Source organism: Oncorhynchus keta, chromosome 14 (genome assembly GCF_023373465.1).
Source record: "Oncorhynchus keta strain PuntledgeMale-10-30-2019 chromosome 14, Oket_V2, whole genome shotgun sequence".
NCBI lineage: Eukaryota > Metazoa > Chordata > Actinopteri > Salmoniformes > Salmonidae > Oncorhynchus > Oncorhynchus keta.
In genome coordinates this window covers 58,883,771-59,027,949 of record NC_068434.1, presented here as the reverse complement: position 1 = coordinate 59,027,949, position 144,179 = coordinate 58,883,771, and the positions used below count along the sequence as shown (strand labels likewise).

General features: G+C 41.8%; 5 protein-coding genes and 1 long non-coding RNA gene across 26 annotated transcripts in view; 2 read left to right on the top strand and 4 right to left on the bottom strand.

The window, feature by feature from the left end:
• Positions 1 to 46,059: 46,059 nt before the first annotated feature.
• On the top strand, positions 46,060 to 53,488 carry ccnd1 (cyclin D1). Its single transcript, XM_035786724.2, has 5 exons — positions 46,060 to 46,588; positions 47,972 to 48,187; positions 48,619 to 48,778; positions 49,658 to 49,806; positions 49,944 to 53,488. The coding sequence occupies exons 1-5, from the start codon at positions 46,391 to 46,393 to the stop codon at positions 50,097 to 50,099; spliced, it is 879 nt and encodes a 292-aa protein (XP_035642617.1). The 5' UTR covers positions 46,060 to 46,390; the 3' UTR covers positions 50,100 to 53,488.
• A 5,308-nt stretch (positions 53,489 to 58,796) lies between these two features.
• fgf19 (fibroblast growth factor 19) lies at positions 58,797 to 67,243 on the bottom strand. Its single transcript, XM_035787497.2, has 3 exons — positions 66,764 to 67,243; positions 65,843 to 65,946; positions 58,797 to 65,391 (listed from the first exon to the last, which is right to left on the bottom strand). Exons 1-3 carry the CDS (start codon positions 66,972 to 66,974, stop codon positions 65,071 to 65,073), a joined length of 636 nt encoding a protein of 211 aa, XP_035643390.1. The 5' UTR covers positions 66,975 to 67,243; the 3' UTR covers positions 58,797 to 65,070.
• Positions 67,244 to 67,483: 240 nt separating this feature from the next.
• On the top strand, positions 67,484 to 131,003 carry LOC118393711 (uncharacterized). 2 transcript variants are annotated; one of them, XR_008064142.1, is made up of 5 exons: positions 67,484 to 67,842; positions 85,718 to 85,815; positions 86,014 to 86,708; positions 129,420 to 129,572; positions 129,824 to 131,003. It is a non-coding gene; the product is annotated as an uncharacterized LOC118393711 (long non-coding RNA). The 2 variants fall into 2 exon arrangements; XR_008064141.1 differs by lacking the exons at positions 129,420 to 129,572; positions 129,824 to 131,003 and adding an exon at positions 100,535 to 103,902.
• LOC118393710 (fibroblast growth factor 4B-like) lies at positions 74,609 to 79,503 on the bottom strand. Of its 2 annotated transcripts, none has more exons than XM_035786722.2 (3): positions 78,926 to 79,503; positions 76,398 to 76,507; positions 74,609 to 75,714 (listed from the first exon to the last, which is right to left on the bottom strand). In XM_035786722.2, exons 1-3 carry the CDS (start codon positions 79,218 to 79,220, stop codon positions 75,538 to 75,540), a joined length of 582 nt encoding a protein of 193 aa, XP_035642615.1. In that variant the 5' UTR covers positions 79,221 to 79,503; the 3' UTR covers positions 74,609 to 75,537. The 2 variants fall into 2 exon arrangements, with proteins under 2 accessions (XP_035642615.1, XP_035642616.1); XM_035786723.2 differs by having other exon boundaries at positions 76,404 to 76,507.
• On the bottom strand, positions 86,707 to 91,981 carry fgf3 (fibroblast growth factor 3). 17 transcript variants are annotated; one of them, XR_008064135.1, is made up of 5 exons: positions 91,346 to 91,981; positions 89,721 to 89,824; positions 87,607 to 89,060; positions 87,439 to 87,522; positions 86,707 to 87,270 (listed from the first exon to the last, which is right to left on the bottom strand). XR_008064135.1 is itself a non-coding variant. In XM_035786721.2 (3 exons), exons 1-3 carry the CDS (start codon positions 91,620 to 91,622, stop codon positions 88,674 to 88,676), a joined length of 768 nt encoding a protein of 255 aa, XP_035642614.1. In that variant the 5' UTR covers positions 91,623 to 91,981; the 3' UTR covers positions 86,707 to 88,673. The 17 variants fall into 17 exon arrangements, 5 of the variants coding, with proteins under 5 accessions (XP_035642614.1, XP_052317993.1, XP_052317994.1 ...); XR_008064129.1 differs by lacking the exon at positions 87,439 to 87,522 and having other exon boundaries at positions 87,523 to 89,060; XR_008064136.1 differs by lacking the exon at positions 87,439 to 87,522 and having other exon boundaries at positions 86,707 to 87,228.
• Positions 131,004 to 141,739: 10,736 nt separating the features above from the next.
• LOC118393708 (apoptosis regulator BAX-like) overlaps positions 141,740 to 144,179 on the bottom strand; it is a 7,106-nt gene continuing 4,666 nt past the window's right edge. For 2 of the 3 annotated variants that reach the window (XM_035786720.2, XM_035786719.2), the window contains 3 exons: positions 143,713 to 143,845; positions 143,496 to 143,600; positions 141,740 to 142,317 (listed from right to left, as the gene is read on the bottom strand). In XM_035786720.2, coding sequence (XP_035642613.2) covers positions 142,219 to 142,317; positions 143,496 to 143,600; positions 143,713 to 143,845 — 337 coding nt within the window. In that variant the 3' untranslated portion in view covers positions 141,740 to 142,218. The remainder of the gene's footprint in view (positions 142,318 to 143,495; positions 143,601 to 143,712; positions 143,846 to 144,179) is intronic. The other variant, XM_052462029.1, reaches the window with a different exon arrangement.

Genomic DNA, 144,179 nt, shown 5'->3' with positions numbered 1-144,179 from the left:
AGAGACATGTACACCCATTGCCAACTGTGAAAGCTGTTTCTTATCAATGAAGCAAGGAGCCGCCCAATTGTTTCCAAGGGTGTTAATGAGCGTATTCTTGATACTGTGTTTCTGCTGAATTTAGGTGGGCCTGTAACTGAAGCAGATATTGAGAAATGCACTGTCATTGTTAACACTCCCATCCACAACCTACAAGGGACCTCAAGAGTAGAAAAACTGTTGAGGGTTTTCAAATTGTTAAAGAGCAACTGAACCAAAATAAAAAGACTTCTCTGGTTGACAAAGGCTGTGGTTGTGGTTGTGGTCATTAACATTAATTCTAGTCCCACAATTTACTAAAAAGTGTAAGTAGGATAACTTTGGTCATAAATTCAGTGTTTTCCTAAACTAATATTTTGCAAGATTTGTATATATTGAATATTTGAGGGATGGGTTGGGATTTCAATCACGGGACAGCGTTTGAACCGGTTTCAACAGTTACATTTCTTAATGAGGAGGAGAAAAACCAAGGCGCAATCAGTGAATTCAACCCTCCTCCACAGTGCTGATCTAACACCTGTGAAAAGGGTTCATCTCTTGCTCAAAATACATATGTTTAACATTCATTCATTCTTTTTGTTTGTTTTCTCAAAATGAGAGTGCACCTCTCGGACAGGAAGAACCTGGCATAAAGCATCAGCCGATCTAAGGGAAATAATACAAAGAGTGTCTGGTCGGACAAATCCTCACTTCCACCTCAATGCCTTCTTTCCTCTACCTTCCATTCTGCTAAATCCACCTTCTATCCCTACCATCCTCCCCCATGTGCCAGCTGCTGTATTTTCACTGCAGCAGCCCTTTTCCTTTGCGAGGTTTCCGCCCAGCAGAACCTGTATGCCGACCACATGCGAAGAGCGGAATTTATGGCCATTTAACTGCTTTTTCCTGTCATGCCAACAGAAACCTTCAGAGGCAGCGAAAGAGACGTGTGGGACTGGCTACAGCCAAGCGCACATTTTTCTCAAGAAAGACACTCTTCCACAACTAAGCTGGCAGGGGATACTTTAAAGAAAAATGAAAGAGAGAGATGAGGAAAAGGCAGTAATTGAATGGAGGAAGGTCTCTTCTCAGTCTATCTATTAAAAGCAGGAGGCAGTATATCAGAAAGAGCAGAGGCTTTTGCACACTGTGTACTGTAGACACTGTCCCTCCTTGTGATTGGGTGTCAGCCCAGCCAATAGGCGGGCCCTACTCTGCAGCCATTCATGAAAATCCAGAGGCACATAGTGACTAAGTGAGAGCACAGGAAATACAGTGAATGTGGCGGCTATCATATCCCAGCACGCCTTCCTCTGCAGGCATCTCATTCAACCCGCAAGGTTTCACTTCCTACCGTCCCTTGCCTAAATCGCCGTTCTTTATTAAGCGATAGAGCGCCAGCCGACGTGCGAAGTCACGAGTCTCAAGACTCTCTTGTCTCTCTTTATTGACGTCGTCTAAGCTTTGAGGTCTTTGAGGAATTCACATGGCCTTATAGCGTCGCGTCGCTAAAAATATTCAGGCTATTGAGTTGGGAATTTGAGTCATGTCTCTAGCTGCACAAACATCCCTGTTTCTCAAAAGCCTTGTGGATTTTCTAGACAGGAAATGGGCTTTAAATGTAAGGGTTAGTCAGTGTGTCTCCCTTCTTTGCACTTTCCCCATCAACATACTGTATATACATTTCACTCTTTGCCGATGGTCTGAGCTCAGAAAAACACACACACTGAATTCCCTCAATTGTTTTCACTCTTACACCTGCCACTCGCATTTCTTTTCCTAAAATCGTAAAAGACACCTGTCCGTAATCTAAATCAAAGATTTCCCATAAGGGTTTCGGATTAGTTGCACAAAACTGGCTTTACACAACAAACAACTGATTTGAGACTGGATTTGGAATTCAATAGCTGTCTTTTGGGCGATTACGTTGCAGTGTGGGCAGAGCAGGTTAGCGTTTGTCTTCTTTTAATTCGTTGAAGGAATGAACTGCCATAGGACTGTATAACCTTAACCCTACGTAACCCCCTAACCCTAACACCTTGTGAATAGACTGTTAAAGAAGCATCGTATGTGCTGTTTTATTGCAGAGCAATTTCACCGAAAATGAGACTCCTTACTAAATGAAATGAACTGGTCATTGTGGTCCAGTCGGCTGACCCCTTTTAGACGTTAATACAAAGGCCTTTCTGTGGCATAAAGAAATCCATTTTTGAATGTTTTGGTCAGAGCTTCCGTGCACTGAGAGGGACCATGCTGCTTGAGTCACACACTGTTATTTTCTTGTTTATTTTCATTTCATTCGTCTAACAAGAGGCATTATTTGATGTCTCATAGGACCCATTGAGATCTGGAAACGCCTCTGAGACAATCTAACTTTCTTATCTTACAGTACAATGTATTTTCCCTGATTGCGTGTTTATTGTTGTCTCTGCCGTTTCTTTGTCTGTTTATACCTTTCATTTGAGAAGTCCCCTTGTTGTTTTTGTATCATTTCTTTTTTTTCCGTCATTCTTTTAGTGGGGTCCTCCCTGGAAATCCTGTGTGCTGAATACAGCTGAATGCATTGGGTTGTGAATGAGAGTGCGACAGATTGCTCAAGACCCTCCTCGAAAAAAATGTGGTCCCATGCCCAAATGTGAGTCATTGTCCCCCTTGAAAAGGCAGAGAGAGGAGGTTTTGGGGCAGTTTCCTGTAGATACGATACTGCGTGTGGTATGTATTGGCATGGGGTAGCGCAGAAGCAGTCTGGAGGATTGCATTATGTGGGGCTTGCTCTTTTGGCCCATCAAAATATTTGACATTCAACTAGCATTTAGTGGTGTCCTGTTAGAAAACAAGTGTCTGGCTCATGGGAGGTCTAGTAAGATGCGTTGAGCCTTACAATAAATGTTCTGTTTTTCCAATAACGGAGTTGACTCGCAATGACCTTACAGCAGTCTGATTAAAGACACAACACGTTTGTATGATAAGACTATGTCCAGTCAAAACAGTAGAAATTCTAATTATGTTTTTGTTTGCTTTGCAGCTTAGAATAGTGTAATGATTTGCTCCTGTTTACTCTCTCTGTCTCTGTCTGTCTGTCTCGCTCTCTCTCCCACACACGCACAGAGAGAGAGAGAGAGACACACACACGTACTATAACCTGCCCTTTGGACATTATGACTCTAGTAGAGAGTCTAACATGTTGACATCTTGTCTACCTTGGTCTTCTGTGCTGAAACCAGTTTGATGACCTGCCCTGTAGTATATTTCTTTATACACTCCGAGAAAAAAAGGGTTCCAAATGGGTAATTCAGCTGTCCCTATAAGATAACCATTTCTGATTCCATGTAGAACCCTTTTTGGATTCAGGTAGAACCCTTTTGGGTGCCATGCAGAACCCTCTGGCAAGGGTTCTACACAGAACCAAAAAGGAGTTATTCTACATCGGGACAGCCAAGGAGCCCTTTTAGGTTCTAGATTGCACCTTTTTTTCTTCTAAGAGTGTACTTTCCCATGTAAGCAGCCCGATGATCTAATCTACGCTGCTTTATGTTCAGTATAAAGACTGAGCTCAAAGGCAGCGCTGCAGTCTGGAGCTGTAAACAATGCAGCCGCAGGATTTCATGAGCTCTGCCCCCTTTTGTGTCATAATTATCTGCAAACACCTCCAGATGGTGCAAATGCAGACACTCCGCAGCCATTAAAAACCTCTAGTGTTGGTGTCTGAACATTAGCATCAAACCAGCCACCATATCCTTCCCATACGGAAAGATGTCTAATAAACAAACGTGAACTTGATGTCAATACATGTGAAACAATGGCCACTTCTTTCAGCTCTGCAGCGGGCTTGATGTTCTTTTATGGGCCTTTAAAGTGAGGGGCCGTTGCATTGTCTCAAATGAGATGCAGACGAGCAGAGATGCGGGTGTACGGAGGAGGCCGAACAGACTCACGCAGTGTTCCGGTGTCCCTCACTGTTCAGACATAATCAAGCATAAGTGGATCAATAACCTCACTGGTCTTAATAGACGGTCTTACTTCATCTTCCAAGAATGGAGGGAACCCACCCCCCAGTCCCCCCGCCTCCCTAACTCCCTGCTGCATACATCTTACATCCAAAACCGCCAAAAATCTGCCTGCACCACCCATTCTCATCTGCCCCAGCCTTGTCCTTACTGAAACAAGCTCCCAGTTGTCTTCAGGAGAACACAGCTCCCTCTCCCTCCTCCCCTCAATGCTCATTAGTGGGGGTGCATGGCATCCACCTGTCAGACTGTGTAACTGGAAGGAGGACAGGAGATGGAGGGACAGGGGGCGGTGAGGGCACGTCTCAGCTGGGACCTCTGCATCACATGTCTGGGGGTCTGGCCTCCCATGCAAACTGGTCTCAGCCAAATTGTCGGGGGGCGGCGCACGGAGGTCTGCGGTTTGGACCCTTGTCTATTGTTCATGGAACTAGGCCAAGGCGCTGCGCTATCAAAATCAATTTGGCCTGTGGGATGGATTGGAGAACAAGGCAAGGCAGGGCAGGGGAAGGTAGGGGGAAGGTGGCTGATCACACTTGTTGATATGAGACATAAAACCAGCAGTATTAATCTGGGCTGGATGAAGTTAGTGGAGCGAGGCATGTGGAGAGAATTATTATGTAACTACACTACCATCCACTTAGTCACTGTATGGACATGTCTCAAAGTTGGACAATTGACTCAGTGGTTTTAGTAGGTTAAGGATGTATTGTGATGTATTGTGATTATCATCATTATTATTTTGAATATTAGAATTATAATAAGTCATTGTTTTCTTAGTACTGTTGTTGTACTAGTGATGGAGGGGAAACATTGATACAGTTAGATGTCGGGATATTATTTTTGACGATATACAATTGAAGTCGGAAGTTTGCATACACCATAGCCTAATACATTTGAACTCAGTTTTTCAATTTTCCTGATATTTAATAGTAGTACAAATTCCCTGTCTCAGGACAGTTAGGATAACAACTTTATTTAAAAAAAATGTGAAATGTCAAAATAATAGTAGAGAGAATTATATATTTCAGCTTTTATTTCTAGGCAAGTCAATTAAGACCAAATAATTATTTTAAATGATGGCCGAGGAACAGTGGGTTAACTGCCTTGTTCAGGGGCAGAACAACAGATTCTTTACCTTGTCAGCTCAGGATTTGATATTGCAACCTTTCAGTTACTAGTCCAATGCTCTAAACACTAGGGTACCTGCCACCCCAAACAATCAATTCGTATTTGTTAGCATTGCCGTTAAATTGTTTAACTTGGGTCAAACGTTTCAGGTAGCCTTCCACAAGCTTCCAACAATAAGTTGGGTAAATTTTGGCCCATTCCTCCTGACAGAGCTGGTGTAACTGATTCAGGTGTGTAGGCTTCCTTGCGCGTTTTCAGTTCTGCCTACAGATTTTCTATGGGATTTATGCCAGGGCTTTGTGATGGCCACTCCAATACATTGACTCTGTTGTCCTTAAGCCATTTTGCCACAATTTTGGAAGTATGCTTGGGGTCATTGTCCATTTGGAAGACCCATTTACGACCAAGCTTTAACTTCCTGACTGATGTCTTGAGATGTTGCTTCAATATATCCACATAATTTTCCTCCCTCATGTAGCCATCTATTTTGTGACGTACACCAGTCCCTCCTGCAGCAAAGCACCCCCACAACATGATGCTGCCACCCCCGTTCTTCACGGTTGGGATGGTGTTCTTCAGCTTGCAAGCCTCCCCATTTTTCTTCCAAAAATAACGATGGTCATTATGGCCAAACAGTTCTATTTTTGTTTCATCAGACCAGAGGACATTTCTCCAAGTTGTGAAGTTGCAAACCATAGTCTGGCTTTTTTATGGCAGTTTTGGAGCAGTGGCTTCTTCCTTGCTGAGCGGCCTTTCAGGTTATGTTGATATAGAACTTGTTTTACTGTGGATATTGATACTTTTGTACCTGTTTCCTCCAGCATCTTCACAAGGTTCTTTGCTGTTGTTCTGGGATTGATTTGCACTTTTCACACCAAAGTACGTTCGTCTCTTGGAGACAGAACGTTTCTCCTTCCTGAGCGGTATGACGGCTGCATGATCCCATGTTGTTTATACTTGCGTACTATTGTTTGTACAGATGAACGTGGTACCTTCAGGCGTTTGGAAATTGCTCCCAAGAATGAAACAGACTTGTGGAGCTCTACAATCTTTTGGTAGGTCTTGGCTGATTTATTTTGTTTTCCCCATGATGACAAGCAAAGAGATACTGAGTTTGAAGGAAGGCCTTGAAATACATCCACAGGTACAACTCCAATTGACTCCAATGATCAGAAGCTTCTAAAGCCGTGACATAATTTTCTGGAATTTTCCAAGCTGTTTGAATGCACAGTCAACTTAGTGTATGTAAACTTCTGACCCACTGTAATTGTGATACAGTAAAATATAAGTGAAATAATCTGTCTGTAAACAATTGTTGGAAAAATTACTTGTGTCATGCACAAAGTAGATGTCCTAACCGACATGCCAAAACTATAGTTTGTTAACAAGAAATGTGTGGATTGGTTGAAAACGTTGTAATGACTCCAACCTAAGTGTATGTAAACTTCCGACTTCAACTGTATATCGTATCGATCGTTTTGACAATATCGCAATATTATTTTTGCGCTAGCTGGCTGTACCAAAACTCTTGTATTTTTCTTTATAGCTTGTTCTGCATCTTCTTTTAAATAGGGAGCCAATTTGTTCTCAGCACTTTTATGCTGGATCAAAACTTTTTCTCATGGCTCTCTCTTGTCCATGTGTAGCAGACATATGGTGAGCAATATGTTTGAAACATCAAATCGCAATAAAATCACAGTGTCGAATTCCAATACATATGGAATCCTGAGAATCGCAATGCATATCGTATCGACACCAAAGTATTCTGATAATATTTTATCGTGAGGTCTCAGGCAATTCCCAGCTCTAATCTACAAAGCAACTTTGCTGAAATGCTCAAACACCTGATGGGAAGTCGTAGTGCCATTTAATTTGTCAGAGTATATACCAACCTAGTCTAGCTACATCATATATACAAAAGTATGCGGACAAGTCTTCAAATGAGTGGATTCGGCTATTTCAGCCACACCTTTTGCTGACCGGTGTATAAAATCGAGCACACCGCCATGCAATCTCCATCGTCAAATATTGGCAGTAGAATGGCCTAACTGAAGAGCTCATTGGCTTAGAGTCATTTCGTCAAATGTCTGCCCTGCTGGAGCTGCCCCGGTCAACTGTAAGTGCTGTTATTGTGAAGTGGAAACGTCTTGGAGCAACAACAACTCAGCCGTGAAGTGGCAGGCCACACAAGAACGGGACCGTCCAGGGCTGAAGCTCGTAGCACATAAAAATCGTCTGTCCTCGGTTGCAACACTCACTACCGAGTTCCAGACCGCCTCTGGAAGCGACGTCAGCACAATATCTGTTTGTTCGGGAGCTTCATGAAATGGATTTCCATGGCTGAGCTGCTGCCCACAAGCTTAGGTTCACCATGCGCAATGTCAAGCATCGCATGGAGTGGTGTAAAGCTCAACGCCATTGGACTCTGGCGCATTGGAAAACCGCTCTCTGGAATGATGAATCATGTTTCACCATCTGGCAGTCCGACGGACAAATCTGGGTTCGGCGGATGACAGGAGAACGCTACCTGCCCGAGTGCATAGTGCCAACTGTAAAGTTTGGTGGAGAAGGAATAATGGTCTGGGGCTGTTTTTATGGTTCGGGCTAAGCCCCTTAGTTCCAGTGAATGGAAATCTTAATGCTACATCATACAATGACATTCTAGACGATTCTATTCTTCCAACAATGTGGCAACAGTTTGGGGAATGCCCATTCCTGTTTCAGCATGACAGCACAACGCGAGGTCCGTACAGAATGGTTTATCGAGATCGGTGTGGAAGAGCTTGACTGGCCTGCACAGAGCCCTAACCCTTCAAACACCTTTGGGATGAATTGGAAAGCCGATTGCGAGCCAGGCCGAATCGCCCAAAATCAGTTGTCCGACCTCACTAATGCTCTTGTGGCTGAATGGAAGCAAGTCCTCACAGCAATGTTCCAACATCTAGCGAAAAGCATTCCCAGAAGAGTGGAGGATGTTATAGCAGCAAAGGGGGGACCAACTGCATATTAATACCCATTTATGGAATGAGAAGTTCGACGAGCAGGTGTCCACATACTTTTGGTCATGTAGTGTACATAGCCTCAGATTTATTTGCAAGACAACACTTGGTGATTTTGGCACCTATGTAAGGTCCTAATAACCAAACCGATTACATCTCTTGCCAGCCAAAACAAGCTGCATGGGCTTGTAGAAATCCTGAATGGCCCTGCTGCGTCCTTCAGGCACAACCTGAATTAGCTCTCTCACTGCATTGTTTCTGAAGGCTTAGCCCAGTAATCACAGCAGCCTATTGGGCTCATTGGCCATGCATTATTTCAGGAGTTTGGTTAATCCCTTATGCTCATGTTCCTACCCCGTTGACATATGGGACTCTGAGATTGATACTTGGCGGGACTTACTGGGTTGTTCACTAATAAACCCGTTGACAGCCAATTGAAGAGTGTAGACATGGATCTCGCACATCAGTGTACGTTTTTAATAGTGTATTAAGTATTTAACATCATAGTGTATGTATTAAATGAAGTATTTATGATTTAATTCCCAACCCATCTCCTTACAACAACACTCTGCCGTGCTGCTTGTGGATATTCTCATTATGTTATCTAAAATGATTATTGGTAAAGGAGGGTGTCCTGTGGGGTTAAGCCATAGACGTGTGATAATCAATGTGTCCAGCATCTGTGGTTCGAGACGGGGCTCGTAGATTTCATCTAACGATATGGATTACTGTACATCAAGCCCAGGACCACCACTCAACGTGGTCATAAGGGCGCTGATATTTCTAATTAAAAAACTATTGCCTTACATGGCCCTTGTTTCAACCACTAAGTATTGGAGCCTGCGGTGAAATACTTTAATCTGGACACTTAATCATTTAACCGAGACATTAATGGGATTTGATTGATTCCCTCCTGTGCAATGATTGAGCCATTGCTTGAGCAGCACAGAGGGCATGTGTAAAGCTTATACATCTCCAACGACAGGGTTTAATGAAGTCTAATGCTGTAAGAGGTATTGTTCTGTGTTATCAGCGGAACTTCCGGAAGCCTTCATCAGAACAGTCTGTTGTTGTTGGGTGACTCTTCTGTACGTATGGCATATAGCTGCTAGTGTGTTCCTCATGCTAGTTGTTCATTCCTGGTACAAATATGTACAACAGTGTCACATACTTTAGCTCAGGACCAATTGAAATAAAGATATTTCACCAAAGGAAACTGATGTGTCACGCAAGATGATAACATTATTGTCAGAACTACGGTTTAGCGGAATTTGCTTGAAGTTGAAGTTCAGATTAAAAATGAAAATCATTGTTCATCAAAGGAATGAGGAAACGACGCATATATTTGCGTAACAATGTGTGTTTTGATAAAACATGAAACTCAAATATACCATGTTGTATCCTGCCATGGCCACCAACATTATATATTGTGTCCATGTGGAGTTTTAGTTTTCATTAGAATTACAGCCAGTGACATAATCATTTAATTATTTAAGGTTTTATAATAAGGTTTTAGAGTAAAAATATGGTTCTTTTGACTATTGTTTCTTTGGTAGATAATGATTTGGGATTTGAAATATGTGCATGAAAGCACTTGGCAGCCATTTGAGAAGAGAAAAAACAAAAAACAAAACCTATAAACATTACATCATAGTACCCTACAAAAAAAATCACTTCCTATACGCTCCACATTGATGTCTGGTTTTACTGTATGACCTCACAATATCACCAAATGTTGATTTGTTTATTTGAACAGTTTTTGAGTTGTACGTTTTTTTTAATATAATTTTTGGTTGATAGACCATCAATTAATTCCCCTTGATAATACACTGGAACCTTGTCTCTCCCAAGTGTTTTCAGTGACATTCATGTGGGATGTTTTCTCTCTCGTCTTTATTTGCAAATGTGTTTATCCATCCTCCATTCAGCCACCTGTATAAACCATATATCGAGGGAGGAAGCCACTTGACAAGATCTTTCACCTTCCTTTCATTGTCATACCGGGGTTCTTGGGGTCATATGACGTCAGTAACCAGTCATAACTACTCCAACTAACTGGATGGACCTCGTATGACCACAACCATGATTTGGCTCCCTTTCTCATAATACATTTTTGGGTGACAGAGCCTTATACAGCAGCCCTGATGGTTCCGTCGATATGTAAGATTTCTCGATGGTCATGAGGGTCTGTCTGTCTGTCCATGGACAGCTGGGGCCCATGAAGAAGGCTCTGCATTGTTTCCCCCTGGCCTGGTTGGAGCGTTGGCTAGAAGAATGTGAACCAAACGCTAGCAGTTCATGTCTGCAGGATGTTCTTTGAGATAGTCATATGGGGGTAACATGTGGTGCCTTATTCGCTGCTCGTTTCATATGGTCAAGCACTTACTGTGTTAACCGTGATGTACAAGCAGCCGGTTGCCTTCATCATGTAGCAGACAGGAACGCAAGCTGAGCGGGAGCAAAGCATGGCTCTGGAAGGAGAGAGACGTGTCATTGTTCCTCGCAGCCACCCATCCACTGGCCCAGAGTGACAGGGCCATCATGGGTCAGCTCCCGCCAACTCTGCCTGCTCCCAATTCAGAACTCCCGCTAAAAGCCTCCTCCCAAGTCCGAAGCACCCCCTCTCATCTCCTCATTAATAAAAGACAGAAGGAACCAGGATCACCAGCCCTTCGCTATGTATTTGAGTGATGGAACTCTCCACCAAAAAAAATGTCCTGCGAACGACAAAACATTTGCTAAAAAAACATTTGCTTTCCTTGCTTCCAATTAATAGGTCCTATTACCAATTTCCTACTACCCAACTGTTGGTCACTTCCCATCTCATTAAAATGCTTGATTTGTTTCCTTGTCTTTGTCATATTCTGTGTCGTGTTTCTTTTCCCAAATTATCGTTTTTTGTTACAAGGGCTACTAGAGATGTAGAAACTTGCAGAATCAGATGGGATGGGAAAGAAAAAGGGAACTAGAATTGTCCTTCCCCTCTCTTTTATCATCTTCTAGTGGGCAAGTATGTGATAAAGAGCGAGAGCAGTTCAGAGGCACCAGGACTAAAAACACTGAACACGGGCACAAAGAGGAGGGTCAGGGGTCACATAGCACTGCAGGGAAAAAAGCACTAAAGAACTCCAGACAATTGCCAGGGACCGGCCAGCAACGAGGGAGCTTGGAGAGGAGAAGCAAGAACTACTCAAGTTGACAAATGTCCACTTTTCTTTTTCCTGTCCTCCAGCCCACTCATTCTTTCTCCTTCTGTCTTTCTAACTATTAAAAAAAATGTGTTGTTCATTAACATTAGAATAGTTTGGGTCTCTGATTGGGAAACTTGTTGAACAGTGTAGAATACAAAACCCGTCTGAATACTAGGACAATTTAGTTCATCTGTAATTCTCGAAGTCACACAAACACCTCAATTTCCATTCAATTTCTATTCAAATATGACCGGTAGATAGATGGTCCTTGAATAACTTGCCAACAGGAGAGTATTTCGGGTAATTAGTTGTCTGCCATTTGAGCGCCATAAAGGTCTATCCTGCTAATCAAATAGGGCCAAATCCCAGGGACTAAGTAGTTAGCTGGGTAGTGTGCTCCCTGGGCCAGGATGGAGCGGACACAAGGACTGTCCCCATCTCCGGCTGCTGGATTTGTAGCTATGAGGGGGGATAATCCACCTGGATGTGTCACCTCGAAAGTCAAGAGCGAACAATGGAAACTTAACTCGGGATCATCTGCTGTGTAATTACATATAATCCATACCCATCCGCACTTAGACGGACACCCCCTGCCCAGCAACAAACACAACAGGCCCAACACACACGTAATCCTCGAGGGGACCATTCAGACCCCCTTCTGGGGCAGATGGGCCAGGGTGGCGCGCGTTCAGCATTAATGCCCAGGAAGATTTCTGGCCATGACCTTTTTGGTTTGATCCTATTAGCAGTTGAATGGGGAAGTGGACATTGGAGTGACAGGGGCTACAGTTCCAGCCAGTGTACTCTCTGGAAGACTGTGGCCCCTGACCCCTGTACTCATTAAGCACACATATGCCATCTCTAACCTGGCATATTGCAAAGGCTTTGAACAAGTTCATGATGCATATAAAAAGTACATTCATAGATTAATACAATTACTCAACTATGTAGATTTAAAGCTTAATAATATGGTAGTGTAAGGCCCCCTGCTTTGTGGGATACGGATGAAAATATAATTAACTAGCTTACAGTCCACTAGGTAGTCTGGTAGCCAACACGATCATAAGGGGTACTGTTTGTAGCAAAACCCACCTCTCATTCCTACCAATGAATTTATGGAAGTGAACACAGTGTCCTCTCTAGATTAATGGAGGACCTTATTGATGAGTGCCAGAACAGGAAACACTATTCCCCCTTGACAGGAAGTTCCAGTGATTCACATATTCTGGCTCATGTTGTCCAAGGCTTCTTTTTTTCATGTCTGACCAGAAGCAGCGATCATAAAAGAGGTTTGAGAAGACAGGACTGTGTGTGAGGGACATGTTTACCCTTGTTTTGTATACCTGAATTAAGTTCAACAGTATTACAGTAGGCTGTCCACCCACTCTGTTATAAAGTACATTTTACCAAGGCAAATATGATTATTCATGTTCTGAATAGTTCAGTGGGGTCTTTCTCTAACATATCATTAGCATTATATCCAAAAAACAGTCAGATTTTGTAACCTAATTACATCCAATAAGCACCGAGCTCTGTTGACATTGTGGTGCAGGTTTCTTGTAACAACTTTTGAGGATTTTACATTTTGTGGTTGTCGTCTTCAAAGTTGTTTCTGCGGGTATCAAAAAGCTAAATTAGCATGACACAAGCTAAATAAAATGTAAAAGGATTTGGGTGTGCCCTCGGTGCTCCGTTGAAATTTCACAGAGACACGCTTGTTTTTGTGAGAAATCTTCGAATCTCCGACTTAATTTGAAAAGCGTATACTAAAACATGAAAATACTACGTCACGTCTCAAAATCGATATCCATCTTACCTCTCTATTGTTTTATGTCCTGTGGATTTGAGAGGGGAAAATGACGAGCTCAACGGGAAAGGTATTAAGTAACCTTAATTCTTGCACAGAATCCAGCATAGCTGACTTGAATGCAATTTTCCAGATTTGTTTTACCACTTTTTTTAAAATTTGGCCGCCATTGATTTAGTCACCCTAACTCTAGCCATCCTACAAGGGTAAAAAACTCCAATAACCTTTGAACGGATTATGATCGAGACATGAGGTTTAGACCATTGGTTTTCTTAGAGGATTCTTACAAAAAAAAAATGTTTTACCCATTGCTCAAAAGATGCGTTTTTTGATTGGACAACCTAATTATAGTATAACAATGTATTAGCAATGCTAGACCTCCTGATGTATTCCCATTCTATGGAATCACTGCAAATAAAATATTTCACTGTATGTAAAAAGTGTGTGTTCATGGAGTGTATGTGCATGTGCTTGTGTGTGTGTGTCTGTTGGAGGGTATGTGTCTGATTATGTGACTGAATGCATGTGATGTCACTGTTAGTCTAGCTGCCAAATGTGTGTGAGTGTGTAAGTGTGTGTGCATATAGGGAGAGAGCTACGGCTGGCTGGCCCCCCCAGGCTGGCAAGACTGCTAAAACACACACACACACACACCAGCCCCTCTGATTACGGCCTGAGCTCCGATGAAAGGCGGCAAGGCCAATCAGTGATGAGTTAGGGGCACCGAGGGAGGAAGTGAGCCCGCCACAGGCATTCTGGGCCGTCTAGCTGTTACTATTGAAACAGCTCCCAGAAACAAATCATAAAAATGGAGGATGGCGGTGGCAGGAGGAGGAGGACTGTGTGCACGGTGGAAAATTGTATTATAATCAACTTCACTTTCTTAGACTACAGCGTCTCAAAAACGTTTTCTTTCAGAGGACCAGTGTTCCAAGTAGAAACTGTTTGTTTGCCTTCCCCTGGCCTGTGGGGGAGAAGTTATGGAGTCACAGCATGGTATAGCTTGGTAGCAAAGGTCTGGTGAACACTAACGGGTTGATATTAAATGAAATAAAATTTCATTTTTATTGAATTGTTGTTTATCATTATTCAATCTAGCTGCTATTTTAGAAACTGTATCTTGAGTCATGTCCATTTTCTCATAATTCGTGGCGACATACAACAGTTATTTTGAAACTGGCTTTACCTCAGTGCTTTGAAGTCCTTGCTAAGATGCTTTCGAAAGACCAATATAAATGCTGAAATTGACCTTAATTAATGTCGTCAGCTGCAGTGTATGAGTCTCCTTTGGAGGATCATTGGCCGGACAGTGACAAAATGAGCATGGGACACAAGGCCTGTGTAGCATGGCTATCAGATCGACCTTATCACAGAGACACAAACAGGACACTTGAATGATAAAGTGAAAGTATGCAAGATATCTTATTTAATTGGTTCCGGAAGGTCAGTCTTTCATGGTAGTGACATGAAATGGTATGCATGGTAGTGACATCCCTTTTCTGATGATTCCCAACAATGGTTGACTCTCACTTAGCTCCATGACAAGTATTGAAAACTTTGAAGTTGTTTACTCCTTGAGGGGCAACCTGTTTGGCACCTTTATAGTTTGTTTGAATTTGTTTCTTTCCACACATCAGGACGATTGAGGGGTATGGCTTACCGTGATGTAACAACATGCTTTGTGCATTTCCTGTACTCAGAGGACGCAGAGACAGGCCGAAATACTGACTCACAGGACGATGGAGGGGGAGAACCAGAGGCTTTGAGCGTGTGCCACAAAATAGTTGCGGACAAGGCTCAAGTGGCACCCGCGCTCTTCGATAGAGTAGACGCGGTCTGGCTATTTCGTTTTCCACTGGTCTTTGCCATCTGTTCCCACCCCTCCTCTTCCTCTTCCTCCTCCTTTAACATCACCATTTCATACTGACTCTTGGTGGGGTGGTTAGTGGCACGTTCACGCTCTCTCTCTTCCCTCTGAGAGTAATATCTCATCAGACAATCATTATAATCTAAAAGGAAAAATATGGGCCGGGGGATTTCAAACTTCATCCTACTGAATGATCCCATCCCAGCCGCACTCAAAGCATCCATAGAGTGGGGCATGCCTGTTAAAACGGCCAGCTCATCTCCTTTCCAAGACCTCAACTTTCTTTTGGTTTTCCTATTGGAACAAGGTCACACCAATCATCATCCTTTTATTAGCCAATAAGCAGCTTTCTTTCCCGGTACTTGAGGTAATACCTGACAGGCAGGGCCTCAGGCAGTCTATAGTTTCCATTCTGATGATCAACCTGTTTTCTGTCCTGCTTATTTTACCTCTTTAGAAGAAATTGCTTTTCTTTGCCAAAATCCTGATGTCTTGTTGTTTGGAGCTAAATAGTGTCTTTTGTAAATATGTACCATTTGTGTTAAACTTGCTAGCTAGCTAGCTTGCGTACTCCCGCTAGGGTTCGCATTAGCATTGTCATCCAGAATGCATTACTATTTAGCGATTAGCATTTGTTAGCATTTATCTGTGGCGCTAGGCTATTTTCGGTTGTAGATCGCTCACGCTTGTTGTTTAAAATGTGTATATATTTCTACATTGCTCTATTGTTCTTTGTGCATCTAGCAGGTGTTTGAGTCCACATAGCCTGTTTAGTTGTTGGCATACATTTTCCCCATACTGTGCCGTAGCCTAAGTTCTCCTCTTTTCTTTACAGAACCACAATTCGTTTAAGAGAGAGTGGTGTTGTATGTATGTATGTATGTATGTATGTATGTATGTATGTATGTATGTATGTAAGTATGTATGTATGTATGTATGTATGTATATCTTCATTAAATCCTTGACCTGGAACTACTGCTTCCTCGTGTTCTGAGCGGACACCCCGTGGTGGTTGCTACTGGCCTAAAATCCAGCACCTAAGTTTTTTCTATCCTTTTTTATTGGTCCTTCGAATTCATAAACAACCCATATTTTACAATGCCCCCATCTTGAACATTTCCCTTTCATCTTCCCTAGAGACACAGAGTGTTTATTTGTCCTTGAGTGGGGCAGCAAAGCCAGACAAATGACAAGGGGCCTATATAAATGGTGCAGTTAGCAGGGGGCCGGGAGCACAACTCTGTCATGAGTTTTAGATTTCTTCTGGAAATGCTTTTTTAAGTTGCCTTTTGGTCTAGAAAATAAAGATATAAACTCAGCAAAAAAAGAAACGTCCCTTTTTCAGGACCCTGTCTTTGAAAGATAATTCGTAAAAATCCAAATAACTTCACAGATCTTCATTGTACACTGTTTCCCATGCTTGTTCGATGAACCATAAACAATGAATGAACATGCACCTATGGAACGGTCGTGAAGACACTAACAGCTTACAGACGGTAGGCAATTAAGGTCACAGTTATGAAAACTTAGGCCTCTTTAGTGTCCTTTCTACTGACTCTGAAAAACACCAAAATAAATATTTATTTATTTATTTTATATTTCACCTTTATTTAACCAGGTAAGCTAGTTGAGAACAAGTTCTCATTTACAACTGCAACCTGGCTAAGATAAAGCAAAGCAGTGTGACACAAACAACAACACAGAGTTACACATGGAATAAACAAGCGTACAGTCAATAACACAATAGAAAAATAGAAAGTCTATATACAGCGTGTGCAAATGGCGTGAGGAGGTAAGGCAATAAATAGGCCATAGTAGCAAAGTAATTACAGTTTAGCAAAGTAACACTGGGGTGATAGATGAGCAGATGATGATGAGCAGATGATGGTGTGTAAGTAGAAATACTGGTGTGCAAAAGAGCAGAAAAGTAAATCAAAACAATATGGGGATGAGGTAGGTAGATTGGGTGGGCTATTTACAGATGGGCTATGTACAGCTGCAGCGATCAGTTAGCTGCTCAGATAGCTGATGTTTAAAGTTAGTGAGGGAAATATAAGTCTCCAGCTTCAGCGATTTTTGCAAATCGTTCCAGTCATTGGTAGCAGAGAACTGGAAGGAAAGCCGGCCAAATGAGGTGTTGACTTTGAGGACGACCAGTGAGATATACCTGCTGGAGCGCATGCTACGACGGGTGAGTGTTGTTATCGTGACTAGTGAGCTGAGATAAGGCAGATCTTTACCTAGCATAGACTTATAGATGACCTGGAGCCAGTGGGTCTGGCGACGAATATGTAGCGAGGGCCAGCTGACTAGAGCATACAGGTCGCAGTGGTGGGTGGTATAAGGGGCTTTCGTGACAACATGGATGGCACTGTGATAGACTGCATCCAGTTTGCTGAGTAGAGTATTGGAAGTTATTTTGTAAATGACATCGCCGAAGTCAAGAAGACATCCTACTCCCTCATGTGGTACCCTTCCTGCAGGCTCATCCTGACATGACTCTCCAGCATGACAATGCCACCAGCCATACTGCTTGTTTTGTGCGTGATTTCCTGCAAGACAGGAATGTCAGTGTTCTGCCATCGCCAGCGAAGAGCCCGGATCTCAATCCCATTTAGCACATATGGGACCTGTTGGATCGGAGGGTAAGGGCTAGGTGTCACGACATCCTCTGAAGTCGGTCCCTCTCCTTGTTCGGGTGGTGTTCGGCGTCACCGACCTTCTAGCCATCATTGATCCATTTTTAATTTTCCATTGGTCTTGTCTTCCTACACACCTGGTTCCAATCCCATCCATTACATGTTGTGTATTTAACCCTCTGTTTTTAACCCTCTGTTTAACCCTCTGTATTTAACCCTCTGTTTATTTGTTCTGATGTGCGACGGATTTTGCACCCTGGAGCCAGTGTTGTATTTTGTTATTTATTATTAAAATTGTATTTTTGTATACTTTGGTTTTCTGAGGTTTTTTGAATGTTTATTAAACAGCTCCGTTTTTACCAAGTTCATTCTCCTGCGCCTGACATCCCTGCCACCAGCACGCACCGCATTACACTAGGGCCATTCCTCTCAGAAATGTCCGGAAACTTGCAGGTGCCTTGGTGGAAGAGTGGGGTAACATCTCACAGCAAGAACAGGCTCTTCTGGTACAGTCCACGAGGAGGAGATGCACTGCAGTACTTAATGCAGCTGGTGGCCACACCAGATACTGACTGTTACTTTTGATTTTGACCCCCCCTTTGTTCAGGGACACATTTTTCAATTTATGTTAGTCACATGTGCCACGTCCTGACCATAGAAAGCCTGGAATGTGTTGTCAGTTTGGTGCTACCCGAGTTAGCTCCCCGTACTCGTCCTGAGAAGTGTGTTAAAGTTCCGGAACAATTGATGACGGCTATACGCACCAGGTCTCCAGTACACCTTCACAACCCAGTACGTCCTGTGCCAACTCCTTGTACTCATCGTGTGAAGAGTGTCATCGTTCCGGTACAATGTGTGCCGGTTCTACGCACCATGTCTCCAGTGCGCCTCCACAGCCCAGTACGTCCTGTGCCAGCTCCCCGCACTTGCTGTGCGAAGTGTGTTATCGAACCAGTACCATTGATGCCGGCTATACGCACTAGGTCTCCAGTAAGTCTCCACAGCCCGGTACGTCCTGTGCCTGCTCCTCGCACTCTCCCTCAAATGAGTCTTCCCAGTCAGGTACATCCTGTGCCTGCTCCTTGCACTCTCCCTCAAGTGCGCTTTCCCAGTCAGGTGCGTCCTGTTCCTGCTCCTTGCACTCTCCTTGAAGTGTGTATCCCCAGTCAGACACAGAACCTCCCGAGATGGTCCACGGTCCGGAACCTCCCGAGACGGTCCAAGGTCCGGAACCTCCCGAGACGGTCCAAGGTCCGGAACCTCCCGAGACGGTCCACGGTCCGGAACCTCCCGAGACGGTCCACGGTCCGGAACCTCCTGAGACGGTCCCCGGTCCGGAACCTCCTGCTCCATGGCCGGAGCCTTCCCCTGCGCCAATGCCCAGTCTAAGCACGGCGTCCAGTCCCGCTCCATGGCGGGAGCTTTCCCCTGCGCCTAGGTCCAGTCCAGGTACAGTGTTCAGCCTGGGTCCATGGCTGGATCTCCCCTGATGCCTATGTCCAGTCCAGGTACAGTGTTCAGCCTGGATCCATGGCTGGATCCGCAGGAGAGCCAACACTAGACACCCCACCCCCTTTTTGTTTCAGGTTTTGCGGTCGGAGTCCGCATCTTTGGGGGGAGGGTGTACTGTCACGTCCTGACCATAAAAAGCCTGTATTGTCTATGGTATAGGCCAGGGCGTGACTAGGGGTTTTAGTCTGGTTTATATTTTCTATGTGGGGTTCTAGGTTTTATTTTCTATGTTGGGGTTTGTGTATGATTCCCAATTAGAGGCAGCTGGTAATCGTTGTCTCTAATTGGGGATCATATTTAAGTTGCATTGTTCCCACCTGTGGGTTATGGGATATTGTTTGTTTCACGTTTCGTTATTGTTCTGTATTGTTTTGGTGAGTTTCTTTATTAAACATGTGGAACTCTATGCACGCGGCGCCTTGGTTTGATCATCATTATTCCGAACAACGTGACAACATGTCTGTGGAACTTGTTCAGTTCATGTCTCAGTTGTTGAATCCTATGTTCATACAAATATAAACGCAGTTGAAAGTGAGAGGATGTTTCTTTTTTTGCTGAGTTTATATTTGCCTTCACAGACAAAAACACATGAGAAGCATAACTTTCATCAAGTACTGTTACTGAAAGTCCAAGGGGGGGTGGGGGGTGAAGGACATGGAGTTCCAACCTTTTTTTTTTTTTGGGGGGGTCAGTCAAATTGATATATCTGTTGTTGTGAAATATAATGGTCTATGAATACAATATGTATTGATCTGTTTCAAACATAAGTAACCGGATTTAGCCCACAGCTCATTACCATGTAATCACCTCTGCTTGGGAACAGAGGTCAATGACTTAGCCCGCCTTTTCTTGACAGCAAATGCCCTTCTCAAAACCAGTCCTAGACACATATTAGTGGAAGATTAATCAATAAGGACAAAGCATACACCCAGTTATCCTGATTATGATATAAGCAGAGAAAAGCGTAGAGACAGACCATGTGCAGATCTTCAGAGGCCAAGTCGATGAAGCGACTGATGCCATAGATCAATAAAGAGTAGAACTCTAAACACGCAAATGCTATCTGACAGCCAAGTCCATATTCCCCAACCCTGGATAGAAGCTGAAAAGTCATGCATTTTCCCCTCACATGGGCCTATATTTGCAAGGTATGGATTACATAGGGGTTCTTAACATCTAACATATTTCTATCTGTTTGCAATCTAGTTGTTATGATTGCAAAGCATGCCTTAACCATTTTTGATAAGCGGTAAAACAGGCTCTTCTGGTTTCCTCTAGGTATCTCATCCTCTCAGGGTAGATACAAAATACTAACCGTGGCTTCCATGAAACTGGGATGAATTATTGGCCATTCTAAAATACGATTGGATAAATTGAATATGGTAGCCAGAACTATCCATCAGGAAATGATTTGTTTTGCATCAATGTAGCATCCTGCAAATACTACAACTGCCACACAGACCTACATCTTTTGTACACAGGGAAATCAGGACACATAGCTAGCTAACTAGCATCAGGCAGAAGAAGTTGGACTAACAACCCCATGTAGTAAAACATGGGTGGCATGGTTGTTAATGACAGAACCCTTTGGCAGATGGATATAGATAGGCTTACTTGGTATAGCATGGCTTCTACGGTATAGCATGTCCCCCATGCAGCAGACAGCTCCAGGGCCGTGTGGTTGAGCCCGGAAGTGGTGGTATGACAGGTGACCTTGGCCAGGGGCCGTGGTGTGGTGGCCCTGATGAACAGGAACCTCCCGCCTCTGCTCTGAGGGGAGAGGAAGTGTCTCACATGCCTCAGTCAGGTTGGTGAAGAAAAGTAACCTGAACTGTAATTATAGCCCTGTGTCATGTTAGACAGAGCCCCAAGGTACTACCCGATCTATGAGCGTCAAACATGCATGCTATAATTGTGTTGGAGCCTTTTTGTAAAGGTAGGCGGGGTCGTGTGTCTTCGATCTACCCCATTATACAAAATTAAGATAGGAAATCATCATCGTAGATTTCTCTGTAGTACACGTGTGACTTTTTAATACGGACATCCTCATTTGCTGTCAAGAGATCAGCTCACCAGAGACCACATAATAGTCATCTTACATATGCTGCAGTTTACAAAGAGAAATCAGTGAGTGAAATGTCCTTAATTGTTGCTCGTTTGAGAGGAGTTGATAACGCTCTAATTAGTTAATCAGGGCCAGCGATTGGAGGTAAGTGGTATGCCAATTAGTCTAATTGGAGTGTGGCTTTCTGTCTAGTTAAAGTGAGCCCGCTGATGTTGGCATGAGTTCAAAGTGGCACTTTAGGTCAACCCATGAAGTGCTTTCATGGTCACTGACCTAATGATTCATGGGTAAAACTATTTTCTTAACTATTTTGCTGCCATTATGAAGGCTGCCTGCTGTATTCGATAGAGGTCTGAGGTATGGCTGCTGTAAAATCAACTAAACTAAAGCCCTTTTCCTCCTTGTGAATGTGTATGTGCGTGTGCATGCAGGTGTGTCCACTTAGTATGTTGAAGTGTGTAAGAACTTCATACTAAAGTGATGCAAATAATGTGTTTGAACCTGAATTTCAGGCATTGTATGCAGTCATGGGGTAAGAAAAAGGGAGACTTTGCAGTGGACAGCCATCACATCGGATAATGGGTACAACATAATGGGTACCAGACTGTGCACACAGACATTAAATCTGTGTTGTTTTTTTTTTGCATTTACCTGCTATTCTCAGGGCAGACCAGCCCCCTGCCCCTCCAACCCAACTTAGCACATGTTGAGATGGTGCCCAGGACATAGTATAGAATCTGAAACCACTTAAAGAGGCTTTGTGAGCAACTGAGGGTGGGAATATGAGAAAACGAGAAGGGTTCCCCCTAAACTCGGGGCCAGATGAAAAGCACCCTCCCCCATTAAATACCCATCAAACTCTGCTGGAGCACTGAACTTCTTTTGGAGGGGTGGAACATGTCTGGGGTGGGCTGTGGAACACGCCACAGCCCACCCCCTTATCCAAGTCCTCCAGGATATAGTAAGATTGATCATGATGGCCAAAAATAACAACAGACCTGTTCCTATGGTGACGGGGGGCCTAGGTGCACAGATTTTGGAAGTCACGGTTGACTTTTTCTCCCATTCTTGAAAATTATTCATGTTGATGTCATTCGTCTCTTTCGGGAACACACGTGGAGAGGCACTGGCGAGAGAGAACAAAAAAAAAGCATGTGCAGCCGAATATATCAAGATTACGTTTGCTTAAGGCTTCTTCCTACATGTGTGTGTGGATGTGTGGAATGGTTTTTGCTGATCAAATGTGTCCATCTAGTTAAGAACCCCAGAGAATGTGCACGTCCAGTCAGTCGGTACGTCCAGTCAGTTTGCAGTAGCCATATTCAGAGACCTCAGGTGAATCCGATCAGGGGACCCATGCAACCACCGTGCACCATACTGCTACAGTAATATAGAGTGCCTGGTGGCCATTTATTGCACATTTTCCAGTGGAGGAATGCTTAACATAAGATTAGGTATCGGCTATGGGGGTTGAACATTGAGCCAGTCGAGCACATTCGCCTGAGGATGGCAATAAGAGGTTTTCAAACGGTTTTTGCATTTGCCTCCTTGTATGTGTTTGGGAGACCTAAGCCCAGGGCAGTGAAATGTCAGTAAAGCCAAAAGCGGTCACCAAAGTGCCCCTAATTTCATAATTGAAAGCATGAGTGTATGGGGACCCCCATTGTTCCAGATGGGTGTTTTGATAAAGTTCAGGAAGTAGGAGGTGGGTTTGTGAAGAGTTTCTTAGTTTCATTGAAAAATGGAATTTGATGCAATGGACTAGGTAAGTAGGCTACTGTAGGTAAATACTGAACTGTCATAGGCATAAATCAGAACTCTGCTGTCTACCTTCACAAAGACTGACATTCGTCATCCAACACACAATGTACCTTTTCCTTGTATCAACAACGCATAAATGTTGAACTGTGAGTTCTGATCTTTGTTATTTTTGGACTGTCTGTACATGATCTAAATGGGAATGGTACCAGCAAACGCACTCTACAGCGGAGTTGAATTAGTCATGTGATGGTTTCCTGTGATATGAGCCTGGACTGGGGTCTGAGGCATGGATAAGACATATCAAAGGAACAGGTGCTACTTGTTTCAGTCAAAATAAATGTAGAACACACAGACCTACACGTAGCACAAGCCTACGTCTTCATATGTTAGTTATGCGGTGTGTGGAGGTAAACATGTGATCTATAAAACATTGCTACAACAAGCAAAGCAAAAATAAGATGACAGTTGTATAATACTGAGCACACAGCCATGCAATCTCCATAGACAAACATTGGCAGTAGAATGGCCTTACTGAAGAGCTCAGTGACTTTCAACATGGCACCGCCATAGGATGCCACCATCTGGCAGTCCGACGGACGAATATGGGTTTGGCGGATGCCAGGAGAACGCTACCTGCCCAAAGCTTGGTGGAGGTGGAATAATGGTCTGGGGCTGTTTTTCATGTTTTGGGCTAGGCCCCTTAATTCCAGTGAAGGGAAATATTAACACTACAGAATACAATGACATTCTATTCTTCCAACTTTGTGGCAACAGTTAGGGAAGGCCCTGTCCTGTTTCAGCATGACAATGCCCATGTTTATTTATTTTTTATTTTACCAGGCAAGTCAGTTAAGAACAAATTCTTATTTGCAATGACAGCCTAGAAACAGTGGGTTAACTGCCTGTTCAGGGGCAGAATGACAAATTTGTACCTTGTCAGCTCGGGGATTTGAACCTTCCGGTTACTAGTCCAACACTCTAACCACTAGGCTACCCTGCCGCCCTGTGCACAAAGCGAGGTCCATACAGAAATGGTTTGTTGAGATCGGTGTGAAGAACTTGACTGGCCTGCACAGAGCCCTGACCTCAACCCCATCAAACACCTTTGGGATGAATTGGAACGCCAACTGTGAGCCAGGCCTAATTGCCCAACAGTGCCCAACCTCACTAATGTTCCAACATCTAGTGGAAAACCTTCCCAGAAGAGTGGAGGCTGTTATAACAGCAAAGGGGGGACCAACACCATATTAATACCTATGATTTTGGAATGAGATGTTTTCGAAGAGCAGGTGTCCACATACTTTTGGTCATGTAGTGTATGTGGTATAGACCTCACAAATGCGAAAAGTCGTTGTTCAACGTTTATTGATCACATTCTGTTCATATCATTGTTATGATTCAGAATACCTTCAGGAATGTGCCGATCCATACTAAGTGGCATTCCGTTTACGTGTGGCAGTGGGAAAACCTTAACTCGAACTACATTTCAAATTCAATACATATTATTAGATGTTGATGGAACACTGAAAGCAGACGTGGGTAGAAGTGAACAGCTTCAGTGGAGTTGTTTAGTCAGTGCCAATACTTCATCTTTCGGCATGTCAATGGCAGCTTCATGGGCCTTCCGTTTCGGCTGTTGTTCTACGGCTGCCGCTTGTTAATGTTCCTCTGGAGATGATTCATCAGGACTGAGTGAAATGTCCTAGGGTTAGGGTACCTTCACACACCACAGGCATTCTGCACATCTCAACAAGCACCCTTTAAACAAACATACGTTTTTTTTTTTTTACTAATGCGTTTGCTTCGACTTCGTAAACGGGTGCCACTACTGCGTCAATTGCGGTTGTTCAGAAATGCAGTGCCCACCAGCCTTATCAAACTGAAGTTGCTTGTGTGTGCATTGAGACATTCTGCAGGCCTGGGCAAGAACAGGCCGTCTCGAAGCCTTCTCGCTCTTGTCGTTTGGCATTGCGATCCCTGCATAGGGCATTGACGCTTCGATAATAATAATAATAATAATAATATATGCCATTTAGCTGACGCTTTTATCCAAAGCGACTTACAGTCATGTGTGCATACATTCTACGTATGGGTGGTCCCGGGAATCGAACCCACTACCCTGGCGTTACAAGCGCCATGCTCTACCAACTGAGCCACAGAAGATCATGGGAACGGCACATCCTCTGGCCGCCGAAAGATCAAATGGAGCTGGAATGACATGGAGGCGTTTCAGGTATTTTCGCTCTGGCTCTGCTCCCCGTGTTTTTTTTTCATTTCAACTCCCTGAAACCCTGTTTGCGTTTAGAGGGTCGGGGTGAGGGCGATGCCCCGGTTGGCCCATGATGGCTTTAGCTGCTGCTCTGCTGGAGCTGTGGAGGTCGTAAACGTCCGTCAGGACGGCCTGTTAAAGTTGGCCCAAACACTGCTTTCATGTGCCTGTGGTGGTGCCTTTTGACGTGGGCTTGGGTGACGTCAACCAAGGGCACTCGCCCTCTCTCCTCGGGGATCTTTTGTCCCCTGGCCCATTATTAGGGATCAGGATGGGGGAGGTTGGCAGGAGGTTGGAGGAGAAGATGGTTGACGTGGGGGTTTAACTGGTTGACTCAGTACAGGTCTTAAGAAGAATAAATAAAGAACATCTGCAATAAATCAAAAACTTGACTAAAATGTGTTGAGTTTCAGTTTGATACCATACCCTGCATCATTATACTTCTGATATCTCTGTCAACTAGTTTGCATTGTTCTAACTTTTAGCTGCACTAGCTGCCTCGGCCACTAAGTGACTATCCACTGGTTGCAAGCGTTAAATGATGTATGTCAGCACAATGTATGCAGACTCAGAGATGAGCCAAATGGACTTGATTGCTCAACTCCCAAGGACTGCATTAGAAGGACCTGTGGTGGCCCCAATGCCTCTATATTTAAATGCTCGACAATCAAGTCTCTATTGTCAACATGCCAGAATCTCCATGTAAAAGGTGGTGATAACAGGCCCTATTACTAGTGGGAAAGAAGAGTAAATAAAGAAGCTCATTTTCAAGAATCTCTGTAATACAAACCACCATCTTTAACTGCTGACTATAGTGCCTGGAGAACCAAATGTTTTGTAAAGCAAATGAATCAAATTGAACAATTGCTTAGCCGTATGGCTGCTCCAGTTGGGCAATCCCATGAGAGTAAAAATGTTGTAGGCTTGGGAGCTTTCCTGTATAGTTTCTCCTACAGTACAGATAACTTTGGGTTTTCAGAGGGAGACGACGGGCCTCCAAAATGCTAGTCGGATCACTTTGAACTGGGACTCATTGTATGCTGCGTGAGGAAGGTCTGTCCAAGCCACAGAAAAAGGTCACATTCCCTGGCCCTTAGCTGGAACAATTCATATTTATAAGGATTTAATGCCAGAGACATCCTCCTACCGGGCACACGCGCACACACACACACACACACACACACACACGCACACGGAGCACTCGCGCACACCCACCTTATGTGGGAAACGTTCCTTAAACACTGTTATCATTCTGACATTTTTGCTTGGTTGTCATTCTGAAATGATGAACATAATTGAGTTCACTGGCGGCCAAACCCTAGTCAGCACTGTCTATAGTGTACACATTGAGTATTATTTTACAACATAAAGAGGGGTGCAGCGGGGAATGACGTTTTGGTTTCTGCTGCCGGCGGATAGAGTGGGACTATAGAGTGGGACTATAGGGTGGGACTATAGAGCGGGACTAACAGGGCAAACCTGATTATAGGCTCTCATCGCTCCTCTCTTTCTTTGTTTATGCTCAGTTTTGTCCCTGACCCGGGCAGCAGTTACAATGGGATTATGTCCTCTTTTGCAAGGGGAACAGAGGAGAAGACGGAGCATCCTAAATGGCAGGGCGGCTAACCCAAAGGAGAAGAAGAGAGACTGGGAAGAGAAAAGAAAGGATGAGAGAGGGTCCAAGTCCACTCTTTATAATAAGCCTGTCCGATGTGGTTCTGGTACCCTAAAGACATTCAAAAAGTACAAAAGCGTGGGCTCTCAGCACAATAATGTCATATGGTGCACAGAGACAGACAGAGAGAAACAGAGAGAGAGAGAGAGAGGCAGGCATGCAGGCAACATTTTGTGTGATTTAGCTGATGGGGTAACATTGGTGGGAAACCTCTCCCTCACTCCCACAATTCATATAAGCTATGAGGTAAAATAAATATTTGGTGCTGCTGTAACATGACATTCTGACAGTGACACCTGACTTTAAGTACTGTTAGGAATGTGATATCTACAGTGAGCCAGCTCACAGAGCCTTAGCTTTAATCAATGGTTGTGTCATTATCAGGTTTTAAATACTTGGCTCTGTGTACAGAGAGAATAAAATAGAAGCATGAGTCACAATCCATATGAGCTGTTACTCTCTCTTAACTAGGGCACCTTTTCGACATATGACTCATGCAGTTTAAAGGGATCGTTCGACATGTTGGCAATTAAGTCCTTTTTTCTACTTACCCAGGGTCAGGTGAACTCATGGCTACTATTTGTATGTTTCTGTGTGCAGTGTGAAGAAAGTTGAAGGTTGTGCTAATGCTAGAAATGGCTTGGGAAAGTACCTTAAATGTCCTTCACACTGCACACAGGAACATAAAAATGGTATTCATAAGTTCAGACTCTGGGTAAGTAGAGAAAGGGCTTAGTTAGCAAAATCTTGAACTATCCCTTTAAAGCGTAAGAGCAAACAAAACAGTTGAAAGCTTCAGTCCTGTTTTGTAGACAATAAAATGTGTTGGTGTCAGAACAGAACCCTGTTCTTTCAGTTCTAGGTATTTTGTTATGACCAACTTTTGATGTTTAACACACTAATTAACTTACCACTTAAACCGTAATAACAATTACAACGCCTTCGAAAAGTATCCAGACCCCTTGACTTTAACCACATTTTGTTACGTTACAGCCTTATTCTAAAATAGATTTTTTAAAATCCTCATCAATCTACACACAATAACCCATAATGACAAAGCAAAAACTGTTTAGACATTTTCGCAAATGTATTACAAATAAAAAACAGAAATACCTTATTTACATAAGTATTCAGACCCTTTGCTATGTGACTCGAAATTGAGCTCAGGTGCAGCCTGTTTCCATTGATCCTACTTGATATGTTTCTACAACTTGATTGGAGTCCACCTGTAGTAAATTCAATTGATTGGACATGATTTGGAGAGGCAAACGCCTGTCTATATAAGGTCCCACAGTTGAAAGTGCATGTCAGAGCAAAAACCAAGCCATGAGGTCGAAGGAACTGTCCGTAGAAAGGAAGGGAAGGGTACCAAAACATTTCTGCAGCATTGAAGGTCCCCAAGAACACAGTGGCCTCCATCATTCTTAACTGGAAGAAGTTTGGAACCACAAAGACTCTTCCTAGAGATGCTATTCCTGTCAAACTGAGCCATCAAGGCAGAAGGTGACCAAGAACCCGATGGTTACTCTGAGAGAGCTCTAGAGTTCCTCTGTGGAGATGGAGAACCTTGCAGGACAACCATCTCTACAGCACTCTACCAATCAGGCTTTTATGGTAGAATGGCCAGATGGAAGCTCCTCCTCAGTAAAAAGGCACATGACAGCCCGTTTGGAGTTTGCCAAAAGGCACCTAAAGACTCAAACCATGAGAAACAAGATTCTCTGGTCTGAGGAAACCAAGATTGAACTCTTTGGCTTAAATGCCAAGCGTCATGTCTGGAGGAAACCTGGCACCATCCCTTTGGTGAAGCATGGTAGTGGCAGCATTATGCTGTGGGAATGTTTTTCGGCGGCAGGGACTGGGAGACTAGTCAGGATCGTAGGCAAAGATGAACGGAGCAACGTACAGAGAGATCCTTCTTTGAACATCTGCTCCAGCCTAGGGTAAAGGTTCACCTTCCAACAGGACAATGACCCTAAGCACACAGCCAAGACAGCACAGGAGTGGCTTCGGGACAAGTTTCTGAATGTTCTTGAGTGGCCCAGCCAGAGTCCGGACTTGAACCCGATCGAACATCTCTGGAGAGACCTGAAAATAGCTGTGCAGCAATGCTCCCCATCCAACTTGACAGAGCTTGAGAGGATCTGCAGAGAAGAATGGGAAAAACTCCCCAAATACAGGTGTGCCAAGCTTGTAGCGTCATACCCAGGAAGACTCGATGCTGTAATCGCTGCCAAAGTTGCTTCAACAATGTACTGAAGAAAGGGTCTGAATGTCTAAAAACCTGTTTTCACTTTGTCATTATGGGGTATTGTGTGGAGATTGATGAGGGGGAAAAACAATTGAATCGATTTCAGAATAAGGCTGTAACATAACAAAATGTGGAAAAAGTCACGGGGTCTGAATACTTTCTGAGGGCACTGTATAATGCTGACTGTGCATTATCTTATTCTTTCGATTTCCAACTATTCATCATCATGTTTTATAACAGTGTTCCCAATTAAGTCAATAGCATACTAAAAGCCTTGTTGATTACTCATGTACACTAAATCGAAAGTACTGTACATGCCTGAGATGACTGAATTCCCCAGTTAAATTATTTATACACAGACTTATTTCAGACCCCATTCACTCTTCAATGTTAGACCACATAGCCTACACATGATTATGCAGTACTTATGCATAAAAAAAAAAACACAAAAGGCTAAAGTGATTTTTAATGGCTAAATTATGCTGTAATAAAGGGATTCCCAGTACTTTTATGTACATTTGAACAATTCAAACAATTCTCCTTGACCCGAGTCACATATCAACAGGAGTATCGACAGCCAATGCAAAAGTCATTCAAAGTTATGCAAATGTGGAACATGTCACATCCAGACCAACATTTTCATGAAAAAGCTCAGAAGAATCCCTGAACAAACACGTTTCCCTTTCTGGTTTTGCCCGTGGAGTTTCCTGATCCAAAAGGTGAAATCCAATTTAGTTTTCAGTTGAATCATTATGAAAGATGCCTGTAAGACTACATCTCATTTGACTATTTCTGGGAGTCTGTGTCCTTACTGCTTTTCTGAGCTGGCCTCAGACTGACAAGGACCTGCAATGTTGATTTTCTTCTATTTGCTGACACTACATTGTCCTGAAAGTTCCAAGAACACTATTTCAAATCAAATGGTATTTGTCACATGCGCCTAATAGAATGGGTGTGGACTTTACCATAAAATGATTGCTTATGAGCCCTTTTGAATGATGTAGAGTTTTAAAAAACAAACATATATACAAATAAAAAAGGAATAAAATACACAAGAATTAAGCTATATACAGATCAATGTGCAGGGGTATGAGGTATTTGAGGTTGATATGTACATGAAGGCAGGGTAAAGTGACTAGGCATCAGGATAGATAACAATAAGAGTAAGAATAAAGAACAGAGTAGCAGCAGCATATGATGAGTGTTAAAGTGTGTATGTGTGTTTGTTGTATCGGTATGCATGTGTGTGTTATGTGTGTGCGTATGTAGTGAATGTGTGTGGGTTTTGTGTGAGTGTCAGCCTAGTGTGTGTGAGTGAGAGTAATAATATAATAATAAATGCCATTTAGCTGACGCTTTTATCCAAAGCGACTTACAGTCATGTGTGCATACATTCTACGTATGGGTGGTCCCGGGAATCGAACCCACTACCCTGGCGCTACAAGCGCCATGCTCTACCAACTGAGCCACAGAAGGACCACTAAGTGTATATAGAGTGTATATAGTATGTATATCTAGTCTTGTGAGTGTGCATAGAGCCAGTGCAAGATAGTCAACAAACTTGACGATGGTATTGGAGTCATGTGTGGCCATGCAGTCATGCGTGAACAGGGAATACAGGAGGGGACTAAGCACGCACCCTTGAGGGAGGTGTTGTATTTCGAGTGAGAGGGATCTTAGTCAACATCAAAACTTTTCCCAGAGGCAATTGACCAATTCTGGATCACTATTTTACTCTTTCTATTATTACTCAACTACTCTAGTGTTTTTCCATTCTCATCGTTCAAGGTCTATGCAAATTACATTTGAGGGGGCGTGAATGGTGTTCTTAGATATTGAGATACTGTAAGTATTTGTTTAAGGATAAATAGCACATGCATATTTCAATGTGTTGATGATTATGATTATTTCATGAGTCAAGCAAGAGATCCCCCCCCCCATCTACACACACATACACCCTACCCACCCCACCCCCAGTATGCATTGCTTTGTCTATAACAAGATAGGAGAATAGGGAAGAAAGGAGAGTTATTCAGAAGCAAATGAGCGTCAGTCTTACAGCTCTGAGACCATCAGACAGAAAGGACCTGGAATGCTCCTTAAGCCGCCAGAAGCTTCAGAAGACAATCCTGCCATCAGCACCATGGACTTTACGAATGGCTGTCAGGATGGGGGCTTATTGACACATAATTGTCAAAAGAGCAACCAACTGGCTACAGATTGTTGGATGAGTTTATTTCAATCCAAACCAAAAACTATGACTGTGTGGTGTGTACAGTATGTACAGTATATGTGTACACGTACATGCACGCTCGTGAATTACTTTTGCAATCCCTGAAATCATAGCACAGGCTCCAACTTTCTTCCATAGCAGATATGGGCCATTTAAAGTAGAGGTTTTTCCTTCATTATGCTTATCCCATTCCTTGTCTGGAGTCCGCCATGCTCCATGGCTCTGTAGGGCCCCGCATGACAGGGACGAGGTCCTTCTCTCTCCCAAGGGCCTCCATTGTTCAGGGGACCTTTCCTCTCATTGCTGCTCTTGGCCGGACATGGCCCCCAACCACCCACCCAAGCCAGTGGTGTCAGGTCAGGCACGGTGCAGGCGTGCCCTCCAGACTGGACCCCCACCTCTCTCAGTTTGCGGATCACTAAACAGGACAATCACTCTATCCATCTTTTCAGGGGGCATTGTGGAGCTGCCTAGAGTTGAGAAAGGGGCTTCTTTCAGTGGGAAAACTTTTCTCTCTTTTTTCATTATGCTCGTCTGGGTTTGCGGATGGTTAAAAGAAAAGCTCTCAGACTATGTGTCTTTTATTGCAAGGCCTTCTCCCTTTTCGGAGCACACATCCAGGATATGAAGAGGAATCAGGACATCAAAGCTGGAGATCTGAGCGTGAGAATGCCTGCCCCCCCCATCCTCAATATTCAAACCAACTGTCAATATACCTATCAAGGAGTACATTTACATGCATACTGACAATTCAATATTAAACTGATTATGGCAGTAGGCAGAATATGGCATTAGTCATGTAAACACCTTACTCTACTTATCTTAATCGGCGTAACACGTGCTAGCACCAGCAGACCAAGACTCCCTCTTTTGCGCGAGTGAAGTTAGGAAACAATTGAAAGCATGCATCTTAGAAATAGTTTTCACATACAAAATTTTACATGTCCGAACTCAAGCTTTATATGGTCGATGTGGTAGAATGTTTATTTTGATTGACGATTTTCTGCATTTATCTAAGCCCCATCAGGTAGCCTGATTTCAGATGTGTCCATGTAAACAGGATTATTAGGGAAATCATAGCCCTGCTTCCACCAGATTTGTCATTGCTATTGTCTTCCTGCATTAAAGTTACAGGATCTAACTTTTTAGGAGTGTATTACTGATCTGTCATTATCATTGAAAGCAAGTCTAAGGAGCTAGTTCTATGTTATCTATTTCTATGCTTCTTGTTCTTGAGTTTCGTTTTTGCATCTTTTACTTTCGGTTTTGTACACCAGCTTCAAGCAGCTGACAAAACAGTATTTTTGTTTATGGAAAATATATTTCACAGCGGTTTAGATGGTACAATGATTTTCTACACAGTGACTGCTTGTTGGTTTGGCACATAAACTGAAATCAGGCAAACTATTAGAATTTTTGCAACCAGGAAATGGTGGAGCGATTTCTGCATATTGCATCTTTAAGCGGCACAACCGGTAATACACTGGTGTCCCCCAGCGACCGGTTCTTCCATAAAACGTAGTCTATTCAGTCTGCAAAGGCGTCAGTTTCCTCCTTAATTTGATTTAATGGCCCGCTGGCCTAAAAAAAAACTGAAAATGTTTGTCCACCACCATTTTGATGTTGCACACTACGTTCAGCCAATCAGGTTACAGCAGTCTGTTTGTTTTACCCCTAGCTGAACATGGTGCGCAACATCAGGAAGTAGCATTAGTCCCTCTCACATGGTGGTGACGGTGTTTTATTAAGACAGTACGCATATTTTCCCTGTTTTTTTTTAGGCCCGGCGGGCCATTAAATTGAGTTAAGGAGGAAACAGACGTCTTTGCAGCCTGAATGGAGAATGTTTTATGTAACAACTGGTCACTGTTTTGGTAAACAGCTGAGGGATGGGGCTGGAGAAATGTAACCACTCTTAAATTCATAGACAGAGCTATGGATGCGAGGACTGACCATCCGTGATCTCAACATTATAGTTTTTAACCATGTTTTGAAGCTATACATTGTTTTTCAAACAATGGAGTAAATGTTTATATTTTGGGTTATGGAGTACGACAGTTGAATTAATCCCATGAGGCATTTCTAAGTTATTTCCTTAGAGAATCAAACCGTTTAACGTGTAAAAACGCATGTAACAATTGCAGATTTCCCCTTTAAAGTTATTTCAGGACATTAATCAGCAGTCAGTTATCAACAGAAACTTGTCAAGTTTGATGAAATTATCCTATTACATTTCAATAATGATAGCTTTCTTACGTAAAGCAAGTAAAAACAACTTTGGTAGAGTTGTCAGAGACAAATTATATCCCGTGATATGTAAACCAACAGACGGTTGTTGTGACAGATCTACATAAATATAAAGTCATTCCATTTAAATCAGCTGACCGATTCACTCACATTTCATTCATTGGTCTATGCAAAGTCATTACAATTTAAGAATGCCACATGTGCTTCCAGTAACTGAAGTGTCACTGAAAATCGTGAGTAAATCTGATGATAGTGTTTTGCACCGCTACACCCATAATGTGGGAGAACACCATTGTTGCTTAAATTGATAGACATGACACGAAGCTGAACTGACAGCAGTGGGCATTTATTCATCAAAATGTCACTAACAGATTATTAGAATTTGAGGCCAATTTCATGACTCACTAAACAAGAACTTGAATGAGCCACCTACCCACTCCAGACCCTTCATTTAAAGGCAAGTTCCAACAATCTGAGACAAGATTATCTAAAAATGCAATCTGCGAAATCCTGAGTGAGATGATCAAGGTAGATAAGCACTATTTAAAGGCCTATTTCTATTTTTGCAGCTCAAAATCACACACACTTCTATCACAACACACTCCCTATCTATTTCACCACTTAGGGGACACACTAACAGAAAACTGTCATTTATAATAGTAATTATGGGTATTATCAACAGTAGAAAACTGTGAAACATATTTTGTTGGCAGGGAAAGAATTGCTGTATTTCGAATGGTACTGTAATTCTATCCCACAGAATACAGTAGCGTACCGTATGTATGGAGTGCCAAAAACCTTTTGACCATTAGTGATTGTCAGAAGCTAAATGTGTTGCATCCTTTAGTGAGAGTGCTGTAGTAGTTAGTTGGTATGTGGTAGTAGCGCCCCATCAATTTTTTTAAAAATGTAGGGGACAGATTAGAGTGGCAGCAAACCTTAAACCTTTCAAGCGCAACTGCCCCTAAAAAAAACAACTTCCCATTTTGAAAATAGCCTATGTGGCATCCATATGAGTCAGGAACATTTATTCTAGTGTCAAAATTGACTAGAAAGTGTAAGTAGAATCATTTGGGTCATAAAGTCAATCCCGTCCAAAACTGAGATTTGCGAGATGATAGGTAAAAAATTGTATGTCAGGAACGAAGGATACCGTAACAGTTTTTCCGTGGGTTGAGTTTATTTTAATCCTGCCCACAGCTGGCAGCACTCAAGAAATAATCAATTCGGAGCGCTGCTGCATAATGCTCATGGTCAATTTGGTTTGACGTTCAATATCCCCAATGGGGTTAGTTAGGGACCATCAGTGAATTACATAATGGGACAATATTTTAAAAGGTCAATAGCTCCAAATTTCAATGACTTAAACCTAACCAACTATACATTGTAGAAATTCATATACAAATATTGAAAGCATTTAATGAGACAACTAAAAGTTGTGCAACATGAAAACATTGTCCAATTTACATTGTGTCATTTATTGATGGTCCCCAACTATCCCCAAAGATAAGCTATCCAAAGACAAACCAACTTTGCCAAAGTAAAACACCAGCCGGTTAAAGCTATTTGGAGAAATCATTTGGCTAACTCTTCCCACCTGCGAACACACACAAGAGACACCCACATTTAACCACACCCAGAAACCAACTCATGTTTGAGTTCAATCATGTCATGGCCACTAGCATTTCATAATGAACCAAATCTAAAATGAGGCCAAATCAGAAAGTGTAGTCCTCCTTTAATGGTTTAGCATTTTGCCATGTGCTTTTGGTCTGTTTTGCCTCAGAGTCGCTGCCAGTTTAGAAGTCTTTGTTAAGGCCTCTAGAAGTTGCCTGGCTACTCAGACTCCTTGTTTTGGCCAAATGCTACACCACGCCCAAAGACCTTAGTTTCTTCTCCGAAATGATTCTTGATCTGAGTACTTCCCTGACCCTTCACAAAATGTGAACACATTTGGGGCCATCTGATTGGTCCAGAAACCAATGGGTTGGCCCAGAGCCAGAAATCACGTGGGCAGTTTGGAAATCCGTCATTTGCTTTGATACTCTGATTGGTTAGAGACAAGTAAATCGCTGATGACTTTGATTTGTACAATGCCCCTCGTGCCCCTTCTCACCACAAACAACTCAGACTAAAGTATATATCTCAGACTAAAGTATATAGCGAACAACAGAGGAGCGGAATAATTTAGTGTGAGTCATCAGGCTACTCTAGAAGAGCAAGTGATATAAAACACCAAATATTAATTGATGTGCTGTATGTGTAAACATTACCTAGCAACCAACATGCTTGCACCAATCCGATGTAATTACAGTAAAATACTGTAAAATACAAACCCCACCTCCCCACAATGAATTTCATTCATCCATTTATTCACAGATTCATTACGATTTCAGTAGCATTTATTTCTTTACATTATAATACAGTAAATTCTCCACTAGTGTACTGTGTGTCATTACACAGTACATGCATTGATACTGTATTTAGATTACAGTAGGTGTACTGCAATATGAAATACAGTAACTTGCCAATGAGCTGCCTGTAAGTTACAGTCAAATTCAATGCAATCCCTTTACAGTGTAGAATATAGTTTTACATCAACACGAGTTGACCACATGAGATGGCCAACATAAAGCAGTTATGTCAGGCACGCAGGCTGCCTCTGACCCTTGAACCCAGAGATACTTCTGGTGTCAACCATGCTCTGTATGAATGGACCTACTGACTATCAAATGTGTTCCCTGTGGCCTTTTTGCCAGAGCCCCTGGTCGAGAACAGAGATTCTTGTCTTTCTCAGTCTGATGCATGGAGTCAGAGCATCTCAAAACTCATTTAACCATTCAAGCAACCACACTTCTGAGAAATATAATTTTGCAGAACTGTAATTCTTACTATGGTAGTCCGATCAGTAATCTATTTTCTATTATTGGTCAGTCAGATAGAACCAGGCAAAGCCAGTGTCCCACCTACTCAGTGAGTTTGATGTCTAACCAAACATTTGAGTTTTACTCTTTTTGTCTTTGATTTGTAGAGAAATGGCAGAGAAACATCTGACCTGACTAGGGCTATGGGCCTCCTTAAACAAACAAACAGAGACAGAGAGACAGACAGACAGACAGACAGACAGACAGACAGACAGACAGACAGACAGAGAGCAATCTGCCACGTCTCCATTAATCTCTGCAGAAAGAAAGGGGCCTGCCTAGGGTTTGGCCTCTACTGGCGGTGAACTGGGAATCCTTTTGACTTCCTTTGGCACCAAATTAATCTTGATCACCATAAGCCAAATAAAAGGTGGCTTTGAAGAGCGAGTGTCTTTGGGAGTGGTGGAGAGATGGATCACAGAGACAGTGGTATGGGGGAGTGTTGGGCACCTCACAATGAGATTCAATCTTTGTCTAATTGCATGCAAACGTGATGAAGTCATTTGTGTGGAATAAATGTTATTTCAACAATCGAGGGGCCATGTATGTTAATACATTATGTGTAAGTGAAAAACAGTGGAGAGTGGAGAGTGAAGAGTGGAGAGTGGAGAGTGAGAAGAGAGAGAGATGTATGTACAAATCAAATCAAATGTTTTTGGTCACATACACATATTTAGCAGATGTTACTGCGGGTGTAGTGAAATGCTTGTGTTCCTAGCTCCATCAGTGCATTAATATCTAAGTACTTAACTAAACATGGTGGCTTAGCTCTGTGGCAGCCAAACCAGATCACCATCAACATACAAAATGTGTGTTTAGTTTATAATGATGGTGGCAAAAGTTATCCTAACCAGACCCAATTTATGACAAATGATTTATTATGACCTCTTTAAATTGGGCTTTCACTTATTAACAGTGTTATGTGGAAGATATTCAGATTCCCCATTCAGGTTTTGTTTTTGTGCAGACTTCAGAGCTGTTCTTTTGATTTACAGCAGGGGTCGTGGGGGTCGGGCACTGCCATAGCCAATAGACTGAGAATGCTGCCCATTAATCTTTGATACCTGTTACACAGTACTTTAGCACTCCTTGTGTAGTTGGCTTTCCATTATAGGTCTGTGATTTATTGTGGCATCAGGGGGTCCCTGAGGTGGTCTTCTTCCAAGGGCCACGATTTATACTTTCAGAGACATCGTAACATAGGACCAGCCCCTCTAATGAAGGAGAGAGGCCTGGACCTCAATGGACCAGATGGTTCTGAACTCTGTAGTACCAAGGTCCCCATACTAAACTATTACTCCATGAAGAGTAAGACACAGAGAGTTGATCCATCAATGGAAATAAACCATCTACTCAAATTCACATATTCACACAACAGAGCCTTTAACTAACAGTAAGTAGCCTATTAGTGTAAAGTCTTCCATTTTCACAGCTCAATAGGTGTGCAATTATCAACTGGGCAGGAATCCCGCTCTGTAATGTACAATAGACGAACACAGTTACACCCACATTACTAAAACTGAAACGTCATGACCAGCAAACTTTTGCAGAAGTTTACCAAAGCACATTTCACAAACCATAGGCTATACTGAAAATGCCGCCCCGCCCTTAGGTCGTTAACCTCTATAGGTCAAGGATGTCTGGAGGGATGACCCTGTATTAGCATAGGGTGCATGCATGACACCCGCTGAGGAAAGAAAGTGAGCTCAATGCATCGGAGTCCATGGCGGAGTGGAGACAAAGTGTCAACGTGGAGCAATCCTCAAAAGACAAAGAGAAGTGGGAGGAGGCAGTGGCTGGGAGGTGGTCAGGTGAACGTTATGTTAAGTGATTGACAACCTGTAATCCTCTCATTAGGCAGCTATTTGTTTTGGGATATGCAGCAGCACAGGTTGGTGGCAAGACACCAGCACTCGTCACCCGGCCTACAGCTGATGTACTGCACACCTGTGTGAGAGAGTTGCAACAGCAGCAGGGCCTCGGGACACTCAGTCAGGCCACCCTCCACTATAGGGCGGCAGGGTAGCTTAGTGGTTAGAGCGTTGGACTAGAAACCGGAAGGTTGCAAGTTCAAACCCCCGAGCTGACAAGGTACTAATCTGTCGTTCTGCCCCTGAACAGGCAGTTAACCCAGGCCGTCATTGAAAATAAGAATTTGTTCTTAACTGACTTGCCTAGTTAAATAAAAGTTTAAAAAAATAGAGCAGCATTTTAATTCAGAGAAAATCGTTCTATCTCTCTCTCTGATAAATAACTGAGGTCCATTCAGACAGTGAGCGTGTTCTCTTTAAAACACACATATACTTAATATATTAACATAAACACAATACAAACATACAGTACTATCTATATACAGTAGATAATACTACCCACCCTCCACTAACACGGAACAGCACTCGTATTGTATGTTACTAACAAAGCAGAACTTCAACAGACTACACATCATCTCTACGGCTATAAAAACGGCACCCCGTTCAAAAGGAGAAAGGCACATAATTGTAGCTTTGCTATCACAAAGAATGAGAAAGGAGTGAATTCCTAGTGCTCATGAAGCATTAAACCTGCAGGTAGCCTAGTGGTTAGAGCGTTGGGCCAGTAACTGAAGGGCTGCTTGATCAAATCCTTGAGCTGACAAGGTAAAAATCTGTCGTTCTGCCCCTGAACAAGGCAGTTAACCCACTGTTCCGAGGCCATCATTGTAAATAAGAATTTGTTCTTAACTGACTTGCCTAGTTAAATAAAGAATATATATACATATTTTTTTGAAACAAAAGGGCCATGCAATAATCTACCACAAAGCTCTGACGTGTGAAAACGAAGTGTGCATGTTCAACCAGTGTGAGATCACCACAACAAAGAATAGAAGGAGTGGTAGTGTGTGCTGCAGCTGCAGAAGGAATGAACTCGAGTTACCTATGGATGTCATCACCATTCATGAATCTGAAACTTGCCAATGATGGATCCCATTTTACAATAAGTCTATTTATGTGGTTAGTAATATGTATCCACGCCCCTTTACTTGTTCCACATTTTATTGTGTTACAGCCTGAATTTATAATGGATCAAATTGACATTCTATGTTACTGATCCACACACAATACCCCATAATGTCAAAGTGGAATTTTGTTTGTGGTATTTTGAAAATACATTTTCATAACAAACAAAGAGCTCAAATGTCTTGAATCGATAAGTATTCAACCCCTTTGTTATGGCAAGTCTAAGTTGTGCTTAACAAATCACATGGGACTCATTCTGTGTTCAATAATAGTGGTTAACACTCTTTTTGAACGACTACCCGCACACATACAATTATCTGTAGAGTCCCTCAATCAAGTGGTGAATTTCAAGTACAGATTCAACCACAAAGATCAAAGGATGTTTCAATGTCTCGCAAAGAAGGGCACCGATTGGTAAATGTGCAACAAAAAAATAAAAGCAGACGCTGAATATCCCTTTGAGCGCAGTGAGGTTATTAATTAGGTTTTCAATGGTGTATCAATAGATCCAGTCACTACAAAGACACAGGCGTCCTTCCTCACTCAATTGCAATTGATTATATAGAATTCTCACTTTAATCACCAGTAATTCAAATTAAACTCCTTCCAATCCCAATTTAAAAATGCAGTTTAACAGGCTGGTTTTAGGACCATGCTGGATCAGAGCTGACGAGCAGGCTGTTTTATAGATGAGTTGGTTGTTTAGCAACAAAACCGACGTGTGGGGAACTATGGAGCAAAACAGACGGGGTTGGCTTATGTTGACAACATGTAAACTCCACTGAACAAAAATATAAACGCAACATGTAAAGTGTTGGTCCCATGTTTCATAAGCTGAAATAAAAGATTGCAGAAATGTTCCATATGCACAAAAAGTGCAGGGGCTTGACAAGTGTCAACGTGGAGCAATCATCAAAGACAAACAGAGAAGTGGGAGGAGGCAGTGGCTGGGAGGTGGTCAGGTGGGCGTTATGTTAAGTGATGACAACCTGTAATCCTCTCATTAGGATTATGTTTTGGGATATGCAGCAGCACAGCTTATTTCTCTCAAATTCTGTTCACACATTTGTTTACATCGCTGTTAGTGATCATTTCTCCTTTGCCAAGATAATCCATCCACCTGACAGGTGTGGCATAGCAAGAAGCTGATTAAACGGCATGGTCATTACACAGGTGCACCTTGTGCTGGGGACAATAAAAGACCACTCTAAAATGTGCAGCTTTGTCACACAACACAATGCCACAGATGTCTCAAGTTTTGAAGGAGCATGTAATTGGCATGCTGACTGCAGGAATGTCCACTAGAGCTGTTGCCAGGGAATGTAATGTTCATTTCTCTACCATAAGGTGCCTCCAACATCATTTTAGAGAATTTGGCAGTACTTCCAACCGGTCTCACAACCACAGACCACGTGTAACCACACCAGCCCAGGACCTCCACAGCCAATGTCTTCACCTGTGGGATTATCTGAAACCAGCCACAACGACAGCTGATGAAACTGTGGGTTTGCACAACCAAATAATTTCTGCACAATCTGTCAGAAACTATTTCAGGGAAGCTCATCTGCGTACTTGTCGTCCTCACCAGGGCCTTGACCTGATTGCAGTTCAGTGTCATAACCAACTTCAGTGGGTAAATGCTCACCTTCGATGGCCACTAGCATGCTGGAGAAGTGTGTGCAATTGACGGATGAATCCCAGTTTCAACTGTACCAGGCAGATAGCAGATTGCGTGTATGGTGTCGTGTGGGGAGCGGTTTGTTGATGTCAACGTTATGAACAGAATGCCCCATGGTGGTGGTGGGGTTATGGTATGGGCAGGCATAAGCTACGGACAACAAACACAATTGCATTTTATCGATGGCAATTTCAATGCACAGTGATACAGTGACAAGATCCTGAGGCCCATTGTCGTGCCGTTCATCCGCCTCCATCACCTCATGTTTCAGCATGATAATACACGGCCCTATATCACAAGGATCTGTAAACAATTCCTGGAAGATGAAAATCTGCCATGGCCTGCATTACTCACCAGACATGTCACCCATGGAGCATGTTTGGGATGCCCTGTATCGACATGTACAGCATGTTCCAGTTCCCGCCAATACTCATCCACTTTGCCCAGCCATTGAAGAGGAGAAGGACAACATTCCACAGTCCACAATCAACAGCATGATGAACTTTATATGAAGGAGATGTTTCGCACTGCTTGAGGCAAATGGTGGTCACACCAGATACTGACTGATTTTCTGATCCACATCCCTACCTTTTTTTAAGGTATCTGAGGCCAACAGATACATAACTGTGTTCCCAGTCATGTGAAATCCATAGATTTAATTAATTTATTTAAATTGACTGATTTCCTTATATGAACTGTAACTCTGTAAAATCTTTGAAATTGTTGCACGTTGAGTTTATATTTTTGATCAGTGTATATTTAGTCTCCAAATGTTTATTGGAAACATAAATATATTTGCACAATGAACACTTGCTGTCCCTCAAACACATTGTTACAATTGTTAGTTAGCTAGCTAGCTTGCCATATTAGCATTGACATGAAATCAGTCAAAACATTGCAAAACAATACCAGAGGGGTGTCCTACGAAGCAGTTTTAAGGCGTTAGCAAGGTAACTTTGGTCAACTGAGTTCAACTCGGATAACCGGTCATATGAAATTGACTCACTTTTTATCCAGGTACATTTCTATGGTAGCGAATCCTTCAGAACCAACTTGCTCTGGAAGCAGGCTAACTCATGGCTAACATGCTGACCAGACCACACGCCCGCATGTTGATTATGTCCGCCCAAACCAGACGTGATCAGGACACTCAGGTTGAAATATCAAAACAAACACTAAACCAATTATATTAATTTGGGAACAGGTCAAAAAATATTCAACATTTATGTCAATTTAGCTAGTTAGCTTGCTGTTGCTAGCTAATTTGTCCTGGGATATAAATATTGGGTTGTTATTTTACCTGAAATGCACAAGGTCCTCTACTCCAACAATTAATCCACAGATAAACTAGTAATCTCCTCCTTCAGGCTTCTTCTTCTTCTTTGGACTTTATATGGCGGTTGGCAACCAACTTTAAAAGGTGCATTACCACAACCGACTGGAGTGTGGACCTCAGTTCATCTTTCAACCACCCACATGAGTATATACTCCTAAAAACCAATGAGGAGAGGCACTTGCACCTCGTCGAACGTCACAAATATAACCAAGTTCTATTTTAGTACCTAACCACGCAGACGTTCGCGAGCAGTATGGGTGCAATGATTGAATAACATGTATGTGTACATTTATTTTTCCACGCTTGCGCATACGACGAGTCCAGTCTGGTCAGCATGTAACTCCACTTACGCTGACTGAAATACCTGAGCCACGAGTTCGGGACCAATTAAATCAGATTCCATCCTTCTTGCAAAGATTGCGTCCTCGTCCCTTTAATTTGAGGAAGACGACTGATTAAATATTTTATTAATTGAATTATTTTTTAATGTGTTAAAAATGTGTTATGTCACGCACAGTATGACTTAATACAATTATTTTACCAATAGGAGTGGGGGAAAAATGTGCTTGTGGTTGTGCATTGATAAGCACACCTCAGTCGGCATTAACGATAAGTAATAAAATATAGAAGGCCATTCTAAAAGCCCATTTTACACCATAGCCTGCTGAATTTGCAAGATAACTTCTCTAACATTTTTATTTTGGCACAAATTAAAATGTGGCATTGACTCGCCATGGATTTATGTTTCAGCATTGTCTCAATGAAGAGTTTGGCATTCGACTAGTCATGTGCGACATGCATGCGCAGTTACAAGCCTGCTAGAGTTAGCGACAGGCGGACGAGCAATATCCACCATTGTAATACAGACGAAGACTGGGCAGGAATGTGAAGCTAAATGAAGCTGATTAGCTTTAGAAAACCCTGAGCAGATCTAGCTTGCTTCGTAGGACACCCATCAGGCAGTGGTGTAAAGTACTTCAGCACAAATACTTTAAAGTACTACAAGTAGTTTTTAGGGTGTCTGTACTTTACTATTTATATTTTTGACTTTAACTTTTTATTTTACTTCACTGCATTCCTTAAGACAATAATGTACTTTTTACTCCATACATTTTCCTTGACACCCAAAAATGGACGTATCAAGCGAACATCCTTAGTCATCCCTACTGCCTCTGATCTGGCAGACTCACTCAACACACATGCTTCATTTGTAAATTATGTCTTGAGTGTTGGAGTGTGCCCCTGGCTATCTGTACATTAAAGAAAACAATAAAATGGTGTCATCTGGTTTGCTTAATATAAGGAATCGTAAATGATTTATAGTTTTACTTTTGATACTTAAGTATATTTGAGCAATTACATCTACTTTTGATACTTATGTATATTTAAAACCAAATACTTTTAGACTTTTACTCAAGTGGAATTTTACCGGGTGACTTTTACTTTTACTTTAGTCATTTTCTATTACAGTTGCTTTACTTTTACTCAAGTATGACAATTGGGTACAGGTATCAAGAACAAGATAAAACTAGCTGAAATGAGACACCTACCATTCCTCACATGGCAGCTTCTTGTCATTGTTGCTAGCTATCTGACCATTTAGAATCACAGCGAAGCAGGGCTTCTGGCCCTATCCATGTGTATGCATTATTTTGTGACTTTGTCAGCCAACCCATCTATGAGAGTGGATTGACACAGCTGCAGGGAACAGCATTATTTTTCTCTCAAAACAATGCAGAGGTGGAAGATGGCTGTGGTAGAAAATACCCCACTGTAACTTTGCCATACTCTACATTTAGCTGAAGCCCCTGCTGAAAATATGTAGGGATTTTGGCACATGGTTTGCATAATGTTCAAAAAATATGACAAAAGTTGAAAAGAGTGCAATAATGTGCAACTTGGGTGATAAGAATACTAGGCCTACCTTATAGGCCATATGGGTAATGATAAAAATCACAAAGATGCTAACATCGATTTTGATTGAAAAAAAGTTTACCTTAAAAATTTGTAAAGGTGAATGAGTCACCCACATTCAGTCAGCAATAGCAAGTCTTGACAAAAAGAAAGCCTCTTTCTGTAGTTTTAGGTAGCTATTCAATAGCCCATGGAGAAGAATGTTAAGAATGCGAAAAGCTCCTATTCCTATTGAAACGACTGAGATTAAATGTTTTTGCGACTCTTAGAAAAATTGTGACAAATATGATTTTGACTAGTCACAGAATTGATCCCATATTTAGATCCTCTTCCACACAACAACAATAATATTGATATTCTGCTCCCATGACTTGCAACTCTTCTAAAGGCAAAATAACATACCTACCTTTCTTTTCAAATTGGACTTTTTTGTTATTTTTTTAATGTTATATAACAGAACAGTTCACACATTTCATATTTGGCCTACAGTCAATGGTATTTTAACCAATCACATGATTATAGGTCATTTTAATCTGAATAGAACATTTCAACACTGTCATCATAAGTGCTTGGTCGTCTTCTGCCTGGTAACAGCAATTCCTCCTATTGGTTTAGACTAATTTCGGTCTCCTCCCTAGTCAGAGAGAGAGAGAACTTGTGTGTGTGAGTGTAATATTTACTGTTCACTTTTTATTGTTCATTTCACTCTTGTTTATCCATTTCACTTGCTTTGGCAATGTAAACATATGTTTCCCATGCCAATGAAGCCCCTTGAATTGAATTGAGAGATAAGAGGGGGGGCAGTTTTATAAACTTTTGTTTCAGTCACCACGTTATTCATCTTGTACATTACAATTTCAACACACACAGCACTGTAAAGTGAGGTAGTGCACTTTTGTTGTGCCAAGTTTTAATGCCGTAAAATTAAACTGAAACCTGAAATCAATATTGATAATAGGCAAATTTGTCTAAATTAAAGATGTGTATAGTGCAATTATTATTAGGTTAGGCTTTAACGTAAACGACTTTGCACATCGTGTTTTACTCTTGAAATATTCAATTGCCTGCCTTATTGAATGGCTCTGATAGTTTTATATGCTTTTTACAGGTTTTGTGATGCATAGGTCTATTGAATATGCCTGCAATCTGAACAAGTATATGCATTACTGGATAATGATTACTTTATAATGATTAAAGTGATTTAAAAAATACATGTCGCACTGTTAAATGTCTTTGTGTGTTAGAAGCTTGCCCATGTGCTCACCTCATGTTCGACTGGGTGACGAGAAGAGAAGCCGGAGCTATTCTCAGAGCTTTTTTTTAACAGGAAAGTTTCATGAATGTGTCTATACCGCCCCCTATCAAAATTGAACCAATTCACATTAATCTCTGCATAACCAACTTCCCTATACTGACACTGGCCCTACATCCCTCCTCCCTCAAACCCCCACCACTCAGAGTCCGTTCTCTTCACCCCCTCCTGACTCCCCTCCGCCGTATAGGCTACGCCACCCAGAATACTGGGACCTCCCATTTCCATACCTATAGGAGTGGATAAGCAGCGATTGGAAGGACTTGGAAACTTTAGAGGGGTAGTTCTTTAGAGTGATCCTCCTCTCTCTATAGACTCCTTAGCTCGGCTCTCTCAGACTCGCTGTTGCTTTGATCTCCTCCTTAACAACAGTTAACGTCATCGCATAGCCCTCTGAAGGGGAGTTTTGTCTAGAAGGGTGAAGCGTTGGAGCTCTCAGAGGGCTTACACTGTAGGAGCAGCAAGCAGCATCCACGGAGCCTCACTCACTCCTAACAAGAAGCACATATTTTGATTATTTATTCAGCCCAGAAAACGCAAGATACTACCGCGAAAGATATGGAGCACCAGCTGCTGTGCTGTGAAGTGGAAACCATCAGAAGAGCTTACCAAGACGCCAACTTACTAAATGACCGAGTTCTACAGACAATGCTCAAAGCAGAGGAAAATTATCTCCCGTCTCCGAATTACTTCAAGTGTGTCCAGAAAGAAATAATACCCAAAATGAGGAAAATTGTGGCTACATGGATGTTAGAGGTGTGTACATTTATGATGTCTCGATGTATTGCTTAAACGTTTGTGTCCTAACACTAACCATGCCCTTTGGACGCAATGTATTGAATTGGTCGTTTTATGCATCGTACGTTTATTCTTTCCAAGCATGATCATTCATATTATGTAAACATACTGACATGTAGTAGGCTAATGTTTCATTTGTAACGGTTGTCCAAGTAGGCTAAAATAGATTTGGAACACTGTTGTAGCCTATTAGGCTATTTCCAAGGTATTGTGTGTGTTCAGTAGTTACAACACTTGCAATTTAGCTGCTCGATTCTTTTCGTTGTCGGGACTTAGGAAATGTATTTAGATTAAAAAATTGTTCCAAATTAATAGCAATGTACACGTATGCAGTCTTACTCTTGCCAGTATTATGCGCCATCTTTGTTGTCGTATGCGTAGGTTTTTAATATCATTAAAAATCTTTAATAATGTCGGCAATGACAGTAACTCAATCAGCAAGTCGAAAAGTATATCTTGGGTATGCATTTATAATCCTGTCGCACAGATAGCGAAAAATGATTATATAAAACCATAAAGTTTTGTTTCGGCTTTACTTATCAGGCTGCTGTTCCTGCAGTTTCTGAAGGTCGCTCTGGAGACATGATCATTTTCACAAAAATGTTAAATAAGAATGCATTTTCAATGGTCGGATATGATACTATATCGATTAATCAACATTTACATGTAGTTAGAGATTGAGTCTTGTGTCGACATACATTTTTTATTAATTTCAGAAATTGTGAGTCCGCACAAGATCTAAATGTTGCACGCTCCACGAGAAAGAGCGGTGTCTTGTAAATTAAATGTTTTTTATATGTTTACTATATTAAAGTTCGACACATCTTAAAACTATCCGATAAGGTATACCGTAAGGATCATTTACATGTTAATTTCACAAACCGGGACAATTTTTACATATTTTTAATTATTTTTTGAAAAGATGACGAACTAGAAATTTCAGGGGAAAGTTGCATTGACGCCACCTTTGTGTCTTAGTAAGAAGCGACTGAAAACAGCCTAAATTCTCAACTATTTTAATTTCCGTTTTAATTAGGCTTAAGCAACTGTTTCAGTTTTTCGAAATGCATGATTTTATGTTTATTGCATTGGCAGACTATAGCCTACTTTGCGCCAGCTAAAGCCTATAATTAGGCCATAGCTATTGTTTTAAGGACAGCCTTAAGGAATGGAAGGATCTTTTTTTTTTAAATGCGTAGTGTTGTCATTACAGTATTTCGTTTTCTCTTATGGACAGGCCTATTTATTGGTATATACAATCGACCTGAATGCACTTATAGTCCTATATTATAGGTTACTGTAATTTGAGGCTATAGGCTAAATTGCTGTTTTCACTTCTAGGTCTGCGAGGAACAGAAATGCGAGGAGGAGGTTTTTCCCCTGGCTATGAACTACTTGGATAGATTTTTGTCTGTGGAGCCCACAAATAAAACCAGATTACAACTCCTGGGAGCTACTTGTATGTTTTTGGCCTCAAAGATGAAGGAAACGGTCCCTTTAACTGCAGAGAAGTTGTGCATTTACACCGACAACTACATCCGGCCCAGCGATCTATTGGTAAATGAGCAATGTCAATCTTCTACATATACACTCTGTATATGGCTGTAGTTATAATCCATTTAATATCGGATAGGCTATTTTAATGAGCATTTCCATAGTAGGCTATCTCATAATGCAATGGTAGCATATAGGCCTATGCCTAACAGGTAGCCTACTACAATGTTGGCCTATAGGCCTACTACTTGTCTTAGTTTCTCTTCGACGGGTTCTAAATCATTATTGCATAATTTGTTGTGTTAATTTCAAAGAAAGAGTTTGGATTCTTGTACATTTCACATTATAGCCTACAACGTTTAGCCCAGTGTAGCGCAATGACATGACGAGGGCGACATCTCCCTCTAGTGGATAGTCAAATGTAGAATCAATTATGAAGCCACTTGTGAAGTTCGATTGTCTCATTGCGCACGTCTGTTTGTCTTTCTTTGTAGCAAATGGAACTACTGACTCTAAACAAGTTGAAATGGGATCTAGCATCAGTAACACCTCACGATTTCATAGACCATTTCCTCTCCAAGCTACCAATCCAGCAGCACACGAAGCAGATTCTGCGCAAGCATGCCCAGACATTCGTGGCTCTCTGTGCAACAGGTAGGCCCACACATGAACCATTGTCTGTTAAGTGTGAGCTTTTTCCTGCCACTGCTCCATAACCACTTTTTCAGGGACCAATGGCTAAGATATGTGTTTGATGCAAGATATAGATTTTTGTCTGCATTTTCCCCACTTGTGAGGATAACGCTTCCTCCTTGAAAGCCCCCAGGTGGCCAATGGTCAATGTAAATGGTTGGTGGTATGGGCTCTGGTGCAGGAATGTTTGAGTGTACAAGGCCTAACATGTTTTATGGAGGGTGTCTCTGTCACTGCGTAGTGTGGACAAGTAAGGAGATACTGGAATGGAGTCAGTGCCATCTTTTTTTCTCCAGATCAGTTTTATGAGTTTGCTTCTCACCACATTGGTTTGTTTGCGTGGCGTTTCTCCCCAAAGTCAGGGTTTACTCAATAGATTCTGAATCAGTTGTCACCGGGGGTAGGTTTTTAGGGCTATTGTGGAAATCATTTACGTGAGGGGAAACTGGTATGAAGGAGTGGTATTTCCTTTCGCCTTGGAAAAAGTTTAGAAGTGGTGTACCCATTGAATGTGTGTGCTGTACGTACTTTTGTACCTGTCCTATTTTGTCGACGAGCTAGATGTATTGATCTTGGACGTCTGTGTGCATGAGCACTTGGTTGTCCTTTCAGTAGCCAGTCGTGAAATGAAGCACATTCAGGATATTGTGACTGCGAGTGGGAAGGAGCAACGGGATTTCCATTGTCCCCTACAGTACCTCATTCTGCCACAGCCTAGAATGGAATAGACTTTACCACATGAATCCCATTGAAAGCTCAGGTGTTGGCCAATGATCTGTTTCGGGTGTTTTGCTTTACGACTCAAGTACTTACCGTCTCTTTCTTTTGTCTTCCCCGTAGATGTCAAATTCATCGCCAACCCTCCCTCCATGATCGCAGCGGGCAGTGTGGCAGCAGCGGTCCAGGGGCTTTACCTAAAGAGCAAAGATGGTGCACTTTCATCCCAGAACCTAACCAACTTTCTGTCCCAAGTCATCAGGAGTGACCCGGTACGTCAAACACAGTTCTCCGGGCCTTTACATTGCACCACACACACATGCTTGCATTGGCTATTTGTCACAAACCCTTTCGCTACTATTGAGGTGTTTTTCTTCATTATGTTGACATTGTGTCTCTCTCCTCACAGGACTGCCTGAAGTCGTGTCAGGAACAGATTGAGTCTCTGCTTGAGTCTAGTCTGAGACAGGCACAGCAACATAGTGTCTCCACAGAAACAAAAAGGGTAGAGGAGGATGTGGACCTGTCGTGCACCCCTACAGATGTGAGGGACATTAACATTTGAGTGGCATCTTCCCCATTTTTTTTGGAAATATTTTTGAGGCTCTGGCCTTACCAAGAGGCCATCTGGGAAAAGAGGACACCAGGGCACCCTCGAGTCGTCACCCTCTGAACACACTCTGGCAAATGCTAATGTGCCACACCTGTTACGGTGCCCCGGCCTGTATGGCCTCCCAGTGACATGTGGCCGCCCTCAGCCAGGGCTGTCAAAGGACTGAACACCTCTCACACCTTTTCTGAGACCTTCAGTCATATTCCCTCTCACTCTCCCATCCCGTCTGGCTCAAGACATAGACAAGGATGATAGCAAAAATGAATCATTGTGAAAGATACACAACTATATGGATGAAACAAAAACGTTATAGTTTATGTGCAAGATTAAGCCACAGAAATATACATTGTTACTACCCAATGTTGAACTAGGATTTTTAAATACCATAGACTGATTTTACGTGCTTACTTAAAACATTTAAAATAACAAGTAGGTATTTTTTTGTCTGTCTTTGTGTCTAGGTTTTTATTTGAAGTATAAATTCATTTATAAAAGAGAAGGGGCATTTTTGTTATCTATTAGGCATTTTGCTTGCTATCAAAGCTCCCGTTTTCCCCCCAGTCTAGTCGTCTGCATATCCCTGCTTGCTTATGCGTTGAATCACTTTATTATATTGTCTAGACTTCTAAAGAAATTCTGAGCCCCTAGTTTTGGCCTCTTCTCTTTTTAACTGAGTTGTATAACTCAACAGTATACTTTTAGTATATATTGCTCTGTTTTATTGTTTAGATTGTGGATTGCTGATGCTGAGGTTTGACAAATAATTTCATTCATTCTTCAGTATAAGGACAATTACTTTATATTTAATTAGGAGTAAATTGAATGAACCAGCATTGTTTGGCTGTTGATTTGTGATTAATTTTGTCCTCATTGCCACATATGTACATATATCAACAGCTAGCTATGACACAATAAGCTAAAATCTAGCATTAGTTGCAAACCTTTACCATGCAATCCATAGTTCATTTTTTTTGTGGTTATATCTTACTTTCTAATACCGTTCCATTTTTAAAAGCACTTTTAGTCAGGTTTTTTTTCTGACTCATAAAAGAAAAATCACAAAAAAATTTGGAAAAAATGGTATGGAGTGGAGCAGGTCTCTTTTAACTATGGTGTTATGTGTTACAATTTTGGGTACAAGTCAACGCTGCCCTTACAGCAATCCCGTGTCCCCTTGATGTAGAAGGGTATTATTTTGGAGATTGTTATGCCACAGTTCCTACAGGAGGGGTCTATAGTGAGCCGAGCGTTGGGTGTGGCATGTTTCTGCATCCTGTATCCCATCGCTTGAACGGCATCCAGAGCATTTGAAACACTAAGGTATCAAACTTGAAAGCTAAAACAAAGATTAACAGTGTTTACTATGACATGTTTTCCTCTTGGAGCCAGTGCAGATTAGAAACAGGATGCTAAAGTCTGTCTGTACGTAACATTTTGTACACAACTATTTACCAGAGTGCTAAACACATTGACTGCCCTCCAAATCATGTATGACAGTGTTTTCTCAACACAAAACTGAAAAAAAAACACCATAGTTAAAATGCTGTTTAGAATATGTGTAGTTGAGGGGATAAAAATACAAAAACAACAAAAAAAATTGGTTTAGAGATGATTTTGCACAAACCTGAAGACATAGGCTATGTTTTTGTGGCTTGCCTAAGACGTGGATCACTAAGATGGGATGGGGAACGTTGAAAAGTGGGAGTGGGGGAAAAAGGGAGGCAAAAATGGTGACAGCTTGACAGCAACACGTTTCTGTTGAATTGTTGAATTAAGGTGTTTGATTGTACATTGAGAAAAAGAGACAAGAAAACAGGATAATGGGAGACCACACTCCTCCTTTTGAGCTGCTATGGAGGAATTTCCAGCAAAGTGTAAAACAACAAGAAAAAAACCATGCTTTTTCTCCTATTGTTTGCTGCTATATATTTTATACATATAAATGTCAATATACTGCCATGTAATAGGTTTTTAATTTTCTATGAGAAAATTGTTATTGACGTCTTCGTTTTTGTAGTCTTGTCATCAGTTTTTACTTTTAATATGATTTCAGTGCTATTCCAAAAAGATGAAAAAAAAATTAGACAATGGACATGGTTTTTATCAACAATACCTCATATTACAGTCAAGATTTATCTTTAATTTAGTTTTGAATTTTTATTTTTATTTTACTTGTTTGTTCAGTGGCTGATTGTCCTGTTTTTAAACTGCTAATGGTAATGCGTTGATCATTATCCAAATGGGTCCTGATGTGAGCAAGTAGAGAGCATTGATTGAAACTGGTGCCATAACAGACCGGATTATATAACTCTTTTGAGTGTTAAGGTGTCTCATTGAAAGTCTTTATCCCCTTTAAGCTCCCGGAGGCCCTGCTATTTTTTTTTTATATAAAGCATTTGCTCAAGTTAAAGCCCGTAATGAGTTTGTTAAATACCAAGCCATAGAATTATTTTCAAATCATCATGCCGTTATTCCACACAGTTCAGTACATGCTTGTCTAGATATCTTGTCCTCCACCAAGAAGCATAGCATATTCATATTTGTGTCAACTGCACAATAAATGGTAAATAGATTTAAATCTTGGAACACTGCAGTTTTTTTCTTAACTGAACCACTACTGGTACATTGAAGCTAAAATAATGGGCTACAGATATTGTTAGGCACACTTCCATTTGACCCAGACATCCTTCAATCAGAGCTAATGAGTGTGAGAGCCAACAGTGGTTCACTTAGCCATAGACATGATGCTGCTATATGTTCTGGTTGTAGATGTGAGGTAGGCCTAGTGTTGCCTAGTATTTGACAAATGATGTTGCTGCAAGCTGCTCAAATTTCTACTAGCTAACACAGGACCCATGATGGAGATATTGTTTTCTGTCTAGTGTAAGGAATACTTGTTACCTCAAATGGAAAAAAATAAATTGATGCCCCTGGGCTCAACTAAAGATGACATTACATATTTCTGTCATATTAATAAAAAGTGCTGATAGTAAAAATGAAAACAAGAGGTGGAGATCTTTGTCCAAACTTTTCGACAGAATGTGCTTACACCCCCCCCAAAAAAAGCTAAGTGGTCAGCTTTTTAGCCTTTTACCATTGCTTCTATTGTTAATGACGGTCGGGTAGTTCGCCCCTCTTACTGAAGTGTGGGTCAGATTCTGTGTTCATTGCAATGGGTCAAAGGTCATCTGGGGTCCAAGAAAAATAAAGCAAAGATAATGAAATGTCTGTTTTGTGTAACAGTCGCTGGTCTGAAATGCATAACATTTTACTTGCGGATCCATTCTAGAAACATGATTTGAACGTCAAACTAAACTAAAATTAAAAGTGGATTAAAACATCCTGTTTTGTCTTCTCTTGATGGGAAAACAAAAAACCAATGTTTGATGTCTTTTACAATGTCAAATATTTCTTTCTAAAACAGTTATTGTATTCCATACATGCCTAATTACATAATCCTACCTCAGTTACGATTTTTGTTCTCTTTTGGGGGGCTCCCGACTGGTGCAGTGGTCTAAGGCATTGCATCTCAGTGCAAAAGGCATCACTACAGTCCCTGGTTCAAATCCAGGCTGCACATAATTGGCCCAGCTTCATCCAGGGTAGGCCGTCATTGTAAATAAGAATTTGTTGTAATTATCCATTTTGAATAGGAAGTTATAGATTGCTGACAGTGACTGAATAGTTTTTCAAAAAGCAACATTGATATACATACTGATATTGAGGACATTTTCCAAAATCTAAAGTACAAATGCTTTTGTGGGTCTAATGATTACCCATGCTATTGGTGAAAGCATGTGTGTGACAGTACTCATTGATTTATTACGCAAGGAATTCCTTTGATCTGGGTTTTCTATAAAGAAAAAGGCGTGAAATTTTAATCCTTTCCCACAGCCCTGCAATCGTGAGCTGGACAAACAGTGGATAAAGGGTTTCAGTACATTAGGCTATGCGGCACCAAATCCCTGCTGGCACACCGACATCTCTCTCAACATCATGCCACGTAATGCATCTTATAGCTTTTATAAACTAAAGGATAAAAAAAAAACTGCAGCTATAATGCTCACTATTTAACAAGCATCGAAACAACTGTCATAAAATGTTTCATCGAACCCTAGCCCTGGGTTATAACTGTTTCACGAATGATTTATTAATCCTAGCCATAGCTTTAACCTGTTGTTGATTGTATCATAAACCTTTTGCATCCGTATCTGACCAGTCAGATCAGCTCTTTAGCCAATCATCAGCACTGCGTTTTAACACTGGGGACCATTTTCGTACACATCACTCCGTGATGTATAGTTCTGTTGGCTGGGAGTCCCTTACTACCAGAAGGGCCCAGTGAAGTAGAAGTTGACAAAAAATATAAATAAAGACACCCCCAAAAAAACGACTTAAGTAGTACTTTAAGGTATTTTTTCTTAAGTACTTTACACCACTGTGTAAAAGCAGCTGATTGTTGGGTAGGTCACAAGAAAATGTCAAAGGCTTTCAGATGAGCCAGAGTAAAGAAAAGACGGTACCCACTGCTCTAAGGCCCTGGGTATTTGCGAAGGAACACTTGAGTATTTCACATAAACCTGTGGCCATCTGAGGTTTGGATTAATACAGTGTCCTCAGCCTCTGACATCTTAGCACTTGCAGTTTCAGAGGAAGGATCAACATTGTGACCCAAGTGCCATCAAAGGGTACATGGATGGACTCGTCAGGACATGCTAACTAAGTGTGGTATCCTTTCAACATTTTTACCCATGTCTGTAGCTATGATGCAGTGCAATCCTTCACAACTGAGAATTAGGCATTTCTCACTAATGCCATTGGGAAACAGTTTCTATGCCAGGCAGCCACATAGGCGAATACTGTGCTGACCTGATCCTTCCATGCCTTTAAGCAGCTTGTGGCAACATCATGGATCAAGGTCTTTTAAAAAGTGATGAAATCTCCTGACTTTCACCATGATACATATCAACATTATAATATTAAATTGAGTAGCTGACTCTAGGTGCCAAGATTAATCGTAATGAATGTAAAAAAAAAAAAAAATTAAACTGAAGCATGAAAATATATACTGGCATCCTTCAGATCTACATGCCCTGATGCTAGCATGAAATAAGGGCCCTGGGGGGAGGGAAGGGGGGGAACATGAGGCACCAAGGCAGTGAAAAACTCTGCCTCCATTTAGTTTGTTGTTTTTTTCTTCCTCAAAGTGCCTGGCGGTTGCATTTGTCACGTCTTCTTTTCATGTCACCACTCGCCACCTGCTCCAGAAATTCCAGAACATTCTCTAAACCCTCCGGTGCCCCCATAGCCCTCTCTGCCTCCTCCCTTTCCTTGGCCCCATCCACTCTGCTTGCCCAACACAGGGAATCAAAGAAACAGTGCTGCTACAGCTTTCATTCACTGGCTTACCCTCTCTCCCTCTGTTCTTTTTTTGTTGTTGCATTGGACTCAGGCACACACAAGTAACTACGAATCAGGTCAGACTGCACAAAGATAAGCAGTTCCTTCCCTCCAGCTCATTTGGGCTTTATCTGTCCCCCTCAGAAGGTGCCGCGGGGCAGTGTTCACCTGCTGCTGCACAGTGCATCAACCAGCTGCCACTGGCCCCCACCACCGTTGCCCCCCCACCTCCCCATCTGGTTGTCTGAATTTTTATCCGTACATTGTATAGAAAGGGGGGCCACAAACTAAAAACAAGCACTCCGCAGCCCCTGCCATCGCTGGTGCCTATTGATACCATTGTTACAGCCAGAGGCCAATCCCACACATGACCCAGGAGAAGGGGCCAAACATGAACTGACTGCTGACCACCCATGAAATTAGGCTGAAAGGCCCAGTGGTGGAATTTCATGGGGATGGAGTTGGGTGAACAAAACCAACAGACCGTGATTGCTTTGTGTCTCTGGCAGGTGAATCAACTCTCCTGTCATTTGTCATACTGTATATGAAGTCATTTTACCAAAAAAAGTGTTTTAGAAACACATACCACCTCGGTTTGTATCGCATAGTAAAGAATTGTGGTTTTGATCACTTATTTCATATAGCTGATGGAGAAGATCTGTCTCCATACTCTTCCACATTATCTCAGCCAGAGGAGCTCACTAGAACATGCGTGTGATATTTTTCATTGACCACACGGTGGGGATGTTGTAGTAGAGTTGAAGTTTCTGGCTATCCATAAAACTTCCTACTACTTGTTGATCATTTCAACCGCTGAAATGATGCATCGCCATGTGACCATTTAAAAATGTTTCAGCAAGTGTGAATACAAAAGGAAACAAATGTATTGGAATATGTTAACATACATACTTCACACAAGGATTTGAAAGAAATAGCTTTTTAGTATTAATATGATTATTTCACATCGACCAGTAGTTTTAGCAATCTCACAGCACTCATTTTCAACCAGGAGGTCACTCAAAATGGATCTACACTATTAGAAAAAAAGTGTTCACTAGGGTTCTGTATAGAACTTTTAGGGATGTTATTGTTATTGTATATATATGAAGCACGCGATAGAACCCTTATTAGTTCCATTTGGAACCTTGTGTAGAATTTTTTAATATTCACTCCTTTTATATAGAATTTGTTACAAAATAATTGATGAAAATCAGCTATCTTTACCACCCAGACAAAGCATTAAACATCCAGGACTATATACGCCGAGGACCCCAAGACGTGATCATTCTGTTTTTTGCCCTAACACCACAGCTGATTCAAATTATCGAAGATTGGTGATACATTTATTATTCTTATCAGCTGTGTAGTGCTAGGGCAAAAAAAAAAAAAAGTGCACTCCTTGGGGTCCCAAGGACAGAGTTAGGGAAACCCTGGTCTATATAACACCAGTTAGGCCTATGTAGCACTTGCAGTTCACTTTGTGTCACACCATATTTCTAAACTAGACTGATGCCCCACCAATTGATATCGTAACCTTTGCCATTCGAAAACACCAATTCTTCATAGTACCAATTGATAGCATACTTTATACTCCACCCTTAAAAGTCAGTTAGCGCTACAGATCAACTCAGGACCTCCTGTTTACATAAGAGCAGGCCCAACTCCAGGTTCCTCCTCCTCAACTAATCTCCTATCTTCTCGTCTTCAAAGCCACAATGCTTTACAGGAAAGGTTGCATTCAAGGAACCCCCTTCAGATCCTCAAGCTGAGGGTTGCCAGTTCCCTTCAGAAGGATATCCCCCAGACATCACATAATCACTGAAGTCTGTTGGCACATTTAACAGAGAGCAGACCTGAAGATGAAAGAGATTAAGGGGAGCTAAAGATCAGTACCTACTTTTTCAGTAGACATTAGTTTAGACATCAAAATAAGAGCATGGAAAACACTGCTAACCAGCGGTCAGTTTAGGTCATGGATAATCTAAAGACCATGAACCTTACATTGAAAAACAGTTGAGTTAACCATTTGTTGGTTTCTAAGAGCTTCTTCACACAATTGACATGTGTGTCACGACTTCTCCCGAAGTCGTTGCCTCTCCTTGTTCGGGCGGTGCTCTGCGTTCGACGTCACCGGTCTTCTAGCCATCATTGATCCTTTTTTCATTTTCCATTGGTTTTGTCTTGTCTTCCCACACACCTGTTTTCAATCCCATTCATTACCTGTTGTGTATTTAACTCTCTGTTTCCCCTCATGTCTTTGTCAGAGATTGATTTGTTGTCAGTGTAGTGTGATTGTTTGTATAGGTGCGCGTCGGGTCTTCGTACCCATGTTTTGTTTGTTTGTCTGTACATTTATTGTTATTGAGCATACTCTTGGAACTTTATTACACTCCATTTGACTCTCCTGCGCCTGACTTCCCTGCCACCTATTACACCTATGCGTGACAATGTGGTTTCAGTGAGATAGTCTTCCTGTAGATTTTCATATTGAGGTTCTTCATGGGGGAACTTCAGAATCAACCCAAGAGGAGATTCCAAGGCTTTCAGCCTTTTTCACGAAACATAAAATAGACAGACTGAAGATCATATTATTTGCATGAAAGTCAACAGGAACAAGCGACCGATGAGTAGATGAGCTATAGGCATTGTATTACTGCAGATGAGAGGTCAAACCTGGCTTTCACATCTGTGTTGTTTTGATGAAGCCATTTCCAAGTGATTCCAAATCCATAATAGAAGGAAACCTATAAAAAGAGGTGAGTGTAGTTTAGAAATGTATCTGCAGTTGGCGAGAAATTTGTTGGAAAACTCAAATCACACTTCTTTAACAAACCAGTAAGCCTATACGTGTAATGTGCAAGTAACAAAATCATATGTATGACTATAGGTGAGTAACAAATCAGCTGCTGTAACAACACTGGTTTGCCATGCCTGCCCTGGGGTTTTGAATAGCTATTAAAAAAGAGTGTCTAGTCAGACCATTATTACTGTTCCAGCTGGATGATACAGTACCTTGCGAAAGTATTCACCCCCTTGGCATTTTTCCTATTTTGTTGCCTTACAACCTGGAATTAAAATAGGCTTTTGGGTGGTTTGTATCATTTGATTTACACACTTGAAGATGCACTTTGAAGATGCAAAATATGTTTTTATTGTGAAACAAACAAGAAATAAGACACAAAAAAAACAGAAAATGTCATTTTGGTTTCCTTACCCTATAAGCAGTCAATGGACAAGGTATGACAGCAATTCATGCTTAGGTTTAGTTTATTTGGCACTGTTTCCACATGCTAATTTGTGGCATAAATCCCATTCAAGTCATGGGACCGATGTTAGCATTTTTTTGTGCATCAAGTTCAAATCATCTTAAGTGATTTTGTTGAGCTTCACAATCCATTTGAGAACATTTTGGATGGTTTGAACATGATGTGTGAAAAATTACAATATCAGTCACATGATGAATGGGATTTGTGACAAATGCTAAAACGTTAGCATGTGGAAACATTGCCAGCAAAACTAAACCAAAGCATGGATTGCTGTCATACCATGTTCACAGACTGCTTGCAGGGTAAGGAAACCAATGTGTCATTTTGAATTTTGGGTAAACTATCCCCTTAAACAGTACTGAAAAAATACTTACAGAGTGCATCAAACATGATTTAGACCTTGTTTATGGAAAACTGTTTATTTCTGTATTTCATGGTTGCAACTTGCTGAAAATTGTCCACAGTGTTCCTATCATCTAGTTTAATATCTTTGACTAGATGGTTTACAGTTTGTCAGAATTGGCTTGTTGTAGCATGTTAGAACTTACGCAGTAGGTAGGGTTAATTAACGTAGCAGGTTAGGTTTAGTTCAAGTGCAAAAAAATATAAACTTTTGATGTCAATATAGACATAACCCTGACTGAGTGATGCTCAACTCTCCTCCACTGAAAACTTGCCGCCATGTGATGCTCCATGTTTCATACCATCAAGGATTCCTTGACGCGTGCCTTCATCGAACCCCTTGCGGTACCCCTCTACGTGGAACCTGAAATCATTAGAAACTCATACGTAATCACGGAACATTGCTACAACTCTAGCTAGCTAACCATAACTATAAACAGACAGGCATCATGCCAGCTAGCTAAATAAACTAGAGCAAGGCAGTGTTTAGCCTATCTTCACTTTTGTGGGCCATTTTCGAAGAGTATTAAAAGAGTATATCGGATATTAGAAAGATGACTTGGTTAGCTATCTAGCCTAGCCAACAGCTCTCACTTCTGCAAACATTAATTTGTGGCTACAACATTGCTTTGGATAGCCCAACAGTTAGCTCGCATATCACTGCACTCTACTAAATTGGAGTTTGTTGGAGCCGAGGTTACAGATAAAACCAGTAAAGAGATGCTAGTGTTGAAAATAAACATTACATTAAGAGCTATATTGTCACATCTCACAATGAACATGACGACTAACACCATGAACATTGCCACTTAATTAACAGCCAGTGGATGTATCTCAATGAGTAAGGTGCTCTAGCAGTACCCAGTGCAAGCAGTGGTGTAAAGTACTTAAGTAAAAAATACTTTAGAGTACTACTTAAGTAGTGTTTTGGGGAATTTGTACTTTACTTTACTGGTTATTTATTTTGGTCAACTTCTACTTCACTACATTCCAAAAGATAATTATGTACTTTTTACTCCATACATTTTCCCTGACACCCAAAAGTAGTCGATACATTTTGATTCACACACTTATGTAGAGCACATCCTTGGTCATCCCTACTGCCTCTGATCTGGCAGATTCATTAAACACACATGCTTATTTTGTAAATTATTTCTGAGTGTTGAAGTGTGCCCCTGGCTATCCGTCAATAAAAAAATACAAAAAAATTGCTTAATATAAGGAATTTGAAATTATTTATACTTTTACTTTTGATACTTAAGTACATTTGAGCAATTCCATTTACTTTTGATGCTTAAGTATATTTAAAACCAAATACTTTTAGGCTTTTACTCAAGTAGTATTTTACTGGGTGACTTTCACTTTTACTTGTCATTTTCTATTAAGGTATCTTTACTTTTACTCAAGTATGACAATGTAGTACCTTTTCCACCACTGAGTGCAAGGAAAGTACTCATTTTCTTTACCCTAAAAAGGCCTACCAGGAGATGGAAGCTGCTTGAAAATACAGAAAACAAACAAACATTTTTGTTTATATGAATGACAAAACATTGATTAAAAAATAACAGGATTAGCATTCGCTGAATTTCTGTCCATGCATGGGTAGGCCTATCAGTTATCATACTGGCCTAGTACTTTGCCTATGGCAGTATATTTCATGTGTTATATCTTTAGTAGGCTACTGCCCCAACCCTACCTTCAGGCTATGCACAAACCCTACACCCCAACCCGAGCACTCCGTTCTGCTACTTATGGTTTCTTGGCTGTGGCAGGGCTTGAAAACTATTACGAGCTACAAAGGGAAACCCAGCCACGAGCTGCCCAGTGACACTAGCCTACCAGATGGGCTAAATGCCTTTTATGTTCGCCGCAAGGCAAGCAACACTGAAGCATGCATGAGAGCACCAGCTGTTCCAGACGACTGTGTGATCACGCTGTCCGTTGCTGATGTGAGCAAGACCTTTAAACAGGTCAACATTCACAAGGCTACAGGGCCAGACGGATTACCAGGACGTGTACTCAGAGCATGCGCGGACCAACTGGAAAGTGTCTTCACTAACATTTTCAACCTCTCTCTGACTGAGTCTGTAATACCTACATGTTTCAAGCAGACCAGCATAGTCCCTGTGCCCAAGAACACCAAGGTAACCTGCCTAAATGACTACCACTCATGTTGGTAGCCATGAAGTGCTTTGAAAGGCTGTTCATGGCTCACATTAACAACATCATCCTGGAAACCGTAGGACTTCCTGACAGGCCGCCCCCAGGTGGTAAGGGTAGGCAACAACATCTGCCACGCTAAGCCTCAACACAGGAGCCCCTCAAGGATGAGTGATCAGTCCCCTCCTGTACACCCTATTTACTCATGACTGCACAGCCAGGCACAACTCGAACACCATCATTAAGTTTGCCGATGACACAACATTGGTAGGCCAGATCACCGACAACAACGAGACCGCCTAGAGGGAAGAGGTCAGAGACCTGGCCGTGTAGTGCCAGGACAACAACCTCTCCCTCAACGTGATCAAGACAAGGAGCTGATCGTGGACTACAGGACAAGGAGGGCAGAACACGCCCCCATTCACATCGATGGGGCTGTAGTGGAGCGGATCGAGAGCTTCAAGTTCCTTGGTGTCCACATCATCAACAAACTATCATGGTCCATTCCCCCTGACATCACCGCCTGGTACGGCAATTGCTCGGCATCTGACCATAAAGCGCTACAGAGGGCTGTGCATACGGCCCAGTACATCACTGGGGCCAAGCTTCCTGCTATCCAGGACCTCGACGAGGCGGTGTCAGAGGAAGGTCCCAAAAATGGTCAAAGACTCCAGTTACCCAAGTCATAAACTGTTCTCCCTGCTACTGCATGGCAGAGCGGTACTGGAGCGCCAAGTCTAGGTCCAAGAGGCTCCTTAACAGCTTCTACCCCAAGCCATAAGACTGCTGAACAATTAATCAAATGGCCACCCGGATTTCAAGGTAAGGTCTACCGAGTGGGGCAGCGGTCTAAGGCACTGCATCTCAGTGTTAGAGGCGTCTCTACACACCTTGGTTCGATTCCAGGCTGTATCACAACAGGCCGTGATTGGGAGTCCCATAGGGCGGCGCACAATTGGCCCAGCGTCGTCCGGGTTAGGGTTTGGCCGGGGTAGGCCGTCATTGTAACTAAGAATGTGTTCTTTATCCGACTTGCCTAGTTAAATAAAGGTTAAATAAAATTAAAATAGACTTGTTGTATTCAGCGCATGTGACAAATAAAATTGTTTTTATTTGATTTACAGGGTAAGGAAACCAATGTTTGACTTTGCTGATAGCTATTGTAAAGAGGAAAAATGTACTTACTATGCCTGTGACATGTGGTTGTCCCACCTATCTATCTTAAGATGAATGCACTAACTGTAAGTCGCTCTGGAAAAGAGTGTCTGATAAATGACTAAAATGTCAAATGCACAAACAACCCCCTGTGACAAGTCATTGGAAATAATCATAATAAAATACTAACACAGATTACATCTGTTATACTGTTGTATGTCGTTTCAGTGTACAATAAGCCCATACACTGAATCATCAAAGCTACTCTGGACAAACTCAAGAGCGTGCGAGAGGAATGGATGATAATGATGTTTGTTAGAGTTCCAAAACTGATAAAGAATTGTGCGACTTCGAAAATGTTCAACGTGCTAGAATTGACTACACTGTGTGCCAATAATAAACACCTTTTTTTTTTGCATTGGTTAGTCTTGTTAAACCAAAAACTGCTGTGAGAAACTAATCATCAATATGGCTTTCTAGATCTGATGACTGATTGAATTATCAAAATGCATTGCAATAACACGGTATGCCAACAATGAGGTGACAACAATTACACATTTGGACAAATTATTTCACATGGTGTCTTTAGTAAATTTGAAAATGTAAATGCAAACACATATGAGTTCAAATTAAGGCCTAATTATTTAAAAAAAAAAAAAGCTGTACAAATACATAAGTATTTACAAATACAGTTGAAGTCGAAAGTTTACATAGAACTCAGCCAAATACATTGAAATTCCTTTAATCCTAGTAAAAATTCCCTGTCTTAGGTCAGTTAGGATCACCACTTTATTTTAAAAATGTAAAATGTCAGAATAATAGTAGAAAGAATTACTAATTTCAGCTTCTATTTCTTTCATCACATTCCCAGTGGGTCAGAAGTTTACATACACTCAATTAGTATTTGGTAGCATTGCCTTTAAATTGTTTAACTTGGGTCAAACGTTTTGGGTAGCCTTCCACAAACTTCCCACAATAAGTTGGGTGAATTTTGGCCCATTCCTCCTGACAGAGCTGGTGTAACTGAATCAGGTTTGTAGGCCTCCTTGCTCGTACGTGCTTTTTCAGTTCTGCCAACAAATGTTCTATAGGATTGAGGTCAGGGCTTTGTCATGGCCACTCCAATACATTGACTTTGTTGTCATTTAGCCATTTTGCCACAACTTTGGAAGCATGCTTGGGTCAATGTCCATTTGGAAGACCCATTTGTGACCAAGCTTTAACTTCCTGACTGATGTCTTGAGATGTTGCTTCAATATATCCACATCATTTTCCTTCCTTATGAAACCATCTATTTTGTGAAGTGCACCAGTCCCTCCTGCAGCAAAGCACCCCCACAACATGATGCTGCCACCCCCGTGTTTCATGGTTGGGATGGTGTTCTTCGGCTTGCAAACTTCCCCCTTTTTCCTCCAAACATAACGATGGTCATTATGGCCAAACAGTTCTATTTTTGTTTCATCAGACCAGAGGACATTTCTCCAAAAAGTACGATCTTTGTCCCCATGTGTAGTTGCAAACCGTAGTCTGGCTTTTTCTATGGCGGTTTTGGAGCAGTGGCTTCCTCCTTGCTGAGCGGCCTTTCAGGTTATGTAATTTACTGTGGATATAGATACTTTTGTACCCGTTTCCTCCAGCATCTTCACAAGGTCCTTTGCTGTTGTTCTGGGATTGATTTGCACTTTTCGCACCAAAGTACGTTCATCTCTAGGAGATAGAACACGTCTCCTTCCTGAGCAGTGTGACGGCTACGTGGTCCCATGGTGTTTATACTTGCATACTATTGTTTGTACAAATGAACGTGGTACCTTCAGGCGTTTGGAAATATCTCCCAACGATGAACCAGACTTGTGGAGGTCTACAATTTTTTTTCTGAGGTCTTGGCTGATTTCTTTTGATTTTCCCATGATGTCAAGCAAAAGAGGCACTGAGTTTGAAGGTAAGCATTGAAATACATCCACAGATACACCTCCAATTGGCTGAAATTATGTAAATTAGCCTATCAGAAGCTTCTAAAGCCATGACATAATTTTCTGGAATTTTCCAAACTGTTTAAAGACACAGTCAACTTAGTGTATGTAAACTTCTGACCCACTAATTGTGATACAGTGAAATAATCTTTCTGTAAACAATTGTTGGAAAAATGACATAAGTAAATGTCCTAACTGACTTGCCAAAACTATAGTTTGTTAACAAGAAATTTGTGGAGTGGTTGAAAAACGAGTTTTAATGACTCCAAAATAAGTGTATGTAAACTTCCGACTTCGACTGCATCTACAAAAATGTAGACAAAGTGCATACAGAGCCCCATATTTGTTTTTCCAAATACATGAATCAAGTATTTTCATTAAATAATATGGCTAAAAGTAAAGTTTTAAAAAATTATAATGAAATAAATACTACAATTGATTTCAATCCGGTTCTTCTTGGGCCTGTATGTTTGGAGTGGTGTATAATGTCATGTGCCAAAAATGAATTATGAGATTGGAGACACCTTGTAGATGTAGAAGCTTCTTAGTATAGATTGCACCATCAGTTGCTCATCTCTTATTGAAACTGGGGCTTTGGATTGAGATCTGGGAAAGTTTCCCAAAGGCATCCATAGTGTCTATGTCCAGGCCTGACTGAGGGCCTTGCTCGGGGTGGGTTGACAACCCCAAATCTGTTGTTATATCCAGGGGCAGGGTGCTCACCCTTGGTAGAAACTGGGACAGTGCAGGAATGCCTCTGTCTCGACCCTGGAGCCTCTGCCTGCTGCCACCCAGGCTCACCAGGGTCCCATGCTTGTCAGAGACATAAATATTGTAGCCGTCTGGGAGGATGTTTTCCTTGAAGGAGCAGTCATCTTTCATATAGGTTTTCTTTGGGGAGAGGAGGGAGAAAATAAGGTTTAGTGAATATGGAGTGACACACATAGGCTATTTGTCAGATCCTCTTCATCAAAGTGTGTCATCCTGACTGACTCCTGCCAGAAGTTCTTCGAGAGCTATTTGCATAGGGTACACAGAGTCACTAGAGGCCAAGGCTGTTATTCCTGTTCCTTTCCAATGAGGTTTTAACTATACCCTAACAGTGGACAAAGGTTGCTGCAGTGCCATATAACCTATAGTAAACCTATATATTTCTCAGTATTTGACAAATGTATTTTAAATCTGGTATGGAAATGTATTATTATTATTATTATTAATGTAACATTATATGCATCTCCAAACTATGACTTGCAGTTATTCACAAATCGGAGCTGCATCTGAAATTGTTCAATCAATGTGAACGTGAAATAAATGTTACAATCAAAAGTCAAATGTGACTTACCGATGCGTACAGTCTTCCATTCCCTTCCATGCAGAGATACTGCGAGGCTGCTACTCCTTTGATTGCGACACAGCCCGTGTCTACAGGTCGGATTTCCACCAAACCTGTATCAACACAACAGGTCATTCAGTTGACTTTAAATTAAAAAGTATTACATATTTCCAAATAATACTAAAACAGTAACAGAAATACATAAGGTCATACCAATAGACAACCACAACACGTGACAAGACAAAACATAAAACACGGGTTTATATTGTACCTAATCTGAATAATATCTCAAATTTGGGATGAAATGGGAAAAGTTCAGTATTTGGACATGAGCTGACTCCTCTTCTTATTTTGGATGTTATGAAGGAGATGGCTGAGAACCAGGTGGATATTGTGGTGGCTTCAGCTCTGTTGATTCTAGCGGTGGATCCCTCCAGGAGATAGATAACAAGTTGTAGATCCAAAGAGTGTTCAAGTGAGCCTCCTGATCAAACCATGCTTTCAAAATTGCCTTTTTATTTGCTGCAGTAAAGCCAGTTAAAAGTGGATATTACTCTTTGGAGTTTAGACAGGTTTACACAATTTCTAAATGAATTTGATTGACTATTAGGCATATCTCTGATGTATGTAGATTTTATGAACAACATAATAGAGTTACCATTTTAAAATCCACAAATTTCAAATTCATACTCACACGTTTTCAAATGACTTTGTCAAATGATGCCAATTACAATCCTCAACCAAAAGCTCACCACCTCTTTCATCAAAACAACCTATCCAGAATATGAGTTCTGGTCATGTAGTCTCCAATACATATTGTGAATGACCTTGCCAGTGATATTCAAAGATGGCAAAGTTAATAGGGTCTCCATGTCTCAACAACATGCTACTTTATCACCGCAGCTCTATTCATAGTGGTAGCCTACTTACTGTAAGAGCTCTGCTCAGGAGATCCGTGCACATTGCCATTCTCGTTGATTAGCAAATGCAATCCGTGTTTGGCCGCATACAGATGTCTGAGCCGGACCGTCTGTCCCCATCCGTTGGCTATATGAGGCCCCGAGTCTGACAGTGGCAGACAAACAACTCCAACAGCGAAAAACACGCTGACCATGCACACTGCAGTAACTGCAAGTGTCATTTTGCTCTTGACTATATCAAATTCTCTTTTCTGATGCTTTTCTCGGTCTGTTATCCCCAGACCGTCTCCCTTCTTTGTATCTGTCGTTATTTTCTAGTAAGACAATGTCCCAGCCTTTTTAAATGTGCTGCTTATCAGTACGATCGATAACCCTTTTCCCAAAGCCAATTCTGGGAACAACACAGCACACTCTCTCGACATCCAACAAAATCATAGGTGACTGGTGGCCCACGCCACGACCAAGGATTTATAACAACAGTTAGCCCTTTAGTTATCAAAGTCAAAAACATCGATGATCATATAGTATTAGAATTAATTGATTATAATGATATGTTTTGTTTAAATATGCAGATTCCATTTGATTTTATAGCCCCGTGTAATTCATAAGGTCTTGAGAAGTTAAAGTGAATTACAGGATTAAAGTATAGACATCCACTCGTCGTTATAATATAACAACAACCTTTTTAAATTAGGCTATACTAATTAAATCCGGTTTGCCATTGCTCAATCAGGGGGAGCGTTCCATTATTTCACTAAATACCAAGGGTACAAATCATGTGTAATTCAAACTAGCTCTGGCACAGGAGCATATCTGTCTTTGTTGAACTTGGTCAACTAGCACAAATAACAGATTTACCCCTCTGTTATCTGATTTTGACCGAGGGTTTCCGATGTTTAGTGTGCACTCGTGGTCAATTGACGAACTCCTCGGTGGACTGTGAAATGGAGGCTACATAGAAGTTAAACAGTAATTTAGAGCAAATATCCCCATTCATGAAAATGCAGCCGAGGACTGACATTTCAAAGCGCACTATGCCAGATCAGGTAGTATTAAAAACTGTGTGGACGGTCGAGACAACATCTCTCGGTGAGTACCTTATTCCAGTAGGCCAACATTTGTCAAAATTCATGTTTTGAATTCCTTATGAAACTGAAGTCTTTAACTTTATTCATAACATTATGATTTGACCGACTAAACGGGAGACTACTTGAAGATTACTGGCTAACCACTACAGACCGTGCTCTGCCTAAAATAAAATGGCCTAATTCTGTAAACCAGATTATTTTTCACTCAGTGGTCCATGTCATTATACTCACTAGGTGGCGCACAATACCACATTATCAATTTGAAATTCAAAACAGTCCTCGTGAGCTTCATGGAGTCATACCTTGACACATGCAATTGGTTGGTGAAGTTTGCGCTAATGACCTCTTCCAAGTTTACAAGTATGTTGGAAAGGAAAGGCCTGCTTTTGCGCACTTTTACGCCTTGAATTGGTGCACTGCGCATTTGCCTTACTTATTTGCACGGAGGCCAGCCGTCTGTTCAGGGTGATAGAGGTTGATGGTGAGTAGGGGAACGAACCTAGGCTGGTTAACGAGATGAGATGGTAGCCTTAACCCTTTTATAGCTACATTTAAGTGTAGGCATACCGAAAAGGAAAAGTAATATTGCCATGCTGATGTTGTCTTTTACTTTTGATCAGTATGCCTTGTCAGTCAGTATCATGCCCATAGTCTCACACAGGCTCGTGCCCTCTGATGATCGAATGGCGACAAAAACGTTGTGTTTTTGGTATACTTATTGGTAGACCTCGCGAATTGTGTGCTCCAGACCTCTTAGTAAGAGTCAGTTCGCGTGCCTCGACCAATGGCCCCATCAACAGGGAATTGAAGGCCTGCACTGCAATCCTGTGCTGTTACCTGATGGTGGCATTTGAGAGAACGCCTTCATGCTTTGGATGAGTGAGTAATGTTCATTGCACTGCTTGAGTCACAGTTTAAACTAGTCTCTCTTGCCAGGCCGAACTGCCTGGTGAAAGACTTGAGAAAAATGATGTCATGCTGAAATGAATCCATGGCTTCTGTGTGAAGCTCAGTGCAGAGGATGTGACATTCATAGGCCTACTGATCTACAGCACTATTGACCTATGCGGTCATCCTGATGTCCCATCGAATGAGAGTTGATTGCTCTGCTAATGCACTCACTGGCAGGCAACTTCCATCCGTTATTATACATATATATAGTAGTTTTATTGTAACATAGGATAAAATAGCGTAACGTGGCGCTGATCCTGTTGCCCAAGATTTACTGAGGCCACTCCTCTTGGGGCTCATTCAAAAATACTGTCTTACAATATAAATATTCTGAGAGAAAAGAGTAGAGCATATAAAGGATACCATCGTCCCTCCATAAACTGCAGATGGATTTTGTGCATAGGATGCACAGCTATTGTAGTGCATTGGGAAAACGGCAAAACAAGTTGACACACACAGAGTAATGTCATTGGCTGAATAATACGCATCTGTTACTTAGAGTCATGTTCTAGTTCCCCAGTAAGTAGGCTTAACCATCTTCTAAATCTCCAAGGAAATTTGTTTGTGCATGAAATAAGGGAAATGGCCCATGGCCTCCACTGTTTCTGCTGAAATGGTGACCATCGGCCCCATGATTACAGGTCTATGTCATTTCCTAAATGCCCCAGGACAGAAAGCATTACACAGCATGGAAGTGAAAAGGGGGGTGGAGTCTTTTCAGCACCTTTTGAAGTACTTTGTCTTTATAGGCAAACATCTGGAGGATCTCAAACAGACACCCCCCTCTCCCTCTTTCTCTCTCTTTCTCTCAGACATGTTTTAAGCACACATTTTAAGATTCTGGTAGGGATGTATGCATTTGTACGTAGTTGGTGTTCTGCATTCTGTTTGGTTGTTTTTCTCTGTAATGTTTTGAGTGTTATCTTCAGGTGGAATACTGTGGGACTGTTAATCCTAGCCGACCTGAGGAGCAACAGTAAATGCATCTGATTCCTATCAGGTCGAAACGCACACCACACATAATGTTTGCACCGCATTGATGAGCGCGGGATGCGGCTCGAAAACGTACCTCAATCCTATTATCCGAAGTGACAAATCAAGAACATTGAAATACTGCTCGTTCTCAATGAATCAGCATTTTTCGTCCTTATGCTAGTAAATGCTAAAGCTAGCCTAGCATGAGGACGCAAATGGCAGTTTAATTGTTTGTTAAACCAAGCAGTATTTTAATCTTCTCGATTTGTCATTTTGGATAATGGGATAATTAAGAGTACAATGCCATCTTCCATCCCTTGATTGAGGTACGTTTTTGAGCCATATCCCGCGCTCGTCACCACGGTGCAAACGTTAATGGGTGGAATGCATTTCGACTTGAAGAAAGGTACTGAACTTCAAGTCAAGTTTTGGCTAATTCAATCCATAGATTTAGCCATTTTAGAACAAAAATATACACATTTCCATGACTCTGTGTCGCAGTACATTCAAGTGAGACACTATCAAGGTTTTACTGTGTTACACTGAAACATTATGTGATGTAATAATACGCCTCTGAAATGGGCAGCAGCGTGACACACCCTGGCTCTGATGCTCTCCTATGTGCCAAGTTCTGCCAACCACACTCGGTCTGCCAAAGATGCCGCCTATTATCGTGGCTGAATAAAGCTAAACCAAGGGTTACGCCGAGGAGCCAGTCACCTGATAGTACACCAGGTGTTTGTTAACACAAACGGTTGTTTGCATGTGGTTTTAGGCCAGGTGTGGCTATTTGAATTTCCTTGCGTCTGGCTGATGTGCTTCAGCGCCTCGCTGTTTTATTTTGCCAATTAACAGTGTCATAGTGCCATAGATCAAAAAACTCCACTCATTGATGTCTTGAGAGAAGTTAGTTAATCTGAAGCATCTATACTGTGGTTGATTAGCAGGGAATAATGCAACCGTAGAAAAATGTCCATTATATCCTCTCTGCCGCTGTGCTTATGAGGGATAGATAGCCCCACACAATCTCATTTTGTTTTGACAGTAGAGAACAATTAAGCCCCGTCCCGCTTCATCCATCTCCTCTCATTGCTCCCTTTTCCCCTCAGAGATGATCCAGTCTCGCTGGCGTTAAAGACTTAGGCTTCGCTTGTGTTTGCCGGGCTGGATAAAGCAGCAAAACCCTATAAGCTGGGGCTTAGGAGGTGCGATACCCATGGAATCCAGGGACTCTGTGAGGGGGCCTAGATAACTAAGTGCTCAAGGTGCCCCTGCCAGTCAGCAACACGCCTGGCCCCATCCCACTGCAGCGTGATGTTTTAATCATTCTTTACAACTGGCATCTACACGGATGGCTTTAGACACTTGATGATCTTGGAGTTAAATAGACTGCTTTGTGTGTATGTTGGGGGGTGTGCAGTATGCAGTTGTCAGTCTTAAATAGCTTTTGGCAGGGAAAAACAGAGTTTGTGGAGATTGTTTGTGCCATTCACAATTCTGCAATATCACTTATTTAGCGTTTTTTTCTTTTGTTGCTAAATACATTTTTAGTTTGACTTGTTTATTTCACAAAGACTTTGATACTCTACCTCACATGCCTTGTGTCAGTTCCCCAGTGCCGAACCCCTAGTATTCACTGAACTCTGTTAGGGCAGAGGGACAAAGTCACATTGGAAATGTAGAATGGCTGCCTTCATCCTTACCTCGTTGGAATCCTCCAACACTCCCGCTGCCTATTTACATAGCGCCATCGGACAACCATTCAATTACCCATCTCTGTTAGTGAACAAATCGTTGCACGTTTCCCTGGCTGTCTCTGAAGTCCTTTTGTGTTTTACAGAACTTGAAAGGCACATCTGAAATAGAAAGACATGTTGGCCCGTGGGTTGATGGATGTTTATTTGGTTGACAGACAATCGAGTCAGGGCAGATGGATGGCGTGTAGCCACTATTTTTAGGGATTGTTTACAATCCTTAAACATTGCAGCCTCCGTTTACTGGAGCAGAAAGCTGTCATTCTTTCAGGCAAAGACGAGGCTCCATTTAGCTCGAGCTACCCAGTGGACAGAAATACATGTGTATTGAGTGGCCACACCTGTCTCACTCTTCCAAGGCAATTTTTCTTTGTGGCATTTATCAAAATGGACAGTTCAACAAAGAAATAACTTGGAATTGACTTAACTTGCTTTCCTCTCCTCAGTTTGACAGATACATTTCTGGTTTCGCCATTGAATAGTGTGTATTGTAGTGCGGTAGATAAAATAGAATTTGATGTGAAACTGCGTTAGAGAGCCATTGGAATCCTGAACTCCTATGTTATAGTCTGTGAAGACATGTTCCAACAAGGGTTCAGACAAGAAAGAGTCATTTTACAACATTGGGAGTTTTATTAACTTCAAATTTAAGTTAGGCATTAGTCATGTGCACAGCACATACGTCAAAATAATTTAACAAGACCTGTATAAAACTACAGATAATAGAGATGATGAGTAACAAAGACCACAGGACTCAAAGCACTTGTTACTTGAGACCCAAGAGCCCTCCAATGGGTGTAGAAACCGCACCGCAGTGGAAGAAAGGAGCGCCCAGAGGAGACAATAGATGATGACCATTTAACACTGAAAACATTCTCGTTATTCTGCACTTGAAGTTCTTGTCTCTGTGCCGTCTCATCAGATGGATTCAGGGATGGATTTAAAAGTCTGAACAATTGTTCAAACTCTCTTGTCTACACGGTGCACTTCTCCGATCATTGTGTTTGTGTTGCTTGTACACGTGTGTTGTGTTGCTTATGCACTTGCTGTGTAAGCAAATGAGGTGACTCTCCTGGGGTTGGAACAGGGTCGATGGGAAGGGTCACAGAATATTTGCCAGTGGCTTCTCAGTCTTTTTTGTAAACATTATGGTGAGCCATGCAAAACAGTCTGTTGGGGAACGTTTGGCACAGCTGTGGCAAAGGAAAATAGTTATGGGATTGGCAGTGCAGCCTGATGTCTCGGGTGACTAAATAATATTACCAACAGGTGTTTTGAGTGTCCAGGTCATATGTGACAATATTAAGTTTGGTACAGCATTGGATAGCTCTCTGACCAGTCGGTCTCAGGAGCTGGATGGTAATACAAGAGCATCATTGTCTTGACTCATTTTGGCTGCCGTGTGCTTGTCTTTTTCTTTTTTTTTTTGAAGGGCGAGACGGGATCTAGGTTAGGATTGTTTTACGGGAGACCTAGACTTCTACAGCAGGTGTTTAGAAATGGACACCGAGAGTTCACCAACAACACCCTGAGATATTTGCTGGAGCCTCAGCCATTCTATTTTGTACTACTACCCAGTGAGACGCATTTAGAAAAGCTATTTGCTGTGTCAAAAGTTACGCCTCGTTAGATTTCTCAGGATTTGGACGCTAATTGTTACTTTTGTTATATTGACTATAAAACAATGGGCCTTCGCTTCGAGTTTGAGTTGTCTGAAATCAGTACTGTACCTTGTAAACTGCCATGGTATGTGGAATGTTGAACCTGAGATGGAACCCTCTCAGAAGAGAATGAACACCATCGTACAATCTAGAACTATTCTAATAGTCCCAGTCGGTATTAGATAGAACGCTGCAGCCCTGCCCGCTTGTGGGGAAAACATCCAGTGGTTACATAGGTTGCCCTGTTGGCTCAGAGTAAAAACGTTACCTTTTTTCAAATGCAACTTTCTTGTTGTCTGCTTGTTTTAGTCCATTACAAAACAACATTTACGAAAAGTACAACATGCCTAAAGATAACTTTTCAACATGGCCAGCTTCCTAGTGTTCTCACTACTTATAGAACAAAAAAATCATAACATTGTAGGTCTTCCCTTATGCCCCTTTTCATGACAGTGCTAGCAGCCACGTGAGTGGTAGCTAGCTAACATTAGCCAAAACTAACAACACAAACAAATGGATTATACAGCTACAAGTAATGAGTGGAGTTACAAATGGACTATACTAAACAAGTTAAATGTCTTGGCTGTGATGAAATGTTTTCCACACACATAGCTACGTGTAGCCTACTTGGACACCGGGTCCCCAGATTTCCTGCTCTCTCCCACGCCGACTAGCCTGAAGCCCCAGCACAGGGCTCTTCTCGCAGGCTCTATTTCCCTACGTGGGAGCATTGCGAACCGTAGGTCAGGATTTTTTGGACCTGGTTACGTTGAACGCAGCAGCTTTTCGACATTGTAAAAAAAAACGATGAAGAAAGTTGCCTCTTTTACAATGGAGGTCAATAGGAAAGAATTTTGGTTTTCCCCAATTTGTGGTGGAGGGAATTCCTTATTATTATGTGAATACCGACTGGGACTACAGACGGAGAGAGAGACACCCTCTGGCATGGGCCATCTCCTGGTCAATCCCCTTCGTCTGTGAATGAATGATCCCAAAGGAGGAATAACAGACTTTTTTGAAGCAGCATCGCTATGCTCCGCCAGTTACCAGGGGTTATATTTACAAAATATATAGAGAAAAATATAGGGTTACCGGTTAAGCATATAGTGCAGTCTAACAGCTGTCTGTAAATATTCCCACCATGATCATCCTTTCTAAAAGTAAATCACAGGGTAAAGATAGCTCAAACGTGACAAGGCGCAACTGGGACAAAATGGCTGCCTGAACTTCTGCCTATGGCATGGTGCTCCGAGAAGATTAGGGCTAATCTCAAACTGGTTCAACAGAATTACTTCAGGACAAACTCTAGAAAAAGGTTTGAGGGGACTTGTTGATTATGTGAGGTAGAGGATAGATAACAAGGACAGTGGGGGCAATGGGAGGCAATGCATGCCCCCCCCGCTACAAAAAAAGTATACCTTTTCGGTGTACACACTTGGAGAAAACAACCTGTGACAATCATTACATTATCTTGCCTTCTTTTTTTTGCACTCGGGGAGGAGCTCTGATGCTGAACTTGTGGTGATTTAAATGAATCATTTTGGGATCCATATATCCTCTATACAGCTGAGGACTTTGATTTTTTTTTAAACTTCCCCTCATAAAAGCTGTATGTTATAGAGCCATGGCTATGGTTTCTGCCGTTTGTGTCAGCACACTGACCTTGCCTATAAACTCTCAAATTCTCTGCTTATACAATGTCAAGAAGATGCCTCTCTCTATCCAGAGTCTTATAGATCTGACAAAGATTGACTGCAGAAAAGTTCAAAGTTCAACCCCCTGGCAGAGCTAAAAACAGATTTGAGAGGATAGGACTTCAACGCGGCTCATTCTGTAACCAGTAGTAAGCTGATACTGTTTCAATTAGACTCCAATGCCTACAAAGAGTCCTGCCATTGGACAATTGCTTCTGCTTCTAAAACCAATCATTTGATATTTCCCTTGTTTGAACATCGGTCTAAGACTTAGAAGTTAATTCCCTAGAAGAAAAATAAGTCATACAAAAGTATCCTTTGCTCTGTCGCTGTAGAATATTTTGTCTATAAACAGTGCAAAGAAAACCATAATTCAACAAAGGAATCTCACTTACCCAACACTTAATAGCAGCAGACTTCTGATAAATTAAAAAAACATAAATAAATGTGTTGATTTCTGAAATTCCCCCTGACGTGAGGACCTGTTTCCCGCCCAAATACAAAATTGTTTTACGTAATAAATAAACTGATATACAAACTTATACATAACATGTTAAACAGGATGATGCACTTAGTCTTGCATAAAACTCCAGTTGAAAGTGCATCGTTTTGAGTCCCCCTCACCCCACCTTTATTGAGGTTAAGTCTATTTCTGAGTGACTCAGATTCTTGGCAAGAAATGCGTCACCGTCATGGCTGGTGACACTCGGTTTCCCCTTTTTGTTTTACCAGTCTTGCTTAGTCCAATGTACATCGTCGGGTATGCCACCGATTCGTAAGCGTTGTAATTATTTGCCAGGAGAGTTTCTTTGAATTTGCACTCGTTGTTGTAATGAACCTAAAACAGAGAAGATTAGAAGGATGTTTAATTATAGGCTATAGGTGTAGTATGAGCAGTATAATAGCATAGACAAGAGCTCGACGTGACCTACTTTGTGGAAATTGAAACTTGACAAAATATTGTATAATGTTAACAGTTATATTCCATATATCCTTTAATGAATGACATGGGGGTAGGTTAGTCAATTTGACTGCTTTGTTTTGCATTTGTTGATGCTTTTGTTTGGTAGGGATAACCGGGGCAGGTGATTAAAACCGATTTACGTAAGAGCCACAATCCAACTATTTAACTATCCCATCAAGAACATTCATGAATGTGCTGTGTGGTGGGGTCTATAGGCAGTGTGTGTGTGGGTGGTCTTTTGGGCCAGTTTTATCTTTACTCTGAGAAAGACAGTAGGTGCATGTGGTGGCTGGCAATGCTAAGAATGGAATGTGCAGTCTGAATGATCTACTGCGCTACCGTTCCTGGGTTTATCCGGCCCACAATGAAAACATGGCCAGGCACTGGAAACATGCCATAACCCAGCCCAACAATGTGACGCGGAAAGGAGCTGTCGGGGGTGCTGTGGTGTATGTAGCAGAGGAAGTGGTTGCTACAGCTCAAATGGTGACATGTCATCGAGTAGGCTACCGATAATAACATCTCCCGGCAGAAATCAACCGTAAATCATCTCGTACACTCACAGATCCGTACAGCTTCCCTTTGCTGTTCATGGCCACGAATAGACTGCTTTGGACGCCAAAGATTGTCACAACTCCTCTCTCTACTGGAGATATCTCAAGGAGACCTGGAAAGAAGAAAATAAAAAGTATGTGGTTCACAAGCAACTAACTGGAGACAGAAACAAACTTTTTTTTTTTTATGTGCAAACATGCATCCTCCAAGAAAGAGGCTTGTAGTCACTGGCAATTTAGAAGCTTTTGTTAAGGCCTAAAGTGCAAATTATTATTAAACACCAAATATCAGTTGGTATTGTGTAATATATAATGAAATTAGCAATTGTGAATATTAAATATTCAATGCAATTCAACAAAGTACTGTTTTGCTATGTATTTACTGCAGCATACTAAAATATTGTGTTGTGGGGGAAATATTGTGGGAGGAGCTAATTAACATATTTTAAGGCGTGCCTTGTAGTGGGTATATTTGTTGCATCTAATAGCGAGAGTCCTGTACCAATTTAAGTGATATGTGGTAGTAGTTCCCTGACCATTTCAATGTATATAGTGAACAGATCAGAATGGTAGCGGGTCTTATAAACCTTTTAATGGTTGAATATTTACCCAGGTCCGTTTGACCTGATTTGCCCTGTAATCGGCCAGTTTGGAAGACTTTGTTTCAGCCTCTAGAAATGCAAGTGATAGAAAGCACCATTAATATGCAAATGCATACAGCCAACTTGTTTGCTCTAATCCCTTGAAATTACAGTAAAATACTGTAGAAATAATTTTCTTACAGTGCACAGACATTAAAAGTGACTATTAAACTGTATTTCATTGCTCTGCAATCAAGTTACCATGAATATCTCAGTATTGTATTGACAAGATATCTTGTTGTAATTACAATTTATATTGAAGATCAATGTATCCTCTACTACAACAACATTTTCAGTAACGTTACAGACATGTTTACGTGCTATGACTTTTTACTTGCTATCAACCTTGGTTGAATGCACTGACTATAAGTTGTTAATTAAGGACAAGAGCACCGGTGAATGAACTAAATGAAAACTTGCTAAGAACACTGGGTAATATGTCACTGCAGGGGTATTTCCAGTAATATACAGTAACATTTTTGGTACCATAAAATGGATAACAGTAGCTGTATTGTATAATAAATTAGAGTAACCTACTCGCCAATTGCTGCCAGTAAGTTACTGTACATTTTACAGGACATGTTTGCCAGTGCATTAACACACATTGACACATCATTTGTTACAGATCAGGTCAATCAAGCACGCCTATGGACCTCTGATGCTGTTCTTGTGCCTTTTTGTTAAAAGTGTGCAAACGGAAGCATCATGTGTTTTCGCTACACTCGCATTAACATCTGCTAACCATGTGTATGTGACAAATAAAATTTGATTTGATATGTCACTTTCGAGTCCAGAATGATGTCTGACTCCCTTTTTGAATGTGTGTTTATGGCGACTAGAACTGTTCAAACAGAATCTATGTAATGTATATCGCTTGAATTGTATGTCATGTCTCAAAATAGGCCAAGGGAACACAAAACAACCTTTGCATTCACAGGCAGACCGTGTCGATATAGGCGATCGGGGCGTATTTGTCACATTATGTCGTTGAGAAGATACAGGATCATATTTGCAATGACAACTGTTAGACAATTAAATGTTATTTGTGTCTGCAAGTGTAATCGAATATGACTTTGTCTCGAGCGGACATTAATTTGACACGCAAGGCCAAGGGGTTAATTTACCGTAACATATGGGTTTATCTCCGTCCTAACTTTAGGACGTATTGGATCTTGGCTTGGTTCCTAGAAATCTCTGATTTCAGACACTGGTTTCAGAGTGGAAAGCACCCACACGTCATTTTTAGCCTCCAGATGTTCCAACGCATGCCCACATTATTCGCTCCTTTGACACAAGACACTTAGGCCTATTTATTTAATAGGAGCATCGCTTTTTAGATTGCTAGCATAGCACTGCATGTCATCGATGCCACACAGACAACATATTTCATCAGCAGTGAAATAAGAATCACATTCTAATCCTGCAATCAAGTCCTATCTATTCCACTTTCAAATTAAACACATTGGTAAGGCATTTCAAACCGTGCCAAGAGACTCCTGTCCCGACACTGACACTATCACATAATATGCCATATATTCATCGCGATAATATGTTTATGAAGACACAATCTAGCAGTCACTTCAAATAAGTATAGGCTAATTGGAATACACAAGTGGCACATAAAAACGTGTGTTTTTATAAATAATGTTTGGGGGCGTAAGTCACTATTTTTTATAATTGATTGCATGAAATATGTTATGAAATATTGGATTTCATTTTATGAATAGCCTAGGCCTATTCTAATACCAATGGTTCGAACGGGCTATAAGTGCATGGAATGACCAGGCAGGCCAGAGATCAGGTTGGGAATGACAGCACAAGAGGCATATGCAACTAATGCTAGAAGGCAGTCTAATGCGTGAAAAGTCGAAATAATCACGTTGAACTTACTGTAACGGTTTTCACTGTGCACTCCTGTTATTCTCCCATCGGGTGAAACTTGAATATGAAACCCAATTCCTACATTGCAATAAAGGCGTCGTAGCCGTTTAATGCCCATAAGATAGTCGCTGTCCCGGTTTATCTCTCTTTTCTCCCCGGGGATCCGAGCCAAGGACCGCGAGTAGAGTGTCTCCCAGTGTCGTTCCACTGTGCCATTCAGCCTGCCAGGGAAGGGGGCACAACGCACCAAACTAGTCATCAGTCCCAAGACCAATATTGGTAAGAGGGCCGATTGAAAAGCCATCCTTGCCAACACTGCAGTAGCCTACAGTGTTTGAGGGAGTTTAAGGGACTAAAAATATCACCCCAGTGCCAGTCTTTACGTTGAACTCCGAATAAGTAAAAACGAACGAATGAAAAAAAGCAACGAAAGACGCTCATTCCAAGACAAAGATGAGTTCCCGTTGGTGCGACATCTATTGTTGCTTGGTATGACTGTCCTCTCACAGGTAACGTGTGTAGATTCGTGTCGAACTTGTCCAAGTATAAGTTGAAGTGTTGGCCGTCTAGGCAAGCGCGGCTCAGCCATGCCGCTTTTCCCTCGTCTACGATATTTATATCTGCTGCGAAATTACATCACGCACTACCTACTGCATCACGGGACAGTATTCTAAGCGACTTTAAACAGATGGATCCCTCATAATGTACATGCTGTGCCAAGGGAGGGGGGCGTTTTAACAAATGTCAAAACTAGACTTGCCCAGATAACAAAACGATATTTGCCAGTGTTCACTCATATTGAAAAGAGCAAGACTGCGGGAAGTTGTCTATACAAATAATGCCCTTATCTAATAGTGAAAATGAGAATAAAGACGTTGTAATAGGGTTTCATTGTGTAAAGCTTCTTTCATTATCGGACTGAAATGAAATAATTTATGTATGGGAGGATGTAAAATAGGAAATAGCCAAGTTTACTGACTGCTGTGTCAGACAGGAGACAGTTCTATAAATGAACAATAACAGGAAAAAACAAAAGTTGAATTCATCGAATTGAAAACACTAATTTAAGACGGGCAGAAAAAAATACCCCGGTTCTTAAAGAGAACAATGGTGAGACTAAATAGAATATGAAAAGCATGATAAGTAGATGCTCCGACTGATAATCTGCACAGTGAAAATAGTGGCACAGAAAAGCCATTCACGACTTATTCAGTTTTCTTTGCCTGCCTTGTGGAGGATATCGCGACAATGTGAGTCATTAGGCTATTGCTGGCTCTAGCTTTGTCAGTTACAGTAACATCAATAAAGTGTAGACTATAACATCGCTGATAATGATAAACAATTATTATTCAATTTACGAACACATTTGAGAATGTGGACAATGCAGAATGTTTGCTCACGTTTCATGTGGTCCATAAGCTTAGTGAATATTTTTTGGGGGGGAAAAAAGGTTTGTGTTACATGGCCAATATCAGTGTCCCCAAAGCAATTAAAGTTTTTATTTTCTTGTTTTCAGTTACTGCGTTCGTCTGTGTCCAAATAATGCCCAAATTCCATCCCAAGTTCCATCTGCATGGAATTTGGCAGTCTGCATGAACTGTCTACTATAAGCCGCCCATTTTGCTTGTACAATACATAAGTTACTTACATCTCTACACGTTGGTGAACTGGATTGGGGGAAACAATATTTTCATTAGTCTAGTCAACTAGACTAATGAAGTAAAATATGTTTAATCTTGAGTGCACACTGGTGCCATATAGGGTTGTGAACAGTAAGTATCTTCGTTCATCTCTGATTTTTTTTTAAACTATGCGTAGAGAAGGAAACAAACTATTCCTTGGAAATCGTTGGTGGGTTTACCGGCGCTCTTGTGGACCCTGAACCCCCCGTCACAAGCTGATGATTCTCATGAAAACTTTTTCTCATGTTCACGGTTGGGTAATTCTCAATGTATAGGCTAATAACATTCCCCCCCCCCACTCTATGCTGCAAATTGGAACTTTAAATGCAGTCAGATCTTGGAGCCGTACCCCGAGTTGTTGAACCTTTAGCTTGGCGGCCCCTCTCTCCTGGGTTCGCTAGTTCACTATACGCTGCCTGCTGATGACACAGAAGACGCGTCTTTTTTCAGTCGGTTCATTTGATCTTTTTTCTGTGTCTCACACGTTTGTTCTCTGCCTTATGGATCGTCAAAAAGATCGGGAGTGACATTTGTTGTTGCGTTGGCAGCGATCACTGAGGTATACCATGGATTGTGACTCGTTACCATTGTACACATTCAGTACAACGTTGGTCTATTTGTACACGTTTGAGCATCGATTCTGGAGGTTTTCCCCCCCATGTCAACTGAGCTGCAGGCCTATACTTTCCCCTGGTTTCGTTTTGGATCAATTCCTTATAAGTGATGGGAAATAAACTATTGTGTAAATGAAGCAGACGTCAAAAAGCCAACCCAAACAAATGTTTTTATAATTGATTTAATAACTTGCAGACTTTTCCAAGCAAATATAACGGACTTACACAGTTTCTAACGGTCTTCTGCAGATATAAGTTATTTGGCATACTTCAATAAGTGACGTTTTTCCTTTCATGTAATGCTGTGGTGCTGCTCTCCATGGTACTGTAATGTGTATCTGCATTTTTAAGTAGGCTACACATCGCGCTGCATTGGGATTCGCTATCAATGGGTAACGTTTTGTTCGACTTTTTTTTTTTTTTACTGTCTTCGTGTTAGTTGTTCGGTTGCTCAATATATATATTTTTTTCACTGACATTTGACTGAATACATTATCGACGTTTCTGTCTTGATAGCTTGAGGTTACTCCACATCTAAGCCTGTAACTTTTGAGCATGTCTTTAAACGTGTTAAAACAAGGACACCATTAGTGTGTAAAGAGGATGTTTGAATCTGACAGCACTTTCGTCAATTGGCAGGTGGTTGTAGCCAGTTTTGGTCCAAATCTATTGTTCTCTTCACTCAATCTCTCCTGGTCAGCAAGACATTCGACAAGTGTCTATGATGTCTGCCTCTGCTTTCGGCCCTACCTGACGATTTCGAGGGACACCGTACACTTAAATTGCCCTTCAGGTCTTGCACGTGAAAACCCACCCCTTGTCCACTTACAAAAGACAGCTGGCAGAGCGCTATAGTGTATTATGCAAGGGACTGTTTGTTCACCGATCCATTCACTCAACTTTAAACCTTTTTGTTTAGGTTGTAATCGGCATTTATACATTATAAATGTGCGAGCTATAAAGGACATTGACCCAACCGCATGCAACTGTGATCTATACACTCAAAGTGTAGGCTATGCGTTGATAGGCTGATATAGTCACACTTCAGTGTTTTGATTTTGGATGTTGCCGTTACCCGTAACTGCACATTTGTAAAACAACCCGATACAAACCGTAGAAGCTATACACTTGATACCCCTATTTGAAATCTATTTTGTGAAAAGGAACACGATGATAACATTTTAGCATGCTCTAGGTCTAGGATTTTGCATAGTGCACATGACCTAAAGTCATACTTGACTATGTATTTCATGAGTAAAATCATTCAAAGCTGTATTCGATTTGTTTCATATTTCCTCAGTGCTGAAACGGAGCATTTCCACAATTTTGTTCATTTGAATATCATCCACTTGATGATATTTCAAGTTTGATTTGGCCAGTGTCTATCTTTTTGCCTATAAAGGGTGAAATCATCCTGGTTTGATCTTCTATGATGCTTACTACTAGCAGTTACTGCTGATACCAAACTCGGGGACCTCCTATATCACGTGGGTTTCGTCAGCCAGGCTAACTGGCAGTAGGTGAACAAATCAGCCATTTCAGTGACTATCATTTCTTTTGTCGTTTTCGTTCTGCTGGTGAAATAACATTTTAAAGTGAATGTCACTAATTGTGTCAAATGTGTTTACCAAAAAAATTGGTATAACAATTTTCCTATAGACTCAGGGGTGGATGTTTTCCAGGAAGGCTACGTCACTTTTATTTTAACGTCAATAGATCAATAGGCCTACTTCAAAGGCCCATCACTCTTGTGGGATAGAAGTCGTGATTTTAACTTTTGCTCATTATTTCACGGCATCTTATAAATACTTGCTGATGCGCAACAAATATTATTTGAGACAGTCTCGCACAATTTGGAAATTGTGTCTATATTTATATAAGCACCATTTAGTTCACGTCAATATGTCACTCCTCAGTCAAGTTATTTGACGACTTGGAAGATGCTCAACAAATAAAATATTTGAAAACCAAAATAGTGAAATGTCTCTTTGGCAGAGAGGTCATGGTAAGCAGTGCAGACTGCCTGCACAGGACGGTGACAAATTGCCTCCCACAGGTTATGTGAAGGTGGAATTCCTGGCCACACCAATTCGACAGGCGTGAGGGCCTGTCTCCTGTTGGCGAGACAATGAATACCTGCTATTTTAATTTGGTGGGACATCTTTCACTGATTTGTTAAGATGACATGTTCAAGCAACAATAATAGTAGCTTATTCAAATTCTTCGATTTCATCTTTGCATCTTGATCACTCCTCTTCGTTTTTATCATTATTTTGACGATTGCATGGTTATTATATTGAATTTGCTCAAATTATGACTTGCTGTTCATAAACTCATTATTGATTTAATATAGGTCACATTTCGTGTCGTATATACGCGTTTGATGTTTCAAAGGAAAAGTATTTGCACTCCATATATTTGCTGAAAAATCCAAATTGGTGCCACATTTGATGTGCATTGCTTCATTTTTACAATCGTTGTTTAGCGGAAAAGTATAAAACGTTTAATGTTAATGTTTCACGTTTTATAAACGTTTGGGCTAAATAATAAATTGCAAAAAATAGATATATTTTGTCCTTTTCTGTAAAGCGTGTGTATTATTAGGAAACCACTAGCCTAACGTCCTACCCCTAGGGTGCAGTGTCTACAAGTTAACACAATAGATGATTTCCATAGATGGGGAAAAGGGAGTCTCGGCTTCCTTACCTGTGATAGCCTATGGCTTATCCCACCCGTCTGCCGTAGTTGTGGAATAAAAGGCCTTCAATCGCTGGATGTCATTACAGGTTTTACCGCGTCGACTGTGGGAGGGGAAGTTTGCTAGCGCGCTAATGAGCATCTCCCCTTGACATGGCGACACATTGTGTTGTGCGGGTCAACAGAAGTCGCCCGGTCGAGACGCAAACTCTAACTACTGAGCTTTTGTTTACTTGCTTAATGCCACTGAACTAACAAGAGCGCCATGTGCCTGAATAGATGTTCTGCGGGAGCACGGAGGGGAACAGGAGAAAAAACATGATCTGTGTGGGAATATGCGGAAGGGGCCAAACTGCATGGTAGCCTAAATTTCTACAATTGAAATCAGTTTGAACTCCTGATTTCTGTATGCTTCCTATTAGGTTGAATGAACATGTCCCATAAAGCCGATATCAACATTTAATTGGAGGGTATCAACAATTCATTTAAAAACGTTGTACTATGTTTGTGGACCGGGTGTAATTGTGGGTCTAAAATATAGGCCTGACGAATAACTGCAACTTGGTTATCATGGCAGACTAGGCTACAACCTTTACATGCAAATTAAATTAATCCTGTCTCTTTATTTTCCTCTTACAAAATGCCAGTGTGTCACACATTGATGATGGGTTAATTATACTGAACAGAAATATAAACGCAACATGTAAAGTGTTGGTCCCGTGTTTCATGGTGCTGAAATAAAATATCCCAGAAATGTTCTATATGAACAAAAAGCTTGCTTCTCTCAAATGTTGTTCACAAATTTGTATACATCCCTGTTAGTGAGCATTTCTCCTTTCCCAAGATAATCCATCAACCTGACAGGTGTGGCATATCAATAAGTTGATTTAACAGCATGATAACACAGGTGCACCTTGTGTAGGATACAATAAAAGGCTACTCTAAAATGTGCAGTTTTGTCACACAACACAATGCCACAGAAGTCTCAAGTTTTGAGGGTGCGTGCAATTGGCATGCTGACTGCAGGAATGTCCACCAGAGCTGTTGCCAGATAATGTTAATTTCTCGACCATAAGCCGCCTTCAATGTAATTTTAGAGAATTTGGCAGTACGTCCAATCAGCCTCACAACCGCAGGCCACATATAACCACTCCAGCCCAGGACTTCCACATCGGGCTTCTTCACCTGCGGGATCGTCTGAGACCAACCACCTGGACAGCTGATGAAACTGAGGAGTATTTCTGTCTGTAATTAAGACCTTTTTGTGGAGAAAAACTCAGTCTAATTGGCTGGGCCTGGCTCTCCAGTAGGTGGGCCTGGCTTCCAATTAGGTGGGCCTATTGTTGCTCCCCTGCTCAGTCATGTGAAATCCATAGATTAGGGCCTAATACATTTATTTCAATTGACTGATTTCCTTATCAACTGTAACTCAATGAAATTGTTGCATTTATATTTTTGTTCAGTATATATAATTCTCGTCTAATGCTCTCTTGGGAAATATATATTTTCGTCAGCCAGCGGATATTAGGCTACATCAGAATGTAGATTTTATTGTCCGGCTGATAAATGCATATCTTTGTAGGGTGACTGCTTAGCCTATGGAGATGAAGATAAGATTTGTCCCGTCAGATTAGACAAGATGCAGCTGAGAGTTGAAAATAGGACAGTGGGCGGGGAAAGGCGAAGGCTAATTCAAGTACTTCCACTTATCTGAAGTCCCACATTCCTGTTGAGTAATATTAGAGTTTGGCATTCATAACAAACTATAGCAACGTGTTACACTTTCTATCACACGGTTTCTTTTTCAGGAGGGATTGCCTTGTTTATTGGATCTGAGGCTTTGGTCGACCCAGGTTCCCCCAGAGACGTTCTATTGTCATGCTCAGGAAGCTTTCAGAACCTCACGGTATAGGATAACACTTATTTTATATGCTCCTACAGATTGAGCAGCGCAAAGTCAGTGGTTGGTTGCTAGGTTCAGTTTTTCATCTAAACTTCAATTGAGCAGTCAATGACCAGATTCAGTGCTTGCAATTTTTTTAAACACTCAATTTGAAATAAATATCTTACTGTATCCCTAACACTTTTTCTCTCATTAAAACAGGTGCAGTCACTCTGAATGAGTGAGAAGGGTACAGCACACAGAAGGGATTGGTTCCCCTGAGAGAGTTCCATTATGCTGGAAGGCCATGAGAGCCATTCTACTTCAGGACTGTGGGACCACACTATTTTGGAATGACGAAAGCAAGCTACAAAGTCCTGGTACTTGAAAATAAAGAAACAACCATTCAGCTTCTAAAATGTACATGTTGCCATCAGTAGCCTATATTATTTAGAAACCGTAAACCTTACATTGACAGAAGTAACTCTGATGCTAAAATTAGACCTCCCTCTTAACCCCATAATCCCTTTCAAACACAATGTGTACAGGTTAAACATTTCCACATGACATTAATCCAAATACTTAATAGTTTATTGTTTACATGTTACAGTGTTCACTATAGCCTCATGACTCAACATTCACCGTAAAATAATTGATTGGTGGTGAGAGAAATCATGACAATTACATATTTGTGTTAACATGGAGTGGAATAAAGTTGTATCCTCCATGCTCTGAACAGAACAGCAATCTATGAGTAACATGGAAGGCCAAAGCTAGGTTCTACCTGGTGTAGGAACAGTGAGGTCAGGACTGACAGATGAACCCAACCTGGGGTGAAGTGCAAAACATGGTCATGGGCAGGACAAGACTGAGTCTGCTGAGTGGTCTCATTCCCCAAAAAATTGACAGAGGATTCGGTAAGTACATTTGATGTAGTTTGTCTATTCAGTTGTACTAGCTAGTTACACCAATTAACAAAACATGGTAATGTTTGACAAGTCAGATTGACCATTTTGTTTTGACAATATCTATTGTTTGAGTGAGGGGCACGCCTGGTTGGTTACAACAAAGTTTTTACAAATTATAACATTGGTAAATGTAGAAACAATCTCATCAATAATTTAAACACAGGTACCAAATAAATATTCATATCATTAGTAATATACAAAGTACTTCTCGCAGTTTACAGACAGTAAGTATAATAAGTACATTTCAAAATAAATTGTTCCCATGTCTGTTTTTACTTGTTTTCTTTTTATGTTCGTATGAAAAAGTGCTTTGCTGTATTTCTATTTCTCTGGAGCATACCACCTCCTTGGTATCTGTAAGCACTAGAATGATGGAGCATACCATCTCCTTGGTATCTGTAAGCACTAGAATGATGGAGCATACCACCTCCTTGGTATCTGTAAGCACTAGAATGATGGAGCACACCACCTCCTTGGTATCTGTAAGCACTAGAATGATGGAGAATACCACCTCCTTTGTATCTGTAAGCACCAGAATGATGGAGCACACCACCTACTTGGTATCTGTAAGCACTAGAATGATGGAGCACACCACCACCTTGGTATCTGTAAGCACTAGAATGATGGAGCATACCACCTCCTTGGTATCTGTAAGCACTAGAATGATGGAGCACACCACCTCCTTGGTATCTGTAAGCACCAGAATGATGGAGCACACCACCTACTTGGTATCTGTAAGCACTAGAATGATGGAGCACACCACCTCCTTGGTATCTGTAAGCACCAGAATGATGGAGCACACCACCTACTTGGTATCTGTAAGCACTAGAATGATGGAGCATACCACCTCCTTGGTATCTGTAAGCACTAGAATGATGGAGCACACCACCTCCTTGGTATCTGTAAGCACCAGAATGATGGAGCACACCACCTCCTTGGTATCTGTAAGCACTAGAATGATGGAGCAGACCACCTCCTTGGTATCTGTAAGCACTAGAATGATGGAGAATACCACCTCCTTGGTATCTGTAAGCACCAGAATGATGGAGCACACCACCTACTTGGTATCTGTAAGCACTAGAATGATGGAGCACACCACCTCCTTGGTATCTGTAAGCACTAGAATGATGGAGCACACCACCTCCTTGGTATCTGTAAGCACTAGAATGATGGAGCATACCACCTCCTTGGTATCTGTAAGCACTAGAATGATGGAGCACACCACCTCCTTGGTATCTGTAAGCACTAGAATGATGGAGCATAACACCACCGTGGTATCTGTAAGCACTAGAATGATGGAGCACACCACCTCCTTGGTATCTGTAAGCACTTGAATGATGGAGCACACCACCTCATTGGTATCTGTAAGCACTTGAATGATGTCCAGTTCTTACACGCACTCATTTTCCCACATTAAAGCTGCTGATAAATGAAACTGATATTAAAAAATAACTGTACACATATAAACATACATTATTTATGATCTTTAAAAAGTTCCACAAGAACACAAAAACAACTTTTTCCAGGTAATACAACAGTTGGAAGATATCCAGCTGTATTGACTTTCGTTGCATTCACAAGTGTATGTACAAAACAAAGACAAAACGTAACATCCTTTCATACTTGTGTGTTGGTAGCTCGAACTTCAGATATATGTGCCTAACTCGAATTCCCAGGCAAATCTTGTGTTGGTATTGCAATAGTTGTAGGGGATGGTTCGAGTTGCATGTATGCCAAGCAAGGATTTTGGAGGGAGCTTGTACAACAAAGTATAGTTGTGCTGCCACTGGCTGATCCAAGTATCTAAGGCAGATATTTCAGTAAGTTCATTTTTGGTCAGTTTCATGTGCCGTGAACTGTTGTTCCTTAGCGGAGAAATGGGGCCTACTGCTCTCGGGCAGTGGCTAGTGTCAGTCAGTCACCAGGCCTCTTGGTTCTACCCTTTCTTCCCCTGACCCGGTGTCTCCGTCTCCGGTGCTCAGCCCGGCCCATAGGGGGACTCTGCTGTCCAGCTGGGTGCCTCTGGCTGTCACGGAGCTTTCGCACCATCTCATGGTCCTTATTGCCTAGCACTCGAGGCAGGAAAAGGGAGGCTTTGTCAGTGCTGCGCGTCTTAAAGCCCCTCCTTGGCCGGCCTTTCCCATTGATGGACACATACCACTGCCTCTTGGCACTGGCTCGTCGTTTGCCACTGCCACCCCCTGCAGGGGGCTGCAGGGTGGAGTGGTGTCTTGAAGCATAGGTGTTGTAGCCCAGCTCATGAATCCGCTCCAGGAACTCACACTCCTGGTTGAACACATCCTGAAAGAGAAAGAAAATGTTGATTTAACCTTTCATCATGGTCAGCCTTCCATCATTGTCAATCAGTCCTTTCATTAATCCTTCATGTATGGCCCTGGACCATCTATGAAATCACAATTTCACATGATTACTGCATAAGCTATTCAATTATGCCTCCTTGATTCACTGACACACACACACACACACACACACACACACACACACGTTTGTTTTGCTATCTTTGTGAGGACCAAGCAATTGATTCCCATTCAAAATACTATTTTCCCTAACCCTAATTCTAAGAGAAACCACTAAGCCTAAAATATACAAATTTTCCTTGTGCGGACCAGCGATTTGTCCCTACTTGTGAGGACTTCTGGTCCCCACAAAGATAGTAAAACCAAACACAGACACCCCCACAAACACATTCCATTTGATTGGTCATATTGCCTTGCAATGCTGGGCTGCTTCAAACTCTTGAACTAGAGCAGTGACCAATTAGTTGGAGAAGTCGCACAAACCTCACGTAAGAGAGGTTGTTTAGGGAAATCCCTACAGTTTGGTGCGGTTTTACGCAAGATAAACACCACAGTGGCTAGATGGAGTCAAATAGCGCTCCTTTTTACCCGAATCCTCTAAATGCATATCTAGATATCTTGGCAAATGTGACATAACACTTACCGAGGCGTATAGACGTCCTTTATCATTCATGGCCAGATATCTCCCGGAAAATATCCCCTTTATCGCTACCACTCCAACATCAACTGCTGTGATCTCCATGATGCCTGAGAAGATGAGACCAAATGTTATGCATTGATGCATTCTGAAGAACATTTACGTCCAGCTATAGGAGTAGTCGTACTCTCCTTCATGACGCTATCATTTTGATGACATGCAGTGGCTCCGAAGTTCTTGGGCTACATTACGCATAGAAAAACGTTGGATTTATCTGGATAATAAACGTTACGCGTTTTGGTTAAATGTCGGATGTGGAAATACAACGACTATGAAATGTCAATAAAATAGCCCGTACTGTGTATCTTTTTTTAAATTTTTGGTTGAAATGGTTGGTTGAAATCATTTTGATAAATGTTTTATTTATTTCACCTCTATTTAACCAGGTAGGCAAGTTGAGAACAAGTTCTCATTTACAATTGCGACCTGGCCAAATGAAGATTGAAAAATATTACGTTTGGGTTTATTTGCTCTATCCTCATCCATTGATTTAGTCTGTAGGGTATTCAGTGGTTTCTGGTAATCGTCTTTGATTGGATAAATGCATCCGCTACGACTCAGCTATTGTGTCTCTCAGTCTGTTTAATTCTGATGTTCATATGGAAATAGGCCTCATTTTAGTGTTTGGGGTTGGCTAATGGGAGCTCTGTTGTCTGATACGTGACTAGGCCTAAGTGTTTAAATAAAACAGAGAACAAGTGTCCTCTGGTCACGTTTTCAAAGATATACAAACATGATTACACTGCCCAAGTCAAAGAGGAAACCATTCAGTATACCAATTATCTGTGAACACCGTAATCTTGACCCTGATGAAGTAGCCTGGGGGCAGTTTACTTGCGGAACAGCGGGAAGTGATCAGTTCGGTAAAGATTGCTTCACAAGCTTACCTACCGGTGTTGTCGTCTATATGATCTACTGTACCCCATAGGCTAATACTGTTTTATAGAGAGCATGCCTAACCTATTTTAAACCAATGTTGTCCCACAGAGGCAAATATATACACTTTACGGTCACAGCTTTAGCTATAGGTATCAAGATATACACACACTTTTCTACATCTTTAATGAAAAAAGTGGGAGCCAAATGTAGGCTATAGGCTACCACCTTAATACAGCTATGAATGAAAATCTAGTTCAAATCGCATGGAATGATACTTCCAACGCCACACAATTAAAACAAAGTATTAAATTCAACATATTTCCTTTATAATTAAGTTATTAAAATATGTATAAAGATGGTGTTCATTAACCACATGAGATCTTCAATATAAAAAAAATGTATACACTCTTAGAAAAAAAGGTTCTGGATAGAACCAAAAAGGGTTATATTGCTTGCTTCATGTATTATGGTACCCCTAAAGGTTTATATGTTTATAGAAATAACCCTTTGATCAGAACCCTTGGGTTCCATAGGGTTTAATATGGAACCAATTTCGGTTCATGGTAGAACCTTAAGGGGTGCCATATGAAGCAAGCATATAACCATGCTTGGTTCTACCCCAAACCTTTTTTTATACGTGTAGGCTACACATATATAAAGGAAATACAACATTAATTATAGCCTATACTTACTTAACTGGTTGTTTTCCTCAAGAGAACCGTCTATTTTCCCGCTTGGATGTATTTGCAAATGATATTTAGTTGCACAGTAAAGTTTTCTGCATCTTGGTGCTCCTCCGAGGTGCTCGTAGACTCCACCGCGTCCCCCAGCATCTCTCCTCTGCCTTGGGTCACACGCCTGGCCAATGGCACAAGGCGCCCCTGAAGTCCTAGCACGCCTCGGCGACAGATAATCCTGCTTGCTTTGGTCCAAGAAACTCAGCAACAACAGGAGCTGAATTATAACCATTGTGGCATGGCTGTATATCGTAAGATTCTGGCAAGAATGGATAGAAATGGCATCCGGGGTCCCATTAAAGAGTTGGCGTTTGCCTTTGCTGTCGTGTCGGCAAAACGCAACGATCCTGCCCACGAAACATTGGCAAGTAGAAGTGCTCCTCTGCAGTCTCTTTATCTGAAGTGATTTGGTGAAGCCGTGGTCATCGATTCGAGCCGGCGCGTTGACTACAGTGTGGTCTCGTCCTGGCGTTGTCGTCACCTTTGCTCTCCCTACAGAGGACTGCAAAAACTGCTGGATCCTACAAGAAGCCTATCGTGAGATTTCGCTGATCGACAGCGTCCACAGATCTAAAAGAACCTTCCAGTGACAATAGCCTGAACTCCGACCAATTGATACAAAGGAAAGGGGGAGGCAAGGTATCAATCAGCCTTGTGTGAATCAAGAGAGTGCAGCGTGGATAAAATTACACAGCATTACACACAGTGGCTTATTGCGGAAAACCGCATTTCAAAGAGCGTGCCATCTGATGGCAGGGGTTTCCTCTGAACTCCTCTTTTGAAATATAAAAAAAAAAACTAATTATACATCCCACATTATACACTGTGGTTTAAGACATGTGCGCATATCCAAGTGCCCTATCAATTCAGTCTAACAGGTGAAGGTAAGAGTCTTACATAAAAGTTTGAAGATGTTTTTGTTTATTTTCAATTATCCTAACCAAGGATCAGAGAACCAACTTTTTAGGGTTCAGTTTCTTAGGGCCTGTTAGGTCCATTTTAAAATAGTGTCTCTCATAATATTATAAATTAGGCTAGGGTTTTGTTTAAGTGGTTTGATAAATTGAATCTAACTGAGCGTTTCAGAGCATTTCATTTGTTTGCCCATGCCTTCGGGTTTGTCAATTTTTGCATAATTAGGTTACATTTCAGACATTTTCCTAATGGATTTTGATCAGATAATCTAACCAGCCTAATTTATGTGTTGTTTCATACTCTCAAATAATCGGAATATATTCGTTTAAATATTCATTTCAGTCATTTTTAGGGTGGTCCAAATATCTCAAGTGACTGTCCTACCAATTTATTAACGCTAGCAGGTGTCATTTAAAGATTACGCAATACATCTATTTTTATGAGCTCTAGTATTTTATCATTTGTCCGAATCTTTGTATTGGTGAGATACTTTCACAACGGAATCTTCAAGCAGTGTGCTTCTGATGGAGAGCATCGCCTATCCAAATAACGCATGAAACGCACGGGTACGGAGTGGCAAGCAACAGAATAACTTTTCGGAAACGACCTTTTGTCAGACCGATAGCCTCAGAATTTCGTATCATCGCCATCCCGGAGAGCAAACCGTTAATTCCATTTTGACTTAACAATCGAAAGCTTTTTCTGTAAATCAAAAGATGGAGCATAAACTTTTCATGATATATTTCCAGAATATTTGAATACGCGGAGAAGCACCATTATTGGCATTAATCCAATGTTTGCGTCCCCATTACGGTCAACACTTTTTATCTCCTTCTGCACAATATGCTCATTCATTCCTCTGTCCCAGGCTATTCAATTCCTAATATTAAGGATCCGGCTATGTTGTAGCGGTGGGCGGAAGAGTAACACGCAAATGACTTCTGCCAAAATTGCTTCCATCTTGTTCATATTATGGTCACTATTCTCGTAATTAGCACAGTCTACCAATCTCTCTGCCCTTTGGCGCTAATCGAGAGAATGCTATGAAGGCCATAGTTCAAAACTCCCTAAGGAGTGAACTTTTAAAATGTGTCTTCCCTTCGAATACGGTATTGTGGTACCCCTGTCTGTCAAATATAAGTAGTTTACTAGTCAATAGAAAGGTGGCCATAACATATTCAGCATTGCGCATCGTAGACGCCTGCGAGTCAGACAACATACAAAAACATCAGCCAACCAATGTATTTCATACGCTGTGCTGGTGACTTTCTGAGAGAGACTGTCTTGATGTGGCTTGATTCTGACAGATGTTGGGTTGCTGGGACTTAAGATGTGGTCCGTTATTTCTTTCAGAAAGTATTTTAATTATGGTCTACAGCAGCTCACAAAGCATATCCGTAATAATCTGTATGAACGGTCTGATTTTCGCAACACACACACACAGACAGACAGACACACAGACGAAGGAGAGGAAGGAAGAGATGGACTGAATGGTTGATGCCCAAATTATTCTTTAAAAAAAGTTTAATGTTAGAAAACGTAGGTCAAATCAATAATGAGTTTGTCACGATCTTTCACAGTGTTTGATCGATCTTTCATCAAACCTTTTGGAATAAAGACCCCTTTAAATTGGGCATAATCCATTTTTAACAACTGAACCAGACTGTAAATGTCCGGCTTGATTATATGGCTAGATTTGGTTGTGTTTTGGTTATGGTTCTCCAGTAAGTTAAAGGAATAATCCACTCAAAAATTGTGTTTTGGTATGTTTTTCATTAGTCCACTGTTGATACACTCCCAACATGTTTTGCATGTCTGCAATCATTCTTTCAAGATAAAGGAATTTTAAAAAGCACATTGTAACCTGCTGCATCATCATGCAAAACATGTTGGGAGTTTGTCAACAATGAACTAATGAACAAAATAAATATATATATTCATTTTTATGAGTGGATTATTCCGTTAAACAACGTGTCATCTCCATGATCCATTTGGTTAAATGTGTTAGCAAGACTGCTTCATGATATACCACACTCTTAGAAAAAAAGGTTCTGAATAGAACCAAAAATGGTTCTATGCTTGCTTCATATATATGGCATCCCGTAAGGTTCTATACATGTAGAACCGAAATTGGTTGCATATAGAACCCTACATGGAACCCAAGGGTTCTATATGAAACCAATTTTGGTTCATTGAAAAGAACCCATTGGGTTCTGATCAAAGAACTCTACAAAAATATTTTATATAGAACCTTTTAGGGGTGCCATATATGAAGCAAGCAATCAAACCCTTTTTGGGTCTATCAATAACCTTTTTTTTCAAAGAGTATGTATCCATTTGATCCAAAACAATGCTATATAAAGGGCAACCTACACATACATTTGAACCTTATAACTTGAAAAATGAAAGCAAGAATTTCAGAGCTTCTTTTTTAATTGACCCCAAATTCCCCAAAAAGTACACAATAGTGTATTTTCTGACATTATAAAGGTTATTAGCCACAGGTCCTTTTCTTGGCCCATTTGCAGAAAAAAAGGAGGTACCAATAATCCAGACCAAATCAAAGTGACCTTTGAACCTTTTTTGCTGTACTTTTTCTCATGGCATGGTTTCTTTAGTGAGCTAGTGATCTGAGGGCCCGGCCAAGGCTGTAGCCACTTTCCCAGATGGGAATGCCTCTCGTCCCCGGACAAATCACTGCTGAGCCTCTTTTGTCCACTTTTACTTTGATCTCACCTGCTTGTCAGAGACTAAGAAAGAACTCCCGTACAGTTTGAGCGCATTGCAAACAAATTGGCAACAATTTTCTTCTCTCAACCCCTTTAATCCAAGTTGGTTTGAAAATGTTAACCCTAGTTTTGCATCCACATTGATTTTCTGCAACACTTTATGTGATTGTAAAATTATTTTTAAACAGAACATGATTCAGATTTATTTTGTAATAGACTGTGGGAAGTTAGTCATCTACTATATATTTCTTCTGATGGAGTTTAACCACCAAATCTTAGTTTAGATTTTAGATAGTATGGTTGTGGTCCTATTTGTATTAACTGGCTACATTTGAAATTGTGAATGTTAGACAGCATTGAAATTATATCACGTCTTTTAGGGTGCCCTATTACTGCCATGTAAATGGACAGATAGTTGCGGAGTATAAAAATATATTTTAACCACAGATTTATCAAAATAATTTGTTCTAAAATAGTATCTGGGGCACTGGAGCAAGACTCATTGAATGAGTGGTTGCCACAGCATCTGTGCTGGAGTTTGATGTGGATTACCAACCTCTCTCTCAATATCTATGTTTGCCGTGTTTTCTACTGACATACTGCAGGAAAAGCTCTGACGATCTCTGTATATATGTCATATTGGTGCTCAGGTTCAGTGGTGAGCCTTTGACATGCATTTGTTTATTTGAAGGACGACACAAGGGATGCTCTTTTTATTATGAGAAGTAGGTCTATTACAAAGCCACTTCAAACTGTAGGTGCAACCACTGCAGTAAGGAGCAAGCACTTAGGAGATGCAAGAACATAATATTGGTGTTACCTTCATGCACATTTTCCCTTGTGCAGGTTAACTCTGATATTGTGATATCAATGAGCTGGATACCGCCATAAGCAAATGTGAAAACACTCATCCAGAGGCAGTGCTCCTAGTGGCCGGGGACTTTAATGCAGAGAAACTTAAATCAGTTTGACCAAATTTCTATCGGAAAAAAATTCTTGACCGCCATTACTCCACACTCAGAGACACGTACAAAGCTCTCCCTTGCCCTTCATTTGGAAAATCTGGCCACAATTCTATCCTCCTGATTCCTGCTTACAAGTACAAATTAAAGCAGGAATAACCAGTGACTCTGGTCTATAAAAAAAGTGGTCAGATGAAGCAGACGCTAAACTATAGAACTGTTTTGCTAGCACAGACTGGAATATGTTCCGGGAATCTTCTGATGGCATTGAGGAATACACCACCTCAGTCACTGGCTTTATCAATAAGTGCATCAAGGACGTTGTCCCCACAGTGACTGTACGTACCTACCCCAACCAGAAGCCATGGATTACAGGCAACATTCGCACTGAGCTAAAGGGTAGAGCTGCCCTTTTCAAGGAGCGGGACTCTAACCCAGAAGCTTATAAGAACTCTCGCTATGCTCTCTGACGAACCATCAAACAGGAAAGCGTTAATACAGGACTAAGATTGAATCGTAGTACACTGACGCTTGCAAACTATTACAGACTACAAAGTGAAGCACAGCTAAGAGCTGCCCAGTGACACTAGCCTACCAAAAGAGCTAATTAACTTTTGTGCTCGCTTTGAGGCAAGCAACAGTGAAACATGCATGAGAGCATCAGCTGTTCCGGACGACTGTGAGATCACTCTCCACAGCCGATATGAGGAAGACCTTTTAAACAGGTCAACATTCACAAGGCCGCAAACCCAGACGGATTACCAGGACGTGTACTCCGAGCATGCGCTTACCAACTGGCAAGTGTCTTCACTGACACTTTCATCTTCTCAATTTCTGAGTCTGTAATACCAACGTGTTTCAAGCAGACCACCATAGTCCTTGTGCCCAAGAACACTAAGGTAACCTGCCTAAATGATTACCGACCCGTAGCACTCACATCTGAAGCCATAAAAATGCTTTGAAAGGCTGGTCATGGCTCACATCAACACCATTATCCCAGAAACCCTAGACCCACTCCAATTTGCATACCACACCAACAGATGATATGATCTCTATTGCACTCCACACTGCCCTTCCACACCTGGACAAAAGGAACACCTACAGTTGAAGTCAGAAGTTTACATACACCTTAGCCAAATACATTTCAAACTCCGTTTCACAATTTCTGACATTTAATCCAAGTAAAAATACCCTGTTTTAGGTCAGTCACTTTATTTAAAGAATGTGAAATTTCAGAATAATGGTAGTGATGTATTTCATCACTTTCCCAGTTGGTCAGAAGTTTACATGCACTCAATTAGTATTTGGTAGCATTGCCTTGAACTTGGGTCAAACGTATCGGGTAGCCTTCCACAAGCTTCCCACAATAAGTTGGGTGAATTTTGGCCCATTCCTCCTGACAGAGCTGGTGTATCAGACAGGTTTGTAGGCCACCTTGCTTGCACATTCATTTTCAGTTCTGCCAACACATTTTCTTTGGGATGGTGTTCTTTGTGATGGCCACTCCAATACCTTGACTTTGTTGTCCTTATACCATTTTGCCACAACTTTGGAAGTATGCTTGGGGTCATTGTCCATTTGGAAGACCCATTTGCGACCAAGCTTTAACTTCCTGACTGATGTCTTAAGATGTTGCTTCAATATATCCACATCATTTTCCTACCTCATGATGCCATCTATTTTGTGAAGTGCACCAGTCACTCCTGCAGCAAAGCACCCCCACAACATGATGCTGCCATCCCCATGTTTTAAGGTTGGGATGGTACGTTCATCTCTAGCAGACAGAACGAATCTCCTTCCTGAGTGGTATGACGGCTGTGTGGTCCCATGGTGTTTATACTTGCGTACTATTGTTTGTACAGATGCACGTGGTACCTTCAGGCATGTGGAAATCGCTCCCAATGATGAACCAGACTTGTGGAGGTCCACAATTATTTTTCTGAGATCTTGGCTGATTTCTTTTGATTTTCCCATGATGTCAAGCAGAGGCACTGATTTTGTAGGTAGGCCTTGAAATACATCCACAGGTACACCTCCAATTGACTCAAATTATGTCAATTAGCCTATCAGAAGCTTCTAAAGCCATGACACCATTTTCTGGAATTTTCCAAGCTGTTTTAAAGGCACATTCAACTTAGTGTATGTAAACTTCTGACTCACTGGAATTGTGATACAGTGAATTATAAGTGAAATAATCTGTCTGTAAACAATTGTTGTAAAAATTACTTGTGTCATGCACAAAGTAGATATCCAAAACCGACTTTCCATAACTACAGTTTGTTAAAAAGACATTTGTGGAGTGGTTGAAAAACAAGTTTTAATGACATCAACATAAGTGTTTGTAAACTTCCTACTTCAACTGTATTTGAGAATGCTATTCATTGACTACAACTCAGCGTTCAACACCAAAGTGCCTGCAAAGCTCATCACTAAGCTAAGGACCCTGGGACTAAACACCTCCCTCTGCAACTGGATCCTGGACTTCCTGACGGGCCGCCCCAGGTGTGGGCTCAGTCCCCTCCTGTTCTCCCTGTTCATTCATAACTGCACGACTCCAACACCATCATTACGTTTGCAGATGACACAACAGTGATAGCCCTGATCACCGACAACGATGAAACAGCCTATAGGGAGGAGGTCAGAGACCTGACCGTGTGTTGCAAGGACAATAACCTCTCCCTCAACGTGATCAAGACAAAGGAGATGAATGTGAACTACAGGAAAAGGAGGACCAAGCACGCCCCCATTCTTATCGACGGGGCTGTAGTGGAGCAGGTTGAGAGCTTCAAGTTCCTTGCCGTCCACATCACCAACAAACGAATATGGTCCAAGCACACCGAGACAGTCGTGAAGAGGGCACGATAAAACCTATTCCCCCTCAGGAGACTGAAAAGATTTGGCATGGGTCCTCAGATTCTCAAAAGGTTCTTCGGCTGCACCATCGAGAGCATCCTGACGGGTTGCATCACTGCATGGTATGGTAACTGCTCGGCTTCCGACCACAAGGTACAACAGAGGGTAGTGCGTACGGCCCAGTACATCACCGTGGTCAAGCTTCCTGCCATCCAGGGCCTCTATACCAGGCGGTGTCAGAGGAATGCCCTAAAAATTGTCAGATTCCAGCCACCCTAGTCAGAGACTGTTCTATCTGCTAGCACACAGCAAGGGGTAACGGAGCGCCAAGTCTAGGTCCAAGAGGCTTCTAAACAGCTTCTACCCCCAAGCCATAAGACTCCTGAACAGCTAATCAAATGGCTACCCAGATTTGATTATGCGAGCATGGATGGCTTGGGGGTGAGCAGACTTCATCCATGTACCTTTTTGTGAGAGACAGGTACAGATCTGTGTGCTGTACCTGATTTTTAAACAGCAGTACTTCAAGTTGTATCCTGGTAAGAGGATTCTCTCTCGCTCTTTCACTCTGCCCCGCTTGAAACCGGATAGGGCTGTCCTATACTTCTAGCCCTTTGATTCCTACCTGCAGATCTCAAATACCTTTCGGTGGGACAGTGGAGTGCACTGCACCTTCCAACAGTAAAATGATTGTGGTGGGTTGTAACTCAATAAGCCATCAATGGCTGTCACACAACAAACAGTCACGGGGCAAGGGTTAGCCTGTGGGAGGGACAAAAACATTAGCCCGTTTCTTGTCACAGGTTGATAACAAGTGGTCCAATACAGATGTCCTGTTATCGTTAAACTCACTCAAAAGGCATCCAGTTGTTCAATGAAAAAGACAGCCTCGGTCATATATTAACATTCCCACAACCATTGCTCCATTTAAACCCATTCATTTTACAATATAACTAGATGATGATTGGATTTGGTGTATCTGTTAAACAGCGCTCCTCTCACCGGTTCTAGAGAAGTTCCTCTGTTGTTCCCACCATTTGCTCCCCCCTCAAGTGGCTGGATTTACCATCAGGGCTTGGGAGGTGGGCAATGCCGTCCCCTTGTAGCAGTGAGATGAATGGTTTGGAGTGACGGCAACGGAGCAGATGTTGGGAACTAATTTAAAACTCAATGTCACCTAATTTCCCTTATATTAAAGGCCATTGACACAAGGGGTGGGGTTCTCCACGGGGGCCACTGCATAAGAAAGCTGCATGTTTATAGTGTAAAAGATGGATGACAAGAGTGTTTACAGCATGGTGTATTGTTCTCCGGTCTCCTTTTCAAAGCATCACCGTGACATTTATATGGACCCTTGGTGGACTTTTACTCTGGCCTTCTTTTGTGCCCCCATCCAGAGAGACACACGATAGAAACCCAAGAACACACCAGAGAGGCTACATGAGTATGGCCCTAGCTTCACATTTAGATGGTTAAGCTGTTATACGTCATTAAATTGATATATGCATTTTAGATATATGGAATGATTTTTAAATTACTATTTAAAAAAAAAACTAAAACAAATTGTATTTTAGGATGGAAGGACCTTGATGAAACTTGATCATGTTTCTGTGTGTTTAAATTTTTTATTTTTATGGATTGTAATTTTTAGAATCGTTTTTTTTTTTGCAACGAAATCAACCCAGGTGTGAAGGTGATGGCAGCAGAGCAGTTGGCTGGCGTGTCTGTGGAGTTTGCAATTGACCTGTGGAGGGCCACGTTCTGCAGCGATTCTGGGTGGGCTGGTATCCATCAACACCTGGCTGATCCAAGGAAGTGACCATGACATGACTCAAGGAAGGACGATGGTTGTGGTTTTCTTGTGTTCACACAATCCAATTCAATTCCAAAGAGGTTTCTATATGGAACCCAACATAGTTCCCCTATGGGAGCAGCCAAAGAACCCTTTTTGGAACCCTTTTTTTCAATGAGTGTACCCATATGTACAGAAGCCTTCTGCCCTAGACCTGGGCCATCTTCCTAGTGTGTCTCTCCCTGGCCACGTTCTCTCCTCAGACAGCTCTGACTGTCACTATTTGAGCAAAATGGCCCACTGACAGATCTCTGTCCTGCAGGTACTTAGCACCACTGCAATGTTTGCTGATGTCTTTCAACTGACATGGCTGACCTATGTTAATTCCATTCTTTCCGATGGGTTCTGAGTGACCCAAAATAGCACCTTGTGTGTGAAGTGGTTCCACGTAATTCATCACCCTGCTGGATATAGTATCTTTTAAGAAGGGGAGAAGTGCTGCTGTTCCTAGGAATCGGACAATAGTTACAGCATACATGGACACAAGTGGATGATTACTCTTCTCTGTACTCAAGTCATAGTACTCAGAATTGCTTGCCACGTTCAAGCAGTTCACTACACCTGCAATAACATCTGCTATGCATGAGTTTGCAACCAATAATATTATTTCAATTAGTCAAAATGCTGAATAAAATGTAGAAGCATACCAAGCCAGGGATGGAGGTTGATCCTCTATAAGAAGTGGTTGTGGAAAAGCCTGCCAAACGAGGTGAAATGCCACACATATTCCTTGCATACTTCCAATTGTATGCGCTGCAATTTATGTAAATGTTGAGGCCATTATAAAGGACATCATACAACATTGCAATTAGTGATAACACTGAAGCATGTGGTAAGGGCCTGGGTTTTGTTGACTCTCTCTCCCCCTCTTAACTCTTGTTTGTGAAGAGGGGATTAGGATTATCATTGAATTCACCATACAACAAAGATTTAACCTAGAGCTCTAAGAGGGAGCGTAAACTCTTGTCAAAAGCAATGGAATTAGCGTTTCTGCAATAATGCACCGACAACGTGTATGAATACGTAACTTAAAATACTACTACACAAACCAATGTTATAGTTTTATGCAGTATTGTGATGGCCATACATAAATGAAACACTTATTGCAGGGTTTAGCCATGGAACTTTTTTGTTCAGTGTGAAAAGAAAATGTCTTCACGATTCTCCATAAAATGTACAATGATATGCGTCAAACAACACAAACACAAGGTTTTAGAACCTGTTCAGATGCTAGATTGGGGTTAGGGGTTAGACTGGTCGAGGGGGGCGTGGCCGATTTTGGCCTTGCTTCTTTTAGTGATGAATAAAGACACAATTGTTTGTCAGTCAGACTGAGAACAGGTGTTACGGAGCTGCAGACTGTAAAGCTAGAGGCCAGTGGTCTTGCTCTCTGATTTCAGGGGACAGAAGAGGGAGGGTTCCTATTATGTGGCCCCGGCACAGCCTATGGCCACTGGGAGAGTATTGCCTGTCTGAATGTGGAGACTGTCGCTACTTCTGACATACTGGGTGGTAACTCTAGAGTACGTATGTCCCCACATGCATTCTTCCTTCATGGTCAGAGAAGCTACCCAGCTTGTATCCACCCCCTTAGGGAATAACAACTATTTGTATTAGGAGCAACAACAAAAAAAGGGTTCTTGGTTTCTATTTCAATGATCTACCAATGTTTCATGGAAATGTCACAGGTGTGTGTATAGTTTTGCCATAATGATAATTAAGAGTGCTTATATTTACTGAGGATGCACACATCAAATAAATAGTTTAAAAGCTGTAGCTGGTTGCAGGAAACATGCAGATGATATTAGACAGTACATTTGGAAACCACAGCAATGCTAACATTTTCCATTTACAGCCTTCTCAACCTGGTCTCAGAGCTTTTCAAATGATTCTGTATGCAAGTATTAATTTGTGGACGTCCATCACCCATTTCGTATTATTTGCTATGAATTTGCAAAACGTACAATATATTATGCATTTTCAAACTAATTTGCAAAAGTTATGATATGTTACGAATTCTAGCAAGGCGACTAGGTGGCTAACGTTAGCTAGCTCGATAATGTTAGCTATGCTAGGGGTTAAGTTGAGCAGTTTGGTTAAAGGGTTAATGTTAGGGAAATGGTTAGCTAAAAAGGTTAAGGTTAGTTTTTGAAGTGTTAGCTAAAACGGTTAAGGCTAGGGTTAGGGGAAAGGTTATCTAACATGCTAAGTAGTTGCAAAGTAGCAAAAAGTATTATGTAGTTGAAAAGTTGCTAATTAGCTATAATACTAAAGTTGTCCATGGTAAGATTTGAACTCGCAACTTTTGGTTGCTAGACATTTGTGTAATCTACCCCGGCCAACAATCCTCCTTTGTTTTGCCTGAAGTAAATGTCTGTCTTATGTAACAATACCAAATGGAGTGTCTCAGATCTATGTACAGAATATTAATGGAGTGTCTCAGATCTATGTACAGAATATTACGAAATGCTCTGAGACCAAGTTGTTCCTGATTTAATGATTTATCAATCTCCTACTGCCCAGACTACATCATCATTGATTTAGTATGTGATGGGGCTCAGAATTTTTTTCCAGGCAGAGACTATTGTTCTTTGTAGTGACATGAGGTGACGTTGTGGAATTGTTGGTGCAAATGGTACCCAATCCCTCAAAATAGTAATTTGCACTTGTGAAGGTGTTATCAATTGTTTTGAAGATGGCATTAGAGAAATTATATCAGACTAATTTGAAATTGACTGTCATAGCCCCACATTAAAAGTATGTGATCATAAGTTAAGACAATCAGAAATACTGTTAGAATGTTTTGCAATTGACTGCCATAGCCCAAAATAAAAAAGTTCACACTGGCTGAGCTAACATAGCCTAATGTGATTAGCATGAGGTTGTATGTCCCTGATCATAGACATGTCTGATATTGGCAGAAAGCTTAAATTCTTGTGAATCTAACTGCACTGTCCAATTTACAGAAGCTATTAGTGAAAGAATACCATGCTATTGTTTGAGGAGAGTGCAGTTATGAACTTGAACACGTATTAATCAACCAATTAGGCACATTTAGGCAATCTTGATACAAAATGTTGAACATAAATGCAATGGTTCAATGGATCAGTCTAAAACACACACACACGCTGCTGCCATCTAGTGGCCAAAATCTAAATTGCACCTGGGTTGGAATAATACATTATGGACTTTCTCTTGCATTTCAAAGTTGATGGTACAAAAAATATAAATAAAACATTTTTTCTTCTTTGTATTATCTTTTACCAGATCTAATGTGTTATATTCTCCTACATTAATTTAACATTTCCACAAACTTCAAAGTGTTTCCTTTCAAATGGTATCAAGAATATTATTATCCTTGCTTCAGGTCTTGAGCTAATTTTCATTTAGATTTTTAAGGTATTGTGGGATTTTGGAAATTCTCCTACGTCCCCTAGTTTGGGAACAATTGGCCTTTGACAGCTTTGCACACTCTTGGCATTCTCTCAACCAGCTTCACGAGGTAGTCGCATGAAATTAATTTCAATTAACAGGTGTGCCTTGTCAAAAGTTCATTTGTGACCAGCTGTGCCACCAGAGACTCTGTATTCGTGCCCAGGCTCTGTCGTAACCGGCCGCGACCGGGAGGTCCGTGGGGCGGCGCACAATTGGCCTAGCGTCGTTCGGGTTAGGGAGGGATTGGCCGGTAGGGATATCCTTGTCTCATCGCACACCAGCGACTCCTGTGGCGGGCCGGGCGCAGTGTGCGCTAACCAAGGTTGCCAGGTGCACGGTGTTTCCTCCGACACATTGGTGCGGCTGGCTTCTGGGTTGGATGCGCGCTGTGTTAAGAAGCAGTGCGGCTTGGTTGGGTTGTGTATCGGAGGACGCATGACTTTCAACCTTCGTCTCTCCCGAGCCCGTACGGGAGTTGTAGCGATGAGACAAGATCGTAGCTACTAAAACAATTGGATACCACGAAATTGGGGAGAAAACGGGGTAAAAAATGTTTTTTAAATCAATTTAAAAACAGTTGTGGAATATCTTTCCTTCTTAATGCGTTTGAGACAATCAGTTGTGTTGTGACAAGGTAGGGGTTGTATACAGAAGATAGAGCTATTTATTTAAAATACTAAGTCCATATTATGGCAAGAACAGATAAAATAAGCAAAGAGAAACGACAGTCCATTACTTTGACTGACCTTCATGCCTTAATCTGGAAAACTTTCTTCAAGTCCAGTCGCAAAAACCATCAATCAGTATGATGAAACTGGCTCTCATGAGGACCACCACAGGAAAGGAAGACCCAGAGTTACCTCTGCTGCAGAGGATAAGTTCATTTAGCCCAAATAAATGCTTCACAGAGTTCAAGTAACAAACACATCTCAACATCAACTGTTCAGAGGAGACTGTGTAAATCAGGCCTTCGTGGTCGAATTGCTGCAAAGAAACCACCACTAAAGGACACCAATAATAAGAAGAGACTTGCTTGGGCCAAGAAACATGAGCAATGGACATTCGACTGGTGGAAATCTCTCCTTTTGTCTGAGTCCAAATTTGAGATATTTGGTTCCAACCTTTTTTTTGTGAGACTCAGAGTAGGTGAACGGATGATCTCTGCAAGTGTGGTTACCACTGTGAAGCATGGAAGAGGTGTGATTGTGTGGGGGTGCTTTGCTGTTGACATGGTCTATTTTATTTAGGGTTAGGGTTAGGGATTTAGGGTTTAGGGATCTATTCATAATTCAAGGCACACTTAACCAGCATGGCTTCCACAGCATTCTGCAGCTATACGCCATCCCATCTGGTTTGTGCTTAGTGGGACTTAGTGGGACTTTGTTTATGAACAGGACAATGACCCAACACACCTCCAGGCTGTGTAAGGGCTATTTGACCAAGAAGGAAAGTGATGGAGTGCTGCATCAGATGACCTGGCCTCCATAATCACCTGACCTCAACCCAATTGAGATGGTTTGGGATGAGTTGGACTGTAGAGTGAAGGCAAAGCAGCCAAGTGCTCAGCCTTTGTGGGAACTCCTTCAAGACTGTTGGAAAAGCATTCCAGGTGAAGCTGGTTGAGAGAATGCCAAGAGTGTGCAAAGCTGTAATCAAGGCAACTTGGTGGCTACTTTGAAGAAGCTTAGATATAAAATATTTTGACTTGTTTAACATTTCTTTGGTTACTACATGATTTACATATGTGTTATTTCATAGTTTTTATGTCTTCACTATTATACTACAATTTAGAAAATAGTAAAAACTTAAGAAAAACCCATCTGCACCAACGATGTTAGGATGAAACAGTCAGAGGTCACCAAGCGCAACATAGCTTCAGCGTGTAAATCGGCTAGAAAGACGAGTAATTGTCTCTGGCCCCCTCCCCGTTAGGGGGAGTGATGACCTCTACAGCAGAGTCTCACAACTCAATCGCTGGTTGAAAACTGTTTTCTGCCCCTCCCAAAAGATGGAATTTGGAGATAATTGGCCCTCTTTCTGGGACTCACCCACAAACAGGACCAATCCTGGCCTACTGAGGAGTGATGGTCTCCATCCTAGCTGGAGGGGTGCTCTCATCTTATCTACCAACATAGACAGGCCTCTAACTCCTCTAGCTCCACAATGAAATAGGGTGCAGGCCAGGCAGAAGGCTGTTAGCCAGCCTGCCAACTTTTAGTGGAGTCTGCCACTAGCACAGTCAGTGTAGTCAGCTCAGCTATCCCCATTGAGACCGTGTCTGTACCTAGACCTAGGTTGGGCAAAACTAAACATGGCTGTGTTCGCCTTAGCAATCTCACTAGGATAAAGACCTCCTCCATTCCTGCCATTATTGAAAGAGATCGTGATACCCCACATCTCAAAATAGGGCTACTTAATGTTAGATCCCTTACTTCAAAGGCAATTATAGTCAAAGAACTAATCACTGATCATAATCTTGATGTGATTGGCCTGACTGAAACATGGCTTAAGCCTGATGAATTGACTGTGTTAAATGAGGCCTCATCTGCTGGTTACACTAGTGACCATATCCCCCGTGCATCCCGCAAAGGCAGAGGTGTTGCTAAGATTTACGATAGCAAATTTCAATTTACAAAAAAAAAAATACATTTTTGTTTTTTGAGCTTCTAGTCATGAAATCTATGCAGCCTACTCAATCACTTTTTATAGCTACTGTTTACAGGCCTCCTGGGCCATATACAGCGTTCCTCATTGAGTTCCCTGAATTCCTATCGGACCTTGTAGTCGTAGGAGATAATATTCCAATTTTTGGTGACTTTAATATTCACATGGAAAAGTCCACAGACCCACTCCAAAAGGCGTTCGGAGCCATCATCAACTCAGTGGGTTTTGTCCAACATGTCTCTCGACCTACTCACTGTCACAGTCATACTCTGGACCTAGTTTTGTCCCATGGAATAAATGTTGTGGATCTTAATGTTTTTCCTCATAATCCTGGACTATCGGACCACCATTTTATTACGTTTGCAATTGCAACAAATAATTGGCTCAGACCCCAACCAAGGAGCATCAAAAGTCGTGCTATAAATTGCCAGACAACACAAAGATTCCTTGATGCCCTTCCAGACTCCCTCTGCCTAACCAAGGACGTCAGAGGACAAAAATCAGTTAACCACCTAACTGAGGAACTCAATTTAACCTTGTGCAATACCCTAGATGCAGTTGCACCCCTAAAAACTAAACACATTTCTCATAAGAAACTAGCTCCCTGGTATACAGAAAATACCCGAACTCTGAAGCAAGCTTCCAGAAAATTGGAACAGAAATGGCGCCACACCAAACTGGAAGTCTTCCGACTAGCTTGGAAAGACAGTACCGTGCAGTATTGAAGAGCCCTCACTACTGCTCGATCATCCTATTTTTACAACTTAATTGAGGAAAATAAGAACAATCCGAAATTTATTTTTGATACTGTCGTGTCTTTACTATCTTTAAATTGAAGACTTAGTTTTTATCAAAGATTCTCTGTAATTAGTATTACGCGATCAAACTGATTTTAATTATGTCATTGTAATTAACTAGGAAGTCGGGGCACCAAGGAAAATATTCTGATTACAAAGTTATCATTTCCTAAAATAACTTTTCATCTATTTTATATCTGATCAATTAGTCTTTGTTTTAATTAATTATTTATATTACCTCACGTTAGTCTCATTCCAAACGTCGTAAATTGTTGGTTATCTGCATGAACCCATTCTTCACTATGAGTCATCCATACATCAATTGTCTTAAATAATTTATTTATTACTAACGAAGTAATTCACAGAAATGCATAACAAACAAAGTCAATATGGTTACAAGAAATGATAAGGAAATGTGCCCTAGTGGGCTAAACTGGCATAGTGGCTTGTTAGACGAAAGGGAAGTGGGGGTCGACTAAGAAGTCACTACAGAGTTAATAATTATAACAATTGAAATGCTACTCCTTTACACATGAACGCTCACTCATTCGGGAACAATTGCAATCAATATATATTTACGCGCTCAGTGTGTCGTCTTGATCTTTTTTTGAAAAGTTGTTTCTTTTGTAGAATTGTCCATGTCTCTCTCTCTGTCTCTGTCTGTCGTGGTTAGAGGGGATAGTTCAGAGCGACATTCATGTTGTAGAAATGATGTTTTGGTGGTTGTCGTTCTTCGCGTTCAATGATACCGAATTCCTAGCTGCAGACTAGTAATTAATATAAAATACTTGTTCTTATTCTGTCGGTATCGATAGTCTAAGAGTTTAACCACGTGGTATGGTTAAAAGATTCAGCAATGGTCTGCAACCTTTGTAATCCCATGATTGAGAGAAACATGGTCTACTTGAGAATTTCTCAAAGGTTTTATTTGGAATTGCATAAAAGGGGTTGTCCCAGGATGCCTGACCCTAACTGGGCTCAGGGGCAGTCCTATGATTTAGTTCAACTGAAAAGGGAATTGGAGTTTCCTTCATTAAACAGTCCAAAATCACATTACACAATTTTACAAACCGTATCATACTCACTCATTCATCGTATATAACAATTAGATGTAAACCTCATATCTGAGGCTATTATATAAACAGCGTTATGGTAATGCGGCCACACCGTCTCCCATGAGCTTCCCCAAGTTGTAACAAACGGACCAGTTCGTAGCTGGATTCTTCACTGATCTTTTATACCTTCTCCTGAACATGAAATTTGTTTGGACCTCAAGTTCTGTGAGGTGGAAGAAATTCCTTTGTTCTCTATGAAAATTCACTCTGTCTCTTATATTGTGTGGTCATGAGGCAGGGTCTTCTCCTCGGGAATTTACGACCTCTCTCTGACCACAGCAGCCTAGTTGAAGGAAGCAAGGGGGAGGCAGAGAGAGGGGGATGGGGCTTGCTGTACCCAAAGAGGGCAATGTCATGACAATACTGTCGCAAAGCTAACTAAAAAGCAGCATTCCCCAAGTGAGGATGGCTTTCACTTCAGCAGTAATAAATTCATGAACTTCTTTGAGGAAAAGATCATGATCATTAGAAAGCAAATTATGGACTCCTCTTTAAATCTGCGTATTCCTTCAAAGCTCAGTTGTCCTGAGTCTGCACAACTCTGCCAGGAACTAGGATCAAGAGAGCCACTCAAGTGTTTTAGTACTATATCTCTTGACACAATGATGAAAATAATCATGGCCTCTAAACCTTCAAGCTGCATACTGGACCCTATTCCAACTAAACTACTGAAAGAGCTGCTTCCTGTGCTTGGCACTCCAAAGTGAAAGTAATAAAGCCTCTCTTGAAAAAGCCAAACCTTGACCCAGAAAATACAAAAAACTATCGGCCTATATCAAATCTTCCATTCCTCTCAAAAATGTTTGAAAAAGCTGTTGCGCAGCAACTCACTGCCTTTCTGAAGACAAACAATGTATACAAAATGCTTCAGTCTGGTTTTAGACCCCATCATAGCACTGAGACTGCACTTGTGAAGGTGATAAATTACTTTTTAATGGCATCAGGCCGAGGCTCTGCATCTGTCCTCGTGCTCCTAGACCTTAGTGCTGCTTTTGATACCATCAATCACCACATTCTTTTGGAGAGATTGGAAACCCAAATTTGTCTACACGGACAAGTTCTGGCCTGGTTTAGATCTTATCTGTCGGAAAGATAGCAGTTTGTCTCTGAATGGTTTGTCCTCTGAATGGTTTGACAAATCAACTGTAAATTTCGGTGTTCCTCTGAATGGTTTGACAAATCAACTGTAAATTTCGGTGTTCCTCAAGGTTCCGTTTTAGGACCACTATTGTTTTCACTATATATTTGACCTCTTGAGGATGTCATTCGAAAACATAATGTTAACTTATGTGGATGACACACAGCTGTACATTTCAATGAAACATGGTGAAGCCCCAAAATTGCCCTCGCTAGAAGCCTGTGTTTCAGACATAAGGAAGTGGATGGCTGCAAATGTTCTACTTTTAAACTCTGACAAAACAGAATGCTTGTTCTAGGTCCCAAGAAACAAAGAGATCTTCTGTTGAATCTGACAATTAATCTTGATGGTTGTACAGTTGTCTCAAACTTATTTTCCACCATAATATGCTAATAAATTCATCAAAAATCCCACAATGTGATTTTTGTCCCTCATTTTGTCTGTCATAGTTGAAGTGTACCTATGATGAAAATTACAGGCCTCTCGCATCTTTTTAAATGGGAGAACATGCACAATTGGTGGCTGACTAAATACTTTTTTGCCCCACTGTATGTCCAAACTTTCGACTGGCACTGTATGAATGCTTTTTTGCTCTTCCTTATGCATGAATTAGAGAGCAGATGCTTCTGACTGAATTTATATTTCTGTCATGAAACTTAGCATGGAATTCCCTTTCTCAGTAATTGCTAACCCCGCTCATTGAATGTTAGTTACACATTTCCCTCTCTTATGCTTTGATAAATCCTAACTCAATCGAGTGGCTTCCAGACTGAGTGAGGTGAAAATTTCTGAAAGGCACACAGACTAGCTTTAGAACACCTCTCACCCAAACACACATTCAAACACACTAATCATGCAGGAGTGCTAGTCTCAAACAGAACTGAATAGGTGCAGCAGAGGGTGGTCGGCTGCTTAATGAAAAGCAGAGCTCTGCTCAATATGCTTCAGTTAGGAAGCGTGATGCAATCATGCTTAGCATACCCCAATAAAGCCGATGACATCCTGTTTGAAGACTCTCTTCCTAGTTTTATAGTGTGTTTCCACCTGCATGAAGACAGCCCAGGCAGAAGTAATCATCGATGTTCAATGTTTTCCCCCATATTTTGATATTCACCCATTTTTATTGTGAGTGTGCTATAAACACACCTAGAGGGTGTCCAGACATAACATTCAAAAGGCCAATATGGCACCCAGACCTACTGGAAATTGACAACTTTTGTGGTACAGTGGGGAGAACAAGTATTTGATACACTGTCGATTTTGCAGATTGTCCTACTTACAAAGCATGTAGAGTTCTGTAATTTGTATCATAGGTACACTTCAACTGTGAGAGACGGAATCTAAAACAAAATTCCAGAAAACCACATTGTATGATTTTTAAGTAATTAATTTGCATTTTTTTGCATGACATAAGTATTTGATCACCTACCAACCAGTAAGAATTCCGACTCTCACAGACCTGTTAGTTTTTCTTTAAGAAGCCCTCCTGTTCTCCACTCATTACCTGTATTAACTGCACCTGTTTGAACGTATTACCTGTATAAAAGACACCTGTCCACACACTCAATCAAACAGACTCCAACCTCTCCACAATGGCCAAGACCAGAGAGCTGTGTAAGGACATCAGGGATAAAATTGTAGACCTGCACAAGGCTAGGATGGGCCATAGGACAATAGGCAAGCCACTTGGTGAGAAGGCAACAACTGTTGGCGCAATTATTCGAAAATGGAAGAAGTTCAAGATGACGGTCAATCACCCTCGGTCTGGGGCTCCATGCAAGATCTCACCTCGTGGGGCATAAATGATCATGAGGAAGGTGAGGGATCAGCCCAGAACTACATGGCAGGACCTGGTCAATGACCTGAAGAGAGCTGGGACCACAGTCTCAAAGAAAAGCATTAGTAACACACTACGTCGTCATGGATTAAAATCCTGCAGCGCACGCAAGGTTCCCCTGCTCAAGCCAGCGCATGTCAAGGCCCGTCTGAAGTTTGCCAATGACCATCTGGATGATCCAGAGGAAGAATGGTAGAAGGTCATGTAGTCTGGTGAGACAAAAATAGAGCTTTTTGGTCTAAACTCCACTCGCTGTGTTTGGAGGAAGAATAAGGATGAGTACAACCCCAAGAACACCATCCCAACCATGAAGCATGGAGGTGGAAACATCATTCTTTGGGGATGCTTTTCTGCAAAGGGGACAGGACGACTGCACCGTATTGTGGGGAGGATGGATGGGGCCATGTATCGCGAGACCTTGGCCAACAACCTCCTTCCCTCAGTAAGAGCGTTGAAGCTGGGTCGTGGCTGGGTCTTCCAGCATGACAACGACCCGAAACACACAGCCAGGGCAACTAAGGAGTGGCTCCGTAAGAAGCATCTCAAGGTCCTGGAGTGGCCTAACCAGTCTCCAGACCTGAACCCGATAGAACATCTTTAGAGGGAGCTGAAAGTCCGCATTGCCCAGTGACAGCCCCGAAACCTGAAGGATCTGGAGAAGGTCTGTATGGAGGAGTGGGCCAAAATCCCTGCTGCAGTGTGTGCAAACCTGGTCAAGAACTACAGGAAATGTATGATCTCTGTAATTGCAAACAAATTTTCTGTACCAAATATTAAGTTCTGCTTTTCTGATGTATCAAATACTTATGTCATGCAATAAAATGCTAATTATTAACTTAAAAATCATACAATGTGATTTTCTGGATTTCTGTTTTAGATTCCGTCTCTCACAAAAAAATGATAAAAATTACAGATCTCTACATGCTTTGTAAGTGGGAAACACTGCCGATTTTGCAGGTTATCAAATACTTGTTCTCCCCACTGTATGTGAAAAACATTTAACTTTTTCGTTACCCCAAAAATGCAAGACACTCTCAAAATTTAATCAGATTGATACCTTGACTAAAGGGGGATCCTCCATTGGGAAATGACACCATAAGTGAACCTTTTTAACATGATCCAGTTGGCAACCTTGGTGAGTTGGGAGTGGAATCTAAAGCACAGGCTCCCTTCAACTTGCTCTACAGATTCCTCTTCTAATCCCGCTTGACCCTATCCCCTCCTCTCTTCTCCAGACCATTTCCGGAGACCTTCTCCCTTACCTCACCTCGCTCATCAACTCATCCCTGACCGCTGGCTACGTCCCTTCCGTCTTCAAGAGAGCGAGAGTTGCACCCCTTCTGAAAAAACCTACACTCGATCCCTCCGATGTCAACAACTACAGACCAGTATCCCTTCTCTCTTTTCTCTCCAAAACTCTTGAGCGTGCCGTCCTTGGCCAGCTCTACTGCTATCTCTCTCAGAATGACCTTCTTGATCCAAATCAGTCAGGTTTCAAGACTAGTCATTCAACTGAGACTGCTCTTCTCTGTATCACGGAGGCGCTCCGCACTGCTAAAGCTAACTCTCTCTCCTCTGCTCTCATCCTTCTAGACCTATCGGCTGCCTTCATACTGTGAACCATCAGATCCTCCTCTCCACCCTCTCCGAGATCTCCGGCGCGGCCCACGCTGATTGCGTTACCTGACAGGTCGCCCCCAGGTGGCGTGGCGAGAATCTGTCTCCTCACCACGCGGGTGTCCCCCAGGGCTCTGTTCTAGGCCCTCTCTTATTCTCGTCACTTGGCTCTGTCATAACCTCACATGGTCATCTGCAGACGACACACAATTAATCTTCTCCTTTCCCCTTCTGGACCAGGTGGCGATGTTTGTCTGGCAGACATATCAGTGTGGATGACGGATCACCACCTCAAGCTGAACCTCAGCAAGACGGAGCTGGGGAAGGACTGCCCGTTCCATGATGCCATCACGGTTGACAACTCCATTGTGTCCTCCTCCCAGAGCGCTAAGAACCTTGGCATGATCCTGGACAACACCCTGTCGTTCTCAACTAACATCAAGGCGGTGTCCCGTTCCTGTAGGTTCATGCTCTACAACATCCGTAGAGTACGACCCTGCCTCACACAGGAAGCGGCGCAGGTCCTAATCCAGGCACTTGTCATCTCCCGTCTGGATTACTGCAACTCGCTGTTGGCTGGGCTCCCTGCCTGTGCCATTAAACCCCTACAACTCATCCAGAACGCCGCAGCCCGTCTGGTGTTCAACCTTCCCAAGTTCTCTCATGTCACCCCGCTGGAAGCAAAAGACCATGGTGCTTGCCTTGTGAGGGGAACACCTCAGTACCTCCAGGCTCTGATCAGGCCCTACACCCAAACAAGGGCACTGGATACCTCTGGCCTGCTCGCCTCCCTACCACTGATGTTTTCGTGCTCTGGAATGGTGGAACAAACTACGACGCCAGGACAGCGGGAGTCAATCACCACCTTCCGGAGACACCTGAAACCCCACCTCTTCAAGGAATGGATAGGGTAAGTAATCCTTCTCACCCCCACCCCCCTAAAAGGATGCACTATTGTAAAGTGGCTGTTCCACTGGATGTCATAAGGTGTATGCTCCTCATAAGAGCTGTTGAGAGGTGGCAAATTGGCAGGCTTTGGTCAGTCTAGATAAGACTGATTTGTTGGAGAGGTAGATGACGGTAGTCCCATCTGTGTTTGGGACCTGGTTTGTTTGATGAGCAATTGCATACATTGTCTGATCAAATGCCTTTTGAGAGAGGATGCCCCACCTTCAAATTATATATATTTTAGATATTGGGGCGGCGGGTAGCCTAGTGGTTAGAGCGTTGGACTAGTAACCGAAAGGTTGCAAGATCGAATCCCCGAGCTGACAAGGTAAAAATCTGTCATTCTGTCCCTGAACAAGGCAGTGCCTAGTTAAATAAAGGGAAAATACAAATATTCAGAATGGTTAGTAAGGGTTAAGGCTTGGTATACAGATATACATGAGTCAGAGATTGTCGATTTAATAAATACATAAATACAATAAATATAAACCCTGAACAATTTCTCGGGGGTACAATAACATTTTGCTAAGACGCTGTATTTGAGGGCAACTTTCAAATGCAAGGGTTCTTCTCTGGAGATAAGGAAGATAGACACAGAATAATCTTAAACTGATTATTAAAGGTGTAACATCTGCAGAACATAACCTGTCAAATTAGCTAAGTATGTGAGGTTTGGTTGATTGCTATATTAGTCAGCAGCCCCTCACAACATAGGAAAAATGGCTGTTTGTCATGCAGAGGGTAGCCTGGTGTAACCAGGAGGAAGGATGGCCCTCCCCTTGGAAACCAAATAGGACCCATGGGACAGGGCTCTCCTTTCGGGGCAGATCTGCTCCAGAGGGCCTGGGCCATTAGTAGCCTTAATATTCTGAATTACCTTTCTAGCCATTTGTTGCTCCTTTTGTTGTGATACCTACTTAAAATATCAAAGCAGCGAGAGGCTCAATGAAACATTTGAAAACTGAGAAACTCAGGTTTTATGTGTCAACGCAGAGTCCCCACCCTCCCTCTCTCGCTCCCACTCTTTACAGAGCTCTATGCAGGTATCCCTAGATTAAAAAAAAAAAAGGAATCAAAAGAAAAAAAAACTTGGGTTGGGACATCAATGGCTGACATAGTTGAGGCAGAACAAAAAGGAAAGCTTTGTAAGGAGAGAAAAAAAATCTGAAGCGCCCAAACAGAGGATGGGGGCCAGAGAGATTGTTGAAACACAGCATACCCAGAATACAACCAGTTTCTACTCCCTGCTCTGGGTAACCATTGGGAGATCAGCTATGTGGACTGGATTGGCCAGCCATTTCCGTTTAGACTTACCAGACCGGGGCTGAGCAGAGCTGCAGTGGGCTGGGTTAGACTGGTGAAGGCCTCAGGCCATTCACAGTGCCAGGCCCACTCTAGTTTCAAAGTGTGCAGGAGTGTGTGCAGTCTACAAATTAATTTCCCTCCCCGAAGGCAAGCGGAACCCCTTCAGACACCACAACTCAAAAGAAAGAGCAAGACATCCTCCAGCCTCCCTCTTAAATTGTTCTCCTCTCCTGCTGGGTACACACACAAACAATTACATCAGGGCTGGAGGGGGAGGGATCTGTGTGTGACCATTGTAGGCTTGACATGGGCACATATATAGTGAGAGGATGGCGAGGAACATGTTGGGAGACCGTCCCAGGCTTAGCTGTTGCTTGTGTTAGACAGCATGCCTTTGCACTGGAGAAGTATCAGATAATCTTACCCTTAGTCATTCAGAAACAAAATAGTATGGGTGTTTGTTTGGATGTAATACATTTTTATAGGGAATATTAGTTTTGGGAAAATATATGACCTACTGACCTGTTCTTATTTGAATCTTGGTCTGTTGGTGACCCGGGGTTGAAGTGTTCTAAGGTGTTCTAGGTGGACATGATTAGAAACGCTCTCTTGTATTTGTGTGGAATCCGGCAGTCGGTAGATAGAGGCATTACTGTCCTGTATATAGACACGGTGGTTGTGAACCTGCTGTTTTAGTAGAGTGCTAATCTCTGACGTCTCCACTCCCTTTACGGCAGCACTTTGTTTGGAGCTGGCTGTCTGTTGGCCTCTTGATGTGGTCACCGCAGCGCTGGAAGAATGTGTGTTCTGATGTCTGCAACATGACCTTACTCTTTTATGTGTGTTTGGGTGTGTTTTGTGTGTGTTTTGTGTTTTCCTCCCCAATGATTTCCTGCTGAAGAATACTGTTTTAATTTGTTCTCTCGTGTAAAGTGACTTGATGGGGGTGAATCCTACAAGGTGAGTGCTGTCAACTAAAGACTGCAGACAAACTCATAAGAGCATCAAGTAGGTTTTTGAGGTATACGTGGCTTTGTGGCCTCACTGTGGAGTTGGTGTGTGCATGTCAATTGGCCTGATTGTGTGCTGTGACACCTCAAAGGGGACAAGGACGTGGCCAGCTAAATATAATCATATGAACCTCACTTAGCAGGGTGTTTGGCCCCTCACCCCTACTTTTAGTGCCCCTCCAGTTGTAGATAACCTATGGTCTACTCCTTGTCATCACCCTCGGGCTGTTCCATTGGTTCAAAGTTATTCCAACTCCTAGATCTCATATGGTTGCCATTGTTGTTATTGATATTAAAAGGTTTATGAAACTACAGATGCCATGAATGATCTAACTTGCTAAATACTTGTTACAACCCTAAGTATACGTAACATGGAAATAAAAACGATTTGATTTCTATGCTTTGTAAAAAATATATTGTCTGTCTCTTTGTGGGTGTGGCACTGGGTGCAGGACACAGTGGACTGTTTGAAGTGAACTTTTTGTGTGTGTTGTTTCGTCTGTGCACCAGGAGTGAAGAGACGACCACTGCAAACAGCAGGTGTGGCTTTTGAACGTAGCCACGATATGACAGGTTCTCTTTGCTCTCAATCGTCTGATTCTTGTTTCCATCAAAAGAAGAAAAGCCTTCTCGGTGGTGTCTTTCATCTCCAGGAGACAGCCTCTCCCTCTCTCTCTACCTTTTGTGTGTTGTCCTTGGGCCTGAGCTTTGTGGTTTATAGCAGGTGTTACTGTTTTTAAGTTTGGTCTGCCACTTGCAGTCATCCCATATTGCTACACCACACAGGGTTTTTTTTAACCAGAGGATGAGACTGTTTGATTAAAAGGTGGGCTGAAGTTTATGCTCTGGTATGACTTTTGGGTATTCATGGTAGGGCTATAATAACAGTTCCTATAAAGCTACAACAGCATCTGATATTATTGATATTTCTGGTAGTGGCTGTTGTTAATGGAAAAAATCCTCCCAGAAACACTAATTCCTTTAATTTACAGTGTTACATAACACTCGTATGTGAGAACAATATTGTTTGTGAACAAATTTTTAATTTCATCATTCTAATAAGTTTGGTGGCAACAAATTATTGTGGAAATCTGCTGCAGCTCAAGTCAACTACAAAACCCACAATGCAGTGCTCTCTATATGGGCTGGCTCGCTAGCTAGCTATGTAGCAAACGTAGCTGCACAATAATACCAAAGTCAATATCAACATGTGAGGTAGCTAGTTAGCTGTAAAATCGTCTAAACAAACTGCACTATCAATTTAGGAGTCTACAATCTCATGTTACACCTGTAGATCAATATGCCTCAGACTAGATTCTGACATTCACAATACCACCATACAATGCACTTTGGACTGAAGAGGCTGACAAATCAGAGAAATGTGTTAGTCCCTCTGTTATTTTACAAATTTCTTGAGGTAGGAATATCGCAAAAATAAGATCAATGGCTCATTAGACAGAAGACAACCTACCACGTTATGACATAGGCCAGTATTGAAATCTTACATGTATGATATATATTTTTGCAATCTAAAAGTCTTATTCCTATTAACTTCTAGTGTTGTGAGAGCGGCTTTTTCACAATGCTACGTCATACCGGCCGAATGTCTGCCTGCTTGAATGGCGATATCTCAGATACACATGACAACATGAACTGAACCAGGGAATCAATAGAACATTGCTAATAGACGCACAAAAACAATATAACATAAAAACATGGGTGAATCTTTACTTTAAGAGGTTCAAACTGCATTAATGAAGAGGGAGAGAGAGACACAGCTGCATGTGAGCGCTCACATTGCATAAACTTGGATTTTTCGGCGCTGACATATGCAGGATGCTACCCTTCCAAGCTATATGGAGGGTACTCTGGCAAACAGACAGCAGAGACCTGAGGACACCATTCAATTTGAGACTGAGTGAGTAGTGTTTTGGCTGATGCTATTTTGAAAGCTAAGAAAAAGATAAAAACATTAATAAAAATAAAGGACATTACAATTATATATTTTGCTATTTCCCTCATGACTCCTGCATGCTTTGTTGACCATGAACTTTCTGGTTTACCCAACCGTGGGACAGACTGTTTGTTCCCACATTTGGGACTCTGACTCTATTTTCTACGAGAATCCTCCTTCCAGAAATAAAAGCTTCTCCCAAGTGGGTGTGACGCCTACTGCCGTTGCCTGCTGCACTGCAGCTTGGATTCCACCTGGCGATCTGTTCACCGTCTGCCCTGTCCGGTCTCCCCCTGTCTGGTACAGGTACCCCCACCACACTCCCATCTCTCTGTCGAGCTTTCGCTCGTCTCCAGCACACAAGCACTGTTAGGGCAAGGGACTCGGAACTTACAATGGCTAGCACCAAGTCATTATATTTTTTTATTCTTTTGCATTTTGCTATTTGCCTCATGACTCCTGCATGCTTTGTTAACTACAAACTTTCTTTACCCAACTGTGGAACAGATAATGTTTGTTCCCACACTCGGGACTCTGACTCTCTATTGGTTACACAGACTTTTGGCCTCCCATCCTATTCTAACCACCTCTCGCCAGCTTTGTATTCATGTTACTTGATGAAATTGCTGTACAATATGATCTTGTTGCCATCTAATGCACATTCAAATGTCATAAATCAACACTGGAGAGCTCTCCCTGTCCTCTACCATGCCTTGATTGTATTACTGCTGATGATATCTGGAAATGTGCATGTACACCCTCGCACACCTACTGTTGCTTGCCCCAATTCTGACTTGTGCTCTGATATCTGCATCACTGATTTCTGTTCTCTTAAAAGCCTGGGTTTTCTGCATGTTAACACTAGAAGCTTATTACCTAAAATAGATCAATTGATGTGTGGGTTCACAGCTTTTTATCAGCAAGACAGATCTTTCAAAGGTGGGGGAGTGGCAATCTTTACCAAGGATCACCTTCAGTTCTCGGTTGTCTCCACCAAATCTGTCCCCAAACAATTTGATTTGCTGGTTTTAAGCATTAAACTTTCAAATAGCTCTGTGTTGACTGTTGCTGGGTGCTATCATCCTCCATCAGCAACGGCCTGTACCCTACCTACCCTAAGCTCTCTCCTAGTCTGAATTTGTCCTGCTAGGTGACCTAAACTGGGACATGCTTAAACCACCTGACCAAGGCCTAAAGCAATGGGAATCCCTAAATCTTTCTCAGATTATTACCAATCCCGCAAAGTATGACTCCAAACACCCAGTAAAGGCTACCCTCCTCGATGTTATCCTCACAAATAATCCTGGTAGGTATCAGACTTGTGTTTTCTGTAATGACCTTAGTGATCACTGTTTTAGAGCCTGTGTTCATAATAGCTGCTCAGTGAAACGACCTGTCCTGATTTGTCATAGACACTTCCTAAAAACCTTTAATGAGCAAGCCATCCTTCATGACCTGGCCTCTGTAAAATGGTATAGAATCAGCTTGATCCTCTCTGTCGAAGACGCTTGGACCTTATTTTTTGATATTTTCAGTGGTATTGTTAACAAACACGCACCCATAAAGAAAATTAGAATTAAAAACAGGTTCAGCCTCTGGTTTGACCGTGATCTTGCAGAGTTACTCCACATCAAGAATTGCATTTGGCAAAAGGCTTGGCAAAAGCATATTCAGACTGACTGGCTCTTGTTCAGGCAAATGAGAAATAAGTGCACCCAGGCTATCCGGAAGGCCAAGTTTAGTTACCTTAAGGAGCAGTTCTCTCTCTGTGCGTGTAACCCCAAGAAGATCTGGAAAACTGTTAAAGACCTGGAGAATAAACCCTCCGCTTCACGCCTGCCCATGTCCCTTAATGTTGATGATGTGGTTGTTACTGACAAGAAGCACATTGCTGAGCTCTTGACTCCTAAAATCATCTGGGTAAGATGGTTTAGACCCTTTCTTCTTTAAGGTTGCTGCCTCTGTCATCACCAAGTCTATCTCTGACCTTTTTAACCTGTCTCTCCTCTCTGGGGAGGTACCCATGGCTTGGAAGGCAGCCACGGTATATCCTTCATTTTAAGGGGGAGCTCAAGCTGATCCTAACCTGTTATAGGCCTATTTCTAGTTTGCCCTGTTTATCAAAGGTGTGGGGAAAATCTTGTCAATAAATCAATTGACTGGCTTTCTTGATGGCTAATATTCTCTCAGGCATGCAATCTGGTTTCCGCTCAGGTTATGGATGTGTCACTGCAACCTTAAAGGTCCTCAATGATGTCACCATTGCCCTTGATTCTAAGCAATGTTGTGCTGCTCTTTTTATTGACTTGGCCAAAGCTTTTGATACGGTAGACCATTCCATTCTTGTGGGCCGGCTAAGGACTATTGGTGTCTCTGAGGGGTCTTTGGCCTGGTTTAATAACTACCTCTCTCAAAAAGTACAGTGTATAAAGTCAGAACATCTGCTGTCTCAGCCACTGCCTGTCACCAAGGGAGTACCACAAGGCGCGATCATAGGCCCCACGCTCTTCTCAATTTACATCAACAACATAGCTCAGGCAGTCTTATATTTAGCTGGCGTCTCCCCGGATGTTAAACTCTCTACAACAAAGCTTTCTTACTGTCCAACAAGTTCTCTGCCTTGTTCTGAACACCTCCAAAACAAAGGTAATGTGGTTTGGTAAAAAGAATGCCCCTCTCCCTACAGGTGTGATTACTGATTCTGAGGGTAAAGAGCTTGAGGTAGTCACCTCATACAAGTACTTGGGAGTATGGCTAGATGGTACACTGTCCTTCTCTCAGCAGGAGAGACTGCTGCAGGAGTGATTGGTGCACTTCACAAAATAGATGGCATCATGAGGTAGGAAAATGATGTGGATATATTGAAGCAACATCTCAAGACATCAGCCAGGAAGTTAAAGCTTAGTCGCAAATGAGTCTTCCAAATGCACAATGACCCCAAGCATACTTCCAAAGTTGTGGCAAAATGGCTTAAGGACAACAAAGTCAAGGTATTGGAGTGGCCATCATAAAGCCCTGACCTCAATCCTATGGAAAATGTGTTGGCAGAACTGAAAACGCGTGTGCGAGCAAGGAAGCCTACAAACCTTACTCCGTTACACCAACTTTGTCAGGAGGAATGCGCCAAAATTCACCCAACTTATTGTGGGAATATTGTGGAAGGCTACTCGAAACATTGGACCCAAGTTAAACAATTTAAAGGCTATGCTACAAAATACTAATTGAGTGTATGTAAACTTCTGACCCACAGGGAATGTGATGAAAGAAACAAAAGCTGAATGAAATTATTCTCTCTACTTTTATTCTGACATTTCACATTCTTAAAATAAAGTGGTGATCCTAACTCACCTAAGACAGGGAATTTTTTGCTAGGATTAAATGTCAGGAATGGTAAAAAAAAAACGGAATTTAAATGTATTTGGCTAAGGTGTATGTAAACTTCCGACTTCAACTGTATATTGGTAGGTTGTATGGATACTTTACAGAAGAGTTTCAGTGTAAGACGGGTCACCTCACTGTAAACCCACTATGCCACCTACAGGGTGTCTGCAGTTACCGAGAATGACATGTTCTTGTTTTTTTGCAGCCAGACTTTGCTCAATAGCTCAATCAACAAGTCTCCCCTGCGTTTCCTTGCTCAAACAGTTACGAGAAAAAAACACCTCACTTGGCCACTCTCAATAGGAACATTTACGGATTCTATTTATGCCAAACGTGTGCTTTTGTAAGGAAACCACTCTTCACAACAGTTTGTCTAGGTCTCTGGCTCTGTGGTTCAAGTGTGTAGTGTTTTCTTTCTCAGTGCCTTAGATTCCACAAATGGCTGGCGCTGGAGACGAACACGAAGGGCATAAGAATAATACAGGGTGTATTTTGAAAATGTCAACAAGAATGTTGTGAATTGTTTGGGCTGGTGCCAATCTGACACACACGCTCATAGAAATCGTCTCCAAACCCTTTTTTTTGTCCCTATTGTTTGTTCGTCTGTTTTATTTGGTCATTTTAGATGTTCAAACATGCTCTTTACTGTAAAGAATGGCCACACTCGAAGAATGGCTGATTGTAAAAAAGGCATTTGGGCTTGGGAGCTTTCTTTGTGGTCTGAGTTATAAATGCTCTGACGTCATCACCTCACAGGAAATCCCTGCGTCACTGAGGAGATGTACGTGAGTTTTGAAGTCACACGTATAAAGGCAATCTTAGAACTAAAGGGTGGTGGTAGGGGCTTTAATTATTTATTTTTTATTCTACCATGTGGGTCTTTCAAGTGGGGCAGGGTGACAACTTTTTCTTCACCACACACTCTTTCTGATCTGCCCTTACACATCCCTCTTTGGTCTCTCTTACTTCTAATACCCAACACGTTTGATAATCCTAATCCTGCAACATCCCCAGACAAAAGGAGTTGTCCTGTCAGACATTGTCGGGGGCTCTCAGGCAGCACTCCTCAAAGCAACATCCCAGACAGGATGATCAGTGGGCCCTCCCTGCCGTGTTTAGGCGCTGTTTAATGTGATATAAAACAACTTCTGACTTGGCCCTGGACGCTGGCCAGCTTACTGAAGGCAGACTTCTCTCTGGCAGCCGCCCGCCAGCCCGCCGCTTAAATCACAGGGCCCTGATCCAGAGACGTATCCTCCCTCCCAGCTGTTCCCGCTGCCAAACATCTTTGCCGAGACTGTGTTTGTCAGCAGGGGGGCATACATCACTACTGCACTGCCCGACCTTGATGGCCACCATAGACAGTAAACAAATAGATTTTAGTTTGCTAGCCGGCCCCAGTTGTGATATGACTGAAAGCGAGAGAGTCATTCCAAGACCTTCTCTCTCTCAAAATTCAAGTCAAAGGGCTTTATTGGCATGGCGAACATATGTTTACATTGCCGAAGCAAGTGAAATAGATAATAAACAAAAGTAAAATAAACAAAAAATTAACAGTAAACATTCTCTCTCTCTGCCTCTCGCTCTCTTCCTCCCTCCCTCACTCTCTTCCTCTCTTCCTCCTTCACTCTCTTCCTCTCTTCCTCCCTCGCTCTCTTCCTCTCTTCCTCCCTCGCTCTCTTCCTCCCTCCCTCACCCTCTTCCTCCCTCCCTCAATCTCTTCCTCCCTCCCTCACTCTCTTTCTCGCTGTGGTGGAGAATAAGGTGTTCCTTAGTTTCATTATTCATATTGAAACAGGGACGTTCTTGTTGACAAATAGTATGCTGCTTCTGCCATATCGGTTTGCTTTGGATGTATTGTTCACGGTCAGTTGAGTTGGTTGTTCAATTTTCTCATACTGTAGATGTTTGAGTATTATAAGCTTTGCATAATATACAGTATGGTCTGAAATGATTGACACCTGTGATAAAGATGAGCAAAAAAAATGTATAAAATAATTCAAATACTGAGCTATATTGTGTGCAATAAAATAATTGGGAAATTATATTATTGCTCAGAGAAAGACACCCCTGTTTTCAATAACTTTCAACACCGCACCTTGGGATGATAACGTCACTGAGCCTTTTTCTAAAACGTTTTATGAGTTGGAGAACACATTGGGAGGGTTCTTAGACCATTCCTCCATACAGAATCCAGATCCTTGATATCGTTCATGACCCCTAGAATCTCCATTTTCTTTGCTATGACCACCCAGAAAAGCCATCCAGAAAGCTTGACCTTTAACAGTAAGCTATCTAGGAATGTATCCAGGAATGTATTAATATTCACGTTTCCTACCTGCAAGGTGATGCCTTTATTTCACCCACTCAGACTTTGGGGTCATGTGTCCACTCGACTGAAGACCCCTCTTCCTCCCTGTGTTTCGGTTACCTATTTACCGTGGCAAAAACTGACATGGCTCTTTGAAAGTGAGGGATCCGAGATCTGTGTATAAACATCTACAGAGAAGTGAACAAATTCACAAAGGAACAAAGGCCGCCGACGTGGAGAGTACTCCATCACTGGGACACTGTGTTATCTTACAGAGAGAACGACTAGAGAGACACAGTGTGGGACACCCTTCAGTGACATGCCCTTAACTGCTCTGTCGCACAGCTCCGGCTCTGTTTCCGAGGTGAGGGAAGGACAGGGAATTGTTCATGGAAAGACAACTGGTTGGATCTGTTTACTGATGGATCGTGTCAGCTATAGATCATTTACAATTTACTCTACAGCTTTTCATTCAATTGCCAAAGGTTCTGAATAGTTTAGACAAAGTTGTCAGTGGATCACTGACTGAAGATGCAAGATACTAGAGGGGGACTCATTTCCGTCCCCTATTGGTGTCTGCTCTGCACATCTTTGTGTCATCTGGTGATCAGAGCACATTGTTTAAGAGGACCATCTTCTCCCCACTGTGACCGACAGGATTCTTCTACCAGCAGGGTTTTGTGTCTTCCTCTCCCTGGCTGCGTACTGAGGTAATGGCTGTGTGTCCCACGCCTGTGGCCAGGCGCTAAGCGCCCCCGCTTCACCATGAAACAATGGAGTGTTATGCGTCTGTTTAGCTTTTAAATGTATAGACCACATAACCCGACCTCCTCCACAAGTACACATTTAAAGACCATTTCAGAAGGCTTTTTTTCTCTCTGCTGTTGGCCTTGCAGGTTGATGTTTATTGTCATGAGTCTTGTTCTGAAGGCAGAATTGAGTGATTTGCCCTTAGACAGGCAAGCTGCAAAGTCAAAATTTGCTATATGTAAAATTAGCTTTTTGTTCTTTATTTAAGGTTAGGCATTAGGGTTAGCAGTGTGGTTAGGGTTAGATTTCAAATCTGATTGTATGACTCTGGCTGTGCCAGCTAGTGACCACTCTGCAGAGCTGCCTCCAGAACAAGAAAAACGTTAACCTGGGTTGGCCTTCCTTGTGACATCCAGCCTCTGTGAAAACATTGCAGTATTCTGCTTGAGGCTGCTGGAGTCGCTGGCCTCTCTGATCCCAGCTACGCCACATTTGAGCTGGGGGTCTGCCAAAACCCAAGAAACTACTTGACGTTTTGAAAAGAGAAGAATCCTCAGGCCATTCGCCACCAATCCATAAATGTGCTTGGCAACAGCACATGCAATTAAATCTGAAACTCTCAAATGCAGTCAGCAAGGGAAGCCGAAGAAGTGGGGGTGGGACTGGTGGGGAGATCCCCCATGCCCGGCTTGTGTGCACAAATGTCAATGCACTATAAGTGGTCATTTGTTATATTCCTTTTGACCCATGATTATTTTACCCACAGTTATCACTCCTAATGTAGCCGGAAATGTTGCACGCAACCAAGCCATGGATGCAGCCAAAACAGTTGACATCTCCAAGACCAAAGGCCTGGAAATAAGCACCACTGATTTATAATACATGTTCACACACACACTACCCTTAGGTCCACTCGTTCTATTTTCCCCTCTTCCTCTCCCAGTGGAGCACAGAGGAGCACATTCTGCTATGTGCCCCTAACTTCTGTGGAGAGAGGTCATTTGCAGGGAGGCAGCTTGGTATCGCGTTGCAATTTTGCGGCTTGTGTTTGATGTCGCTGTGTTACAGTTTTAGCGATGAGCGAGCGCTAAGCAATGCTAACCAGCCCGAGCCTGGGAACGCAAACTCCAGAACTGGATCTGCTTTGCATCCCGAGACCACAGCCTGCAAAAAAAAAACACCTCAGGGAAGATCAAAGGGTTGGTATTCTGTACACAAGCACAGGACAACATTTTAAACATACCCTTGCTCCTCTGCACTGCATAGTAATGGCTAATCAATGCTTATTAATCCATAGGTCTTGCTAATATTTGATTTTAAGGACAAAAGTCGTTTTTAATTATTCGTCATTATGATGAGCATTGGATATTGACTATTGTATCTTTTTAATTATATTGATTTGTTAGAGGTGAGTAGAGTGCTGATACCACAGAGGAGTAGCATTTATTAGATTTTTTCCATCATATCATTTTTGTATAAAGCCCTCACACATTTTCATTACGGTAGTCAGTTGTGGAAAAAGTAGCCAATTATCATACTTGAGTAAAAGTAAAGATGACTCAAGCAAAAGTAAAAGTCACCCAGTAAAATTCTCCTTGAATAAAAGTCCAAAAGCATTTGGTTTAAAATATACTTAAGTATCAAAAGTAAATGTGATTGCTCAAATATACTTAAAGTATAAATCATTTCAAATTCCATATATTGAGCAAACCAGGTGGCACCATTTTCTTTTTTTTTTCTTTTTTAATTTACGGAAAGCCAGGGGCACACTCCAACATTCAGACATTATTTACAAAGCCTGTGTGTTTAGTGAGTCCACCAAATCAGAGGCAGCAGGGATAACCAGGGATGTTCTGTTTTCCCTGTCTACCTAAGCATTCAAAATGTAACGAGTACTTTTGGGTGTCAAGGTAAATGTATGGAGTAAAAAAAATATTATCGAATGTAGTGTACTATAAGTAAAAGTTGTCAAACATATATAGTAAAGTACAGATACCCCCAAAAACTACTAAAGTAGGACTTTAAAGTATTTTTACTGAAATACTTTACACCACTGTTGGTAGTCCTTTGAAGAGAAATGTTAAGCTGCAATGGTAATTGAGTGCAGCTTTATGTCTGATCTTTATGATTTAAGGATGTTTACCTCATGTGGGATTGATTTGAATGTGTGAGGATGAGATTGTGTGTGTTGTGGGCGAAGGGGACTATAGACAGTTGAGTTGGTGTGCCTCTTGTTTCACTAATCGATCAGCAGATTGCATTGACATGGGCTGAATGGAATGGTCATGGTGCACCCCATATCCTCTCCCCCACCCACCCTGGTGCCCCTCGCCGTGTCATCAGTCTTGTCCTACAAGATGCCTCACACCCAGCTAGCATGGGAGAGTGACCGTGTCAGCCCACGAAAGGGTCCTCTCTCCACATCAATGGGAGAAAGAAAGAGGGGACAACAAAGTAGGAGATTCCTGACATAGCTTCCCATTTTCACGCACTACTGCCAATGGAGAAATGAGTGTCCCTTTTTGGCACCCAGCCAGATATCTCTTCTCCTTTTTATCTGTGTTCAAAGGTAGCCCTATACTTACTATTCATCAAAGGAGTTCAGATGCGACCACCTGTAACTCGATGCCATTTTTTCCCAACTTCCATTGTCTGCCGTAGAAAGACCTGGTGGGATTATTCAAGCAGTACTAGAACATACTGAATGACCTCACACGTCTTTATTGGAGACAGAGGCCACATTTTGAATAATGAAATGTACAGAAATGTGAGAACATAAAGGACTCCTAATGTGAGTCACGCGGAGATGCATTTCTCTGCTTTGACTTTCACTCCAGTGAAGTCCTCATTTGTCATGCAACTCTCCGTTAAATGTTGGGTATTGACATGACGTGCGCGCGCAGATAGTACCCTACGGCCGATAATTCAAAGACTCGAGCAAAATATTCGCTGAAGACAATGAAAATACGGAAACATGGGAGATACTCCCACAGTTTCCCCTCTGCCTTATAATCAGCGGCTTCTATTGTTGAGCAAGGGGGAGGAACAGCAAGACTGACGAACTTGATGCAATCAATGCCTCTATAACGTGTTTCCAGCTGTCCTTAACTGACCTCAGATGTAAAGCAACTTAAACCTCAGAACCAAACATGCATCATGGGGCCCAAACAAAACAGCCCAGATCCAGACATCTCATGCGTGTGTGTGTGCTCAGCACCCGTTTGATGTAAGCAGCTACCAGGCCCCCTCAGTCTATGTACTCATCCATTTCATCATTTGGTGGAAGCTGTCATACTGATGGCAGTGCGTTGGTTGGTATAGAGGACTGTAATTAGAAACGTCAGTATGTTGTCCTGTCAACCCCAGCATGTCAACATCCTGTGACATCTAAGGAGATCCGTAGCGCAGGCACGAGAGCTCGGTCTTATGTGTGAGCCATTTCACGTGAATCTCCCACCGAGGATCATTTTCTCGAGACACCTCGGAGGTCGTAATAATATAATTCGAATCATCGTGTTTAACATGTACACTGTATCCATAACAAGCCAGAAGGCCAAGTCGTTATTGATTTGATTTAAGTTAAGCTCAGTACAAAATCTGTTTCACGTCATTTCCCTGTGTGCTGTACACATTTTGTGATCCACTTGTGTTTTGCCATGCCCATACAGCTGAGCCACGGCTGTTGAAGCAGTTGAGAAACACTCAAGGGGTAAACTTGGGATCATATGGCCCTCATTACAGATGCTCTGATAGGCTCAATCATGTTCTTATTCTACCAGTCCTTCATTGGATCTTGTATCCTGCCATAGAAGCATGCCAGTCACTTTTAGTGGCGTGTTGACTCTATGTTGAGACTGCCAGACTTCATTTGTACTGACGATGGACAGAATTTGATGTCTGCTGGCTACTGCTAGTGCATTGAGTCGACGGCTGTTTTGTGGCTGCACGTGGTCCGCTATTCTTGTGATCATGGATTATTACAGCGCAACACTTGAAATCAATGCATCATTTACACAAACGTCTTAGATCTCACATTACGATTTCGTGAGCAGAGAAATACGGTAAAACATTTTCAAAACTAACAACACTTTCTGATGGCCTCTGAGAACAGTTCTATTGTTTGTGTCCAGACCCTCCACATGCTTCATGGCTGCCATTGTTGCAAAATTCAATTGAATTCACTGAACTATAGTGCACCTACTTTGCACAGAATTCCTATTGTATTTTGTAAAGGGGTTGGCTGCTGAGAAGTGTTTTTGTAAGTTTCCTGTACAGCAAAAAGGAAAATTAATCAACAATGTACACTGTAGATGCAAATGGTTTGGCTCAAAACCCTAGTGAGCATTATTACTGCTAAAATGTTTAATGTATGTTATGAATACAAAGTACTGCAGGTGATGTCTTACATCATTATGATATTCTCATCGAGAAATTAGACATTTCCATCTATTTTCAGGAGAAACAGCAGGGTCCATTGTTAAGCATGGTATTACCCCTCCTTTCCAGTCATCCATCACGGGAGCTAGAGAGAGGGATGAGACCACTGGACAGCCAGGCCCAAAGTGACAGACAGAGAGTCGGTCACAAACTGCCTATGTGAATCCAGCTGGTAATGAGGTGGCAAATTGTTGTCCTAAATACCGCAGGAGAGGCTCCCTGCAGATATCTCCTTGTCAATGAAGGTGTTAAAGGCCCTGCCCCCCTGCTAACTGTAAAACAACAGTGCTGAAACCAACTTTATTGATTAGCTAGGACAAGTTTCCACTGACTTGCCATTCATTTCCCTGAAGCTTTTGAAGACTTGTGTTTCTCGTCTTTACTGGGCTGCTAACTGACCGTGTCTGTGTTTTTCTCACTTAGGTCAACGATTCGGACTTCATCTCCATAGGAAGGAGGTGGATTCTATGAAAGCATCTATCAACAGGCTCTTTAAAGGCCCAGTGCAGTAAAAATGTTTTTTTTTTCTCCAGCGCTTTGTATCATATTGTACAACAGCTGATGAAACTAACACTGTAAAAGTGTGAAAATAAATACAATCTACACGGGACCTTCTAATCCGCCTGTTTGCATGGGTGGGCATTTTGGCTTGCCTGGGGGCCCTAGCAAATTATTGCTTGAGATATATTTTTTGGCTCAAAATACAGTACCAGTCAAAAGTTTAGAAATACCTACACCATTCAAGGGTTTTTCTTTATTTGTACTATTTTCTACATCTGCGGTCCAACTCATCCCAAACCATCTCAATTGGGTTGAGGCCGGGTGATTGTGGACGCCAGGTCATCTGATGCAGCACTCCATCACTCTCCTTCTTGGTCAAATAGCCCTTACACAGCCTGGAGGTATGTTGGGTCATTGTCATATTGAAAAACAAACGATAGTCCCACTAAGCGCAAACCAGATGGGATGGCGTATCGTTGGTTAAGTGTGCCTTGAATTGTACAACATCACAAATACTCCACCATGCGATATTTGGAACCAAAAAATCTCAAATTTGGACTCATCAGACCAAAGGAGAGATTTCCACTGGTCTAATGTCCATTGCTTGTGTTTCGTGGCCCAATCAAGTCTCTTCTTCTTATTGGTGTCCATTAGTAGTGGTTTCTTTGCAGCAATTTGACCATGAAGGCCTGTCTCTTCTGAACAGTTGATGTTGAGATGTGTCTGTTACTATTACTCTGTGAAGCATTTATTTGGGTTGCAATTGCTGAGACTGGTAACTAATGAACGTATCCTCTGCAGCAGAGGTAACTCTGGGTCTTCCTTTCCTGTGGCGCTCCTCATGAGAGCCAGTTTCATCATAGCACTTGATGGTTTTTGCAACTGCACTTGAAGAAACTTTCAAAGTTCTTGAAATGTTCTGTATTGACTGACCTTCATGTCTTAAATTAATGATGGACTGTTGTTTCTCTTTGCTTATTTTAGCTGTTCTTGCCATAATATGGACTTGGTCTTTTACCAAATAGGGCTATCTTTTGTATACTACCCCTACCTTGTCACAATACAACTGATTGGCTCAAACGCATCAAGAAGGAAAGAAATTCCACAAATGAACTTTTAACAAGGCACACCTGTTAATTGAAATGCATTCCCAGGTGACTACTTTATGATTTTGGCTGAGAGAATGCCAAGAGTGTGCAAGGCTGTCATCAAGGCAAAGGGTGTCTACTTTGAAGTATCTCAAATATAAAATATATTTTGATTTTTTACTACATGTTTCCATATGTGTTATTTCATAGTTTTGACGCCTTCACAATTATTCTACAATGTAGAAAATAGTAAAAATAAAGAAAAACCCTTGAATGAGAAGGTGTGTCCAAACTTTTGACTGGTACTGTATATTTTTCTCAAAACGAATACAGTGAGGTACTTAATTGTTACTTTGAAATTATTTGATTATTATATTTAAAAAAACGGCTGCATTGGGCCTTTAAGGTGTTTGCTGTTATGCTCTAAACATCCATATGAAATGGTCCAAACTCATCCTTCTCTGCCCATGTCAAAAATCGACTTAGTTTTTACAAATCACCAGGCAGTTTCATGAAAACCATGCAAGGACATTCGTCAGACTTCAAGGTATTATGCACAGTAGATGCTGATAAATTCCAAATAAAGTATTGCCTACTTATTGTAAATTATACTGGTACTGAAGCAGTGATAATGTTCTCCATCAACAAGAACATTAGAAATACAGTGTTGTTAGAGCTACAAGTGCCTTCAGAAAGTATTCATACCCCTTGACTTATTCCACATTTTGTTGTGTTACAACCTGGATTCAAAATGGATTAAACAGATTTTTTTTCTCAACCATCAACACACAATTCCCCATAATGATTAAGAGAAAACATTTTTTTAAAGATTTTTTGCATATGTAGTGAAGATGAAATACAGAAATATCTCATTTACATAAGTATTCACACCCCTGAGTCAATACTTTGTAGAAGCAGTGTTGGCAGCGATTACAGCTGTCAGTCTTTCTGGGTAAGTCTCTTAAGATCTTTTCACACTTGGATTGTGCAACATTTGCCCATGTATTATTTTCAAAATTCTTCAAGCTCTGCCAAGTTGGTTGTTGATCGACAACCATTTTCAGGTCTTGCCTCAAAACTGTAATTCGGCCACCCAGGAACATTCACTGTCTTCTTGGTAAGCAACTCCAGTGTAGATTTGGCCTTGTGTTTTAGGTTATTGTCCTTGCTGAAAGTGTCTGGTGGAAAGCATACTTAACCAGGTTTTCCTAAGATTTTGCTTGTGCTTAGCTCCATCCCATTCATTTCTTATCCTGAATATTTGTATTCGGTACAGGCTTCCTTCTGTTCACTCTGCCAATTAGGTTAGTAACTACAATGTTGTTGATCCGTCCTCAGTTTTCTCCTATCACAGCCGCTAAACTCTGTAACTATTGGCCTCATGTTGAAATCCCTGAGCGCTTTCCTTCCTCTTTAGCAATTGAGTTAGGAAGGACGCCTGTATCTTTGTAGTGACTGGGTGTATTGATACACCCTCCAAAGTGTAATTAAAAACTGCACCATGCTCAAAGAGATGTTCAATGTCTGTTTTTTTCTTCATTTTCCCCATCTATCAATAGGTGTCCTTCATTGCGAGGCATTGGAAAACCTCCCTGGTCTTTCAATCTGTGTTTGAAATTCACTGCTCGACTGAGGGACCTTACAGATAATTGTATGAATAGGCTACAGAGATGAAGTAGCAATTCCAAAATCATGTGAAAGTTATGGGACTTATCCAGCTAATGTTTACTCCTGAACTTATTTAGGCTAGCCATAACAAAATGATGAAATACTTATTGACTCAAGATATCTCAGCTTTTCATTTTTAATACGTTTGTAAAAAAAAATAAATATGAAAAACAGTCCTATTTGACCTTATATGGTATTGTGTGTAGGCCAAACCAATCTCAATTTAATCCATTTTAAATTCAGGCTGTAACACAACTAAATGTGGAAAAAGTCGAGGGGTGTGAATAGTTTCTTATTTCACCCAATGTCTTCATTCTCATAATCACCAGCTCTTACATTGTGTGTCCATTAACAAATCACTTTTACAATGAGCAGAACACCCAGTGGTACGAGAATACACACTTCTGACAGCTAAAACAAAGGCAGGGAACATGTTCTAATGAGCCAAATTCATCTTTCAGCATGTGCCTCTGAAACAGAGTTGTCTTTTTCACTCAGCGGCTGTAATTGGATCCAGAGTGATTCGAACAACTAGCACGTTTCTAACATAACTCACAGGAAACAACCACTGTCACATTTTGAGACTTAGACCAGCTGAATAGGAGTTAGGAAGCTTTGATAGAATATGGATACTTAATATTACACCTTTGATCATCAAGTATCAGTCAATAGATGCAAAGTTTGAGATACATTTTCACATGTAGGCTACAAGTATGACAGTTAGTTGGCCTATTTTATGAATTTGTGTCCAGTAGATTGAGGGCAGAGGTGCAACCTTGTGCCTTTTGGTTATTTGAAAGATCACCTCCCAGTCCGAGCCAATGAAAGCATGGCCTCCGACATGGCTCCTAATGGCTGTTATTGTTCAATGGGTCCTTTTAAAGCCAGGAGAAATCAAAACAGCAGGCAGTGATGGACGTAGGTGCGCGCAGAAATGGGAGCACCCTAGTGTCTGGAGGTGGGCCCAGACCACGGGCACCCTATGATGTCCCTCTGCTAACCGACCAGCTTTTTCATGGGAAAAGCAACACTTCTTCGGGTCACCATAAAAGACAAGCGAGCCAGAACAGTAACGGCGTAAGAGGTTTGCTGTTTGATGTGAACATGTTATCTGTCCTCTTTTGGGTTTCTTGTTTTCTATTCAGAGCATAAACAGGATCATTGAAGTGGGCCGCTCCATCTTCACGGAGCACAAAAGTCTCTCACTAATTGCTGCCACATCAAATAAGTAGGAACATCCCGAATGGGAGCCTTCGAAACTAATGAAAAAAGTCTAGCTATGCTTAAAGCTGGTTACTTTTTTGTCATTTCCCATCAAAGATGAGGTTTTCTGGTTTGAGGAGGGAGGAGGGAGGGTTGAAGGGTAGGGGGGTTATCACACAGGAAAGACCTCTTCACAGATTAGTTCTGCATCGACGGCTGTTCGCTATTTGATTCGGAGGCAGCCAATCCAGTGGCTGCCCCCTTATTGTCTTTTTGCGACGAGCAGGAACAGTGGACCGCAACCGGGAACAAAAGCCAGGGCCCGAGGACCCTGTGTGTGTTTTCAAAGTGTAACTCCTCTCTCTGCCGTCACACCCGAGTGATATGAGTGTCTCAGGGCTGGACTGAACCACACAGAGCGAGGGAAAAGCTGTCAATTCAGAGCCTTTTCAAAGGTGCATCACTTTTGTGCAAACAGGGCCTGAAAGTCACAGTCCATATACTCCTCAAAGCATGCTCTGAGTTAAATAGCCATTGACCAACTTTGCATCAAATGGGATTTGTTTCTTACCCCCCTCTCCCCCTTTTTAGCCCCTGCATTCCTGTTTTCCAATTGTGTCGTCTTTGTTGAGCGGCGAGCCTTTGTTGGGGGGTGGTTAGTATCTTGGTGAGTAAGGGTTGTGATCTGAACTCTCAGTCTCTCGTTGGATCTTGTCAAGGTCGTGACCTGTTAGTATTTGGTGGTAGCCAGTGCACGCGGTGCCACCTTCATCCATGTCAGCGGGTCAGGCAGATGCTTTGAAAGCAACAAGATAAACATATCTGGTGAACAAAATCCAATCCATCACCACGGCTTACATTATTATATCAGTGAACCACGCAGCGTTGTCACTCACAGCTACGTAAGTAAGCTGTTGGTTGGTAGTGGTGGCTCAGGGGGAGGAGGAGGGATGTTGTAAATGATCCCACAAGAACTGCAGCTGAGCGTTTGCACCACTGTCTGTGTCTTGTTCTCTGAAGACATCAGTTGTCTTCAAAGAAACGAGTACGCTTTATGTTGCGTTGCTGACTTTACATGTTCTAAATGTTCATGGGAGGCTCAGCGTCAGTTTGTTACAGAGATCTGAGGGCCACCATCGCTGGGGTTCAGTGATATACTGTCTGCCAGTGCTCAGAGGGAGGCATTTTTTTCACAGCCCTCTCTAAATTTAAACACCATAAATATCCCAGCAATGAATATCCCGTGATGAAATATGTGACGGCTTTTATGACCAACAGTTCAATAAGGAGGAATAAAACATTAGCGCCCCTCTTCTTGGAAATCCGAATGCTCACTCCACATTCTGGGGCGATAATCAATCTCTCATTCACGGAGCCTCCTAGAATGTCGACCACAGTCGTGACATACTTACACTCAGTCAGATGCCAGCTCCAGTTGATCCCTTAGCTGACAAAATATCTGAGGGACACCTTAAGTTCCCTCTGTAATCCTGAAAACTGTCCTGTGTGCTGCCTGCTGCAGGGTAGACTGAGAGCATGCCGGTCGGGCCGGCCAGCAGTGTTGAAATAAATAAGACAGATGCTTTACAGGCCCTGTCCAGTCCTGTCAGAAGGCCTATAGTGTTTTAACATGTGAAGCTGGCATTTCTATAAATACTCATTTTACCACCAGGGGAAACACAGTTATCTTAGTATGTCGGTGTGGGACAAGAGGTCAGTCCTTGACCTGGTCAGTCACTGGAGATAAGACCGACCAGATGTGAGACAGGTGGATCTAGAGGCTAGGATCATATCAGAAGGGAACTAGAAAGAGCCTGTTAAGAACCCTACCACACCGACATGTGTCCTATTTGAGGTGGTTGACGCAAGTCAACCTTTCCCAGGCAATTCGGCTGCAGCAAATAATCACAGCAATACTAGATCCACAGAGGGTAGCCTGGTCCAATTTCCTATCTGGTGGAAGACATCTGACATCACATCTATCTATATGTTCAAACTGGGATAATGTAATGATTTCACTTTTACATTCCCAGGCCAGTTTACTTTCAGATAAAATATCTATTTAACAGGTGTGTTCTAGTATGGCAGTCAACAATCGTACAATTGTGGAAAAGGGTCATTCAATTTATGGTTTGCATTGTAAATACACTAATTTAAAAAGTGAGCTGTATCACCAATGAAGGCTCTTCTCTCAGGCATTCCTTAAGAGGGGCCTCGGGTTGGGTAAGACCACCGAGCAGTGTTGCCTCCCAGCAAGCCCCATGGAGATCTATTGGAAGAGGCAGGGGGTCATTTCCCCCGTAGTCTAGCCATTAGTACTCCCTCACCAGAGTTGAGGACAGGGCTCTGTGGGGAAAATTATCACAAATCCCCTAACACTAACTGCACAGCTGGCAAGGGGCAGACAGACAGTGTCTGAAAGGCAGGTTCACCCCAGCTATAACAATTGTTCCCTTTCACCCACCTCCCAAGTTCTCCATTCAGTTGAACAGGAGAGCCAGAGAGAGGGAGCAGCGGATTATAAGTCACACAGGAGGAGCATTAACTCCCTCTAAGCTTTAACCCAACCAGCCACGGAAACACTAAGGTGATGCTGAACAGCACCGCACAGCAGCCTGGTCCATGCAGTGGTCTGAATCCTTCCTTCCATTAGAGCATCACGTTGGGACAATGTTTTTCTTGGTGTTGTCTTGCTCAGTACACATGTCTATATCGTCAAATATAATCACAACGAGCGATGAGGATGTATCTAATGAGTGTAGAGTCTGGCTGCAATGTCGTCGGCCTCCCCTGCAGCAGAGATGTGAACGGGGGTCACAGGGGTGGGAGTTGAGGATTAGAGGCACACAATGGGTTAAAGGTTCCTCCTTAGACGACATCGGAGTTGAAGGATCCCTCAGTGTTGATAATTTGTCTAGAATAACTGCCGTGAACCGCTCAACTTAAAAAAAAGAAGAAGAAAAAAAAGCTTTGGCTGAACCTCACATTGCTGTAGGTTGATCATGAATGAACACTTGAGAGTGCTTTAAGTGCCCTTGCTGTCAGAATGGAATTTGAAGTGACCATGGAACAGTGGCACAACCATTCACTGGTTCCCTATTAATAAAGATAAGAGGGATATTTATACATTGTCATATCTAGCGCACCATTTTTGTGTCTCTAAAAGTTTCAGAAAGCTGAACATGGAAATGTGTTACAATGGCATTGTCTCCTTTTTCTCTGTCGAGGAGGACACGTTCTCCTTGCAATGATATAATAATACATTCTTGGTATGCACAATAAGATTTCATATAATGTGTCTATCTACCAATGATACTGACACTTATTAAATATTTTTCAGACACACATGCAATGTCGGTGGTAATCCAAAATATTCAAATGATGGGTATTGAAAAGTTGCAAAGATTTTAAAACTCAAGAGGAGAACTCAGATGCTGCCAAGTATTGGCTCTGAGATTCATTCCAAGCTGTGTTCTCCAGTGTTAAAAAAAAGATTTATTCTCAAACGTGACAATACTTTGTTTATAATTGCAACAATGCTATCTTGCAAGGCACATGAATAGTCTCTTCTGAAAAATAGGAAGTTATCGAACAGTTACAAACAAAGAATACTGACATCTGGTGGGATAGAATCTAACTACAAAGAAAATGTCAGAGGGACACATTTTTTTTTTTATTCTCTGAAACTTTTGCCCTTATACTTCCAAGAAGTCTAATGTCCATCACAGTAGATTCATAAAGTGTTCATCGGCACTATATGCATATGCCTCGCACATCATTTATAACGTATAGAGCATAACGGGTGATAAAAAGTCCTCACATCTGCTGCTTTTCCAAATGTGACACAAGCCTTTTTGCCACCCTTTATAGTCTCATCCACTTTCCCTCTATAGAGTATGACATATGCTTATAAACGACATGATGCATAGGCCTTAAAAAAACAGTTTATGAATGCTTCATTAAGCCCGGTGCTGTTGTTTGTTTAAAGTGGGACCTGATTTACTTTGCTCTTTGTGTAAAGTTTGGAGAAATATAACTTACAAAAAAATGTAACACAAAATAAAAACTGTACTTTATCCATTGAAAAAAAGAAGAAGGGTAAATGAATGGCCAGGTGCTGTGACACAAACACAGGGCACATACTGGGCATCAGACCAAAAGTCTTCTCTCTTTGCACAAAAATATCACCTTATCAACAGTCTTACAACATCCTTTGATGTAGACACTCATTATGACGCTCTAATACTATCTGTTACTAAATTGCGCAATCTCATTCTATTTGAGTTTTTCCTAATGGAGAGGTGAGCTATCCCCAACGTACTCTTCCATCGCCAAGCTTGTTTCAATGTTGTTTAGCTATACATTCAGATGACCAAGGATACTGCTTTAATGTAATATGTCCACATGGAGACGATTGTAGAGTGAATTGTCTTAATGACATTGTCCAGTTGGAATTTAGGCAAAGTTGGCAAGTTTGTTCATAGTAAAGCAGCTTTTCGGATAATACAATTATAAACATGTGCTCAGCTTTTTTGTCCTTTTCTGTGTTTGTTTTTGCCCTCACTACGTGCCGGTGGCTTGCGTTGTGTTCTTCCCCCCTGGTATCCACTGTGGTCAGGAGACCCTGGGGGTTTGAACAGGTGCAGAAGGGAACCCATAGGTGGTTGACTCTCGCCACGGTGACTAAGTGATCCTAAATAACCCCTTAAGATGTGTATCTGCACTAAAAGTCAGAGAAACAGGCAAATAGAATTGGCCCATTTCTGTTTGCTTTGACTATCACAGCAATGCCATTCACCTTTGAGTTGGGGACCTTGAAGCTTGAAGTACGGCACTTCATGAAATGGTATTTGCTTCCTTACTTACCATTATGTACCATAAGATACCATGATAATATATAATATATGCCATTTAGCAGACACTTTTATCCAAAGCAAACTCAGTCAAGCGTGCACCCATTTTTGATGTTTAGGTGGTCCCAACGCTATCCTGGCATTGCAAGAGCCATGCACTACCAACTGAGCTACAGAGGACCACAGGATCACGTCGACTTTTGTTCAGTGTCATGGAGCAAACCTTCCCTATTGCAGTCTTTAGAAGTTCTCAATTTGCTTTAGCTGCCACCACATGATAACTCTTAACCCTCTGATGTCATAGGAGGGCTGGTGTCATCTAAGGGCGTAACTGTGGTTCAAAGTTCACAAGTGGTACTAAATGATATTTTATAGAAATGATCTACATCATAAACGACCATCCATTTACAAATGGGGCATGTACAGCAGGATGTTTTGTGAGATCTAGTAAAGTGCAGCGACCAGTCCACTGTCAGTGTGTTAGCTTCGCTGACAACGCAGTGATGACTGGGCTGATGCCACTCAGGGTTTCTCCTCTGTATCTACTGCACCACTGAGTGTTATTTGGTTGCCTTCACTTTTTAGAGGTTGTGTGGATCACTGGTTATTAGCCCCATGTTTACCATGTGGCTGAGATTTCCATTGACAGCCATGCTCAGCAGATTGGCTAAAGATGTCGGCAAACTAGAGCGAGATGACAGACGCCTGTGATCTGGCAGGGGTTTTATGGTTTTATGGTTTTATGCAGAGTGTATGTTACCAAAAGCGACAGCCATTTTCAGCAGATTGCCTAAAGATGTCGGCTAATTAGAGTGAGATGACAGACGCTCATCGAGCATGTGATTTAGCAGGTGTTTCATGGTTTGATGCAGAATGTATGTTACCAATAGGGAGGGGGGAAATTAAAGTGAAATCTTTCCCCGGGCCCAGAAATCAGCACCCCGGTTACCGTTGGACAGTCGATGACTAATTGTAAAAAAATATTGATCATGAGGTAGAAAAAAAACGTGCACACCCAATATTCTTCAAAATCATTGAATGCTGCATCCTTGTAAATACTACTGCTCAAATAATGAACGTTGTAGAAGAGGAGGATGCCATGCACATGTCAGGCACTCACACATTGTGTAACCACTGTGGAGGAGTTCCCCTTTGATCTGCTGAGCAACATTTGGGAGCTCTATCATATCCCCACGCTTTTTTCCCTGTATGTTGTGCTCAGACTGGTTCAATTTGCACAGCTGTGTCTGTTGGAGTTGGGCCAGGCAAAGCAGGACACAGGTGCACAGTGGAGAATCATCACGTGCAAGGGACACTGCCAATGGGACGCAATCGAAAATACTTGGCTTTGAAGAATTCAAATCAGACTCACACCGCAGGAACCTGCATTGAATAAAAATCACATTGCACCAGTGCCATAAAAATAAAAATAAATTACACACTTATTGGAGAGTGTTTACACAATGAAATCGAATCCAGGCTGGCTCACATTCGGCCGTGATTGGGAGTCCCATAGGGCGGTGCACAATTGGCCCAGCGTCGTCCGGGTTTGGCCGTCACCGTAAATAAACCTTCCCTTGAGCAGGGAACAACAGAATGTTTCATTGGTGTCCGTCTCCTGCGATTTTGATTGAATCCGGCCCTTGGTTGAGAATAAAGCTAATTACACTTATACTCAGACGATTAATAGATGTTCACCATTTCCTTTTAGCGATCAGAACAGTCTAATAAGGTTCATTGAGAGGCATTTGTTATGTAATATCAGTGATCATGTTCAGCATAACTCAGCAGATTAATTTCCTCAGACAGGTAAGGACTAACAGAATCACTAACAGTGCATACACACTGCAGAGCAGAATAAAGAAAACATTCGAAGTCCTGGCCAGGATAGGTTGCACTCACAAGCTCCTAAAAGGTCCAACAGTTCTGGCGAGGCAGACGTTAAGGATACATCTTGTATGAAGGCAGTTTGCCTTACTGTATGTTTTCGAGGAAATGTGCCGTACCTCAATGACACCCCTTTACTGTGCTCCATACTACAAATTATGCCACACCTGTGACATGTGACAACCAGCGGTCAGACAACCTTCCCTACAGGACTTTCATCGTTGTCACTCACATTGAGGATCAACCAGCACAGTTTTTCACAGCTGTGCCAACACTGGGACGACTGAGAGGCGCAGCGGTCTAAGGCACTGCATCTCAGTGCTAGAGGCGTCACTACATAACCTGGTTCGATCCCGGGCTGTATCACAACTGGCAGTGATCGGGACTCCCACAGGTCGGCGCACAATTGGCCCAGCGCCGTCCGGGTTAGGGGAGAGTTTGGCCGGGGTAGGCCGTCATTGCAAATAAGAATTTGTTCCTATCCGACTTGCCTAGTTAAATAAAGGTCAAATTTAAAAAATGACATATTCTTGGTAATATCAATACAACAAAACAGTGATGGGGGGGGAGTAAAATATCTGTAATTCCACCTGAACCTCAATTTGCTTTTAGTGTCTGGGCTAGAGTCTTGCACCTGCATCTCAGGTAAACGTATAATAAAACATATCTACAATGGTCATCATAGCCTTGGTTAGAAGTAGTAAGAAAGAATTGGGTGAAAGGCTTCTATCAATTTATATTGCAGACTAAATTGAGTTTGTGAAATATTCTAAACTAATGTACAATTCCAATTTTGTTTAGAATACGCCGACATGTTTCTCATAAGAGTACTAGGACATCTTGTGGTTTAAGCATAGTACTGCATGTCATTCTATTATACAAGATTAATTAGTGGAATCGGGTGTGTTACCTCTAGGCTGGAATAAAAGCTTACACCCACGCCAGCCTTTGCTGGGTAAGATTGCCCACCCCTGGGATGTGGCAATTCTTTCAGGCTTAATGAGAAGGAACCTAAACTTTTGTCATAAAACATATTAGTGACAGAGGGGTCTGGCCAAACAATGATAAAGGAAGCAGGGTACAAAACTAAACTTTACTCGAGAAGTGGAGTTCAAACACAGTAAATTACAAATTCAATATTGCTTTGGCAAAAGTATTTTTATTAAACATGTGTGCATGTTTGCCACAATTTAAAAAAGACATTCGTTCCATTCAGATACATAAAAATAGTATATATTTAGAGCTGTGAAAAAAATGGTGGCTTACTTTTAATTCCAAATCAATAGAAGATTAGGGCTTCAATAAAACCTCTAATGTTCAAAAAACATTGTTCAATAAAACACTTTACAGGGTTCTTTTTTTGAGCAATAGAAAAACATTTTTAGAAAAATACAGTTTCACATTGGTACTAATAAATACTTTCTCAGTGTGGAGTACTGTACCAAAAGGCACCAACTGTTCCTTCTCAGATCAATTCAACATATAAAACAAGATTACTATGTCACCATTACCCCAAAGTCAAATCTACTGCACAGGACATAACATATTAACCCGTTCCCAGAGAAATGTACACATTTTAAGAGCACTTTTGATTTCACCAAGGGCACTTCCTGAGATGTCAGCGTGTTTTCCTCCAGTAAACCATGACCGTCACGAAAGCCACTGCAGCCACAAGCGACACCGTACGCCAATGTGACACGGTGCTAATAACCGCCTCCTGCGAGCAAAAAGAAAAAGTCAACCACACAGTCACGTGCAACAGTGGAACCATTACATTGTCTGTACTAACCATAGTCATGGGCTGGACTCAATACCATTCAGCCTGCTGAGCTAAAGCCTCGTGCTTGTTCTGGGATCTTTATGTGTGAGGCAAGGTTACTCATCAAACAGGCTTAGCTTTATGAACTGACAGTATTGTGACGTGGCCCAGGTAGTTGCACTCGGTGCTGCCCACGTCGGAACTACCTGCCTGCATTGGCCAATGGCGCCAATGTGCTGTGCGGCGTTTGAAGTCTCTCTCTAACACCCCCTCCAACCCCTGGTGCAGCTTCATTTAATAACTCCATCTGTGTTTTAAAACTGACAACCCCCCCCCCCCCAAGCAAGACCTCCTTCAAGGAGCCTCCGCATTACATGTGCACACAATGCTGTCGAGTACACATATGTTGTTCATGGTCGTATTTGAGTAGGAGTGAGTGCTTCCTCCTCTTGATATGCATGTGCATGTGAGTCACCATACGCAGTATGTACAAAAACGTATCAACTAGCATCCTTTACATTTTTGTTTTGTCAGATGGCCGTGTGACTTATGTCTATACTTGTCAGATGTTCATTCTTGAATAGATCAGTTAAGAGTTCGTCCAAAACAATGGACAGGCCATGGAAACTCTGTGGTGGATAGATCCAGAATCTCCTCACTACCGCCCAAAGTTAGCCTACATTTAGGCTATTGTTTATATGTTGGGGTACAAAAAAAAAAAAACACACAAAAATTGGACACCGCTTGTATGGAAACCGCAATACATGTTCACGTCTTTTTTACCAATCAATTACATTACACTTAATAACAACTTAAAATACCACCACTGATTGCTATATGGCTAGCTATGCTATCAGCTTATCCGAACGGTGGTTAACATTTAGGACATCATGACAGATTTGACGAATATCCACTTTGTTAGATTAGCTTTTTTCTTTTTGAACGGGCATCAATGATGGCGTCCTTCCTCTATCCCCCGCGGTCTGTTTTCAATGGATCTCTTTACTGCAGGTATGGACTGATTGCGACAGTGTCTCTGCTCTTGTGTTATTAATAAATAAAATATGGTCTTCTTGTAAATCTGTCAGGGAGTCTTCATGGGTGGGTATGTTGGCATACTCCAGCAGGGTACTCACCCATCCTCCTTGCTGTCGGATCCAAGCGGAGACATTTTCCCTGATGAACTGTAATACCCAGTTAATAACCATCTTGATGCTTTCTAAGTGGTTCTGTGTCAGTGCCTTGGAAAGGGGGATAACAAATATATATATATATGAGGGGAGATTTATTCTGCTTTACATTTGAACGTTTCAATGATTTCATATTCAGTAACATGCACATTCTGGGTGTTACCTTGTAAATAAGCTTGTAGGCCAAGTGAAACAGGGAGACCACTCTGCCCCATTTGATACCATCTGCAAAGATTTCCCTGGCCACTGAGAAGAACACATCCTGGGCACAGTTTACCTGGACTCTGTTTATTAGACTGTCAGAGGAAGGAGAAACAAATAATTAGAAACTGAGGAAGAGTTTATTTTTCCATGTTTCTTGTTGTCAAGAAAATGAAACAATGACAAAATAATAAAGTTCTTAATTCGATGGAAATTTGCCAGACCACCACGATAGGATATGGGAATATACTCATTTGTGTTCACATCCAGGCTTACAACCTTTGTTGTTTGAGTAAAATAAGTGCATAAAACCACCACCATAACATATGTAAAAGTTTAACTTTAGTCCGTCCCCTCGCCCCTACCCGGGCTCGAACCAGGGACCCTCTGCACACACCGACAACAGTCACCCACAAAGCATCGTTACCC

Coding starts and splice junctions, on each gene's coding strand:
- LOC118393710 (XM_035786722.2), bottom strand. CDS start 79,220: ATGGCTTTTCAATCGGCCCTCTTACCAATATTGGTCTTGGGACTGATG. Junction 76,508..78,925: donor GCACAGTGAAAACCGTTACA/GTAAGTTCAACG, acceptor TCTTCTTTCCAG/GTCTCCTTGAGATATCTCCA. Junction 75,715..76,397: donor AGCTGTACGGATCTGTGAGT/GTACGAGATGAT, acceptor TCTCTGTTTTAG/GTTCATTACAACAACGAGTG.
- fgf3 (XM_052462033.1), bottom strand. CDS start 88,021: ATGCTCCATCATTCTAGTGCTTACAGATACCAAGGAGGTGGTGTGCTC. Junction 87,316..87,357: donor TAGTGCTTACAGATACCAAG/GTGGTGGTGTGC, acceptor ACAGATACCAAG/TAGGTGGTGTGCTCCATCAT.
- fgf19 (XM_035787497.2), bottom strand. CDS start 66,974: ATGACACTTGCAGTTACTGCAGTGTGCATGGTCAGCGTGTTTTTCGCT. Junction 65,947..66,763: donor TCCTGAGCAGAGCTCTTACA/GTAAGTAGGCTA, acceptor GTGTTGATACAG/GTTTGGTGGAAATCCGACCT. Junction 65,392..65,842: donor ATGGAAGACTGTACGCATCG/GTAAGTCACATT, acceptor CTCTCCCCAAAG/AAAACCTATATGAAAGATGA.
- ccnd1 (XM_035786724.2), top strand. CDS start 46,391: ATGGAGCACCAGCTGCTGTGCTGTGAAGTGGAAACCATCAGAAGAGCT. Junction 46,589..47,971: donor TGGCTACATGGATGTTAGAG/GTGTGTACATTT, acceptor TTTCACTTCTAG/GTCTGCGAGGAACAGAAATG. Junction 48,188..48,618: donor TCCGGCCCAGCGATCTATTG/GTAAATGAGCAA, acceptor CTTTCTTTGTAG/CAAATGGAACTACTGACTCT.